General features: G+C 39.8%; 1 protein-coding gene across 2 annotated transcripts; it reads left to right on the top strand.

Moving 5' to 3' along the window:
* Positions 1 to 34,794: 34,794 nt before the first annotated feature.
* On the top strand, positions 34,795 to 120,835 carry CHRM2 (cholinergic receptor muscarinic 2). Of its 2 annotated transcripts, XM_066319720.1 has the most exons (3): positions 34,795 to 35,087; positions 115,356 to 116,788; positions 120,005 to 120,835. In XM_066319720.1, the coding sequence occupies exons 2-3, from the start codon at positions 115,395 to 115,397 to the stop codon at positions 120,024 to 120,026; spliced, it is 1,416 nt and encodes a 471-aa protein (XP_066175817.1). In that variant the 5' UTR covers positions 34,795 to 35,087; positions 115,356 to 115,394; the 3' UTR covers positions 120,027 to 120,835. The 2 variants fall into 2 exon arrangements, with proteins under 2 accessions (XP_066175817.1, XP_066175818.1); XM_066319721.1 differs by lacking the exon at positions 120,005 to 120,835 and having other exon boundaries at positions 115,356 to 117,984.
* The last annotated feature ends 23,344 nt before the right edge of the window (positions 120,836 to 144,179 follow it).

Here is a 144,179-nt window from a genome sequence, read left to right as displayed (position 1 = left end):
GACAGACTAGAATCTTTTTTGACACGGTAAAAATGCTGAAGCAGGTTTTGAAATTAGAAGTTCACATATGACTTAATGAAGTGGAAATGTCACTTTTTTTTTTCTCTTGGTACCAGCAATAATCTTGAAGACTGTCCAGTAAACAAAAAACGAATGTACCAGGAAAGAGCATTTACACCTGGATATGCAGAATAGTTTCCTTAGGCAACTAATCCTTTTCCCTTTGTCCACCTTTCCTGTGATTCCAATGCCTTCAGTAAAACTTCTTCAAACATGGTCAAGCACTTGGACTGTAGTACCTGCAAAGAGAACATCTCTTATTGCCCAATCTCAACCTTTTCATAGTTTTTGAAAACACCATCTCTGAAATATCCACCCCAGACCTCTTAGCTGACGTGAGAGTGCACATGGACAGTATAAGAAAGAATCCCCTTGAAATAAGAAAAATTCAAATGTAGCAATTGCACTGGAACTAAATGCTAGAAGTGTTGCTGGACAATTGACTATTTGACATTAGTACCAATCACGATGAGCTCTAAGAGATGCTCTCGGACAGTTTCTGAAAATCCCTAACATCCTTGTGCATTGCCTACTGTGGGCTCCACACGTGAGGCAGTGGCTGAAGTCTGAGCTGCCAGCTTGCAAAACTCAGGCTTCAGCAGGAGGACAGGGGAGAAGACAGGAACAGGAATCCTTGTTCTCTTCCCAGGAGGATCCCTACTCCTTTTCACTCCCATGAGTGTCTTCTGTAGCTTTATTTTGTGATATTTCAAAGGTCGGACTTGGCTAAATCTTGTAAAGCTATGGTCCATATCTTTGTAGTTGCATTTAGGTAATAGCTGCACCAGGATAATTTCTTTTTGGCTGAAACATCTCCTTTCTCCTCCTTTAAATGAGAGAAACCTAATTTAAATATTTTTTGTTTCTGTTGTGCCCCTAGGCTTTAGGTCTGTTCTACCCTGTGTACATAAATAAAAGAGAAATCCTATCATTACAGATTTAAAAATTATATATTTGCAGACTTTGAAATAGCTTCTGACTTATAAGCACAGCTGATAAACTGCAGAAAAAATAAACTGTCCTTCAATCTGAGGTCACCTAAGTGACCACTGATACTGTCCAAAACTAAATAGGAAATGAATTTTTGCCAATACATATTTTAAAGTTCCTCCTTCCTAGGAAAAACTAAGAATATGAAGTTTGGCTAGTTTGGTCTTAGTTTTTTCTTTCTTGAAAGGGAAAGAAAGCAATTAAGCAGACTGAGAGAAAGATACCCTAAAAGAGCCCTACTCTGCAACAGAGAGACGACTGGAGCTCACATCTCTGCAACCTTTTGTTGAGCATACTGAGCATCCTTCCCTCCAGGATCATTGCTCTCAAGGTCTCTCCCACAGTGCAATACTCAGCCAAAGCATCCTCCTGAGATAAGGAAGCCTGGGAAATACTGTGCTCCATAGCTTGCTGTGCCAGCACTTGGACCTGAACTGGGACTGATCTGCAATATGCCCTAGATCTGCAAAAGCTTTGTGAGAAAAGTTATAAGTTCTACCAGAACAAGTAGTTCCCTCCTCTCAAAAAATTTCTGTTTCAGTACACAAGGCATTTTTTCCAGTAAAAAAAAAAAAAAGATTCATTAAAAGTACTGTATAAATATTACCAATTATTTCTGTTGCAGAACTGCACTAGCTAATGTGTTTGTTGTGTTTTCTGCATAGTAAAGTATCTTACCTATGAAGCCAGACCTCTTCATCTTCTGACCAAGAGGTAATCTGTTCAACTGAGCTGAAAAAAATAGAAGCCTGAGTTGTCTTAGGCAGAGAGTGACTGGTTGAAATGAATGCAAGCATATAAATTCCATATCAAGTAAAGTAAAATGCACAAGTACAGTAGGGAACAATGATGTTAATTTGCAAACATTGGGACTTGAAAGAGAATTCCTAGGCTTGAAAGTTACCTCTCAGTCTGCGGGATGTGGAAACTCCCTGCTTTGAACAACTCCTGTATCTACCTTGGGCGATACTGCAGGGACAGGGCAGCTGCAAGATCCTGTTGTGTGCTACTAAAGGGAATGCCTAATGAGGCTCCTGAAGCTGTCCTCCTAGTTCCAACGGGGGATGTTAAAAAAAGAAGGAAATCTATTCTGTAAATTAAAAAAAAAATCAAACACAGGACTAACTTAACAACCTCCTACAATGAATTGTCAAAGTACTGTTTCCTCAAGGGGTCTGCTTCATCTGATACCTAGTTCAGCTTTCTAAGTACTGGTTCTATTGTAAGAATCAATCCATGTGGTTGGTGGAAGGAAAAAAAGACCAAACACACTGTTATTACCAATTCTTGATAAGCAATTGCTGGAATTTTCCTTCTTGGATTAAGCTGTATTTAGTCTTATTCAAAAAGAAGCTAAGATTTAGATGCCATAGAGCATCACTTAAGAGCACCGTGTGCTGGTCTTGTGTTATTATTCCACAGACACAGGTGTAATTTTCTGACTGCTCTTTGGAAAAGCTTCCCTCATCCCCCACCTCCATATACATTACAGCAATGTCTGTCTACCTGCAGAGATCCTAAAATATAGTTTCAAAGGGAATTGCTGGATCCTGTCACCTCAAAGGCTGTTCAGCCCTGAGGCTATTCCTCATCTCATCACCAGCAGGGAGCTCAATGTGGAGCAGGACTGAGAAAGGACAAGCAGCTCCCCAGTTGGAGTTTCTGGGGTTTCCCTTCCTGCCAGTGTGCTTCCCTAAGAAGAAAAAGAACAGAAAGTTCTCTAGCTACCACTTAGAGAATCACAGAATCATTTAGGTTGAAATAACCTTTAAGATCCTGAAGTCCACCTGTAGTGCTGCAGGGGTTGTTGTGGTCACAGTGCTAGACCCAGAACCTTATCTGTCCTAGTATTTGATCCTAACATGGCCAGATTCCACCCATTTCCAACACAGTAGAACTGCATAATCTTATGATGAGACACCACAGTTTCCAGACTAAACAGCCTTCTGAGAATACAACTGCTGTAAAAGGATGGAAGAAGCCAAAGGGAAGGCAAAATAACAGCCTGCAGGTGTGTTCATCATCCTGCTTGCCTCTCTCAAGATCCCCTTCTGAACACAGGTGCTCATGCACTCAGACTAATTTTGCATTGGTCATAGACCTAGAGCTTTAATAAAAGATAATATTCATTATGTGAGTGTTATTCACTTGGAGGATGCCTCGTTTTATGCTCTCCTTCACTGGCAATCAGCCTGTCTCAGGTGGCTCGGTGCCAGGCCCAGCAGGTTGCTGGATTTATTGCCCACAATCACCACTTTTGTCCAGATTTATCACACCTCACTGTGACCATTAGCACCCTTGATTACCTCTTCATCTTCACTGTTTTGAATCACGACTTTGATGTATAATATCTCCTCAAGCAAGGACATTTCCCCTTCAACAGCAATTCTGAATGGTACACAAACAACTGGAAATATCCCATCAGCATTTTCAGGTACAGAGAGCTCGTGGCAAGGCTTTTATTTTTAAGAATATCAAGGATCTTTTTCTGATGATTATTCCATTTCATCCAGTAGTCATCACAGTATGCCTGTGTAATCCAGATCCAGGATAATCATCTTAACTGATAACACTGAAGGGAGCAGAAACTCATCTAGAAACTACAGGACCTCCAAATTGATTCTTCGGACAAGAATCTCTTTCCTTATGATCGCCTGCGCTTCCTCTGACCAATCTGGAAATATCTGCAAACTTCCCTACAATTGTCTATTAGCTTTCAATGGACAAACAGGAAGAAACAGACTGGCTCTGGCATATTGGTCAGCTTTTCCCACTGACACAAGGCTGTTGCAGTTTTCCCTTCTTCTTCTTTGTCTTCCTAAATTCACCTTTTGTCTCTTGCTGAAGGCTACGGAACTGCTTGGATCACAGACTAGATAGGTTTGCCCTGTATTTAGAAAACTTCTGCTAACAATTCAAGCTAGACCCCAGTTATGAATTTAATGACAGTAGTACGATGAAAATTTCTTTAAAGTGTACCTCAGAAAAGAAAAAAGGAATTCTTTTAATGAGCTTGTTTTCTCCTCCAAGTGAAGTTTATTGATATAGTAGGTAGCAAACTCCATAAGAAAGAGTCTGAGGGATGGAGTGCTCCTGCTTCTGTCTGGCATTGGGAGAGGTAAAGTGTTTCATAAGATTCCTGCAAGACTTGTGTTTGAATATTTCTCACCGTGAGACATGTGATTTATAGCAACATTATCCAGGAAAATGCAGGTAACCCAGAGCACAGGGGCAAGAGGTGAGCTCAAACACATTTCCTCAGAGCTCATCCTCCTGCCTGGCACACCACACAGCCCCAGACCTGGAATGAGCACAGCTGCATGCAGGCACAGTGCCCACAGCAGTGAGGCTCTGCACATATCACATTTCCCACCACAGGATGCAGTGCTCACACAGTGGGTACCAGCCCCGCAAATTCACCTCTGGCAAGAGGAAAAACCATAAGAAATATCACAGTATGGCATCTAATGAACTTTACTTCGTTCCCTTTGCCAACTTTAACTGCCTTTTCTTCTCTTTGAGCTGTAGAATTTCCTGCCTCTCTGCTGCATCAATGAGGCCCACAGGTTAAAAAATTCCACACTTTATCTCTGGCATCTCAAATAATTTTATTGTCATTCTGAACACCTCTTCTGCTTTCATTCTATTCCTTCTTTCCTAGTCTGGCGAATTCTTATGTGCCTTCTCTGTAACTATAAACAGTCCCACAGAGGAAGTATATAATAGCAAGTGCCCTGTCAGATGGAATAAGGATTAAAACTAATCAATAAGGAAGAGGTTCAAACAAAAGTGTAGTAATGAGTCCACACAGTAGCCAGCATTTTCATAGTTTGTTTGCTTCTTGGGCCCAAACAGCCACCAGACCACCTGTTTTCTGTCACTGCAGCTCAGCTGTTGTTCACAGATTTCAAATATTTGTGCCATTAATTAAATTGTGCCAGCTAACAACTATTAAATTTAGTTATTGCTGAAAGGAGCTAAAATAATTTATCAGATCTGAGAGGATCATCAATGTTTTTGAATTTAATGAAAATGAGAATTGGGTCAGCAGGAGGAAAAGGAGACATCAATTAAAAAATATATCTATACTGGAGTCTCAAAAGCCATTAACATTGATTTCAATCCAGAACACAGGGCCTGGCTGGCAAAAAGCATTGAAGAATAATTAAAGAGCCTTTTTTTTTTTTTTCTCTGTGGCTAGAATACAATAACAGGGCTTCAAGAAGTGGAAGTAAATAGTATATAATCACTACAGAGAGCTATAAAGGGCTATGAGAAGCTGTTAATGCTACTGCATTTGTTTGGTCTCCTTTCATCTCTTTATTTGCATTTTTAAAGTTGAATATTTGCTTTTAATGGACAGGAATGCAGGACTGGAGCTGGACTTCATTCTGCCCCTTCAAGCTGTTCTTCTCACAGGCTCATCACTGCACTGAAGCATCATGAGAGCTTCTGTTGCTGAAGATGATGCAGTCAGACAGGTTCCTCACAGCCAAATCCTGTTCAGCTAGGGTGTGGTAACACAGACTGGCTTGATTTAACTGTATTTTGATGTTTGTAGTATCCCCACTATAAATAATGTAACATTCCATTCTTGAGTCAAAAATGTGTCACTTCTAAGTCAGCCAAATCATGTGGAGACTGTAGATGACATAGATGAACTTATTTCATCTTCCTGCTCTTTATTTTCAGGTCAATATAGTCTGCTCTGAATAACCCAAAAAGGATTGGCTTCTTATTAAAAAAAAAAAAAAATCAGAGCTGGTATATAGCCATAAGAACTTTGTTGGAGTCTGGATGCAGGAAGACCTTTGGGTCTGCTAGGAACACCTCTTATGCTTTTTACCTTGAAGGATTTTCAAAACTGCAGCTACATTGCTACCAAAGTCAGTATTTTTTCCAGTGTGGTTTGTGAATAAGAGAATTTATATGATAAAAAACTAAATTAAAATTCAACCTCCATAAAAATGGAAAACTATTATATCTTCCTCCCTCACATATTCGTGAATAAATGGCTATAATTCTGCTTTTGCATCTTTGGTAGATCTTTTCTCATCTAATTCAACCCATTAATCCTTCAGAAAACTCTCCAGGCTCAAGGGTTTCTCTGTCTCATAAATTTGCAAAGATTTTTCTTTATTCTTCATCTAACGAGTTGACCATTCCCACAGTGGTCCAATAAGTGCCAAGCTTCCTTAAAGTGAGGAATGGGGGAGAGAGGCAGAACAATCCAGGGTCTGGAGTAATCCCTAAGAAGTAACACATACACTACTTGGTTTGTTTGTATCCTACTTTAAGAGCTATTCATTGTCATTCACAAAGAAGGAAGTTGGGTTTCTATTCTTCTTAAACTGAAGGCACTCAGGCTAGAAGAATAAGAACAAAACAATTCTATATGGGCTTGGTTGGCATATTATTACCCTAATTCCACTTATTAGTTGGAAACAGCTGTTCAAGGGCTGAGTACTGGGTTCTCTGCTCCAGACAATACTTGAAACCTTCTAGTGTTATACCAGGCACTCAGGTTTATGTGCCATACCAAGTTACCTATCAGAGCAATAATAGCTTTATTTTCTGAAAAAGACTATTTACTTCATTCGAACACAAATGTATTTTAATTAATGACTATTTATGTTGGAAATAGTTATCAGAAAATTGACAACATCTTGATCAGAAATCTTGTTGACGTAAGACTTAAGAGCTGGTAATCAAACATCTTCTGGGGATCACTTGATTTTCTTCCTTTTTTTTTTTCCATTGGCTGTGACAAACCAAATCAAATAGTATTTAAGGAACCCTGCAAAACTCATAGCTCCTGTTACTGTTTGTAGGTGTGAAAATTTAAGCTTTTGTTATGTGGAGTCACTGTCCCTGGAGGTAAGTCAAGACTGCATGTGGCACTCAGTGCCATGGTCTGGTTGACCAAGGCGGTGTGAGGTCATAGGTTGGGCTCCATCACCTCAAAGGTATTTTACAACCTAGTTAATTCTGTGATTCTGTGATTTATATGTCTAATTATTTCATATGAGCAGTGTAGCTAAAAAAAAATGCATATCCTGAAATGCACATTCAGGTCATTAAAAAATTAAAGAGCAATTGAAACACAGTTGAAGTTTTGCAATGCAAACATTCCCTGACATCTTCCTAGTGGTACATTTGCACCTTCATAATAACTAAAACATTTCCCTGTACCTGCAGGAATTCTGCATCAGGTGGCTACTCTATCATGTTGGCTTAAAACAAATTGGAAAAGAAAATCACCTAAGCTATTAGGTACTTTTTCTGATACTTGCCTTTCTTAGATAAAATCCACTGGAATCACTCCTGTCTTCATTAAATTGCAGGTCAGTCAGTGACACACTGCATGGAACTTTTAGATATTACTGAGAAACAAAATTAATTGTCCCAAGTATGGATAATTGTAGCATGAACCTAGGAAGGTGGAAAATAAGGCCACAAATCTTGAAGAAAATACCACATTTTGGCCATAAATCCAAAAATTAATTTTACTGGAGTATGACTACAATTATTATCAAAATTACTTGGCAAATAGATGGTCAAGAAATTGCTGGTTTAAAATTTTAGCTGAAATCACATGAAAATTAACTTCTATTACAAAACAAAGAAATATCTTCATACAGATTGTATCAATCTAATATCATGGGGGCTTCTGCAGATCAGTTGGAATTCACTCTTGTTTACTTGCATCTTCTTTCAGCACATTTCAGCACAATTCCTTTTTTTGCATTTACATTAGTCTGAGAAGGACACATGAGTGATCTCTGTCCTCTGGAGCAAAACAAATATGTTCATTAGTTAGTCTTGGTTTGTTTTGCTGACTGAAATTTTGAGAAGATCAAGGGAGTATTTTATTAAAACTTTCCTTAATTTGTAATAGATTTTTTCTCTTTTGAGCAAAATCTGAGGCTGAATTTAAAGGCAGTTGGTTTAATACTAATGACTTTTATAGAGCATCAAACTGGCCCACAAACCAGCTCTTGGAGAAGTCATTCCATTTCTGAAAATATTTGGTTAGACAAATAAATTCACTTTTAAAGTATTCTCAAGCTGTTATTTTGCACAGAAATGTTTTCTTGTGGAATTTGGGACTAAGTCTGGAATGAAGGAAGTGACATAGGAATATTTTCCTTTCACTACTTCTGGAAAAAAGAAATCTCATAAGGCCTCAGGCTCAAAGGTACACTCTTGGATCTTAGGACTAAAATATCCTTCCATTTTCAAATATAACCCCAACATGACCTTTTATAACCAAGGTGAAAGCAAATTTTCATCAGTGCTAGAAGACAAAAAGCAGTTTTAGGGATTATGAGTAATCAGAGGGGGAAAATGAAACTGCAAAAGTTCTAATATTCCCTGATTTTACACAGGCAGAACTTGGCATTGAACAAATCAGTTTAAGGATCCCAGTCATATTTGTGAGCACAAGTCTCAAGTGCACAGCTAAATTTGTATGTTCAACATGCTTGCACTTTAAAGTGCAGATGATCGAATTGAGCCATTTCTAAAACATTTCCAGAATATCAATTTACTTGGCTAGAGAGGATGTTCTCACAGAGGAACCACTGGCAGGGGTTGGTCAGAGGCACAGCCAATGTAGCAAGGGAATTTGAAAAACCAAATGAGATAGGTGGGCTTCGAGATCTGAGGTGAATTTATTATCACTATCCCTATGTAAACTGCACCTGCACTTAATAAATTAATTATATCTGAAGATAGATCATTTTCATTTATTCTCCCTCCACTAAAATCCCAAGTCTCTTTGCCTTGATGACACAGGCTGTCCTAGGCTTTTCTGCATCTTGGCAGCAAGCAAAATACTGTCCACTCTCCTGTACTTGTCATGCCAAAACCATCACTTCATAACCCCTGCATTTCCAGGGAAATCCCTGAGCACCCCATTCATCTCAGGCACTGGCTGCAAAATGCCTGTCCTGTTAGTGCACTTCCAGGCCTTGCATTTGCCAATCTTCCTCCCTTCCCCACTGGTTTAACTCCAGCTTCCTCTGACCTGCTGCACAGTCTCTTGCCATCTGCAACAGCCTTCTGTATCTCTCTGCCTCATCAACTCTCCATTCTTTATCAGATCTCATCTGCAAACCTCTCCTCATTCCCCTGCCTGCACCTCCTAATTTCTTCCACTCTCTTCTCTCTGTTATTGGCCTTTGTCTCTCTTTAATATGTTCTACAGGCAGCATCTTTCTGCCCCTGTTGGTCTGTCATTTACACAGTATAATATCACAGTCTTGTATTAATTATTTTATAAAGCATTTTAGGAGGAGTTCACATGAAAGGAGTAAAGAAAAATAAACTTGCATTGAATTATTGGTAGTCTGTTAAGATGTGCATGTACTGTTTTCTCTTTTCTTGCTTTTTCTTTTCTGTCTTTTCATTTCCCTTCACAAAATGTCCCAGAAATTTTTTCTAAGACTGAAGTATGCACCTCCTGCTAACTGAAGAGTGATAAATTCACAGAGTTAAACGTGAGTGATTGGTAAGGTCTGAAAGCAATGCTGTGCAGAACACCTCGAAGAAAGAATGGAACTTTGAAACAGCTCACCAAAAGAAAATGGAAAAAATCCTTTAATGTAATTCTCAGGGGCTTATGGCTTTGGATGATCAAAGTGCACAGTCACACTCCTGGGGCCAGAGAAAGAAGAAAGCAGCAGGAGGCTCTGCAGTGAGATCTGTTAACTTGCAGATACACCAGCATCACAGACCTAATAAGCACTGAGGAAATATGAGGAGTGCAAACCTCTCCCTTCTTCCTATAGCCGTGTTTGAGGAGCATGGTGGAGGTGCCAATATCTCCAGAGTACAAAAGCCACCTACCTGGCAGATTTTATGTCCAGGCAATTAGCTGAAAACTGTGGACTGTCACCTTATTGGCCACAGGAGTGTCAGGCCTTTAATACGTTGGCAAAGCTTTTACAGAAAAGAAGGAGGAGCCAAGTGAGAATGAAACTTGGGAATGAATCTTGTGATGGTTGTTCACTTCTGGTCAATTGAACAGCCCAGTTGGATAATTACAAAGCAACAGCAAAGGTAGTCAGGCAGAAGAGCTTTTATATATCTCTTAAATTTATTATTTTAATTTCCTTTTCAGGTATTTTTTCATGGATTTCATAGATATGAATATCAGTCATCAGTTAAAGTAGATCTTGAAAGTCTTTCATTAAATTATTTCTCTAAGTCTCCATTTTCATTTTGTGCTTCTGTTTCTCTCTCTCTCATGCTTTCCTTTTTTTTTTTTTTTTAATTTTTTTTTAATTTTTTTTATTTTGCTTGCAATTACCTGCATGAAACTTATTTATATGTTTAATTTACTTTATGATTACAGGTACATTCTCACACTCTGGTAATTATCTCTGGAGCAGGATTTGATTGGCATAGGTAATGATAGCTAGCTTCAACAGAAGAGTCTGCAGTTCTTTCCTTTCCCTGATTAATGGCATCATTTTACTCAAAGATTCACAATAAAAGGAGGAAGGTCATTTTAGTCTATAGCCCAATTGTTGCTGTAGGTTGTAAGTCAGGTCCTTAGCTGAGGCAAGTCATTCCAGCTTTGGGTTACTGGGAGTGAATTTTAATGTCTAAAGCTCTGCTCCCTATTTCTTATGTACTGCCTTTCCTGCACTGTTAATGTTCCAGAATATTTTATAGCCACTTCTGGTTCTGCAGGTAAATGAGATGTTATGAGATACTTGGGGAAACTAAAAAAAGTGAAAAAAATTAATACAATTCTCTCATCAAGGTAACAATTCTAGAAAGGAGAGTGTAGGAGTAAAATGTGCAAAGACTAAATTGCAGCCGAAGAGAATATCTGAGTAAAACATGCTCTGAGATTTATTGTGTCAATGTAAATGTGGTTAAGGGTTATCCCACTATGAAATTTGTGTCTGCAGCCAAGGAGTGGAGAAAACAGCCCCATTAGCTGTATCAGGTACTGCTAGGGAGGCAGCAGGTAGGGAAACAGAAGGGAATGGAAGATTGAAGTTAAGGAACTTGGGACTGTTAAGCCAAATACTCAGCCAAAATAAGTGAGAGACATACCAATGTCTTGACCAGTCCTGGATTCTAATGTGCATGAGCTGCCCCATTTATTACAGATGACAGGTCCCCTCACTCTGCTCAGTGCTGGACTGCTGCTAAGGAGAGTTTAAACTCAATTTCAGTTTAGGAGAACTACTTCCAGTAAAATCAGGTGAGATTTCTTTCCCCAGTGGGTTAATACATGTAATTAATAAAAGAGCAGTAAGGGCACTGCTCTGATATTTGCATTAAGTGTTGCATAGAATAAATCAAGACATTTCCTTGCCTTTATCTCCAGACAGAGCACAACCTAATCAGCACTACATCTTCTGAATTTGCATTTGAGGACAAAGATGAAAGATTTTTTTAACAGCCATGTAGCAGAAGTTGTGATGCAACAGATTAGAAATAGGGCTACACAATGGCTTGTTACAGATGAACTGCTGTGAGGACAAATCATTAGATGACATTTAACCTATGCTGGCATTTTTGTTTGCCCTTAGAACACCACCTAATTAAATGTGGATTTATTCTGACAAGCCAGATGGTCCTCTGGTTACTGCAAGGAGTCATGACATGCCAGATCTATTCCTGGCTCTGCCACTTATCTGTCCTGCGACCTTTGTAAATCACTTAACCTCTTCACACCTTCAAATTCCATTTATGATACCAGAAGAATAACGTGATTTTTTACTGTGAAAAGGCTTTGCACAGTCCAGTGCATTAAGGTCACTAGCTGCTCCATTGTTAATGAGAGGACAACAGATTTAAGTTTGTGGAGCTGCATGATCAGCTGCCATTAACTGTTCCATCTCCCCTGACTTAAATGGACTCCGACTAATTCATGCTCTCTGAAGATTTTCCTCATTTTGTGTTCTCATTTAATTTGCAATCTGAATATTTCATTTGCTGTGTTTTACCATTAATGTTGCATTCTCTTATATTGTTTTTAATAAGCTATTAACAAATTTATTCAAGGGTAATAAATTCTTATGAAGTCATACAAATCAATGACTTGCTCTTGCTGCAAGATACCTCTCATTTCAGCCATGTGTGCTTCCAAGATGTTTTATTAAATGTAGTTATTGCTATGTAAATTTAAGTTTTGAATCGGAAGTAATTTTAACCTCTTCTCAGAATACAGATTTTTTAAGAAATACTTCTGTACCTTTGAAACTTAGGAGGTTCTTTTCCCTTCAAATTGGGACATTTATCAAAACCAAGAAAACAACAAGACCTACTCTTACACTTTTCTCAGGCTTTCCAAGTAATACTGAAGTTATACATGAAAAAAAAAAGACTGCTTTTTCAAGAGGAAACCTGGGCTCAGGGATGCTCCTTCTTATTAGACTAAATATACAAACATGTCAGAAAGAGCCAATACAGTTGTGTCTTTCTTCACTCTTCTCATCTTCACCTCTTATGTTTCTAAGATTTTTACATACTTTAACATTTTGAAGTATATTTACAGAAGATTTGTATGATCCACAGTATCACTCAGCAATAAATAGCTCTTTCAAAGTATTTTATGTTACTCTCTTTGCAGACCTTCCAGTAAAGGTGCATAGACTGCCAAAAAGGGCAACTACTTTTTATCCCAAGTTTTGCTGATGTCGGAACTTCAATTTTTCAATTCTAAACTTAACAATTTGCATACTTAATTATTTGCTTCTATAAATTCAACTTTCAATGCCATCATGCCTACATTTGGAACCTGGGGTCTCTGAGGCATGTGGTTAATTGCTAAGAGTTTTCTCTCAAGTACTTTTTTCTGTTGACTTATTTACCTAATAGAAGATAAGGGTGATATGGATGTGTGTTTTGTATCCTAAATAGCAATAGGAAAGTTGACTGTTTCTGCACATGCTTTCTGCCTTGCTGATGCCATGGATCCTTGCTTCAATCTCTTCAATAACAGAGGCAATTTTTAAAAATAAATGTAAAGTGTGAGAAAAATGCCTTACGGCAACACTGACGTATCTGAGATACCTGCAAGAATGTGGTTCAGTTTATAGCACATTGGATTGTAATTGGTTACTGGAACTTAAACTAGATAGAAATTGGCAGGATCAGTACCAGATGAGATGTTTCTATCAGAAATCTCAGTGATTCATCAAGTAGACATATGGCTACATTTCTTCAGGAGCCCAAGACGTATAATGGAGTTTTAATAATATCCCCAGGAATCCAGTTTTAACAGCTTGATTTAAAGCTTTTGGTAGGGAGTATTTCCATCGGCACTACTGGGCTTTCATTCAATATGCTCGTACCTCCAGAAAGCCTTCATTTACCCTGGACATGCTACTAATGAGTCATCACTAAATCTCTGGCAATGAGCTCAGGCAGCAGCATTTGGCTCTAGAACCAAATTTGCCTCAGGATGATGGATGCGTAGATCTAGGGTTTTGACTCTGACTCCTACTTGAAATATTATTCCTTCTTAGCCCTCAACTGAGATTTAAAATTAATATAAGATGGAAATCCCATGGCCTTCGTTAACTGACACCATGACCCTGCACATGACTCCAACAACCTGAGATACTCCTTTGCATATGACTTCTCTAACCTGACATTCACGAGGACTCTCCCATCAATTCAGCAGTATTGGTGTTATTTTATTTCAAGCTTTTCCACAGCACTTTCCTGGCCTCTCAAAAACATTTCTCAAATCCTTGCCTGCTACTTCATTGAAATGACCATGTGTTTCTGTTGCTGCCAAAAGTGGCAACAAACTTTTCCCACGGAAAGCTCTGACTCTTCTGAAAAAGATATGCTTTAAGTGACCTCAGTTTCAACAAGTGTGAGATGGGGAGGCTCTTTCCAGGGCTCTCATCTCAGTTTTGCTGTTCTGTGCAGCTCTGTGTTGAAACTGGCTGTGGGCCGTCTAAACAACATCCAAATTATTCAAACCATTTGTTAGAAATAGAGAGTTCAGTCATGTTTGCTTGTCTTGGTGCATTTCATGTCGATGCTTGAGGTGCAGCCATGTATCACTTAAATACCCATCCAAACAGGAGGACTGGGATCTTTCTGTGCAAACAAAAGCATTCAATGCCCCGTTTCTGATATACTTCACATTATTTGCTGGTTATAAAATGTTCACTAATTCAACTGGGAAGCAGAAACCTTGTCATGTGATGTAACTATTCATCTCCTGTGAGCAACAGACAGTACATAAATATAGGCAACTGTGTGTGGAGCTGCCATATGCTGAAGTTTACTGCTAGAAACTATGTGATGAGAGCTATGACTAGCAGACATTTGCTGCTTGTCTCCCGGATAGATCCAGAGGTTAGTTACATCTATACAATGAGTATTTGTGACCAGCTTTTCTCAGAATATGCATGAGTGTAAAACAACAATTTCTATGGAAAGTGTCTCTAGAAACCTCAAGTATGACTTAAAGTAAAAAGCTCAATGTCTTAGCATTATGCTATCTTTTTTTTTTTCCTAAGGAGGGTATTCAACTGGTTTTCTGGGTAGGTTTATTGTTCTGAAAATGTGAGTCAAATTCCATGAAAAGTTTGCAATGTTCCTTTGCAAAGAAGAAAAAGCACAAAAAAGACTAAACACAGTGAAACTTGCTGAAAAGGTTGCATAAATTTTAAGTCCTCCTGTATGAGTAACACTGTGGGATTAAAAATAAAAAGGCTGGATTTATAAAGTTCCAATCTATATCTATGTGAAACAAAAGAATAAGCAGGTAAGTGAGCTCACAATGTGTTTGGAACAAAACCTGAAAGTGATCCTTTGCTGCAAAATTTTCAATAACTCCAGTGTCTTTTCCATGAGTCTCATTGAGAGCATGACCCTATATAAATCAATTATACTTTTGCAAGTCATATTGACAGACCCAGGATTTGGCCCTCTGACCACAGAGTCATGAAAGGTTATTACAAGTTTGTCATATTATTGCTGTATGGGAAACTTTCCACTTATCCACAAAACAGACACGTGCAAAGAAAGAAAGAGAAACAGAAGGGAAAAATCAAAATTTTTAAATTACTTTTTACCAAAGCATGTTCTCTTTTTTGCCTTTTCCTCTAAATAGAATACACAATTTATTCGTTTTCATTTATGGGTATGTTTTGAGGTGGGCAGGAATCACTTCTTTTGCAAATTACTTTCTTCACTGTGGAACCTGTTCTCCTCTCCATACACAAAGTAAGGATAAGGAGTTTGTCCTCTGTTCCTTGGCACCATGAAGATATCTCTACCTCATAACATTTGAAGGTAATACCAGAATGATATCTTCAGCAGTATATACATTTTCTTTTTTTAATATATTTTTAAACATATGTTCTTTTTCAGAGTCTTAATCACTTTGATCACTCAATCTGTATGATAGTTATTATTTTCACAAGCCTTCATAAAGGTGTTTGGATTTGCAAAAACCTTCTTGCAAATTGAGGTAATCAGGTGAAGCTAAGAAGAAGCTAAAATAGAACCAAATGTATCTCAGGAATAGATTTGAACCTACACGAAATATGGTCTATGGCAAGTATTCAGAGTTTATTACAATCTTCTCTCCTTAGACCACAGGCCATAGTTCTCCTTTCACTTACATCAGCGCTACATGAGAATAATTACCTAGAAATACATGTAGCTGCCCTACTGCAAAACCAGTCTAATTGGCAGAGAAATATAGCTCCATAGATTTGTATTCATTCATTCTCTCATAATAAAATTTCTTGATCTTATTTTAATTGTGATTTTGTTTGCAAAGGTAGAAGAAAATGAATCAACACAAAGACACACAGCTCCAAGCTTCTTAAACTGATCTTCACTTCAGCACAAGCTGCAGAAGCTTCACACTCATTCAACAGAGAATTCCCAATGAGGCCCTGGGAACATTCAGTATCTGCCTCAAACAAATGAATCCCTCAGGAGATAAGTATCCAACATCTTAGAAGGAAAAAAAATCTTTTCTAAGTGAATGCTTTTATTGTCTATTACAGTCCTCATATGAGTTTACTCAACACAGAGTTGCCAAGAGACCACTGACACTTTGCATTTTGTGCAGGCCCTTATGTATTTTCTGAAATACACAGGAAACTGCTGTGAATTTATAGAACAATTTGTTTTAGTGCATCCTAGTCACAGCTGTGTGTGTTCATGTCATGAGTAATTAAGCAGGCAGAAGAGGTGTGTATAACATCTTTACTCATTTTAACCAACAGCCTCTTTTCAAATTCCCTCCTGTTGTTTCCTCGAGAGGAGGCATGGAAATCTCTACTAGCATATCTAATTAAGTAAAGCAGAGATTAGTCAAGACCCCTCTAGCTCCACGAAATTAAAATACATTCCTCCTAGGGAAGAGACCATCATAAGTTTTTCTATCCCTGGTCATGATTGCAATCCCCAAGTCCTATAAAGCTCTTGAAAGCCTCTGGTCTGTGTATGCAAAGGCAGAGAGTGCTGGACTGGTGTGAGATGTGTGGTGGGGGGTCAAACACTCAAATCGTGGCTCAAGGTACAATTTTCTCAAGTACTGCCAAAGAAAAGTTTAACAGCATGGGTTTCAGGTGTATCTTAGCTGGAGCCCTCAGTCCAAACTGAGTCTGTGGTACCTGCTCCATGACCTAGAGCTGCTCAGGGGATGTGGGTTGTAGCACTCTTCTCCCTTGGCAGATTTGAACCCACTCACCCTTGCCAGTGGCAGTTCATCCACCTGGATATGCAGATGGGAGCTGCTTGTAGCTGATTAAAGGACAGGGTCTCCAGACCTCAGAAATCACTGTTCGTAATTGAGCATTTTTAAAGCATCTGCTAAAGCAGAGGAAGAAGGCAGTAGATCAAGCTGCTCTGTTTAATGGCACACTTTCAGCTTTAGCAGGGGAAGAGAAATGAAAGCAAAGAGGACACCTGAGATATGAAAACCACTTTCTTCTTCAGCAGCCCAATGTTTGATGCAGATTTTTGGCTCGGAGACCAAAACCTTTGGTTTTTAGCTAGAAGCAAGAAAAGGCTTAGTGCTTACTACGTACAAGTAAGCACTCTTTTAGTCTCCACCCTCCAGAATGAGTGTTCCGTAGAATATTATTTTTTGCTTTTTTTTTTCTTCCCTTCTCTTACTTCTGTGCAGTCAATGAGAGATAGATAAGCAATAGGCAATCTAAAGCAATCCAAAATCCATAACCATTCCAATGAGTGAGGTCTTTCTAGCAGATATAGATGGGCTTCCCCTGGGTTTTCTGAGGTACTAACATCAGTAGGGAGGACCCCTCTGGCAGATGAAGAACAGTGTTTTTAGGAATAGACTTTAATCTCTCTCTTTCACTCACCCAAGTTGTTACAGTAACTGAAGTGTAAAGCAGTAGGTTTTTAGCATATTTGAATATAACACTAAGAAAATTAATCTGGAAGCATCTAGCACACCTGGAGCGACAGTTACAGAGAGGGAAAGCAACTGGTTTATGTGAGTCAGAAAAAAAAGATAGAAAACCTTAGGTAGTAAAATTAATTTATTATTACAACTCAAAATAACATATCATTTCTCACACAGTCAACAAAATATGAATATGTAAGTTCATATATAAGTATCTCAAAATTATTTCATCCAAGGATCCCTTGACACATACATTTTCCTCTCTAATGACATTATTAAAAAAGCCTAAAATTTTATTTGTCTAAATTTTATTACAGATATTAAAAAAATTGAGTCTGTCTAAAAATCTAATTTTTAATTTCTACTAAGTTGTAGACATATTAAATTCTAAAGTATGAACTCTCTCTGAAAAAAAAAAAGTGATTTTTTTTTTTTTTTTTTTTTTTTTTTTTATATTCAGACGTGGTGAAATAGGAATGGTAAGCACTGTCTTTTCCATAAATCTATTCCACCATGGCAAAAAAGCCATTTTCTCAGGGTGGCATGATCATTGAATTATTTCTCAGCTACTATTGTCACTGACATTCTATTGAGTAATGTGAATTTGAAATATATAAATGAAAATATTATTCTATGCTATATTGATCAACCAGTGCTTATCTTAAAACCGTTTAAAACATTGTACACTTATTTGTGCAGCTTCCACTGCATTTTCTCAACAAATAATAATGAAGGACAATATAATTTTCCTAAAAGAGCTGACCCCCAAAGCTACCTTGTGCTCTACAAATAAAGAAGATATTGTTATATCTTCTGTGTATTGTTATATCTTCTGTATATTGTTATTGTATATAAGAGACACCAAGATGTACTTCTGTCAGATGTAAAAAAAGACCTGTTGTAGTCCTTAGTCTAAAAATACTGTTTCTCTCTCTTCTTGTTGCATGTCAGACTGCATCAGCTCTCCCTCACAAGATAAGTCTTGCTACCATATCCCCACATCCATGCTGCAGAGGAGCTTTTTCAAACCCTAAAACTCTGCAGACAGCACCTGAAATCTCACCTCAAGGCACAGCAAACTCACCTTTTATGTGTCTGTTTTCCAGTGGTTTGTCTACAACCCCCTGGAGGTACTTTGGCTATTTCTAGGGAAGGCAGGAAATACAGCTAACAAAAATAAATCTGTACACTAGTTGCAGCTCAATTAGGATTTGTTTTCAGGGTATATAAAACACAAAAGTTTGAAAACTTTTGCTCTAGTGTCTTACAGTTTAGACATTAGGCATCTGGCAGTATATGGAAAACAAGGAAACTGGGGAAAAAAGGATGCAAGAGAAATTTACTGAAAGTGCAGATGCTGATGGTGTAGAATTATTATTAATAATATTGTTATTGTTGTTGTTTTTGTTATTATTGCTCTTGTTGTTATTAATAACCCCAAAAAGAGACCATAACACTTGAGCAGAAAAGCATCAGTGCAGGGAAAATGTTCCATATGCCTGTGTATAAATAGATCTGGTAGAGAACATAACAATAGCTCTGCTGCTGCTCTCTCAGAGCTGGGTTGAACCTGATAAAAACAACGGGAGATTGTTTCTTGCTGCTTTCACTGTAGATGAGAGGGAGCCATTGTAATGGGACTGCCTATTAACGAGGATGTAGCTCAGTGAGGCAAACAGTAATTATACCACAGGAAGAACAGACTGGGCAGGTTTGACATGTCCTCAGATTGGTTGTCTCTGTTGGAAAGCAGTGGCAAGTTCTGCCTCTGCCCCCTAAATACCTACAGGAAAAAACAGACTGCTTAATCACTGCAAGAGCTTGTTGCTCTTTACTGTGGGTTAATCCCAGAATAATCAGTTTCCGTGAGTCATGTCTATAGGAATCATATGGAACCACAGAATCACAGAAAGTCTTTGTTGGAAGGGATTTGTAAGATCATCTGAATCCAATTCCTCTGTCATGGGCAGGGATACCTTCCAAAAGGCCAAGGTGCCCCATCCAACCTGGCCTGGCACATTTACAGAGATGAAGCACTTGCAGCTTCTCTGGTAAACGTACACCAGAGTCTCAAAATGCTCACAGCAAAAGATTTCCTTCTGATATCTAATCTAAACCTACTTCTGTCAGTTTGAAGGCATCACTCCCTGTCCTATCACTATGTGATCTTGTAAAATGTCCGTCTCCAGCTTTCCTGTAGGGCCCCTTTAGGTGCTGCAACGTGCTCCAAGGTCTCCCTGGAGCCCTCCCTTCTCCAGGTTGAACAATCCCAACTCTCTCAGCCTGTCAGCACAGGAGAAGTGCACCAGCTTTCTGACCATCTTCATGGCTCTTCTCTGGACTCCAGCAGGTCCACATCCTTCTGATCTTGGGGTCATCCCACATCCTTGCTCACCACACAGTGTGAGAGGGGCTGAACCTGATCTGTGATGTCAGAAACAAAGTAACCCAAAAGATGCCAGGTAGCTGATCACTGTAAAATAGAGATGGCAACTGCACTTCACATTTACTTTGGGTGGTGGGTATTTTCTCTAGGAAACAAATTATATCAGAGTAGAAACTCTTCTTTAGCTTTTTTGTTGGTTTTTTTCCTTCTCCTTTGTGTGTGTGTCTGTGGTTTGGACATTCATTTCCTATGTCCTAGGAGTCATTAACAAAGATATATGTTTTCATTTTGTGGTACTGAGTCTGATTACACCATTCAAGGGAACACCATGCAATGGGCAGTATTTGTATGATTCAGTGAAGACAAATATTTATCTTCTACAGGGGTGTTATGGCTAAGTAGATCATACTTCATGACAAAATTCACATCTGGGAACACCATCTTAACTTATTGTCTATGGCAGAACTGGAGTGCCAGCTCTAAGCTATACTTTCTTATATGTCAGGTTCTGAAGTACTAATACATCTAATTCTTTTTTTATATATCTGTCTGAGGATAGTTAATTATAGGAATTATTGAAGGTCTTCAGTTCTTGAACCCTTATTTTCAATCTTATTCTTAATTGCCAGAGTCTATCTAGATCTAATGGAAATGTTGTCTATTTAGATCTAATGGAAATTTTGTAGGAAAAATATTTTTTCTATTTTATTGAAGCATTTTATTGAATTTTATTTGTTGGTGTTTTTAAGGCAGATTGTTTTGGTAACAGAAGTCTCCCTGGTGTCAATCAGTTATGGAGAAAAAACTTTTCCCTGCCCTCTTCCTCTGACGCTGACTTCATAGAATCCCAAGCTGATGTTCTGACACTTCTCTCAGAATAAAAAGCTTTTTCCAGTGTTCTTCTCTTCACAGGGAAGAACAACAACAAATTGTGAAACATTTATGGGTGCCACAAAATTAAATTTGCCTTCTCCAGCCGGTTGTAATTTCCAGAGTAAGAGCACACACAATTTCCCTAGTCTTGTGTGGATTCATCTGCCTGAGACTCCCTTTGTAGCCATTATTCCATGAGCTGCACACAGTTAGGGCAACCTCAAGTGGCATCTGTTGTATTTACATTCAAACATTTTCTCAAAGGAAATGATAACCTGCAGCCCACATTATTTTTTAATCAGAAATCCTTGACAAGCACCATGTCTTATAATAAACTTATTTTTGCCAGATTTTAAACATTAGAAAAAAAGCTCTGTTTAAAAAAAAAAAAAAAGGGTAAAAAAGTAAACTATTGGGAATTTGTGAATGCAGCAAATTTTCTCTTCATTGTTCCTTCTACTGAAAAAGAAAATAAATCAATTCAGATGTCCTACCCAAAGTCTGGCTGACCTGAGCCCAGTGCTCTAAAATGCATTAGCAGACATCTGGAGCTTGGGATTTCCACATCATATTGTGAAAAATGTGCCTGGCCAGGAGTTGTGGTGTTATCCTGGTAGTCAGTCTAGCACCACAGAGCCACTATCTCACTCTTCCCACCAATCAACACCAACCAAGAAAAAAAAAAAAAAAAAAGAAAAAAAAAAAAAAAAAAAAAACCTAATAATATAAGCAAGTGGTGCAAAAAACTAAAAACTCCAATTGCTCCAATTGCTCACCACAAGCCAACAGATTCTCAGTCTGCCCCCAGAAACTGTCAGTCCTGGAAAACTTCCTCAGCCACTGTATTTATTACTGAGCACAACACCACATCATACAGAACATTCCTTTGATTGCTCAGAACAAAAAGTTCAGGAAAAGGCCTGGATGCTGTGTCAGCACTGCTCGGCAATAACTAAAACATCCATGTGTTAGTAATACTGCTGCCATCACAAATCCAGAACACGGCACTATACAAGATACTATAAGGAAAACCAACTTTATCACAGACAAAGCCAATACAACTGGCTACCAATATTATCATTATGTGGGCAGAAACTGGTCAGCCACAGGTCCCCAGTCTCCTTGCCCAGAGACATACACACGCAGAGGATCAAACTTAATCTTGTGATATATAAAGAGCCAGAAAGATTGAGCACCAAGCGTCATCCTTTGCCTGGACTCTTAGTCAGTTGCTGGACTTGCCTCCTGACTGAACTATCTTTTATGAATCCAAAGTCTTAAAGCTCTGCAGGAAGACTCAAGGGCCTAGGTCCCAGCTCTGGAGCCTGCAAGTTAATGTTGTACAAACTAGTTCATTTTGCAGGGCTAGATCTAGTTCTTCATCCTTCCAAGACCCAGAGGATGGCTTGGGATGATGAAAGAGAGTTTTTGTTCTGTTTCCCTCTATATTATTATTGCCTGGAATTGAGAAGATTTTGGTCCTTGTTCTCCAGTGTGCTTTGTTTGGGCTCAGCTCAAGTAACAACTAGTACTAAAAACCTTAGGTTGATATAAAGTTCTTTCTGGTATTGCCGTTTTCTTTCTATAAAATCAATATCAGTGTAGATCAGAGGTGGAAATCTCTGACAGAAAGGACTATTAGATAACAACAGGAATTCTATAAAATGTGCTTAAAAATAAGGAATAAACAAAATCTCAAACTACCATAGCTAACAGATTTAAAAAATTACATTTTCTGATGTATTTTTCTTTCATTTTAAAGAACTATATAAACAACATGATCTGTTTCTTCTTACTGGTACAGTGAATGGATCCTAAATCAAGGAAACAGCTGTACATTGCTCTAATATTAATTGTGAACTAATGTGATTTTATGAGTGTTTGGGCATATAATTTTTAACTTTGTTGAACCAGAGACATGAGTAGGAGGAATGAATAATCCACTCATTACTACATGAAGTAGATATGTGCCTCTCTGCTCCTCTCTTAATAATTTGTGCTATAGCATCTTTGCCACGTGTACCTTTCCACATGTGAAAGACTTCAGTTATTAATGCCTCACAACATTGTTTTTAGGGGAATAATCACTCTAGTGAATTCTCAGATGAGAAAAGGAAGCCAAGACAGATTGTAGCCTAAATTTTTTTACTAAATTCTTCAGGTTCTAAACAACTAACTTGACAAAGCAAAGCCCTGATTCTTTGTAACAGCTTTTCTGCTCAACAGCCACACACACAGTAGATATTCAGCAGTTCTGTCTGAACAGCCCTGTGTTTGGAGCACAAGTGCTGTATAACCTGCCCTTGAAGGAACTGTTTTGAAAACTGACACTCAAGTGAGTATTAAAGTAATAACTCTGACTCCTGTGTTTATTCTTTACTCTCCAGGGTCCAGCTGAGAACATAACATGCACATTCAGGTCCTTTAAACCAACACTTCTGTGCTCAACATTGAGCACTCACTTAGGCATTCTCATGAACTATCTTCATGAACTATCAGAATAATAATTCTGATGACACCATTTTACAAAAGTTATCTATCAATATCTCGGTTTGTCTTGCATATGGAAATAGGCATGATAAGGTCTCCCTAATTGTTTACAGAAGTAGCCTTTTTACTTGGGCTAGTTTCTGTGGACAAATTCAGCTGTAATGTTAAGTATAATCTTTAAAAATACACTACATTTGGTTTGGCAGTTCAGGTGCTCAGGAATATCTTTCCTTGAAGAGACAAATCAGCAGCTAATTAAGCTTGCACCAGAGAGTGACTTCTTCTAAAGATTCTAAAAATCATTGACACAATAATATTCCAAGTGGCTCATAATTGAATGCAACTAATTTTACTCAACATGTTTGTCATTAATGTCAAAAAAAGTCTATCTATTTACTCTGGGAAAAAAAACACATATTTTCTTCTTCTTAGAAGGCGTACACAGAGTTTCACTGAATCATCTGCTGTCTCTGAAAGTGATGCAAGAGGGAACTTGTCTTAATTAATGCCATTCAGTTGTTGAAATGTGTGGTACAGTGAAGAAGAGCAAAAATTAAAATAATATGGTATTTCTAGTAGAAAAGATGGTTTGATGAAAGTACTGTTTGATTAAATAGTGCTTGACCTAGCAGAAGTCCACACTGATAACTTGGAATGTGAAAAAACATAGGAAAGGAAGGGGATTTTTAGCTATTTCTCATTGTAAGGATTCACAAGGGAATCAGACAGCCATGGATACAAATCTCTGTTCCTGTGTAAGGTTGCCACATGCTGTGATCTACAGTCTTGCTGGATCACCAAACAGTATTAAAAGTGTGACTGCAAGACACATTCTAAAAGTGCTCCAAAACTAATTTAGTTTGGTGGCTGAGCTTGACCCCACATGATTCATTGCTCTTAATAATCACTGCAGCAATGTAGAACTTCATCTGAGAGCTTTCTCCTTCTAATTTAAAAGCTTATTAGAAAGGCTGCTTATACCTGATTTAATACTAGCTTGGGCTACAAAACTATTGTCATGTCTTTCGTCATGAGAGTCTCTTCCTTCCAATGTAAATGAATTCAACCAAAAACTTAAAGCAAAGGAATGTAAAACCAGGTAATTTTAAGCAGTACAATATGAAAATACTGACAGAAGGTCTATAAATATTATTTTTGTTGAGTCAAACTGAATTGGGAAATTTTGTTACAGTTTTTATTAGCATTGTCAAAATTAAATATATCCTATTGACAAGAAATAACCTGAAAGGATAGAAAGAGGCAAAGAATAGCTTCTTGTTGTCATGTTTCATAGGCACATTTTGCCCATTCTAGGTGGGAGTAGTTTTCAACAAAATACGCAAGTAAATTCTCCAGGATGCTTAGGAATATAGCAAAGTTCTTTCTGTATTGATAATGAAGGTGAGGAGATAAAAAAACATGGGAGAATTTTAACCTTCATGGAAAGATAATACTGGCTACAGTTCAAAGCTGCACAAGAAAAAAAAAATAGATTTAGGAGTAGAAAATTGAGTTATGGGATTTGTGATGGTAACTGTTACTAATCTTATCTTGATTTGCAAGCTGAAGGTTGAGGAGCTGTAGGTACACAGATGACCTGAGTCAGTACCACTCAGTGCAACTGCTAAAAGTAGAAATATCTAAGTCTAAGCAACTCCATTTAGTGGAGTTTTACTCTCTTTCAAAGAATAAGCAGATAAGATAGGAATGATGTAATAAAGGAAGTAAGATTTGGAATTTACTACTCTAACATTAGTAATAAATGAGTCTGCAAACTGGTTCTGACAAAGGGACTCCAGAAACAGTTCAGAAGAGTGCAGTGAATTGAGAATGAGTTTTGTGCTGGGCTGGAAGCAATAGAAAAAGTGAAGAGAGTTGAATGCATTTAAAAATTTTGGTGTCTAAACAACAACACAGTTAACAAAGATCAGTGTTGAAAAATACAAAGCAGTAGATGCTGAAGAAGAAAAAAAAATATATGCTGTTGAATTTTACTGAATTTTTTCAGTTAAATATACCAGTGACACAAGTATAAATCAAAACAGATTAGCAAAGATGTGTTCAGAGCTTTCCTAAGTAAATAAGACAGAAGGATGTTAAGCAACAAGGTTTATGCTGATTTATGAAATAATATTGGGCAATCATATTAGAAAATCATACAGACGTTATACAGACCATCTATCTAAGTGGTGTGGTTTTATCCAGAATAATATCTCCAATAAAATTAACTGGTCTCAAGAAAGATGCTGTAAAAAGGGAGCAGAAAGGGGGAAAAATAATTGCCATGAAGCAAGAAAAAACAGAGGCATTTTGCTGAACAGAGGGTGAAGAAAAAACCCCAGAATTCTTACCTTTAGAGAGTAGGGACATAATAAAAAAATATAGAAACAGTAAAGATACTATGAATAATCCCAATCTGGGAATTTGCTTTTACAAGATGGGAAATCACTGGTTTTGCCACTTCAGACAAAACAAAAAAATATCGTGGGGCCATCAGTTGAGGTACTAAGTATCAACATCAAAACTCATATAAGAAAATACCTTTTCTTTTCACAGATGTTTGAAGTGTAGAACATGTATTTGTACTGTATAAAGCCAAAGGATGGCTTTAAGCCATCTCAAAGCCAAGGATGACCTTGGGTCTGAAAATTTCTCAAGGTTCAAAGAACGAGGTGTTTCCAGACACATCAGCAATGTCCTAAGTTACAGAATTTAATGCTAAGATAAACAGGAGAACAGACAACAAAAAACATGCAGGAGAATTTATGCAACCATAATTCCCCATGCTTCGGAGGAGCCTTCTAGGAGGAGGCAGATTTTGTCATGTCTAAAGGTTCAACTTCTTGGCTCTTTCTACAGAAATACCTGAATCTGGTCATTGCTGGAGAAAGGCTGCTAAATTTGACAGCCCGCAGATTGGAAATTCTTTCCTCTCCTCATGCTGTGAGCCTGAGACAAAGATAAAAATCTTCAAGAGAAATTCAAGCTGTGAAGGAGAAGAAGTGAAAAATATAGAAAGAAAAAAAAAAAAAAAAAAAAAAAAAAGAACACAAAACTCAGGTTAAGGAGTAAGGCAAACAAATGAAAGATATGTTTTTAAGGCCATATCTACCGAGGACACTAGAGTGTAATAGTTCAGTGCTGAAAACAGAGCAGGCACAACAACGTGGAGCTTTACCTGATCCATAGAAGAGATGCTTATAAAATATTGTACCTTGCAGGGGTTCAGTCAGCTGCTATCTGGCCAGCTCTTTCACTGAACTCACATTTAAGGGTACAGCTGGTACATTCCCAATCCTGTGGGTCTTGGCCTCAGGCAGAAGTGTAGAGATGGCGAGGGAGAAAGGAGGACTCCACGTGGGTTTTAGCTTGTCTTATTTCACCCAGACGAAGCAAGTTGTTTTCCTTTCTGTCTCAGTTTAAGTTCAGGGGGTGTGGAAAGGGGTCTGGGGCAATCTAGAACCCATCCCAGGAAGGGGTGAAGTGCGACCCAGAACAAAGGGGTGATCCATAGAACAGTTCTGTGCATGAAAAGGGAGGGGAACCCAGACCCTGCAGAATCACTTCACGGTCTCACCAGAACTTTCCAGGCTTCTGGGCAGGATTGCAGAGTGAAGGACAGGACTCATAACTTGGGAAAGACCAAAAAGGAGCTTAACAAAGGGTACAGAGGACAAACCATTTCAAAGTCGGGAAAAAGGCATGCAGAACTTGGCAAAACCCAAAATGCACCACAACAGTACCTCATTGCAGAATCATCTCTAACATCTCAGGACTCCTAGACCTGTGTGGTGCAAATCCTTCAGTTAGTGTGCCACGTCTGTCACTACCAGTGGGAGAAAGGAAAAAGTTAAAATAATGCCATTTTATTCCTGAGCATAATGGGTGATGTCTGCTCCACAACACAGGACAAATAGAGCGACTGTCACTCTGATTCAAATCAGTGATTCACTGGACACTAAGGAGAAGTGCTATGCAGCACTGTTCATGGAATGTTGTTGCTAATGCTCGGTTTTACATGAAATTGATGTCAGTTTTGCTATTATTGCTTGAATTCTCAATTCAGCTGAGTGTATGTGTGACCAGTGTGATGTTAAGCCATTTAATCAGACAATGTCTTTCTTCTGCAAGCATTAGTGCTCCAGTAAGTGGCAAAAAGCACAAAACACAGCATTTTCATGAGGAGAAAGCAAGCATCTCACAGGAAAATGCTCACAGGAAACCAAGACGGTATAGTTTCCAATACCCTCTCCCCAAAAGAAACTGAATTTGTTTTCCTCTTAGTATTATTTTTTTAGGATGGATCTAAGCTGCTTGCTGAAATAGCTAATTTAAAAACTTTTCAGGATCTCCTCTTTTAAGAATTCTGTTTCTGGAGTTATGTGCTTCGTATGGGCTTCAGATAACCATTAATTCCTTGTGTGTGCTTGGGTGAGCAGTATCAGCATCGGATTTTGCATAAGCCCAGTGGCAGAATCCAAAGTTCAAAAGGGAAGTAGCTACAGAGTTGAACTGCAGGAGAGCTTCGTATGTGGGCTTGAGTGCTTAAAGAGCAGACAGAACCCTTGACTTCTTGCCCAGAGAAGATGAACTATTGAGTTTGTTTGCAAAGTAATATTTGGGGGAAAAAAATTCCCCCTGAACTGTGACCCTCTTTAAACTCTTCATCAAACAGTCCTTGGTGCCTCTTTGGAGTCACTGGAGTGCAGACAAAGCTGCCAACAGTCTGGCTGCTCTGAGAAAAAAAAAAAAAAAAAAAAAAAAAAAAAAAAGTTTCAATTACCTCTTGATCTTTCTCCCAGCTAACTAAAATTAAAAGAAGTCCATGGCCTGCCTGACACCTGCTTTCCCATGTCCACACATCACCCTTTGTACAATATGAGTAAAGTGGGCAGGTTTCTGGTAAACTGAGGCTCTCTGCAGAAAAAAATTCTTCTTTTGCAAAAACACAACTATTTACTTAAGCTCATACTGAAAGTTTTCCTAGTGCTGAGCTTCAGGTTACTGTGTGTTTGAAGTTCTCTTGAAATATTCAGAAATCGTCTGAATGCGGTCCAGACTAATGTGCTCAAGGAGACATTGGGAGGCTGGGCTAGGTGTCCTCTGGTGGTTCCTTCCAACCCTCCCCATTCTGAAATTCTGGGATTCTGGGATTCTTTGACACTCTCAAAGGCACAATGAAGTCTCCCTCATTTCTAGCCACTGACTCCAGCTCATGGATACATGGAAGGCACAGAAATGCCCTTCTCCAGCTTCCTGCAGGGAGTCATCTTCCAAGAAATGTGGGATTCGTAACTAGACCTCAAGAGACGTGCAGCTGATTATTGGCTTGTGTTTGCCAATAGCTGCAAGCGCAAACACGAGCAAGGGACGTTTGTGCAAGGGGGCTGTGTCTATGTGTGTGTGCACGGACACACGGGTACAGGGACACACAGACACAGGGACACACAGACACAGGGACACAGGGAATCAGGGGCATGCCGGCCGCGGGCCGGCCGCTCTCCAGGGTGCTGCAGGCGGAGGCTCTGACCTCCTCCGGCGGCTCCGTCCATTTCAGGGTTTTCCCATTTTCTCCCCATTAGAGTCAGTTCAGCATATCCCGTGAGATTCAGGTCAAGGAGGGTCTGCTTTTTCTATGGTTAACGTCAAGTAAAACTGAATCGCCCTGGAATTTAAAAAATAATTACAAATTAGCCTGAAAGTAAAAACTTTAGTCTTACTGAAAAAAAAAAAAATAAAAAAACCCAAAAAAAAACCAAAAAACAAAAAACAACCAAAACAAACAAAAAACCAAAAAAAAAAAAAAAAAAAAAAAAAAAAAAAAAAAAAAAAACCACAAAAACCACAACACTAAAACAAATGACACTTGCTAAAAAAGCTCCACCATACAACCAACGTTGACGTTTATGAGGCAGATAACCCACTCCACACACTTGTACACAATTTGGAGAGAACTTTACTTAACTCTGCCTTTTCAGAGCTTTGTGTCACAGCTATGAAACTTACCATGTTAAAAAGAAAACCATATCCCTGCTTGTCCCCTCGTTAACGTTTTTTAACTCCTATATCACATAAATTGAGGCGACATACTTCTTTCTTGTTTTCTTATTCCTGAAACAAACTCTTCTGGCTGTACTCTGAAGTATGTCTGACAACTTTGAACATATGCTGTACGATTGTCTTCCCAAATCTGGACAAAGTTGACACTGACTCTCAGCAGATATATTTTGCAGATTGTTCTGCAACTCTTTTCAAATCTGCCCACCTGGGACACTGCAGCATTTGCAAGGAATCATTATTCCTACACAAAACAAACAAACAAACCCAAACAAAACCCCAAAACAAACCAACAGAAACTTTGGTGAAGATCTGCAGCTGATAGGGGTTTATTGCTAGGATGATAACTATGTGCATGCTTATATTAAAAAGTGCTCCATCAGTTTTGCTGTGCCTAGCAGAATGCTCTCCAGATACTGTGCTTATCCTTAATAAAACAGTAGATTTGATTTTCCAGTTCGCCACCTAGCTGCTCCACTAGAGAAAGGATCAGTCTGGCTCTTAAAATTAGACCTTGAGCCCCATCTAATCCTGCTGGGAATTTCCACTGCATCCATTTTCATCTGATTTGAATAATTCCCAGTATGTCGGGCTTTGAGACTCAAAGGGACACAAAAAGAGCATCATCATTCAGGGGAAACAGAAAAGAAACGCTTGATGTTTTTGTATTAACAAGGCGGTTTAATGTAGCTGGTGCTAATGTGCCTCCTTGCCAGCTGCTCTGGAGGACTTTAGAGCTTGAACTGAGAAGAAAAACCGAGGTGTTCTTTGTCCCCTGGCACTAGTGAGATCCAAGCTACCAGGTGTCAACGTTTCACTTCCTATCCTGGCAGATCTAGCTGTGGTTTATAACACTCCTAGAAATGCACTGCCATGGACATATCTGGGGGATTACACATAATTTTCTGTTAAAGGTTTGGCCATCAGTTTATTTAGCTCATTTAATTGTCTCATATTTGTGTCTATTAGGAATTTATTTGCACAGAGTCTGGGTCGCCTTTGTCTCAGTCTGGGATTGTTCCTTTCTTCCTTCTTGCTCTCTGTGTCCCACACTGTCAGGATGGTTTGCAGTTCCATTGTCCCACTCTCTCCAGCATTTTCCCATCATCTCTCAGGCACCTGCCTCACCCATGCATTAAACTCAGTTGTCCATTGCAAGGCTGGGGGTAAATAAATGCAGGAGTCCAAGGGCCTTTCGCTATTTGCACTAAGAACCTTTTTGCCTTGTTTTTCCTCCGCAGACAAATTAGGGCTTTATCCTACTCTTCTGAGTCTTGTTTGCCTCAAACTGCTGGGAAAGCCTCACAGGGAAGAGGTGCTCCCAATAAACATGGCTCTCAGATACACTTCTTTCCCCTGGGAGGTGACATGTCCACCACCAGCAGGCACTGGGACAGCACCACACCTCTGAAGGAAAATCAAGCATTTTGGTTAGCAGAGCTGGCTGTTCCCTGGGCTTGCTCTCTCAGTCCCCCCGAGAAAGCTGTCTGCTGGCACGGAAGCCTAAGCCAATATGTTCTCCACCTAAGACATGGAGAACGTGTTGGGAGGGAGCTGAGCAATCAGATCCCCATTCACTGGGAATTTGCACATCTAAGTGTGCACACGCCCTCTTCCCTCTTCCTAGGAGACTTGGCAAGCAGGAAACAGCAAGCGACAGGAGCTGAGCTACTCTCCTGATCCATCCTTATCCATCTGGGGATAGAAAGAGGCTACGAGGAGGGGAGCTCTCATCTGCCCTGAATCTAGTGGACATGAGAGTCTCTTGCAATGAGAGGGAAGTCACAGCTTGCCCGTTTCCCATTCCGCTTCTAACACTAATCCTGTGCAAATGGGATGAAACAGGCATGGAGATACCATGAGAAAGGGGAAATAGGAGCCGTGGGAGTATGGGGACCACCCGCCCAGCCCCTTGGCAGCCTCCCTCTCCCTTAGGGGAACCTTGAGGTTCTGCAGATATCTCTGTGCAGATGCAGATGAGAGCTGAATGGGAGAGGGAGCTCATCTGTACGAATACAACAGTAAAGCTCCCCTTGGAAGTAGCTCCCGGGGACCCCGCTCCTCTCTCCTCGCCCAAGCTATGTATCCATGGGACTCATCCTGCCGGGGCAAACCCCAAGGAGGCAGCTCCACGCTGGAGAAGGAGCCATTTGGGAAACGTGGAGCCAAAAACAAGGAGAGCCCCCAGCAAATTCTCTCTGGAGATCACTCGGCATCTCTGGATAAGGATGCTATTTCCTTTGGAAATAGCCTCGCTGAAAGTTGCTGTCTGCCTGCGCTCCCCGGGAGCGACTCCCGGTCCCTCTGCGGGAGGGGAAGTTCAGGATGAGCAAACACGCACTTTCCTCACGAGCCTTCTGGGTTTTGGGGTTTTTTTGTGGGGTGGTTATTTGGGTTTTTTGAGGGGTTTTGGGGGGGTTTGTTGTTGTTGTTGTTGTTTTGGCTTTTGGGGTTTTTTTTGGTGGTGGTGGTTTGTGGTTTTGTTTGGGTTTTTTTCCCTCCCAGCGAAGGTCTGAGTATTTTGTTCTAAGTGGTTCTAAGAAGAATTTAACTCTGTAAATGACTCGGCTCCCTCGCCCTGCCTCTTCTCGCATGAGCCAGGGACGAGGGGAGTTTGGAGCTGCTGGGGAGTGCGGGGGTCGGGGAAGGGGGATGTGTTTTAAACCTTTTAAGCTCAGAAGCGGCATTTTTTTTTTTTTTTCCCCTCAGGAGGCGTGTCTAGCACGTAGATCTATAAAGAGGAGAGCCGGTAATGACGGATGTTCTGTCAAACTTAAAAGGTGCCAATTACCACGGAGTCACCGGGTGCCATCAAGATGTATCTGCCCAGGTTGATTAAGAGGCAGGCTCGGCGAGCTCAGGGAGGCAGCGCTGCTCACACGCTCGGTGGGGGGATCTCCGCTCCCCCCGGGCGGGCGGCAGTCAAGGCACGGAGGAGGTGAGGGTCACACGCCAGGGCTTCTCAGGACCGGGCTGTTCTTTGCATGGGAGGTGGCAGCGCGGGGGAGCGCTTCCGAGGAAGCGAGATGCTCCCGGCTCGGGGGAGGCCGGCGCGGCGGGGGATGTCCCTCCGGCGGCCCGTGACGGCCACACGGCGCTGAGCAGCGTGGCACTGGGGAGCCCCCTGCAGCTGGGTAGAGCCGAGCTACCTGCTGCCTTCACTCCAGCCCTGCTGCTGGAAGCGATGCACGCATCTCCGTCCTTTCCTGCCGCGGAGGCTGGGGAGTCCCCAAGGATGCCGCGGGCTGCCGGGGTCATCCCAGGGCAGCGACGCCACCCGCTCCCTGCCCGCCACCGTGGGAAGGGCTGAGCCGTGCTCGCAGTGTCTGAACTCTAATTAAATCTCCAGAAATCAACGTGCGCAATCAAACGCTCGCTGGGAGGGAAAAAATAACAATAATGATAATAATAAGGGGAAGAAGAGGCAGGCGTTGTGACTTCTGAGGCTGCTGATCATCCTCATTAGTGAATGTTAAAGTGTTTGAAGTGCCAAGGTCTGAGAGACAACCCGTGGGAGGTGCAGGGGCGGCCGAGGCTGAGGCTCTGTCTGGCAAAGGAAGGGGCACCCAGACTGTGCAAGTGGCTGTCCCCTGCCCTGGCACTTGAGGCGGAGGAATACCATGGGGCTGCAGCGTGTTTATGGCATGCTTCCAACCTCCGGATGCCAAATATTGTCTGAGTTGCCTGGATTGCTGTCTTCCAACTCTGCTGTGAAGTCCAGGCTAATTTTTCTGTGAAAGCTGAGAAACCAAGGGTCAGAAGTCAGGTCCCAGATTCCTTGATGCTCCTGAAGAGCTGCAAGTAATCCATCCCTTAAAGCATGTGAAAGTGCTTTCAGGTAGAGAAACCTTGTATAAGACTGAAGGACAAATAGCTCCAAAATTCAGAGCTCCCCATCTCCAAATTAGCTGGTAGTAAGAAACATAAAAGATCATTTAGTTCCAACCCCACTGCCACGGGACATCTTCCACTACATCAGGTTGCTCAAAGCCCCATCCAGCCTGGCCCTGAACCCTTCCAGGCAGTAGCCCTACCCTGAAGACACATCACCCTCTTCGGGGTAAATCCACCCCTAAGACCCTTCCAGGAGCAACAGCTACATGTATGTGAGTCGTGTAGACAGCCCTCTTCCTGCAGCAGTCTCAGGCCAAGAAATACTTGGGGGAGTAGTGGTTGGAGTGGAGAGGGGAGGAGTGGCTGAGCTGTGGCTCCTTCAGCCTTTCAAGGCAAGAGGTGGGGCAGGGATAGCAGCAGCCAAAAGCTTGGATTGCCTTCATAAAGTCCACTTCTCTTTTCTGCACTTAGCACTTCCTCTCTACTATCCTTTGGACAATAGATGAGATGGGTTCCGCTCTCCTGCTTCCCACTCCGGCAGCCTCTACCCCAAGAGAAAAAGCAAACTTCAGACCACAAATCAGTTCTGGTCCAGGAGAGAGGCAAATAAAAACAAAGAAAACCTAAAGACTTTTATATCTAGATCCATAGAACTGGCAAATTTCCTGAAGCAAAGTGAATACTTCTTAGCCTAGTGGCTATTAGTTAAAGAGGAATTCTTTACACCTTCTGAGAATTTACTCCTGTTCCCAGAATGTGTGTTTTCCCGAATTTATTTGTCATTGTGCAAAAGAAGCCTCTCCCCATTAAAATTTCAGAACAATAATCAGTTTAAGAAACTGAACTGGATTTAGTGTAACAACATTTTCCCACAATGTGTGGAGCCTCCGACGACTGCAATAATCTAAAAGCAAGATATCTTTCTCTCTTCCTCCTCCCATACATTGCTATAGACTTACAGCCATCAAGGAGTTGCAGAAAAAAAAAAAAAAAAAAAAAAAAAAAAAAAAAAAAAAAAAAGACAGTATTGCAGGGAAGATGGGGAGGAGGTAATTGAAAAACAAAAAAAGTGGTTCTGATGTGCAAATTGTAGATAAAGACTTGTGATGAGAAAGAGGGGAGTGCCTGATGAGGAAGACGAGAGAGTGTGTTGGGAGATAACAAGAACCAGTAATTTCTATTCAGCAAAGCCACCAAATCAGAGAGCAGTGCGATCTTATTGGAGGAGAGCCTTCAACAGCAACTAATCCTGTCATATTGAAAGAAAATTGTAAATGTTCTCTGCAGAAATTGCCTTCCCATTGCAGCTAATCGAGCCCGCTTCGCGCTCACACACATCACACACCCCCGCACGCCCCTCCGGGCGGTCAGGAGCGGACCCACAGCCGCAGCAGCGGCAAGGACATTCACCCGAGATGCTCACCTAGGCACCCCGCTTCCCCGCTCGCCACCAGCCCAACCAGGGCGGCAGCTTACCCTCACTTCACCAGCCCTGGGGGAAGTGTGAATTATTACCGGCTCACTCACGAGTCCCGGCTTCACCTGTTTTTAATGACTCCTGTTTTGTCTTAAACCTTTAAGCCAGGTTTGATAGCACTATTGCTCTATTTTTTTTTTTTTTATTTTTTATTCTTTTAAAGCTCAGCTTGGCTGAACTGCAGCAGAGACTCCTGAGGGTTACAGCCACCGAGGGGGTGTGTGTGTGTGTATATGTGTGTGCCTGTGGGAGTGGGAGGGCGAGAGGGAGCGAGAGACAGAAACTCCATCAGCCCGGACAATGCCACCTCTTGTTTAAAGCTTCCAACCTGTTATCCTTTCCCCGCACTATCACGGTACCAAGCGATCTGTATTTCCCCCAGCCCAACCCCCCTCGCTCCTCGTGGAAGATATGGAAGAGGAAGATAAAGCTGCTGGCTGCGGGCGCTGACGGCGCGCAGCCCGCATGCCTCCGCCGCCACCGCCGCTCCAGCGAGCCGCTTGCCGCGGGATGAGATGCAACTTCTGCTAATTGGATCACAGGTAGGAAAGCTCTGGTTTTTACTGACTTTTTCTCTCTCTCTCTCTTTTTCTCTTTTTTTCTTTCTTTCTTTTTTTTTATTTTTTTTTCTCTTGGCTTTTTTTTTCCCCCACGTCCTCTACCCTCCGCCCCTTCTTCGCCGCACCTAGGATTTCATGCGCTGCTGTCATAGGAAAGCTCCCGCCAAGGAAATAATGTCTAAGAAACGAGCTTTTGCTTCCTGGCAGAAGAAGCAGAACAGACCATAGGGAAACTTTTGCTGGATGGGCCACAGCTGAGCGGGCCGCCGGTGAAAAGCAGAGCGAGGAGATTAGGAGAGAGACTATCCCCAGCACAGAGCCCTTCTCTGTCGAGTTTCAGTTGCGATATTAATCCCAGAACCGGGTCTAGCACGGTAACAGAGGGAGAGACACAGTAGCCTGATTCAGAGAAACCTTCACATTTTCAAGCGCTTTACACAGGGGGTTTTATTACAAATGCTGCATTCCGACACAGGCTCGTCTGCCGGGGTACCGTTCCCAAATCCCGCTGTGGCATGTTTGTCGACGACTCCTGCAAAATGTCACCGGGAGCGGGGAGCGGAGGCGTCCCCGGGGAGCGGAGCCTGCCCGCGGTGTGCGCTCGCTGTCGGGCGGGCAGGAAGGGCCGGGCCGGGCGGGATCTCTGCCCTGCGGGACCAGGAGGGATGCGGGGGACCGGGGAGGGGGCTGCCGCTGTGCCGGCCCTGGCCCTGGGCCCTGGAATCCCTGCTCTGCCGGGAGCAGCTCCCGCTGCCTCGTCTCTTACGTCCTGCCCCGGGGAGCCGCGGCGTGGGAAGGGTTCTTCCGAGTGGGAAGGCTCTGGGCTTTCCCCGGCTCATCTCCGGCTCCGCTTCCCGCATCCTTGACCGCGGGGTTCGCTCCCCGGAGCAGGAAGCAGGGTGCTGCGGGAGAGGATGCTCCAGGTCGGGCTCGCCCCTCTGCCCTGGTCCGGCTAAGAGCCCGGCAGGGCTGTGTCGGTCCCGGCCGTGCCGCCGGGATCCTTTTCCTTTGGCCCGTGCAGCCACCACGGGGTGCTTGGGGCCAGGAGGAGCGAGTTGATACTTTGAGAGCGGGCTCAGATCAAGCTGTGGAAGAAAAATTGCTTCCCAGAAACAGCCCCGGGGCATCGCGGTCCTGGTGCAGCCCCACAGTAAGGCCGTATCGGGGGCTCTGAGGGGACGAAATGCTTTCTGCTTCTCGGGCAAAAGCCGATTCTGGCCGTCCCTCCAGCTAGGGCACTTCTCCCGGCTTTGCGCCTTCGCACCCGCCTGCCCCGTGCCGCGCTTGGCGGCTGTCCCAGCGCACAGGGGGATAGGGAAAGGCAGGTGATAGGGAAAGGCAGGCTGGGAGCTCCTCTGCTCGTCCTCCTGCATGGCAGCCGAGCCGGAGGGCCCTGATGCCAGGTGCTCCTGGAGGCAGGAGCTGCGAGCTCCGAGGGGAGGCTGTCAGGGCTTGTAACTCATCCCCACTAGCCCATGGGTGAGTCCTTACCCCTTCTCTGGGTGAAGGACTTTTCTTCCCACCCCTGTAAGATTGTTTATTCCTACTGTTTTCATTCTCTGAAGTTCCTTTTAGGGCAAGGAGAGGGCTTTATTTCCAGCTGGAAATTCTTGCTGCAAATCTAGCCAGAATGACATCTATCAACCAGTGTGTTGGCACACACTGGCTTGTCCTTCTCCCTTAAGGAGGATATTCTCTTAGCAGAAGAAAAAAGGCAAGGACAAAAAAGGAAGGTCTAACCTCTGCTTTTGCAGCCTGTTTTTGCAGCTATTTGGGGGATATACCAAGTCCACAAACTATAAAAAACAATAAGGAAGGTGAATACAGGAGAGCAGAACTATGCATGCTGCCTGTCTTTATAGTATTGCATCACTTGCAATCACAGCCCCTGTCTGAATACACACCAGCTTTGATTGTGTGGTTTATGACACCAGCCGCTCTCAGTGACTCATCGATAAACCTCTCTAAGCTACACAGAATACGCTTCCTCTTTCCTTTAGGATCTCTTGGAGTGTAAGTTTGGTTGAACTTCTCTGCAGGACCCCTGGACTGTTTGCTTTTGCACCAGGAGAGTGAGAAGTGCACTAATCTCACCAGTCTGTTGATTGTGTGCCCCACTGAGCTGCCCTCTCTGTTCCTTCCCTCAGCACTCTGTGATTTGTGCATTGCACTCCACTCGGGAACAAGGCACAGTACACGGGGAGAGGGGTCTAAGATGGCCCCAACTTGCGTTGGATGGAGGGCAAAATTATAAAAAGGAGAGGTCATGCTTTTCTCCCATCCAAACCCAGGATTTTGATTAGTATCCTCTACCCCAGTGTTTGTAACTCTGCATTTGGGCAGAGCTCAGGGAGACCTGGACCATGCGTGATCAAGAATGTCCTGAGGAGATGGAAGGGACAGCAGTCTGGCTGTGCTCTGTTGTCATTCAGGATGGAGACCTAGACACTGAAAGCAGGAAACTGAGGCCATCAGTTAAAAACAGAATCTATAAACAAAACTTTATTTTTTCCTCCAAGTTATTCAGTCCAGTGCCCACTGTCACGTTGCTTGTCACCTCTGGGCTGAACCCCTGTCTGTGCATGTCATGGTTCTCAGCTACTCAAAATGCTTGACTGTTTCAGCCCGTTTGTTGTCTCATTCAAAAGTCTTTTGAGGACACCCACTATGAAATCCCTCTCTGTTGTTAATATAATCCCAGGAGGTTACTCTGTCCCACTTCACTCCTGTCACCCATTCACCCAGCTTTTCCTTCTCCACTAATATCATGACCTACATGCAAAAGACGTGCTTTCTGGTCCTGTTTCCATAGCAATGCGGCATGGGGAACTCAGGCAAGCCAGTAATAATAAAACCAATTCCCCTTCTGTGAAATCAAGACCTCTTTGAAAGTTGGGTTCAGTTTAAGGCGAAGCAGGAAGCGGCGGCGGGTGGATTTCCAGCCCGAAGCCCGGATCCCCGCGCCCTCTAGTGCCGGAGGCAGGCGGGGATGAGCATCCCCGGGCACCAGGAATTAGACTTCATAACCATACTGCAGAGGGAGAGGAGAGAGTGGTATGAGAAAAGAACATTCTCCCCAGTGTCTGTTGCCAGCCAGATCTTCCCTCTTCTAAAGCCCAAGCTGAAACAAAAAAAAGGCAGATGATGTTCAGTTAATTCAAATTATCATAGTCTGGTCACTGGGAGATTATGGCTTGGATGGGTTAAACTGTGGAGCAAAAAGTGGGAAGAATTTTTATTTGGGAAACCCAGACTATGTCTGACCATTTTTTCAGATACTTTGGATCTCTCTTGCTTTGAGCTCTGCAGCTTGAAGCAACTTTCAGCTAATTCTGAGAGATTTGAGGGCACAGAAGAGGATTACTCACTTGTGAAACTGCTGCCCTGACCTTCTACTGGCTGTTTAGGTGGGTGGGTGGAATAGGCAACAGTAATCAAGCTAAGGAAAGCTGAAGGGGCTTAAATCCAGCTCATATGAATGACAGGGATAACTTTTTCACAAATGCTTGTAGCCTTAAATCTTAAAAAGCTTAAATTGTATGATGGCATTTAACGTATGGTAGCATTAAATTGTGTGGTAGCATTTCAAGCCCTGTTAAACCCATCGTAGAGATTCCCATCTCCATGAACCAGGCTGCAGAAAGAACCGAGCACAGAGAAATTCCGTAGCTAAATGAGACTCCATGCACACCACCATTACACACCATTACATCTTTTCCTATATTTTGGCAGAGGTAGCTTTCAGTTTTGCCAGGGTCTTTTGCCAGCTTTTGCCGTGTCAGAGCTGCCCAAAAAATACAGTTCCCTGCTTGCTTGTCCACATCTCACCAGCTGACTGCCAAACACCTGTGCCTAGCAGATTGCATTCCCTAGCTCTCCATATTAAATCAGGAAGGGATCCCTTGCTGACTTATCCCACTGCCTTCCTACACTTCTCTGATTGAAGTGGGCAGAATTAAAAGTTGAGACCACTCCTGAAGTTGCATTAAAGCGTTGCCTCCTTTTCCCATACACCCTGAGCTCGCTGCTGTGTAGAAGTGCTTTGGGCTGTGGAACTGGCTGTTGTTTTGGAATGCCTGTCTTACCTTAGGAGCTATACTGTTACCTATGTAACTCCATCTGTTCCCCACAGAGAGGGTTATATACCAGCAGGTCTTCCAAAGAATATCTTTCACATAACACAATCTGAAGTCCCAAGAGGGTAGGGTGAAGGGAGTTTCTTTTCATTTCCCTTAAGCACCTTCTAAAGAACGCTTGCCAATGCCACTGAGATGTGCAATGGGATTTCAGTAGCCTGAATTTCACGTGTTTCATGTATTTATTTTTAAGGATATGATATAGATTAAATGAAACAGACCACACTTAGGGCCAGCTGCTTTGCTCAGAGTCTTCTGCATGTTTTCTGTTTGACAAGATGATTCTCTGATTCCTGTCACTCCAGTATTTCTTGAGACTCCATGGGCTAGATTCTCATCTTAATTACATTCTTTCAAATCAGGGGTGCCTCCAGTGATTTTAATTGCGTCTGGTTTATTCTGGTGCAGTTGAGCTCAGAATTTGACTTTCACGGAAACATAGTAAGTGTTGTAATTAGGATATGCCAGTGTTTTGACAACTGTTCATGGAACAGCTCTGTTTCATCAGATCTGCTGAAAGGGAAATGCAATGTGATAATGGGCATTGGGAATAGCACGGGGCACCTCTCACAGTGATGGCAATAAAGATCTCTGTGAGCAGCCACAACATAAATAGGCGAGAAATTCTGTAAATCAGCATTTCCTAGGGCTTCCCTCAAGCTCTCAGAAAAGCTCTGAGTAAACTGTGGGCATGTGTGGGTTTTATTAGTTTTTTGGCTGCTTGTGGTTTTGGTTTGGTGTTTGGTTTTGTTTGGGTCTTTTGGCTTTTTTTGAGAGTGGTATAATGAGACAAAAACATCTCCATAGGTCTTTCTTCTGAGTCATTGTCAAAATTAGTGTTGGAAACCAAGGTGATAAAACAAACCCAGTAATTTAAAATAATTTTCTTGCTTAGTGATATCTCTAGCTCAGGATTTTTAGGTAGCCTGCATATGTAAAGATCTCTTTATTTCTGTGCATAGGATGATCTTCAAACATGAAGACTAGATCCTTCTCTTCTGTCATCCATTCCACCATGTGAGAAACAAAAATTAGCAAAAACTGTACATGGGGAAAATTTGGGTTTCTGATATATCCCATAGCATTTTCATAGATTCCTGAGAATTTTTCTCTCTGTTTGCAATGAATTACTGATGTCTATTTTGAACTCATCTATCTCACGTTCCGTCAATTAGAAAGCAGAGCAGTCAGATATTGAAAATTATTCATAACTTCGTTCATGAGTAATGGCAACAAGCTTATTCTGCTATTATTTCTGAAATTCTTTAAAGCAAGCCAGTGACCAATGATTTATTCATGAAAATATTCACACATTTCAAAAGTTTCATGAATGTTAGCATGAATAATTAACAGAATTTGTGTTATTCGTTCTCATTGCTCATTATTTTCCTATTCAAAAAGGCATCAGTCATCCACTTACAGAGCATTAGAACATAATGATTATAGCATTGGATCAGACAGGTGTTTTGTCTCAACTTGTACAGTGTTTCTATCAATGTTGGTTACCAAAAAGACAGGTATAGTGAATGCTGCCCTAGATATCTGCGCTACCCTCAGGTAAAAGGTTTTTATACCATCAGCTGGGGTTTACTCACTAGCTGGAGATCTTTTCCAAATGACAAAAAGATCTCTGCATTTCCCTCCCCAAAAGGAGATCTCTATTGATTTTAGACAAGCTGCAGAGGTACTCACTGGCTACATACGCAACTAATCTAGTTTTGCCTCCCAGTAAGTTCAGTACCTCAGTGAGAGCACGTAGCAGGGAATCCATTAATTAAATATTTTCTGTTGAAATTAAGGTTAATTAATTCTTTTCTGTGGAAAAACATACTCCAGACAACCTTTGATCTATTTAAATTAGTTGTCTTCCAGGGTTACTGATACCTCTCTGTTATGTGACACGAAAAGACCAACTGGAACAGCCAGTTCATTGTATAACTGCCATTCATTTACTCCACTATGAGAGAAGAAAAGAACAATAAAATAATTTCCATCTTAACACCTCTTACTCCTCCCTTGCTAATGAAAATTTTGGGTTGTCTGTTTGGTTTGGGCTTTTTTATTTCTGATTGCTGCTGTAATAGTCCAGAATAGGGTTGTTCACTTTGATGCCATAATGAGTGGCCACAGCTGGCTTAGAACCCAGAAAGGCTTTCCAGTATTTCACTCCACCTGTGATTGTTCTGCCTCAGCCAATGTTAATTTCCATTAGCCATCCAAATGTCAGGTTCTCCCAACTTAATTAACGTGAAGTACTTGAAAAGAAAATCCTTATTCTCTTTTTCTAAGAGCAATAATTTCAGTAAAGTTCTAAGTTTTTGGACAAGGTGTTAATCTTTGACTGTGAAAAGATCATTCACGTGTCGCTTCTGTTTTCTGCTTCTTAACCAGCTTCCACCTCGTAATAATAATCTACCTATTCTATAACAACTTAAATTTGTCAAAGAATTTAATACAATATATAAATGCCTATATATGTAGACTTGTCAGATTGTTTTTCTTGGTCTTTTAGCTTGACACTTCAAAGAATATATATCAGAAAACAGGTTTTTTTTTAAAGGCTATGGTTCTTTTTTATCTGCTCCTCCATGTAAATCTAGTTTTTGTTAGTTTCAATCAATTAAGGAGGAAATGAAACAAGTTTTTTTGGTATATAATACCTAAGACTAATCCTGTGCTTGTCCTAAAGATAGGTATGCTTGTTGCTACCCTCCTGTCCTTCTGCAGTTTATCTGACTTCAGTGACAACTTGCGTATTTTTGCTATCAGCACAGCCACTTCAATTTCAAATGCTTTCCAAACCCTTGCATATATAACCATGAGGTCCTTTTGATATGCTGCTGCTTAGTTTATCAGTTTGTTCCAATGTTTCCCCTTGCAGTGTTTCACATTCTGACAGCTCATGTGCTTTCTTGTCTTGGAAAAAAAAAAAAAAGGAGGTCTAACATGGATATCAGCACAGTATCTTTAGCAGAGAAGATTCAACCAAAACAATAATTCAGAACCTCTGCAAAGTCCTTTTCCTCGTTAATTATTCCAAATAATCCCTTGATGTGCAGCAGATCCCGTTGATTACCTCCTAAAATGGGTGAATTTAAGACCTTTGAGAAGTGTCCTGCAGTTCCCCCCTCTGCACACCCTCCCACATGGCTCTTGTCAGTTTGTGCATCCTTGGTCCTCCTCATTTACGACTGACATTTTGTTTGTGTCTTATTTTAACTCCCTCCCCTAGCCACGGGCTTCACCAGAGGTGAAGTGTCACTTCCTCAAACCTGATTGCTTGGCTCAAACAACTTCTTGGACCTTAACATTGCACAATAATTTTTTTCCTATCTTGCTTTCCAGTTTGTGTTCCACATGACTTCACTGAGTCAGAAACTGTGTGTTGAAATATCTGTTGTTTTGAATCCTTGGATTTTACTTTCTTTCTCTTTCATTCTTCAGGGTTCTTTTTTATTTATTATTTTTAATTTATTTTATTTCTGCCTTCAGTACCTTTTAAGCATTTCACTAATTATAGTCAGTTTTTCTCACGCTCTTAGTGTAGTAATAAGTTTATTATTTTTCAGTGTTTTGACTGTATCACATCTTCAGTTATTTAGTTAGAGCCCCTACTCTTATGTTCTCTACTTATTCTAGAAATCACTTAGGAATTAATGGGTTTTTTTAATCATTTTGTACCAGCTGACTTATCAACACACAGGTGGGTGAACTCACTGTTGGTTACAATTTTATTAGACTTTCAAACCTCTTTGATCTCTCTCCATAATAACCCATTGAATAGCCCAGACATTTCCTGGGCTAAGGGTGACAGTGCTTTGTGCAAGCATCAGGGTTGAATTAGAGGATATTTTGTCACTTAGCATACTGGACTGAGACCAAGCTGATCACAGATAAGCTCCTGACTGTACCACCAACCTGCTGCCTGTTTTTTGACATACTGCTATGGCCTGACACAAAGTTTGCTGAGGTCAGAAACCAACTCTTGCTACCTTGGGTAGGCTTTGGCTTGGCATCCTGAGGAAGGGACAGTAATTCTTCCTGGTCCCATGACAGTGTTGTAGGGATTTGCTTCCCGCAGATTGTCAGATAATGAGGTTCATCTGTGGTGCTGCCAAATGAAAAAAAAAAAGGAACAGACAGACTCCATCCAGAGGGTTTTTCTTTGCACTGGAGTGTTGGGAAATTGAGCCTTTAAGAGATGCTTCCTGGGAAAGTTTCCATTCAGGAAAGTAGGATAAGATAAAATGTTCAGTATCCCTCAAACAAAAAGTGCTGAAGCTGCAACTGCTCCAGGTCTTGGTGAGAAGTAAAAGAGATGTTTTCTCTGCTGTTGCTTTTCCATGCTTAGGCTAAGCTTAAACGGATCCCAGATCCATTACTGGCATCTTTCACCCACACTAATTTCACTTTTCTAGCAGTGTACTTTCAGCTGATGAAAGCTGTCAGAGCACGAGTGACATGAAAGGAGAGGCCAGCACCAAAGAAAGTGCTATATTTAACCTGGCAATGTCATGCCTTCTCAGTATGACCTTGAGCCCTAGCAGTGAGAATTTAAACAGAGAATCTTGGTTGTGAAGTTTCTTCCTTTAGCCAAACATAAGCCAGGCTCTTAAATATGAGGGAAAGCAGGGAAGACTTATTTACCTAAAATAAGTTACCCTTCTGCTTTTAACATTTGTGATAGCCAGCACACTTAACTGGCACTAGAAGGAAAGAATACATGAAGGGCTCACTGTTAAATTCTCATTTAAAATGTCTGTTTGATATCTGCTAGTCATTTTCACAATCTGTGCCACTGGGAGTAAATGTAGGGATTTTTACTGAAAGGTTTTGACATCAGAAGCAGTTTCCTGCAAGGAATATCCTACTGTTATTAATTATTTTGCTGTGTGCTTCAGTAAAGGGGAGAAAACCCAGAAGTATACAACTAGAAAGAAAGTAAGGGAAGAAAAAAGAAAGAAGATGAACAAAAGCAATTGTTATGTTTTGTCTGAAGAAAGCCTGTAACTGTCTCTCTCCCTTTCTTTAGCAGAGTGAGACTATTTTTCTCCAACTTTGAAGCACAGGGGAATGCAAAATATCAGGTTTTAAAAAAGCCCAGATAAATCAAACACTGCCATCCTTTCTGAATGACAGATTTGACAATTAATATTCCACATAATTGTCTTTAACTCCTCAAAAATCAAAGTGGGGTGTGGAAATGACACACAGCTAAAAAAATTAGGATTAATTTTCTTTTTAGTAATTTCAGGAAGTAGTGACAAAGGCTAAACTCCTGGTTTCACCACAGATTGCTGACATGGCCTTGGACAAAGTCAGTAACCTCCTGTACCTCGGCTTTTAACATGCAAATAGTTTAAAATAATATTTTCAATCTCACAAGTTTTGTCTGCTCTTCCTGTTTAGATTTTAAAGCATTTGGCAGCATTTCTGGAACAGTCAGCACTAAGCTTACCCTTAAACTTCCCTAATTTTGGGCATCCATAGAAAGAAATGAACGATATATTATCTTTCAAATATTTGGTTGCTTTTTATTCCATGTACAAATTACCTAATAACGAGGGCCTTTGGAGTGTAAGAGCCTTTCCACTGCCCCTGGGTGTTGCTGACAGAGGCAGCTATACATGGGATGGTATCCCAATTTATGCTGGAGTGGTACCACTGTGTGCCTGTTCCCTTTGCCTGCTCACTGCTGCCACACACTTCTGAGAGAGAAAAGTGGGAACTCTGGCTTAGGGAGAGTTGCTTTTTCACTCAGAGTCATCAAGTGAGTCCTCTTCTTTGGAGGATTCTCAGCCTGCTTTACTTTTTCTGCTCACCAGAAATTTTTTGTCCTTCTTGTCTAGGTTTTTGCTAAAACTAAAACTACTACAAGACACTTTGGAAAGTTGTCCTGAGGGAAAGGCAGGTGCAAAGTTGCAGAGAGAAAGCCCTGAAAGCACTTTAGCCCCACAAACCAGTGACAACAGTATTTATCCAGTTTGGGAAGATGTGACAAGGTGATACATTGGCAGCCTAGAAATCAAATGTGCTGCTCTTCAGGGAAAGTCATTGGGTCTGTCTGCTGTGGTCAAAAGGTGCAGTTTCCAAAGACTCAGTCCCACTGAAGATTGAATCACCTTCTCCTGGCTCACAGGCACGCTGGTCATTCTCTCTCTAAGGGAATCTTCTGCCAATCAGCATATCCTATGATGCTATGACTTGAATGAGCATGAGCCCCTTTCCCTCCCTACACCTTTTTTTGTCCACTTTTTAAGAGTTGAAACATCGAGTTACCTCAGTGCAGCTCAGGAGACAGGACCAGCTGAAAGTGCCTTGATTTTGTGCTAAGGATGACAGCATAACAAATGCCTACAGCACAAGAGCAAAGGAAAATGCATCATCTGCATTTTCTGATATTCTTCGGATGCTATGTTCAGGTTCAGTCAGCTGGGAGGCTCAGAGACTTCTGATTGCACATCTTAGTGGGTGAAAAGCTCTCAATTTAATTTTTATTCCAGTTTGAGTTGATGGAGCAAACAAAAAGGTCTTCAGCCCTTTCCTTCAAGGCACAAGGAAGCTGTGGTTAAACCTATTTCCTAAACTTCTGGCAGTGGTGTTATTGCAATAGAACAAAAAGAACAAGGAAAGAGGCCCCGGAGAGCTCTCACTTTCTTTTTCTTTTAAAAAATTTTTATTTCACAAGAATAGCTCCAGATCAACGTTTTATTCACTGCATTTTATTATTGCTTCTTAAACAAAGGAACAAAATTAAAAGCACAACAACCGGAAAGGAAGAAATTTTTTATTTTGCAGCTGAACTCATAGAAAGAGATGATAACTAAATTAAGAGGAATCATTTGCTTTTTTTGAAGGTCTACTAAGACCTCATTGTTAGGGATCACACTAACATATTTTTGCTGTTCTGACAAGCACCTTCATCTCCTCAACCTCCTGTGCTGTGCCATGAAGCCAGTTCCTGCACTGCAGCATTAAGGAGTAATTATCACTCTTCCCTGTGTAATGATTAGTTATTGTACAGGCCACCTAGAAGCCTTCTGTGGTTGTCATGCCAACTCTCTCCCCCACTCTTCTTTAACCCACTCTTCTTTGCTGCAATGGTCAGCCACAGGTGGGGTTTGGGTCACTGTGCACAGCCCATCCTGATTTCACAGCATCCTGGACACTAAAAGGGCACACAGGATCACCGAGAGAGTACAGACACTGGGATTTTAAAGGCTGTTGTCTCTTGCTCAGCCTGTCTCTTGCTCCTGCCATGATGTGAGAGGATTAGAATGTGTGCTGAGTGCCAGGCCTCTTGCTGCTCTGCAGTGAACCACTCTGGGTGCATAAAGTGCAGCCTCAGAGGGAGCCTAATCCAGGCCTTGGCAGCTGGCAGCACGTTTTCTCTGACACCAGGACTTGACAAGCTGGGGCTTGATGGGTGTTCATGAGGCAGGCATGAAAGCAGGGGGAGAGGTGCTAAAAGAAGACAGCACCTGAGAAGTCAGATGCACTTCTTTGCTCTGGGAGGAGCCAAGGTGTGTTTCCAGTTACCTCTCAGTGCTGCTGCTGCTAAGATATCAATCCTTCAGTGGTGGAATCTATTAGCTAGGAATTAAGAACATCACTGTCTTTGCTTTAAAGTGGTGGACGTGTCTCACCAGGGGAAAGGGAGAAGGACTGCATGTTGTCTGATCTTCCACCATTCCTTAAACTCTGAATTGAATTGCACAGTGAAGAAAATGAGAGCTGATCTTTGCTAAGATAAGCATTCTCGAGCAAATTAACGAAACAGTGACATAGCTATTTGTGTTTCTGTAGGGAATTATGTACGTGCCATTCCAGCTAGGGTGCAGTCCTGAACGCTGGATGGTGCGGGAGCAGAACCAGCTCTCTCAGCTCAGGAATACCTGGGATTTGGTACAATACCTATTTTTTTTTTCTCTTGCTGCTTGCTGAAATTACTACCTACAGTCCCTCAAGGGCAAAAGAAAAAAAGTTCTGAAAAAACCCTCCATGTTCTCCACAACAGAGTACATTCAGTTGCTCTTATCACTATTTATACACAGGTGATTTTTCTATCTTCCGTACAGTGAGGAATAAAAGGATTAATTGGGGAAATAATCTGAAAATCAAATACATCTTTCCTTGATGTTTTTTAAAAAAATAGATTTTGCCAAAGCTGTCCCACGTTTATTTATTTTTTAAATAATCTATTATTACTTTAATTAAACATCTAACTGAAAGAGTGCAACAAAAACAAGTTAAAGATTTATCGTTATATGGAAAGCAATGCTCTGTTTTGAATTGGGAGAAGAGAGAGGAGACTTGCTCTCTTTGTTCTACATCAAGCAAATTGAAAACAGAGAACTCTTCTGTTCAGTTTGCTTTTTACTCCTCCACTATCCATACTCCTCTTCCTTGCACCATGCACTTCTCATCACTCTTTTCAATGACACAGCCTTGTCATTCACCAAATGACTTCATCTGCTGTTTGAGTCTTTGAGTCAATGAGTTATGATCACCAATCCAGCCCCATTCACACACAGAGATACTGATTTTCTGGTTTTGCACATTCCCTGCAGCAGCACGTTGCTGTTTTGAGCAGTTTGCAGCCTGTCTGTTCTGTGGGGTTGTCTGGCTGTTATCTCTGCCCTCTCAGCCTAAGGAAGAGAGAGCAGGACACAAAAAGTTGTTTGGCCTGTGGGAAAAACTTTGTCTTCCCAGTAGCCTCAGTGAGGGTTGTGTGGGCTTTTCTTAGAACAGACATTCCCTAAGTCCTGAGTCTCATCAGTCACTGGTCTCATCAGACAGCTGATGCTTTCTTTTGCTTTCAGATCACTGAAAATAAAATGACCTATGCTGAACAATTTGTTAATTGTCATTAATTTGTCCACTGGATATTTCCCCCCTATATTTTAAATTGTACATCTGCGAGTGTGCTGGCTAAGCTTCACAGTCTGATTAATAGTTTCAATTATTATGTCAAGGCCAAGAAATTCTTTTAAGCTTTTCACATTCAGTATTGAGAATTTTTTGTGTGTGACTGCTCACTTAACACATGTGAACCAGCTTCCCACCTCTAAATTAATGACCTGATACCTATAGGCAGAAGCTGAAGGTGCTCTAGACAAGGGGGGACAACAACTTTTGCTCCCTTCTCCCTTTTGCTCTAAGAAGGGCTCAAGAGCAGCACAGCTGAAGGGAGAGATTAGAAACCAGAAATATCTTGGAGAAAGGACAAAACCAAAGGCATGGGCTGTTCAGCAGGGGCTGTATTTACTGTTCCTTTCTCCCCAGCAGATAAAACACTGGTGGCTGACTCCATACCTCAGCCTGTTCTTGATCTCATGTTGAAGGAGGATCTTTTGGTTCAATACCTGTGAACATAACCCTGATATGTTATGGTTTAACATTATTTTGCATCATCTACTTGTCTTTTTAAAGACAAGTGCCTTTAAGGAGATATTAAACTACAGGTCTACACTGTAGTAGTAGAACTCCCTTTGGGCAAGTTTTCCTTGAATACACCAGGACTGCTTCCCCTCAACACAGAGACTCCTCCATCCTGGAAGTGGCAAGAGTTCAGACCACTCCAAAAGTGCAAACCTGATTGGCTGTGTGTGTCCCGAGGGAAAATGTGTGATCTTAAGATAGACTTGGCTTCCTTGGGAATTAATTTCTGTCTTATGGTCTCCTCCACTTCAGCATTGGCTGCTCCATCATCCCCTTTCTTGAAAATTTGCAAGAACTTGCAAAGCAAGCAAAGGGATTCCTGTCTTATGACATTTCTGCTGCTTTAGCACTGCCTTTTTTTTATACTACCTGCTGTCTCTTCAGCTCACTTTAGGATTGAGGCAACTGCTCTTTTATTCACTTTGGTATTTCACCACTGAACAAACACCCCAGAAATGTTTGTCACATCAACTGTTCCATACTGTTAGTGATAATCCCTGGCACAAAATACTAAAGGAATTAAATAATATCTAGTCTGAGAAAAGATTGCAAAATCTTTCGTTAGCTTTTCACCCACATTTGTTAGCATCTCCTCTTTTACACAGGATAAAACCTGTTCACACATGCTGAAAATACAGGGCAGCACATTTGAAAGTGTTTGCAAGGTATATTTTACTCAGTGACTTCCTTACTGCTAGGCAGCAGAATATTGACAGTTGCTGAACTAAGGAAGGTAATGCATTTCTAAGAAGTATTGGTCAATCATGTGGAAATAGACTCTCAAGTATGATTAAAATTACTAGTGGTATCAGACCTTATGTGCCTGATTTACATTGATTAATGAGTTCAGAGAGGTATCCTTCCACTTAATAAAAGGCTGGTGATTATTGAGCAAAGTGCATGATTTTCAAAGAATTAAATATAAATAATTATTCTATTATTTTATTATGGAATTATTTTACTACCTATTTCATTATAGTTATTTTAATATTATATATATAATATATATATATATAATATGCCAAATTGTCATTGCTGTACTCTTGAATAGGAGCATCAGTGATGTCTGCCTAGTTGGAGATTCTTATGTTTCAAAAATGTCTCAGAGCCATAAAAGAATGACCAAAAAGAGCATGGGTGGCTCACGGGGCCCCGGGGACCTGTAAATAGACAGACAAGTGTGATAACTGGCAGGGTTAGGTAAATTCTGTTTGAGACGTCACTTCTAAAGAGTCTGTTCTTCATTTGTTGCACTTTGTTAGCAAAGCAGAGCTTCTAGAAATCTATTTCAATGCATCAGAGTAAACAAAGGCAGCAGGAAGAATAAATGTGTTCTGTCTAGTCTCATGCTGATGCCAAGGGGCCAGAACCCAGATGTCCTGACCCTGAGTTCAGCACCATGCTCTTATTATTGGACTATAATTTTACATGGAGCTTTCTTTCTTTCTTTTTCTTTTATTTTTTTCCCCAGTGTGTTGGGGGGTGGTGGTACATTTTATTTGTTCACATCAGCCAAGACTGAAGAAAAAATATTATGTATAATTACAGAGCAAGGCAGGCTCCTACGTCACCCATCAGCATTGTCTAATCGCTGGCATTATTCTCTGTTCTTACTCACCCTCATGTCACTGCTGCCTCTCTTTCCACCTCGAAGGCTTAACTCCTCCTTCCTCTGACAGGATGTACAATAGCCAGAGCAGTATAAATCAAAGCCTAGAATCAGGAGAATTAGAACAGATTGGAAGTGCCAGTTCCTCAAGAAGGAAAAGAACGAAACAAGACGGCAGGAGATCAGAAGAGTGATTGCAGCTTCATTACAAGGGCCGTTCTACCATCACTACAGGTTATTGCCTGTCACAAGCTGTTTTTCTTTTCCAGCTCCTGACTGGTGGAGATCTCCATCTGAAATAAATGCCAGCTATCCACTTACTTTATAAATCTCCTTGCCATGCTCACTTTAATATTTACTTGCCATCATGTTTTTCAAGCAAAATCTGATTTTATACTTTTGATATCTTTATTGTAAAGCAGCAGCAAAGAGGTTGAGAATTACAAAGGAGCTCTTACAGGTCCATACTGCAGTGGGACTGAGAGGGAATGGTCAGGCAGATCAAAAAACAGGATAAACTGTCGTGAGGCTTCCATGCAGTGCACTCAACATAAACTGCTTCCTTAATCAGGTCTGGACATTAATCATACAAGTGGTCAAAATACCGCAACATTGAATTTCTAAAGCTTTCTTTCATTAATTTACTCACCAGTGAAAAAAAACCCAACAATGAACCATCCAAAAAACCCCAACTTATTCTCAGCAATTCTGTAACACCAGGTTGAAACCTAAGGGTTTCAACAGCACGTCATTGGGAGATTCAGATTTCAAGAGAGCAGTGAAAAAATGCCTGGAGCAGAAGGAGGAAAAGATGGTTTCTGCCTGAGTGTTGGATCTTTCTTTGCTAAGTGTGTTTGTTGAGAGCAGATCTCCATACTGACTCTTCTGGGGTGAGGATAGGAATAATCACTTTAGGATAAAGAAATTTCTTTTATTCTAAGATTTATATGTAAAACAATAAGTGATCTTTTTGTTAGCAACAGCTATAATTGTTAGACCTTCTATTTACAGCCAGCACAGCATGCCCAGCTTTGTAAGCAACACTGCAAACGTTGCTCAAGTTACCTCCAAACACAACCTCTGTAAAACAAACTTGTGGGCTGCCTTATTCTTCCCATGCTCTGCAAACAGCAAACTGTTTGTACAAACTGGTTATACTTTTTGAGTAGCTGTCATCTCTAAAGCAGCCTCTGTGTCCTTAGCCTGAGGTTGTGTGGGTGTTCTGCTGACACTTTGACACTGTCACTCTCCCAAGTGCTCCCTCAGAAGAAGTTAGTAAATTTGGAGGAGTAACAGGCATTTCTTTGAGCCAGAACTGCAGGATTTGAATCCTGACCTGGGAATGAGCAGTTCTCACTGTTTGTCTCCAAACAGTGAGGGAGAGATCCAGCTCAGATTTCCCACCTGTGTGTTGCAAACCTACAGAGGAAGGCTGCTATGGACATGGGACAGGAATTGTTATTTCTGAAACATGCAGGATTAAAGTGTACCTGTACATGCATGACAAAATCTGCTGGTATTCAGGACTGGCTCACTGTAAGAGCTAGCAATGAGCAGTCTGGTTGGGTTTGTAGTTATGCAGTGGCACTGCACTTTACTGATGAAATTTTGTGCCCTGGTCCCATTAGTTGGGTTTTTTAACACACAGCCAGACTTCAAAGACAAAATGGTCGCTCCATATTTTACAATAAGTTGTTTGAGACCAAAATGATCTGATTTTGGTACTTCCATGAAGTGTCCCAGTGCTGCTTTAGGTTAACATGTCATTGACTGGATAATTGTCCTGAATAGACCAGGCTAAGCTAAAATCTCATTGCAATAATGGTAACCAAAAAAAATCATCAGGTTTCCTTCATGAACCCGTTTCTCACCTGAGATGTATTTTCAGTGTCTATGTGGAATTGAAGAGTATGATTTCAGCTATGTTTATCTCTATTGAATGTCCAGATTTAGAATGAAGTATTACCATTTTAGTGATTTTTTTCACCCTTTCTCTTTAAATTCCTTAATTAATTTTTTAAGACTCTGAGCTGACACCATATTTGCAAGGAGCTTTCCATTTCTAACAGAGTATTCTTTTAAAACAGTCTTACTCTTTTATTTTTGGTCATTATAGTATTACTTTATGTATTAAACTTCCTTATTAGTAAGTATATTATAGAATTACTGCTGTCTCTAATGAAAAACAGTATTTTAGAGGAGAGTGAGAGTATTTCTTCTCAGATTCAGGAATTTCCTATGTTTAAGAACAAGAAAAGACCAATTAGCAGAGGAAAATAAAAAAGAGAACAGCTCCAACTGTCAGTAGCTGCCATTTATTTGTATTAAAAACCAATAACTGCCAAAAATTACAGAAGCTCAAGAAAGTTATAGCTTTAATAAATTTATTAAAGAAGTTTCCTCAGTAAAATATTTGATTTTTTTATTCACTAAAAATTCTAGTGGAAAACATCTGCCTAGATTAAAAAGAAACAAAACAACAAGAACTACTATTTGCTTCATTAGAAATGCAAAACAAATGCTAATGCGTTTTCTCAGGTTTCAACAGCTTGTTGAAACTCTTTGCCTTTAATTTCTTTCTTTGCAAAGCAAACTTTTAAAAACCTTGCTGAACTTCTTTGCTTAATATTGTTTTGAGAAAACAAAGTACCAGCTCAGCAATGTGCAAGGTGTATGTGAAGAAACCAAATACAATGACAAATCTAAATAGCGGAGAAAAGGAGAATGAGGAGATGCAAGCTTTAGGAGATAATGGTAATTTTATAAAAATATGCTTTTTACTACACTGATATAGACCACTACATGATAAGTTTGTGACCTAAAAATTTGTTGTTTTTCTGCTGGAGAGTAAAATATGTATTTGATTGGATTGGATCCATTTAAATTTGGAAATTTTTTGTTGTTTGGTTCATTGGTTTTGGTTTCTATTTTGTGACTATGCCACTTGGAGAATTTCTTAGAACAGACTTCATTTGCTACTTTGAACAGAAATACTTTTTTTTGTCCCTGCTGTGGGTTCTTCATGTGTTTGGACAAAGTAGGCAGGTATGAGTTTGAAAGTAACCCTTGTTCCACACTTTTCTGGTAAAAGTCCTGCAGGATGATTGCTTTTCTACCAATATCACCATAAGACATCAGTGCTTGTTTAGGGTAAAATACAATCACAGTTATTTGTGACTGCCTGACTGTGGCAGGGCTTTGATTACCAGGCAATTTCTTCAAATTGTCACCTGGTTCAGTTTCTTTTACCACATGGAGACTGGGAGGAGCATGGGCGATTCATGGATGGGACAGACCACAGAGCTGGAGAGAATAATGCTGAGGAAAGACCTTTTTTGGCTGGATATATAAAAAATTCTACCTCAGTAAAATTATCTAGCTTACACAATTTTTTAAACATGACTCCAATTATGCCTCTCTGTTCCGAGTTAAAGTGAGTACTGATGTGTGTCTTATCTTTATTGTATGGAAAATAAATAAAAACATCACAATAGTTCCCAGTATCTGCCCTATGGAGAATGTAATTTAAAGATGAAGGAATGGATTTAGAAGACAATTTGAGATAACCACTGTACCCTTGCAGCAAAACACAGACAGATCAGTTGACTGAGAAACAAATGATATTAGCAAACCAAGATAGTTGTTTTAGATAGATAGATTAGGGGTGGATACATCCCACTGCTTTAAGCCAAACTCCTGTCTGTCTCTTAAACCCTGTTTAGCTGTCAGTCATTTCTTCTCCAGCTGTCATCCTCCTTACCCTGTTTTTCTTTAAACTAGACTACATTTTTGGCTGCAGTTCAGAAGGAGTTTGATTAAGTTACCTCATTCGTCAGTTTTGTGTTTTTTCTTTCTTTTTATTTTCTGGAGGGTTTTGGGTTTTTTGTTTTTCTGTTAAATTTCTGGCATATGATCCTTTTGCATTCTTCCTTTTCATGTTTCAGGAGCTTGTTTTATACTCCTACATAGGGAATTTCCCTCCTTTTTCTCCTGCTTCTGCTTTATCTTTTCCACCTCCCTCATGTTCATCTCCAGAGACTTTTGAGGAGTAAATGAGATGGCACAATCCTGTCCTCCGATCCTTTGCAGGCTCTGAGTGTCACAGAGGGAATTCTAAAACCAAGTAACGTAGCTAGAATTTGGTTCACAAATGTGGAGCTTGATTTTTATTTTACTTCTAATGCATTCTCTTAAAAGTACAGTACAAACTTAATTTTCGTTTTCTGTCTCTCCTTTTTTTCTACCAGCATGGAGGGGTTTGGTATTTCAGCTCCTGTCACACAGGGTGATTGAAAGAGATCTATCCCAGGATAATTTATACCTTGCCTGCCAGCAAAGCTACACCAGCCTGGTGCATTTTGCTGTGGCCTCCCATCATATCCACAGGTAGATGCTGGCAAAGAGAGTCCAGCCTCAAGCCCACTGGTATTTCTCCTCTCCTCAGTGCTTGGAGCAGGCTCACCCCAGTCATGCTGTTGTGGCAGCACTGTCAGAGCCCTTGCATTTGTACTTCTTTTAAAAATATCTGATGTAGAGGGTAAAAGCAGCGTCTCCTTCATGCTATCAGCTACCAGTAAGAGCAATTCTTAGAGGCATCAGACAAGCAGCAGACGAACATTTGTCTGGCTGCTCCCAGCACCCTCACACCTGCACTGTTACCTACCAGCAGCGTCCATAAATGCAATAAGTAACACTAAATTACAAGAGGCTGGCAATTGCAGGCCAGAGAGACTTCAAAGGCCTCCAACATTAAGCACTTAATGATGAGCCCTGAAGGGCAGCCTTGGTCCCATTAGTCCCATTAGTTTCTTCCTGGAGCAGAAACGAGAGCACACGTGTGTCTGCTTCGTTCGTGCCATGTTACCTCAGCAGAGCTTTGGGGTCCAGGGTGTTTCCAGACTGCCTGGATATAAAACACACACCTGATGCTGCCTCTCTGAGGATCTCTGTGTTAGCCTGTTTAGGTCAATGACCTGACTGCTCAGAATGTGTCCCAGCAGAGCTGGCAGAGGGTGGGTTTTGTCACAGTCCCCCGAGATGAAAAGAAGTATCTTTCAGCTATAAAGATGGAAGAAAAATTATTCTCAAAGCCCAGGCTGCTCTGGAAATAATAATAAGAAAAGAAGACAGGTCTGTTCTTTATAATTTTAGTAATCATAATGTTCTCTTTTTTTCTACACTGGAAGATAATTTACAGGCAGATTTATAAACAAAACAAACAAAAAAAATACACAAAGAAATCATCTTATTCTTTTTTTCCTTCTCCTTATTACTATACTTATTATTCTCTTCTTAATTTCATTTTACCTATCTGTGTGGATTTCCTTGAAGTGCTACTGAAAAAGCTCCTGAAAGGCTTAAAAGTAAAAAACTTAATTGGAAAATCCTGCTTGCTGTTCCAATTCAGTAGCATTCTTCAGAAGGATACTTTTCCTTGTTAGTGCTAATGTTTGAATAGAAATCTTTTTGTCATCTGTGGCTGCTTGCAGCTGGCGTCCTTTAATCCAGGAACAGTGGGAGCAAGTCTTACACTTTTCCCTGAAACTGTTTAGGAAATAGTTCATACTTTTGATTGGAGAAGGAAAATAATTCACCAGATAACTGGAGTTTGTGGGCGATATGAAAACCCACATAGAATTACAGGAAGTCTTCTGCTGAGACAAACAGCTTTGAGTTATGTTGGGAAATTACCTGGTGATCATTAGCTGGTAAATATCACTTCTGTATGACACATTGTTCTGCTTTTATTAAAGCAAGAAATCTGGAAAATTACTTAAAGCCTGGGATAGCAAAAAGCCCCACAAAGGCAAGGATAACCAAAATACCTTTAAAGAGTCTCTTTTTCGAGAGTATTACCATGAGGAAGTTTATTGTGGATTATTAGCTGCTTTCTGACAAAATGGGAAGTGTTTCTTGGTATTACTTAACTAATTTTGTGCAGTGCAGTTCTTTGAAAAATTAACATGAAATAGCAGAACCAAGTAATATCTGATCAAGTTTTTATGTTGGTGCATACTGACCTGAGTTGAATTCAAAATTTTTTCCTGATTTTGTGTACTTTACTGGGCTGTTCTACCAGTCAGCTACCTCTGATATGCATAGCAGCGTGTTCCAAAAATACCATATTTCTTGTGAACTTCAGTAGTAAGAGGGAAAAATCAGATTTCATTCCATTTACCTGGGAAAAATCAGTTCTTCTAAAACCATGTTTCAATTGGTCAAAAGAGCAATCATTGTCTTCTGAGAGCAATAAACCCCTCATCTTCCAGGTCTTTGTTCTGCTGGTGGTTTTTTTTTCTGTTTGTCCTGCAACACATCACAGCCTTTTAATGCAATTTTGTTTTCTTAATTTTAATCAGTTTATCCTTTAAGTACAAGATTTCTCTACTTGTCTTTTCCCTTTAGCTTTTAGACAAAAGTATTACAAAATAGGAAAACCAAAAGAAAAACAGACCAAACCAAAGAGTTGGATTTCCAATTAAGTCTCTAAAGAAGATAATCTCAAAATGAGAACATCGTGCTGGAGATATTTCTGTTTTGAAAGAGCAATTTTCCTTTAAGATAAATGTCTAGTTTTTTGTTTAGTTTGGTCAGTGTCATTGACAAGAGAAGAGATCATCATACTCTATCCATTTTTCATGTAATGCATTGTGCAATAAGCAGCATTTGAGTTTTATTGGATAGTACTGCTGCTCCTTAAATAATTCTTTCCTTTGGTGAGTGTTCTTTCTCTTTGAGACCTGTCATGAGTGATGTGTAGCAGACTTATAGAATTTAGGAGCTTTCAGATGCTGGCAAAGCAGAGCGTCTCCCTGAAAATTAACCTAATTTCCTGAGCTTGGCATTGCAGCAGAAACACAAGGCTGGGACACAAGAGACTGAGAAGTGGTCTCTTACCTTTCCCTCTCATCAATTTCTTTCTGGCATCATGAGTATTGCACAAACACACAAACTCGCACAAACCCATTACACAAACAAGCAAGCAAACAAACAAACACCAAAAGTAACATTAGAAATAAAACATCAAAGCCTTGTTAAGGCCACTTATTCTTTAGGCAAGGTGTAGCTTTCTATTAAAACTTGTGCTCAGTTCTTAATAGATCAGACCCCTTGTGAACATACTCAGTTTTCTGACATCAGAATTACACTCCTGTGAAAAGTTATCCTCTACTTGTGAGGATTGATGCCCTACCTAAAGCCCAGTTATAAAACAGCACTATGAAAAGGGAATATTTTTGCCAGGATAATATTTTTAATAGTGGAGGACATGGAGTGCAGTTTGTTTAAATACCACATGATTGCCTTCGATTGAAGTTCAGCCTTTTAGTGTGATGTGCATGAGATTTTTCAGTACTTAGATGGTGTATTCTTTGGCATTAAGCAAATGACTAGCACACTGAGGATTGAACTGGCAAGGAGTTAAAAATCTGAATGTGAAAGATAATCTCTTTTGAAAATGACAGGGACATCAAGGTGTTGCTTGTCCCATTTGATCAAGATTAAACACCCCCTGTTCCTCACAGCATAAGCTGAGCTCATCAAAGAGGCAAGGTTTTGCAACACTCAGCAGGCTATTTGTTTTCAATATATAACGGTACGGCTAGTAGGAGTCCTTTTCAAAGAGTTGTCTGATTAAATCCCTGATGGGAATGACCACCCATGAACTGGGGTAAGATTGTCTCTTAGGTGAAAAAAATGGTGGTCTCTTAATTTCCAAGCAAGTTTCTCTAATGACTGAAGCTTCTGATATTCTTGTGGATAATTTTGGTAATATTTTTAGCCTACCATCCTATGAATCCTGTTGAGAGAGTGTCCAACACTCTTCAGGACCCAAATTCTCTTCTCCATTTTAATGGATACATCTCACGAGTAAGTGTTTTGAAATTATGATCTCTTTATTGCATACCTTGGAGTAGATTAAATTTTTTCAGACATATGTGTTTTCTCTTGGCTTCTGCCACAGCGTTATCATAGAATCATAGAATATGCTGAGTTGTAAGGGACCCACAAGGATCATCAAACTCCAGCTCCTGGCCCTGCACAGGGCACCCCAAAAATCACTCCGTGCGACAGGCAGCATTCTACAAACACCTTTTGAACTCTTGCTGTGGCCACTTCCCTGGGGAGCCAGTTCCAGTACCCAATTACCCTCTGTGTGAAGAATCATTTTATAATATCCAACTTAAACCTCCACTGACACAACTTCAAGCCAACCCATCGAGGGAATCCTGTCACTGGGCACCCCAGAGCAGAGATCAGTGCTTGCCCCTCCTCTTCCTCTCACATGGAAATTGTTACTGCAGTGAGCTGTCCCCCCAGTCTCCTCCAGGCTGAGCACACCAAGAGACCTCAATTTCTCCTCATATGGCTTCCCCTCAATGCCCCTCATCATCTTCCTTGCTCTCCTTTGGATGCTCTCTAACAGCTTTATACTTTTCTTATATCGTGGCATGCAAAACTGTGCACAGGACTCGAGGTGAAGCTGCACGGCTTGGAGTAAAGCAGGACAATCGTCTCCTGTACTTATCAGAGAGCTGCTCAGTTTTATAAGACAATTAAAACAATTATAGTCAACCATTCATCATTTCAGTATTGATTATAACTCTTGGATGGAGGAGGGCGTGTGGCAGTATTTGGGGGCAGGCAGTTTGCACGGTCAGTTGCTAAGATATTGGATAATGTCAAAATCACGTCTGAAATGATGGATTGTGCTGTCTCTTAAAAAGATTTTAGCTGCTTGTTGGTCTTTATTTGTCTTCAGAAAAGTGCTGGCCCTTAGAAGAATCATTTCATTTTTGACATGCTGCAAAAACTATATGACTCAGCAGAGTGAAATGCCCTGCAGATACCATATCCATCAGTGACTATTCATTAGTTCAAAAGTACACAACACACAGTTCACATCAAATTAATTCTTCCCATTAGGTATAAATCTAGAAATATCAGCAATTCAAAAACAGTTGGATTGGGAGAAATCTTGTTTCCACAGTGGTCAAAGTAGATCTTCTTTCTCTCCTAGTTGTCACAAAATTTCATCTTACACCTTTGTGGCCAGGTAATGTTTAACAACATCTTACTCCAAATTAAAATGAAGCATCATAGACACACTTCCCCAGAGATCCTAAGAGATATGAACTTTTTTTAATCTTGAGAAGAAGAGAAACCTGCAAATTTACAAAACAAGTATCTGTCTTGATCAAGTCCTCTACAGAAATTAGTGGAAATTTTTGACTGAAATTCACTTTGAAAATATTCTACCCTGATATAAGTTTTATACAAATACTAATCAATTTCTTTGACACTTCCCTTGGACTAGTAACTTTACATCGGCAGGAAAAGCTTTGACTTGGCAGGACTTTCATCTTATAGCTTCTACCAGGAACTTTCACTTCTATGATGATTATAAAAATTACCATCCAGAGCTTTCATCTTGTCTCTGCTGCATTCCTTCATGTTACTAGCAGTAATTACAGGAAAGCATTTTGGGGAAGCCCATGAGGCTGATTTACTGAGATTTTGGGAATCTCTTTGCTACCATAGCCTTCAGCTGGAGGTGTTAGAGCTCAGCACTACCAAAAAATCCTGCTAGATTCTCCATAATCAAATGCTACTGGAGATGGTTTGCATTTTCATGTTATCTATCACCTTGAGGGAATAATAAAATATATTACCAACTGACTCAACTCCAGTTCTCAACTCTAGTAAAAACTCTCTGCTGTATCATATTCAGCACACTTCTGGGCTGAAACACGCCAGCTGCTTCAGAGTATTTAGCAGAATTACACCTTATCAGAGGGTAGGAAATAGAGTATGGTATCCCATTGCAACGCCAGATAGAATTTTACATATTGGAATTTAATGACCCAAGTTGTATTAGGATAGCTGTTCTCTATCTGCTTTAATCCAGCTCATTATCACTTCAGAGAATAGCACAATTGCTGGTAATTTACTGCTGGTGATACCAATGGTCTCTAGAGCCAGTTTTATCCAGCCCTTGTAATGTTAAAAGAGAAAGACCCCAAATCAGAACTGTTTAAAGGAAAAAGTGAGGAATAAAAGAAAATCTACTTTGAAGAATGCCTTTCACATGCCTTTAAATCAATCACTGAAAGACTTTGCAACAATATATATTTTAATAACATAATATTTGATGTATTTTGCATTAAAACATTTTAATATTATTTTGTAGTATTATAATAATGAATTTGAACTCCAAACAGAAAACCTGCAACAGTATTCTTGGTTTTTGGAAGGAATTGACTCTCTTAAAACTACTCTTTGCATTCTGAGCACAGAGGAAATCACAGAGATGAGGTCATCTTTTGAGACCTGCAAAAGAGATTTGTCCGTTTCTCCATTGCATCAAATTCTCCTCAGTATGGGATTTGGACAGGGATCAGTCAGTCAGCAGGTACTATGTGTGATTGGGCATGTTAAAGAAACCTCGGAGCAGACCCTTAGCCAGGAACTCTGACAGAAATAGAAACAAAATCTAAGTATTTTCTGTGCCAAGAGAGAACATTTCAAACTTTTTTGTTTGTTTGTTTGTTTGTTTGGGGGTTTTTTGGGTTTGGTTTTTTTGGCACACATATCAGGCTGCTCTGTTGCTGACAGTCAGGAAGCTCTCGAGAAACCATCTCTGGTGGTGCATTGAAATTTGCTGTTACAGTGATAGTATCATAAAGGAGACTGACAGAATGCAACATGAATTATCTTCCCACAGTACATTGGCATCATTGCTGTCAGTCCTCACTGCAGCATATTTGAAGCATAGGCTTACAGTCCTACCCTAGCAGGGAAGGAGGCAGGAGAGGTAAGTGAAAATGAAAAGAGTACTGGAAGGTCAGACTATACATTTCACTTGTCTTTCACCTTCCTTAGTACCTTTTGGCAGCTCCCTATTTCTATTCTTTAAAGATTCTCTCATGACAATTGCTTTAGTAAAACTCTGTTCAGATTCATGTTTGATGGAAACAAGAAACAACAAATCTACAGTGCCATTACACAGTGAAGTGATCAAAGGGCTGCTGATAAGTTCTAGAAAACTTGCTGAAACAGTCTTGTAATTTAGTTATGCATCAGATTCTGTCTTTTATTTACCTTTTCCTTACAGTTAGATCTTGAAACATTATTTCATTCTGAGAAGAGCTAATTTTTTTTATCAGTCATGCACATTTCTGTGGGTTTATTCAGCAGCAGTTCACATATTCCATCTGGGCTATTTGAAGAATAATCTTACTAAGCAGGAGCCCCATGTATTTCCCCACAGCAACTCAGGGAGTAACGTACTATCCACCATAAACTAAATGTATGTCATCAACATAATATGAATTACTGTGCATATATTTACTTGAAGCAACTGTTGGCAAGTGCATGAAAGCAGACTAAGATTTCATTTGTCCTTTCTGCTTAGACTCATTATTTGCCCCTGCCATGACATCAGCAGCATCTCTGCTGCCACTAACGCTAACAGCACAAACAGCATTGTAATTTCAAATAAAGATAAAGCAGAAAGAACAGATGCACATCCCTAAACCCCCTCAGCTCTAGCACATGTATTTTGACTCTGAGCAAAAAATCATGCCAGCAAATTGCAGAAGAAAATAAACACCAAACACACCCATTGTAGAAACCAAAAATTTCTTTAACCGAAATACTTTCACGGCAGCTACGTGAGACATCTTTATAGGGACGAACTGCAAGATGCAGCAACAATTTCTTTGCCTAAAGTATCACTTCCTTGATGTAGTGGAGTTTTCAAAACTGAATTGTCATTGGTATCTCTTTATATGTTTTTTAGGAATGTATCATATATATCAATATTAAATGTTAGATCTACTCTCTTGTTCCTTTTCTACAGTTCAAGAAAAAGAGAAGATTAGAGAGTAACTTTTACTGTGCAGTTGAACAGGAGCCTAAATGTGTGCAAGGTTCCTTCTTAAGCTTTTCCTGGGTTATCCAGGCTTTTAAAATGAGGTATCTCTGTGGGCTTCTTCCTGTGACAGAGTGGTGGGCCATGCATGAGTCTTGTTTCTTGTCTTCTCCAGCCAGGAAACGCTGTCATGTACTGTCATTGTATATCAGTGGTGAATAATTACAGCTCCTTCCCTCTGAGAAAATAACCAAATTTGAGTGGCAGAAAAATGAATGGCAATCCCTCCTGTGGACTTACAAGTATTGGGGTTTTCTAGTTCCTGCTTTTCCATGTATAGTTCAGTTTTCCGTGTACAGCTGCACAGTATATCCTAAGGCCACCTCTCAAGGTCTGCTTCTCCATTCATGTGTCCATAACCTGAGAGATATCTATGGTGTATGAAGGCTCCAGAAATTATCCTATCCCTTGGAGTGACTTTTTTTTTTTTTTTTTATAATCATTCAGTCAAAAAAAATAAGTGAGAAAAAATGTACAAGCACAGCTTAAACAGATTATCTTGCACAGGCACTGGAAAATTAGAAAAGCTAGGTTACAAATCAGTAGGGGAGATGAATTCCAAAATAGATGCTTGTTTGTTTAAAATGTCCTGCTATCACTCCCCAGTAAAGCAAGCTAAAGACTCTTGTCAAGAATATATCACCACCCAATTTAATCACCACTCTGGTCAGCTGTTTGCATAAAATAATAATGTGGCATTTAGTTTTTCTCTGAACCCCAGCATACCTATCTGTAAAATGTATAGCATGTTGTAAAATTCATATAGTACCTTGGAGGAGTTATACAAGGCTAGGCTAATTAATGTCAAGCAGTCAGCTGAAATTTGCTCTTTAAGCAAAATTAATTTATTGAAACCTTCACTGAAAGAAGATTTCTTAATACTTTTCCCTAAAGGTCCTATAGCCATCACGCTGACCATTTATTATTTATACATCAAACCCAAAGTGTAGGGGAATAATGGGCAGGCCAGAAAGCTTGAAAATAATAGGTTGCAAGCGAGACCTCATTAGAGGCACCAAAGTGAAATACAGAGTCACTGGAACTAAAAAACAGTTTATGACACTGTGCTTGCACATTTGTGCTGTGCTTGGAAATGTTAGAAAAATTTCTAAGATGATCATGATCACCACAGCATATACTCTTCCTTGGATATCAGCATGTGATTTGAGGCTGGGAAGACAGTCCAGATTCTGCTCATCTTTGAGAAATACTGAAGAATCTCCTTCTATAAATCTTTCTTGGCCAACGAGAGTACATTTCTCATATTATTACTCGCTTCCTTCAGCATTGTTGCAAAACAAAGCAGACACCAAAAAACTTATTCAGAGATCGTTAGGACATGAAAGGAATCCCAGATTTTGTAATTCCTGATGGAGGTCTCCACTTCGATGCTCTAATTGATACAGAAAGTGTCAAGAGTATGGAAGGTGTGGAGTGACTGCCATTTACCAAATGCTGAAAGGAAAGGTGTGTGTGACCTCTTATCCATGTGTATTAAACTGTACAATGGTGGGAAAGAGGCACTAACAAGGAGTTTGCCTGTCATAGAAGACATGGTAGAGGATTCAGCAATTCCCTGTTCGACGCCCTGAGGATGAAGAGGAACACTGGAAGCTGTGCTGTCTTCATGAGTTCATGGTTCGACACCATGGATCTCCAGGTGGGTCAAGGTTATAGAGATACACCAACCTGGAGGACTCCATGCTGTTGAGCTGTTCATAAGCAGCGGAAGCCAATAAACTCCTCTCAGCTACCAGGTTATTTTCCCTGCCTGCCTCTGGAGCTCTTCTGACTGCATTGTTTGCGCTCACTTTGGAGGAAATTACCCGTGGAGAAAACCCAAAAAAAACTTTCCACAGCTGACGAGACAGAGCAAACCATCTCTGTTGGGGACTAAAGCACAATCAATACTGGTACACATCTAAGGAGATTTCCAGGTTGTTGCCAAGGGAGTGCATGTGTGTGCATATGTCTGAAGTGGATTTTCTTCCACCTTGCTGTGAGTGCTGCGAACTTCTATTCTTTGTCACAGGGAGAGGTGGATGGGCAGATGATATTCTCTGTGAAACCATTAAAATAGTAATATCTAAAGGAAAGAAATCAGGCATGTTCTGAAGGGGTATGCCTACACTGTCAAAAATTTCTGGGTGTGAGGTCATTCTCCAACACATGTGGATGAACGCCTTCCCTCCTCAATGAATACCTGCGGTGGTGGTAGCTGTTCTGAATGCAGGTTATTTATGATTCTGCTCAGAGGGACACCCTGAGCCCATTCCCAACCTCTGCATGAATCCAAATCTTGTTTAAGTGTTCCAGGCAGGGCAGGCTGTGGCTAGGCACAGCACGTTACTCTCCAACTGCATCAGCACCTATGTGAAGGAAAGTTTTTTTTTTCCTTTTTCCTGGAAAGCTGAGCTATAAATACCAGTGTGGATGGAAAGCTTTGAGGTGAAGGGGAATGGCACCTTTACATCTATTTTCGAGCCCACTTTACACCTGGAAGTGTAGACATACCTATAGAGGATCATGTCTTTTGCATATTTGTATGTGTTTATGTACATTGATGTAATTCAATATCGAATCCTCTGTGGTTCACTTGAGTAAAGGCAAGCCTTGTCATTCTTTAGCAGAGGAATTACCTTGGAGCAGAAGACAGCTGCTCAGGTCACTCACTTTTTGCCTCTGAGAGCACCAAGGCTCTTTAAGGATATTGACAATGAATTGTTGCAAACCAGGAATTTTTGCTCTCAGGAATTGTCAGGGGTAAAGCTTAGGCCTTGCATTGGCGTCACTATTGCATACTGGATTTACATTTTGTGTTTACTATATAGGATTTCTAATTGAGGGTAGACTAGGAGGTTGGAAGAAAATAGACATGAGCAAGAGCTCTGTAAAGCAGGATGCATCCTTATGCATGCTTCACTGAACTGTAATTTAAATATATCTGCCACTGACAAGCAATGTAAAAGTGATGGGATTTTCAGAGAGCTCTTTTGCTTTCCGTAAGGCATTTCTCTTATCCTTGGGGAAAAAAAGAAAGGAAAAGAGATTAAGAGAGTGAAAGAGTTCTTTGGGAAATAAAATGACTTTTGGAGGCAAACAATGCACCTGTATTATACAGTATTGATTGTGATGTGGCCATGAGTTACATGGAACTGCAAGCTCCCTTGCTCTCTGTTTCACCAGGGCTGTTTCATGTGTATAAATTGACACAGGACCCACAGCTGAGGGGCTATTTGTTTCACCCTTTTACCTGAGCCCATAGAGCTGTTGGTAATGACTGAGAAAAGGGGGGATCTGATGACCAGGGACAGTGGAGGCAGTGTATTACTCACTTTCCAGGGCCCTGTTATCACACTTCTGAGCTGACTCGGGGTAACAGCCCTCTCCAAAGCAATCTGCAATAGTGCCATTTGCCTCCAGCAGACAGAGAGCAAGAAAGCACATGGGGTGTGACTTTTGTGCTGGTTACCTAATGTCATGACAGAAACATTTTGGACTCCAAACTGGCCAGGAGTCACTAGACATTGCTACTAATTAATCAGGAAAAAATGAATGTTCCCACTTACTCAAAAAGATTCTGTATGTAGCATGTTAAATTTTGGCTGTGTGAGCGGATTATACTCAAGCAGATCACTGATGTTTTTGAAAATAGTGGTCACCCAGTAATGCATCTTTCATTGTCCTCAAACGACTCCTGGAGTAAAGTGGGATGTTGCTGAGGCTGAGGGGCTCTGAACCATCTGTCTGGACCTGCCCTTACAGAGCAGGGTGTAGTCCTTGTCCCTGTTTTTCCCCTGTATTCTTAAAAAAAAACCCAAAAAGTTCCTATTCCCTCAGGTTCCCTTACGAAACTCTGCACCATTTTTTATGGGTTTAGGGCTTTTATCCCCATGTTTATGGCTCTTATTTTTAGGCTGTGATTGGTGCTGAATTACAATACACCATGACAGCTGCTTATTCACATGTTTGTAGCTGTAGCTTTGACTTCAGTTGCTCTCTGTCTCATTGCAACATCCCTTAAAAATGCAAACATGCTTATAAAGTAGATTATATTTTGGACCAAAGGGAAAAAAAAAAGACCAATTTTCTTTGTTTATGAAATTTCATGGCATATGGATGTTTGCTAGCAGGATAACTAGTCCCAGCTGGTGTGTTCAGTTTGCAAAGTATAAAGTGTACTGCAAACTGGCTAATCAACTTGTCCTTTTCAACCTGCTGGTTTCATAAGAGTTATAAATGCATCCTTCCCATTCTGGTGTGGCTGAATAAACAATAAAGCAGCTATTTGAATCGGGGTACCACAAGCTACAAAAACAATCCATCAGACTAATCCAGTTTAATATTGCATCGGGTGAGGTTTCCAAATCTCTTCAGCGTGGTACACCTCAATATGAGTTAGAATTTTCTTTATCCTTTCCCTGCTTTGGTGATTCACACATGGAAAGAAAAAGGTGTAGAGACAAGTGAAGGAATTCATCTTCTAGCATGTAAGCTAAGAGAGTGTAGGTTTTAAGTTGTGTCACCCTCAGCACAGCTGTGGTTTCTGTCTTTCCTCACTAGCAACACAAGCCACTTCATGTATAGGACACTAGACAGCAACAACCTTAATTTTAGTGCAAAGGTTTCATTCAGCTCTTTTGTGATTCCTTCTACAGATATGGAATCATCTTGAGCTCCACCCCACAAATCTTTCCAGATCAGTCTCATGGAAGATCATTCCTCAATAAGCATCTTTTTAAACAAAACGTTTGGGTTGTTCTCAATTCCTTCCAGATGCTGAAATGTTTTGAGGACTGCAAACTTACTTTCTTTCAAAATATTAGATGCTATCATAACCTGATTCACAAAACTAGGAATTTAAGGGAGAAAAACAAAATTAAAAAAACCACCAAACACATGAGGTATTGAAATTACAGGATCTGACAGTACTAGATATAAGCATCTGATTTATAGAGGTTTTTAAGTTTGGTTGTTTTTTGGGGTTTTTTGGGAGGGGGGTGGTCTTCCTAGTATATTATTATTGTCATTATTAGAAAAACGAAACAAAATAGACTCAAAAAATCCCAAAAAAAGAACAAACCCATAAAGCAAAATGCAACAACCTAAACCATAGATCAAAATTTCATCTTGTTAATCAATATTATTTTATTGGACAAGGAAATTAACAGTCTCTTGAAAGATCTCAGTAAGATGAAAGCCAGTTCCAAATATGAATAGAATCTGTTCAGAAGTTGGATTAGCGCTCTCCTTTTTTCTTTTATAGTTGCTTGAAGGATGTAGCCATCTCATTGCTTTGTTTCCTGGTCAGAGAATAGGAACTGTGACCATCATGCTTGTACCTTCCTACCCCAATTACAACACTTGTGACACAGATTCCCTCTTTGAGGGCTAGGCAACAGGAGAGATCCGCTTTAAATTCCCAGCTAATACCAGGCCACTTGTGTCAATGCTGCTTGCCACCCTCTTGAAGGCAACAGGACGAATTCTCTTGTTTCCTGCATCAAAGGTCTTCATTATGAGGCACTCCTCAGTGGGTGATTTTGATGGGCTGTGGAGGAACAATGCCATTAATGATGTTGTGAAGGAACATCAGAGCACAAATCTACACAATTAATGTTGCCTCAGTCTAAAGTGTGAAAAAGACACTTCTTGATCCACATTATGTATGTGTCCTTGAAGATTTCTGCTTAGTTTACTGACCAAGATTTTCTATTGTTAGCAATGCACAGCCATTACAATCTGGGAGAATGAGCTGTGCTCTGATCTGGTGTGTGCACTGTCAGCAGAATTGTCAGCTCTGCCTTAGTCACTGCACTTTTATTATTGGAGGGTTTAGGCACAAGGCTGGGTTTGCAGGCCTTGTGGACACTGAGACTGACTTTTTATTTGTGCACTGAGCTAATATGGCAGAGATATCTACATAAGGCAGCAAACACGAACTAGAACCCTACTTGGTATTTTCACAGAGTGGTTTTTGTGGTTACTACCAATCTTTGCAATGAGGGTAAAAATCCCATTATTTCTCTCTTTTGTTTTCAGAACTCCCTTCCAGCTCATTTCCACCAACTGTGAGTTCTGTCTCACTCACGTAATGGAAAGAAGGAAATAATACCTTTAGCTTGAAAGCTTTCTAATCACAGGCTAGGGGACTGACATTTTACCTAACAATAGCCAAAGAAATCTGTGTGCTTCGAGAGCCCTTTCTAATGCCAAGGAAAATGAATAATAGCTTTACTACTTAGTAAGCACTGAGAATTCCATTACACAGTTGTGATGATTTGTCTTTTCTTGTAGTGGGAAGCTTTCCCCAAGTGAAATTTACTCGCTCCAGTTCAGTACTGGAGGTGGGATCCCTCCCAGTTAGGTTTCAAAATCCATTTACAAGCTGGTCTTCGAGTCCACACCAGGTCTGACTTGTGCTCCTGTGTAGTAAAGTATCCACTGGTGGCACTTGATTCCATCCTACCCTGAGAATAAGCAAGAGGGGGCAGGTTCCCTTCTGGATTCCCTTCCCTGTGATGTTCTTTGCTGTAAAAGGACCCTAGATAGCTTTGTTAAGGTACCTAACTTTCAGAACCCTAAAATCAGGCAAACAGTTTCCCGTGGAAGGAGAAGGAAAATCACTTCGGAAGTCTGTATCGCTTGTTGTTTCCTCTTTCCAGCCTCAAAAGCCAATGAACATTTGTTTCAACCAGAAAGCGGTACCTTCCTACAGCCCTTAATATAAAGCTTCCGATTAAATATGAAAAACAAGGAACTAAGAGTGAAATACCCCAATGACAGAGACCTGCGGCTTCTTTCTCTTGGTACTTGAAAGAAGTTTTGCTTGTTCTTCTCCCTTTGTTGAGACTTCACCTACTTTGTTGAGACTTCAATTTTTTTCTGTGGAAGTTCTTGAGAGCAGATCCATTGATTTCAGCAGGATTTTTATCAGCAGGTGTGTCTGTGAAGAACTTGTTATGCATTTATTTGCACAGTGTCAATCATTTCAGTAGCTTCTGCTTTTGAAAATGTCTATAATCTGGGACTCTGACCCTGGAACATACCCCAACACCCAGCCTAATATTTGTAATGCTCTGCCTTAGTTGTGAGGTACAGGGCAAGCTATTTCTGTAGATTAGGGATTTTTCTAACAAATAAAGGTATACCCAAAGTTGCCATACCTAATTCCTATTTAATTAATGGTGCCAGTGAGGGAGGATTCAAAGTTCCCACAAAAATTACCCTTGTACTAGATGCTGAATAAACAATGAGTTCTGACTTAGCTCCAGACAGCTCGATTCTTGAAGTTTCATAAATAAATTATTTTCAGAAAAAATGTAGATAACCAATGCTCCACAAATTTACTGCTATCAATAATCTCAGTCCTCCTTTCCAACTTTATATTTTTTGTATCTCTGCAGTTTTTAATGTGAAAACTCAGCTTCTGGAGTGGGAAAAAATGTTGTGAGGTTTTTGTTGTTTTGTGGCGGGTTTTGTTTGTTTGGGTTTTTTTTTTTCTTTTTCTAACTCATATTACATTCTAAAACTATAACTGCACTGTTTCTCAATTACTATTATATTTACCTATGTGTAAAAGTCGCTGATGTGTCAAATGATTTCTTTTCCCAGCAGAGAAATTTATTTCCAAATTACTGAATTCCATATGAATATTTTACTTTGGTCACACATTAATTTTTAAAAACCCATCCAGGCAAGATTTCAGGCAATGAAATTTGGATTTCTACCTGTTTTTTTTTTTTTTTTCTGATGCCAGGCAATGCAAACTTTTGCAGTGTAAAGTTTTCAAAATACCATTCTGTAGTTTCCTTTCCATCTATCCATTTTCTTGAATCAGCCATAACTTGCATCAGTGTTAAGATTTCAGATTGCTCTTTCTCTATGTGGTTTTAGGTTATCTCAAAACTAAATTGCTGTAATATAAAATACTGCAGAATCGCTAAAGCCTACAAAATTAGTTCTTCTGCATACCCCAGAACATGTGAGTTGCATGTTACAAAGCCAGACAGATTTTAAACTATAGTGTTGTTAAGTCCCATGCACATTTTTAATGTACATACACTGAGAATTACTGGGGCTAACAGCTTCTATCCTGCTGTGAAGGATTGCTTTGAACTCTTAATTCTCCTGATAGCCTTTCCAAAATGGACATATACTTGAAAGTAATGCCCAACTGAATACGTTTTCAGATGTTCTATCAGCAAGGAACTGAATCCTAAAAAACGAAAGTACTGAGTGGGTTTTTTTTAATTCTCAGGCCACTCACCTTTGTTGCCCTGCCCTGTAGTATTTTATAAGTATTGGAAGCTGAAATCTGATTTCAGATTCCAAAGATCTGTGCAGAAAGTTTTACACCACTTTATTTTATTTTATTTTATTTTATTTTATTTTATTTTATTTTATTTTTTATTATTTTTTAAATTTTTTTTCTTTGACCCATTTAATTCTTTATTTGATCTTGGCAGCATTATTAAGGGAGCCCACTAGAAGTATGAAGGGACTTGATTTAGAAAAAATACATAGATAAATGCTTGTATTTTTAGATTGTATGTAAAGACAAATGACTGTAAATAGAAATCACATTAAGTCAAAAGGCATTTTATCTTTAGTAAGCTCCAATGTCAGCGTCTCAGCAACTGTTACGTGACACAGCTTCATTACAGTCAATAGAAGGACAATTTGGAGCAGCCATAATATTTCCTGCAGCTCAGAAACTATAGGGAGCCCTGTTCAGAGAATTCTTCTTTCTTCTTTGAATGAATCATTTAACTTGCCTTTTAGAAGCTGCATGCAAGTAACTTCTTAATATTGTGTCAATATGGATAAAAGATTCAATTGTACCCACACAAGAATTTTTTCCCCTCTCTCCTTGCTTTTACAGCGCATCTTTTTACCACTGATTGCTCCAGTTTATTCTTTCTGAGCTTATTCCAGAATTTTTAAGGAAGAGAGGTGCATGTAGATTTTTGTCACATAGCTACACTGAAATTATGAAAGAGATCTCTTTGCTTCTTCCCATAGGTTCAGGTGTTTTATGGGAGAACCTCTTCTTCATATGGAAGAATTACTATTTTTTTATGTAATTTAACCCACTGTGATACAGAATGGTACTGCTGTTCTGTGCAGTCATAGACATTCCCTTCACATGTGACTTTGCTAATCATCCTTCAGAATGCTCAACAAGCTCAATAAGGTAAAGGTGAAAATAGCAGAGTAAAAATGGAAAAGAGCTATCAAACCATCTACTGGTTTATGCCCCCTCTTCAGGATTTTCCTGCAAGCCTTGTAATGGTGTCATGATTAGTCATCTTAAAAGTTATACCAGAAAGTGCTAGTAGGGGACCTGTGATGCTTTGCCCTTACTCCATGGAAGCAGTGCTGAGGATATCTCGATTATCCTTGATAGGTATCTGTATACCCTGAAATTAAAGATCTCCATGGATGGAGATGCTACAAAACTCTGTTGGTGCATTGATCCAGCATTTAACTCTCTTTTTAGCTTGAACCTTTATCTAATTAGGAATCAAAATATCTTTTTCTGCAGGTCAAAGTAATTATTCCTTGTGCTATTGCTTATGAGGGTAGAGAACAGTTTCTCATCCTTTGAAAAAGCCTTCTGAAATTCAAACTTCTCTAGAATGAAAATAATCCAGTTCTCCCAATTTCCAGTCTACTGCAGGATTTCTTGACCTCTGTTCAGCTTAATTTTACTGCCCTGGAAGTCTGATAATACATTTGGGAATTTCTGAAAGCAATATATTAAATAGAATGTAGTATTCCAGCTGAATACTATTTATTGTAAAGTGCTGAAATAATTATATTCCTCTACTTGCAGATTTGCACATTCCATAATCATATTTATCTTTTCATAGCAACACTACATATTGGTTCATACTGATATGAAGTTCTTTTCCACCAGAACAATTGTCTCCATTTTGAGTTTGTCTATCTAATTTCCACTTCCTTCATGTAGGACTTTGTTCTTGCCATTATCAAATTTTAATTTCTGATTTAATTCTTTGTTCAGCGTACTGGATCACTTGCAATTCTCATTCTTGTGCTAGCTGCTTATCATTCATACCCTCATATTAACATTGGCAAAGTTTGTGGGTGATCAGGACATTTTTGGGGAAAGATTATCAGCTTTGTGGGACCCCCTGCAGTTTTTCTCCACCTGGCCCATCGAGGGAAATGTGCTCATCCTTGTTGTGATATCAGCACAGTGGTGTGGGAGGTCAGCTGCTGCTTTTTGGTTGGTAAATCAGCTTTCCAAAGAAAGTTTTAATTAATACTGTTCCTTGATATCCAACTTGCAGTGTATTACACTACCTAATCATTTTTCCCTATTGCTCAAACCTCTCTAAATGTATTAATTTTTCTCATTTTCACTGTAAATTAATACTCTGACAATTTTTCTTCAAATGTCGCAATTGATAGAGCTTTACTTCTGCTCAAGTTCCAAATCTCCTGAGCACTCAATTCACAAAAATATCTCCTTGAACAAAAAGTTTAAAAATACGCTTAAGTCTAATCAAGAGTTTCAGTTCAAAATTTCACAGCTAAGGGGAAAAATCTCTTCCCATCCTCTCATTCCTGCATTCATGAGGATGTGTGATAAAAAAGATGTGTCACTGTGCAATGTCCTCCATCAACATTCTGGTCACCAGTAATACAGATATATTCCTAAAATTTGATATTTCATTCTAAGAATTTTCCTGAGTAAGTGCTTTCCCAAATCAGATCTCAAACTAATTTGTATTATTTTCCATCTGTTCCATTATTTCCTATAATATATTCATTTTATTTCATTTCTAAGCTGTTTATGTTCTTGGATTGATGAATATGTTAAATAAAATTAAATCAAACAGCTCTCCCCGTAGCCACATTAGAGGATATCACTCCCCAGATCAGACATATCACAGAACTGTTGTCTTTATTTGCAGTCTCTTGTTTTTTCTTAGTTCAAAGACATTAGTGCTCCTATTTAAGTCAGATGGGGTTTCTGGGGATAGCAATATTTCATAGAAATCTACGTTACATGCTTTAATATAATATTACATCATTTTAGAAAACTATTTGATATTCCGTCTCCTAGAGCATTATCTGCACAATTAATATGCAGATAGAGCATATGGTATGGGTGCAAATTAAAAAAATCTATCTGTTACGCATTTATTTTTTTAGTACCTATGGTTACTGAACTGAGGGCTCTGGTACTCATTAAACACACAGTGATCTTCCAGTGAAACTACAGGATGTTGAAGCACATAACTCAGAGCTCGGTTAAAGCTTCTCAGTGGTGACCAAACTGTGCTCCTCTAGCACAGGGGGCAGGAGAAGGTGGAGCAAACAGGAATATATAGGAGAGGGAGGCAGAGGGTGAGAGGCTGGGAAAAGCAGTCCGAAGCTGCTGGTTTTGTCAGGAGCCCTCACTGCAGCACTGCCTGCTCTGAAGTGACTGGTGACAGCACAGGGGGCATTGCCAGAGCTGTGGTGCTGGCAGAAGACCTGAGCTGTGTCACTGCTCTTCTCCTCTGACACTGCCCGCACTGGGGGCTCTGCCCATCACAAGACTTGTCCCTAAGGCTACAATGACCAAACGCTTGTTAGATCTTTACTGAGCTGGTTAAAACAATACCACTCTTTCACGTAGGCAGGCCACCCCCCAGATTCCAGCAGAGGAAACATCCAACTTTGCCTACAGGTGGCAAAACACAGGCCCGTGTTGGCACTGCTGTGATGAGCTCTGGCATGGGGACATGCAGTCAATCCAGTTTCACTGCCAGCACCAGACACCACCCCTCAGCTCAGGCTGTGGAGGTGATAAGGCAGTGTACCTGGTCTATTTATAACTGCAACCTTTAGAGAGTTTATTTTCAGGACCAAGTTCAACAACATGATAACACTGCGGGGCTGCATCTCCTTGTGGTGGTGGTGGTGCAGCACAGTGGCCTGGAATAATGCAGTGTTCCTGTGCCATGTACTGGCTCAAATCACCTACAGACAGACAGACAGAAGCACAGCACTGCTACGTGCTCTGGGGGCAGCGTGCAGTCTCTTATGAGCTACTATCTGATATTCATACAGTTTCACTTAAAAGCATTAGGATAAGCAGAAGCATCCTGAAGCACAGTGAGAAAGCAGGTTTTTAATGGTATTTCATGCTTCCTTCAATATCCTCTAGCTGACTGTATACCTTTCCTAAGGTAGAATTTATTGTGATCTGATGAAAGTAGATAGATGACAGAGCTCTGGTATTTAATGATGTGCCAGCAACATTATTTTTTTTCTTTAATTACTGTCAGTTTGAAAAAAAATTAAAAAAAAACCCAATCATCCGCCTTTATTGACAGGCTCAAACTTTTCTTATTACAAATGAAAAGAACAAGGATATTCATTAGTCTGAGACTGCTTCCAACCATTATATGTGCAGAAACCAACTGAAGCTTCTGAAGCTTCAAACACGGAGTAATTCTGCCATTCTACACCAACTAGAGCCCTGTACACATCCTGCAGGGAAAACCTGTGCCATTTCTGCAAAAGCTTGAGAAATCTCATTTGCCTTTTCTCATGCCTTTCATTCTCCCCATTTTTCTCCCTTTCCATTGGCCTTCCTTCCGCTCTCCCTCTGTTTACTCCTTTATCTTCAGGCACTGCCCATTGCCTTCACTCTTTTCTGCCAGTGTTTCAACCCTGTGCAATGGATGGAGCAGATGCTCTCCCAGAAGGTTCTACACACAGATTAGGAACACCCAGCCTGCTGGAAGGGAGAATCTGCCAGGACTGGGGAGCTACTCATGGCAATTCAGTTCTGAGACCCCAGAGACTCTCAGAGACTTCAGTCTCTATCCCTAATGGGCACCCTGCAAGGCATGAGCCAGGGACTCCAGGATGCTGATGTGGGGTTTTGGTAATCAATAAACACAGACACCTCCAGAGATGTAAATAAAGAGTAAAGTTTTACTTGCTGCAGGAGAGCAAACCTGTGTTCGAACCCGCCAGGCACTGCAGAGGCTTTCAACAGGAATGTTTTTACTTTGCAAGGAGATTTGTATTCATTAAGTAGCCTCTAACACCAGTTGTCCACTCTAATAAGTGTGCTGATAAAAGAGGTCATGTCCCTAAAGGATGTCTGACTGGGACATGTCATTTCTCCTGTAAAGATGATTACAATAGTCAGACACTGATTGTCTTTTAATATCCTTAAGGTGACAATCTTTTTTTAAAAAAGCTAAAGAAATTACACTTCTCCTTCAAGGTTGTTCAGGACTGATGAAAGTTATTGGACTGATGACTCTGAGAAACAAAGTACTCTGCTGCACAGCATAGGCATTGTCAGTACAAGAAAATTTCACCTATTTAGCAGCCCTACATGACCAGCAAGGTTCAAACCTGCATGCAGGGACAATCCTCAAAGTCAAGGATAGTATGGCTTCCAATTCTCCTATTCCAGCTGGGTTAGGAACCAACACCAACACTTCATGTGCTTCAGTCTGTAACCTGCACACAGCCCTTTGGGCAGGGCATGACCATTGGAGCAGATAACCCAGCCAGCAATTTAATCCTAAGAGATTTCAGAAACGGGCATGGAGTGAGCTGAGAGGTGGCTGAATTATTTCTGGGATCCTCCCCCTCTCTGCACTGTGTCCCCATGTCACCAGAGTAGAAGGGACCCTCTTGCCTCCTGCCTGGATGTTGTGGATGTCACTCACTGGAGATACAGGACCAGACACAAAGCTGGTGCATGAGGAGGAACCCAAACTGTGGGTCTCAGTAGGGAAGGCCAGGGCAGCCCTCAGAAGCTTTTGCTAGAGGCTTTGGCACCTCCACACTGCCTTCACAAGATGAAAGGGTTTTAACCTGTGCTCTCAGAAATAATGAGGCCAAATGGGGAATCTGGGTGTTATTAAGGAGCAGAGAGTTGGGAAAAAATGTCTAGAAAGCAGAGGAGAAAAATTCTTTACTCATTCTTCCACAGAAGACTGAGCTCAGTAGAACACAGCCCAACAGAAAATACCAAGTGTAAATAATCATCCAACTCAACTGCTTATTTGAGCCATGCACTATAAAGTCAAAATTTAATTACCTTAAGTCCAAAAAAACAAGAAATCGTTTACTATGCAGTCTTTCTTTGGTTTTGATGGAGGGTTTTGGCTTGTTTTGTCTTTTTTTTTTTTTTTTTTTTTTTTTAAATTTCCACTGTCTAGGAATGTTTTCATTGTTCAGTTTTCAGGAGCATGATAGGATGAACTAATTCATCTCATGGTGAGGTTGTGAAGTGTTCAGGTAACAGTGACATGGAACTTGTACAAAACAGACACCCATCTTTCTTCTACTTCTTCCTTCTCATTTGCGGCTTTCTCCCATTCCCAACTAATGACCTTTGCAGTTTCAGAAACCTAAATTCTGATTTACCCTCACTGCTCAGTCTCTGGGTTTTTGTCTTAGTTTGGTTGGGTTTGTACTCCTTTCCAAATCTAGGTGCTTTTTCTACTGCACCATTCTACCAGTGCAAATAACAGGAACAATTTAGACTCTGATGGCCATTTTTCCTTTCATTCTTCTTCAGTGATGTTTTTATTTCTTTCCTAATACTGTATCATTTTGAAACATATCTGGACATTAACCTGTAACTAAAATCTATACTTCAACATGTGTGGCCTTCTGAAAGGATTTCTTTCTCAGACCTGCCACTTTTCTATTCTTAAGAGGGGTAATTCACAGTTCACTTAATAATAGTTACCATTTTCTTCCCTCTCCCTCTCAAAAGATTTCCTTGTCTTGTGCAGTTTTATGAAACCAGAAGAATTTTCTGTTTTGATTTTGCTCCTGAATTTAAAATATCTACTTATCTATCTACTCTAACTAGGTTTGACTGGACAAAAGATATTAAACTCCATCTAAAATAAATACGCTGTTTCTAGTGGTGCACTTTGATAACCATCCTCATCTCGAGCACACCTCAGCTATTGCAATTATATCTATTTATGACTGGGCATTACCAAGATTTCTGCTCATAAAAATGATGGATTTCCCCAGTTGCATACTGGAATTTTGCCAGCAGACTTGGCATAGAGTAAGGTTGCCACAACTGCTAGGGAAATCATAATGGAATTTAACAGAATTTCATTGTATTTATTGTAGGACAAGGGAGGAGAAGAAAAATGGCCAACTACAATATCACTCACAATCTCTCAAACAGAAATATAACCTTTTTTTAAGAGATTCAGTTTCTCAGAATAGCATTATTTAAATTCTGCAATCAACTGCTCCTCAGTGACCTTTTTTCTTGAATTTTATGCAGCCTTGAAACATTGGCACTGCTGGTGCAGAGAGTTTGCACGCTTGTCACTGCCAAGATATTTTGTCTCCTGTGCTCCCACAGTAGGGGCTCAGCCTCACTCCCTTAATTCTTCAGCCAGGATCAGCAGTCAGGTTGTCACTCCCATCACATTTACCTGCCTCTGGCAAGAAGACAGGAGCGATGTTTTCTTTGAGAAATTTCTTCTGCAGTGTTGCCAGATCTTAATTAGCTGGGACAGGCTTCTTTCATTTGCTTAAACAAATGAGACTTCTAATGTCAGGTCAGGGCATACAGACTGAGGATAGGGAAAACACTGTAATTAGGTCTTTAATCACACGGGTTTCCAGAAGAAGGGGTCTGTGACCAGAAACACTAAGTTCAGTTATGATTGGGCACCACCATCCTCTTAGGGCATGGCTAAGAGCTGTGTCTTCCAGGCATCATTGCCTGTTGAAAAGGAAATTCTTTGCCTTCTTTAGAGCTGGTGTTGGTTGCAGCCACATTTTCTTCGATGACTTTTGGGGACACATAAAGTGACAATGGAATCAACAGTTTGCTTTTAACAAAGCCTATCTCTATAAGGTCGTTTCCTCAGCTATCTATAAAGTGTGATCCTGATGTTCAAATACTGTTGTCTCACCTGGGCTCTACAGGCCAGGGCTTTGGGCAGAGGTGGCTGTCAGGCTCATGTGTGAAGGCAACAAGGTTCCACATTCTGTAAGAACCCTCTCTCTATAATTCATATGGAAGGAAAAAGCCAAAATTATGCAAGCAGAAACCTGCTTGAAGTATACCAACCCTGCTACCCACCATGATTTAAGGAAAAAACTAGCAACTGAGAGGATTGCACAAAGGTAAAGTGTGTGAAATGTATTAAACAGAGTTCAGATGTGTCTCAATCTGTGTATTACATAGTCAAGGACCCCTAATCATTCAATGTCCCCAGATTCATCTGTTCTTTATCATCCTCTGTACTAAGAGGCTGAAAGAACAAATCATTCCCAAGTGTTTCCTTGTTTTTAATGTGAACTTCTCCCTGCTTGACCAGTCCATGTGTGTTTAAGGTATGACAGCTGTGAGTCACTTTTTTTGGGAAAACAGGCTCCACAGGGAACACGATTTTCTACAGGGAAGGTATTTCTTCCTCACAGCTCTCTTTCACCCTTCTGTTGTTTGGAAGAGAATTTCAAATACACAGGCCTAACATGATAACTCCGTAATTTGCATTATCAAAATCCTAAATTCTGCATCTTGGTGAAGATTTCAAAAGCAACAAAAAAGAGGTATTTTCAATTCAATTCAGTGGGCTATTTTCCTCCAAAGCTTTGCTTTGTATGGTCATGTTGTTTATTTTAAAACAAAAAAAAATGTACTTTTTTGCCCTTATAAACAAGAAATTGGCATTATTTTTTTTTAATTCTTATATATATCTAGAACATTAAAGTAAACCCTCCAATAACTCTAAATTACTTCAAAATACTTTCTGAATGTATACAATAATTCTGTCATAGCAATATCCAAGTTCTTTGTTACTTCTTGCATTCTTCTGTTCTCAATGACCAATGAATATTTCAAAAGCAGCCATTTATAGTAAGATAAAATTTCTTATAGTATGAATATCAATTATGCAGAAATGTGATGAATACAATTATTTTTTTCTAGAGACAAAATAACGTGCAAAATACACCTTAACTGTTGTGGACACTCAATAAATGCTTAAGCCTTCATAAACCAGAACTGAATTTAACAATTGCTGTAAAGAGTGGAATCAACATGTGTGCCTCAGTGAAATTGGAAGCATGATTCTTCTATTTCCCTAACATTTTCAAGAATCCAGCTAATATGTTTTCCCTTCTTGATCAGATGGAGTCTCTGGCAGTGTACTGAATTTTATTATTCAAGAAACTTTTGCAAGTATTGATTGTATTTTCCCCGAAAAATATGAAACCAACCATAAAGAGTGGTGCCAAATTGCCTTAAGAAATCAAACAGTCTGGAAGAGCAGCTCAATCTTTTGCATCTTTAATAAGAAGTGTAATCATGCAGAAACACTTTTGACTTATAAAACACCTTTGACTTATAAAACACCTCTTAGTTAGGTTCTACAAATTTTCTTATGTATAAAGACATGCCCCAGCGTGCTTTAAAATGCAAATTCCATGTAAGAGATGGTGTGCTCTGTTAACTTTGTGGTTTCATTAGTAGCATGTGGCAATGTAAAATAATATATTTTTGTACTGAATATATGATACAGAGGGTTTGACCTTTCATTCTTCCTCTCTGATTACACTCTGTGGTTTCTCTCTTGTAAAGAGCAGATAGATGTCTATGCAGGGAGTGTTTGCTAGGGACAAGCCATGCAGATGATTAACCTTGGCACTGTCCCATGTCTCTCAGTGTAAAATTTTCACTGAGCAGATACGAAGTAAATCATCCATCCCACTTCACTTAATAATGCCTCTTTAACATGCTCTGCAATTATATCATTTGTGCTGTTGAGCTTGGCCACTTTCCTTCTCAGCTATTCATTTCCCCCCAAGGAATGGCAGTTTAGCAGACATTTCCAGTGAAATCAGTGGTTAAATTAGGCAATGAGTTATCTTACTGACCACAGAATTTCTCTGTCACAGCAACCACTGCAGTCACGTGTCATATTTATTTCAGGAAGAATTCTTCTTCCATCAAAGACCACCTGGGAGGACTGCTAAAGCTGGTGCCTTCCCTAAAAATACAAAACAGAAGGCTGGACTAAGTGTCCCATGTGTTATGTCCCACTCTGTGGTCCCTCTGGTGTATCTGCCCAGCCTCCAGAGAGCCCAGCAGCAGCAGTGCCCAACAGCTGGCAGAAGGCACCAGAGGGATACCTCAGCTTATCCAGGAGTATCAGCCATCTATGGCTGCCCCACTGGGCTTTGGCTTTACAGTTTCCTTATCCCTGACAACAGATTGCAGAGAATGCCACAAATCCAAACCTCAATTTTTACAAGATTCCTACAAATTTTGATGAACAGATTCTCCCTTCCTGCACTGGGAACTGTTAGCATGAGGTGGAACACAAAACTATTCATGCTCCAGACACTTTTAAGTCACTGGCAGGGTCATGATATTTTATTCTTGTGCTAGCTAGTATTGCTTCTCTGTGGGAAAGAGGCTTCCATTTCCATCCTCCTCTTCTCATTCTCTCCATCACTGTTTTAGATGGTATGGTCATTTAAAAAGTAGATTTCTTATACAGCAGGGATGTTAAAGTGTCTGTGACACTCTCAAACCACTAACACCTGACTTTGGGTTACTTAATTGCTTATTCATTTTTGCAATAAACAGATCCAAAATATTTTGAAATTTACTGTTAGGTAAAGACTACCTGTAATTCAGAGCAAGACAAATTACCTTCTTGGGCAAGGACTATTGACAAGGATGTTGTTACCAACATTTTCCATACAAACTGCAGTGGGGGGGTTCTGGTAGGAAGGTTCTCATACAGATCACATCTGAAAATTATTAACACCTTGTGATTCACCATGCTTCTTTTCTGGGACTCCACAGAGTCACATAATAGATCCATAATGTCAGCAGCTAGAATCATGGAGAGAAAATAGTTAATGTACTTAACAGGGTTCCTGAACCAAAGGCATCCTGGCCTGTTAACAGCTTTTTTGGCACAGTTTCACTTCTGTAGAAACACTTGGAGGGTCCTAGTTCAGTTTCAGCACAGAATAAAAAGCAGTAAAAAGACTATCAAAGGTGCCCTCAAACAGAATGGTTTCCTTCTGAGAAGTGGGATTATATCATACCAGATAGAGATCCTATGTTTACAAGAAATGGATACAAGTGAACTGAAATTCAGGAAGTTTTATCTCCTTTAGGATGTGTTTCTGTCCTTTGAGCACGTGATTAAGTGAAAGATTAAGTACAAGAACTGGGACAGTCAAACCATAGCTTGGTTCTAGGGAGGCATTTCAGATAGCTGTAAAGAATCCCTTTATCAGTGCATAAAGTAACCTTGATGACAGAGTCAATGACTGGAAGAAGAAGATAAAAAAGAAGTCAAGAGGAAATTTATTAGAGTTCAAGTATAAGCAGATATAAACAAAACAAAAGATCAATAGGAAGAGTATGGAATGGAGATAAAAATTTCTTTTCCTTTCCTGTGGTCTAAATCAAAGTGAAGCTGCATTGGGAACTATTAGGGTACAAATACAGTAGTGGCTAAGAAATCTCTAAATGTGTCACAGGATTATTCTTATAGCATATCGTTGCCTAAAGAGGTTGATAGTGTATTCCCTTAACCAGAAATAAAGACAGAAGAAATGAAATATGTAGGGAAGGAAATTTTATGAACAGGAAAGCTACAAACATGCTCAAACCTGAGTTCCAAACTTCCTAGAGTACAGTTTGTCTTCCTAGGCTTTTCTTTGGAAAAAGTTATGAGCAAAATTTTATTTTTTTTTTATTTTAGTTCACCCCACTTGTGAAAAAGATCGGTGTCCTCACTCTTTGCATTGAGAAACTCCAAAGGGGTTTCTCAATGCAAATTAAACATAATGGAAGTCTGCATTTGTCACCTTTCTTCTCTTCAAGGAGGAAGCACAGGCAACAAATCTCTTTTATACCAGCCTTCTAGCCATGGAAAGTCCTCTGAACGGACACCAAGCACAAGAGCTATTCTAAGACACTACTTGTCTCTGGCTGACCATGTAAATTAAAATGCTGCAGGCATCAGTGAGGTTCTGATGTCTTCCCTTACTCTGCTGCAGAGATTTCTTGGTGAGAAAGAAAATGTAGCACTCTATGATTTTATCCCTTAATTACTTGCCTATAATAAGTTAAGTTTTAATTCAGACAGTAATATTTCCTTTCTTCCAGCCTATCTATCTAATTGATAAAGTCATTGAGAGGGAAGAGCTTCCTTCTTCAACTATTCAAGGGCAAGATGCTCAGGGAGTGACATAATTGAATTAAACCCACAATGTAGTTATACTGCATTATCAGAGCTGGTGACTTTGCCCTGAAAAATTTAAAGGAACACGCTCCAGGACTGCTGGGTCCCTGATCCCAAAGCAAGGAAGATATCTGTTCTGTCCTGAAACAGATTCAAAAAGTGCTGCCATCAGTTCAGATAAGTAGAGTATTGAAAACTCTATATTCTTCTGGTCTTTCATGTGTTTTATATCATCTTCTACAGGCACCCTGTACTCCTCACCTTATTGCTTCCCACCGGGTTCTGAAGTGTTAATAACTGTCAGGACAATCATGCAGTTATCAGGCAGGGTGGGTTTCTGTGCCTTTCCCCTCCCCTGTGTCATGTTTGGAGCAGGTGTGCAGACTACATGCACTGGAGACTCAGATTAATCTCTCTATTGCAGTCACTGTTTGACCATGAACTCTGGTACCTGAAAGTAATCGAAACTTGAAGAAAGTTGTGGTTGTGGATACAGGAGAACACTGATGAACTGCAACACCTTCTCAATCCATAAGATCAATTGCAATTATGAGAAGATTGGGTTCATGTGGTATTATTTCCTTTTGTTACTTACCAATACTTGAAAATACCCAAGAGAGCAACTTAAATGTTATTCTAATCAAATTAGTTCAAAACAGAAGAAATAGGACCTCTTAGAAATATCAGATTAAAGAGGTGATCAATGGTTTAAGGAATGAGACCAGCTACTTTTGAAATTCTGGTAAACATAGTGAAGATCTATCCAGTAAATTATTATTTTTTTCTTTTTTTCTTTTTTTTTCTTTTCCAAAGAAATTTAATTTATCTTCTGTGAGAGTTTTGAGCTCTTGGATGCTTATCTAAATTCAATTAAGCACTTGAAGGGTAACTTACTGCAAACACAACAAGAAAACTTCACAGCAAAAATTGATTAAAGGTGCATAAATGTCGCCTGTTCTATGTTACACCTCTTGAGTGGGAGAGTAGACAAGATGACCTCAACCATTCTGTGATTCTATGATTTTTTTTTTAATTTTGTTATCCTAATCTCAGTTTGGTCTTTAAAAAAAGGTGCAATATTTACTGCTTTGGGGTTGTTTTTTGTTTGGTTGGTTGGTTTTTTGGTTTTTTGGTGTTTTGTTTTGTTTTGTTTTGTTCAAGTATCAGCAATGAAAACCAAAGAGACTGAAATTCAATTGTGTGGCACCTTCACTGGTGATGCATTACTGTGCATCATGATTTTGAAGAGTAAACTGGTATGTGCTTACTCTGTGTTCATAGAGTTTGAGGGCAGCTTTATTCACCAGTAGAGCTGGAAAAATGTCCAAGGCATGGCAACAGTGAATGGCTGAAGAACAGAATTCATGTTATCCCTTGGTCCAGCTCCAAATTCGTCGTGTCTGATATAACTCCATTTTCTGCCACAGATCCCAAAAGCCAAAGCTCAGCAGATAAGATGGGTCTCAGATGGGTCTAAGCAGGTGTGAAACAAGGTGCAGTGGATGTTATTGAGAAGTGCAATATAAAGCCCTTCTCTGTGGTGATGTAGCAAATAGAGCACAGAACTGGGATATGAGGTGATCTTCTTCAATAGCAATTAGAATGGTGTGTCCTACTCCACTCTCATCCCTGCTCCTAGTGAGAGGATGCAGAAGTGTCTGAATTCCCTTGTATGGCTGCATCGTTGCAATGATGCAACTTTACACTCCTAGACACCTGATAACATCAGCTAATTAAAACAAAGACAAAAAACCTGAGTTCAGCAGTCAAAATATTAGCAGCAAGTGTATAAGAAGCCATCCTTGCAATGCACTTTCCTAGGAAATGCACTGACTTTCATAAGATAATTTAGATGACACCTACCTGAACTCTGCTGTTAAACATTGTCTGGAGTTTTGTCTGTGGATTTTATGGTAACTGACAGTCTTTAGTGCTCCCACTATGCTCTTGTTTTAAGAGTTTCTTGAAACTGTCATATATGAACCAAATGCCTCTCATCCTAAGCCAGAAGGAAAGCGGGGGGAAAGGCTTACAGACCTAGCTCGAACAAGTGGATGCACAGGAGAATCACAAATATTTTTGTTTATTAATGATGAGACTGTCCTAGATTTAACTGGTGGAATATTCAGACTGGAAGAGTGTTTGAACATCTGTGTTGTGAGTCAAGTGCACAGGCACACAGATGACTGGCACCAGGAGTGCCATGAGAGCACTCCTGGCACTGGCAGGTTCCCAGAGACCAGAGCGGAGCAGCAGTCGGTGTTGGGGTGTTGGAATCACTGTAGTCACAGCCTGTAGGAAATTATAGCAGCAGACATTTATTTCCAATATAGTCTCTAAAAAAAGACAATTCAAGTGTTGAAGTGTGCTGCTTTGAAGATAAGGATCTGAATTGGTCTCTGTTATCAGCATGTTGAGGAAGGAAGCGCTTCTTCAGGGACGCCAGTTTCCCCTTCTCTCAACAGCCCCTACCATTTGCACAACTGAAAACTCCAGAGCTTAATCTGAATAACCACGGAAGAGAAACTGCAGTAATAGACAACAGAATTGCTGCCAGGAAAATGAAAACATTTTAAAAGAGAAGCCCTAGGAGCAGGAAAACAGCTTTGTAGGAACTATGTTACAAAGGCCAGCCCTCCCTTGCCTGGTTTTAGCAGTTCAATTAGAAACCTTTACAGGTTTAATAGCTGATTGTTAAACCCACACCTTCATCCTACAGCGCCTGCTGTTGACACACAATATTTGGTTCTGTATATTCAGGACTTCTCTGTGGCTCAGAGGGCAAGTTAGCCCACAGCTCTCACATCTGCTGAAGAGCACTCTTAGGTTTTAAAAGTAAAGCAGTGACAAACCATGAAGAGCCACATTGGATGTCCATATCTAGCCCCAGTACAGGAGAAGACAAGGAAAACAAGCCTGCATGGGAATTAGAACCAAAGGAACTTGGCCTCAAAGGAGAATCTGTCTCTTCAGAGCATATTATTGAGTTTCTGGGGTTAGGCTTCAGATCTCTTTTTTTACCCTTTGAAATGTGCTGCACTGAACAGCAGTGGGCACAATGCAGTCTGGGAACAATGTGGTTGTCTAATCCAACAGATGGCAAATTTACAGTGTTTTCTTCAAGTAAATTTCCACAGAGGAGAATTTAGTTTGAGTTTGAACCATAATAAAAAGATATTTGTGAATTCAACTCAGATTTTGAGGGAAGGTCTCCTAAGTATCTCCAGATTTTAATTAATTCTGATAAAACTTATATTCCTCAAGTGACAAAGCATCCAGAGATATGTTTGATTTTTACATAGAGACAGCAAGAAATGAGATACCAGAACTTGAAAGTGTGAGTTTTTCACCTGTAACCTATAGCAGACCTCTTCATTTCTATTTCTCATTGCTTTCATTTAAAATGTAACAGTTAAATATCTCAGAAAATCAAACTGCAAGCTTATATTTCACCCAGTTTTCATTGAAAAGCCTAGTTTGCTTGAAAAATGCTCCATATTTCCTAAAACAAAATATGAGAGACAATGAGTAGGAATCAAGTAATTGAATATGTTTTGAAATATGAAGTCATGCTGCTTGGATGGAGCTTAGCAGAGAACTATTGTTGAAATTCCTCTACCCCATTGTGGGTTACTGTAGACTTCACCAGCTCCCTTAGCTTGACTGCAAAATATCTGTTTAAACACATCTACCCCATGCAGTTTCAGAAGAGTTTTCAAAATTGATATTTATGAAAGGCCATTGTATACGAATGATTTTCCAAACTGCAATATATTGCAATGTTCCACAGTGTTGTCAGTGTGAGCAACTAAAACCAAACCACAGAAGTGCAGTTGTACTGACTTTTTCCAATTACACAGCCAATGAAGGGGTATAGAAGCAAGGCAGATGAACACTTCTAATATGAAGTAGGGTAACCCAAGAGGATTGAAAGGTGAATGGAAGGTCAATGTTAATTTAAAATATAAAATGTCTTCTTGATGTTTATTCTCTGTGTAGTTTGCTAACTTCTGGAAGTGCAGTAGGTCCAGCTCCAGCTACTGCACTTTCAGAAGTTACCAAGCTACACAGAGAATAGACACCAAGAAATTCATTATTTTATCTGGAGTAAATTCAAAACAATTACATTGATCCATTAATTTATCTGGAGTAAATTAGAAACAAAATACTAGCTTACTCTGTGGCCACATTTTTCAGTCACTTCTGATCTAGTTTTCCTGATCTGACATCCTCATATTTAATCACTAAAAATGCAAAATCCAGTTCCACTGTCTCAGATGGCTCTGTTGGAGGGCAGCACTGTGGTACCCATATTCCTGTAATTCACCTTGTGCCAGTACCACTGTTATCAGCCCAAACTTGCCACTTCTAGTAGGAAGTTACCTGACAGCATGAAGCAATTGAGGAGTTCCTGCAGGCCGAATTCAGGGAGAAAAAAACCCTGATGTGTAGATAAAAAAAGTTTAATTAAAATATTAACTTTTTGTCGTATGCAAAAGGTCAGTACGATTCAATGAGAATCTGTAAATGGATAGACACGTAGCCTCTGCTGACATCAGACCTCAAGTTATAGGGGACAAACCTATTGTTTGTTGGCAGATAAAACACATATGACAGTGTCCTCCAAAACACAAGTTCCCATTTCGTGTCGTCACAAAATCCAAAAGAAGCATTTATGTGTGACACAGCTGGCTGTTCCTCCTACTGACTCCTGAGAGCCAAGGCTGCAGTGAGGGTGAGAACACCATGGGCTCCCTGCCTGTGAGATGAGATGGAGCCCTCAAGAAATCTGAAAGGTGGCATACATTCTGCCACAGAGCTCTCTCATCCAAAGCCAAGCTAATTCAGATAGAACAAGGTGGCTTGAACATTCAGTTTCGTCAAATTTCTCTTCTGGTGGCAGTTGCAAAAAAAAAAAGATATTCTAGTTCCACAGATGTTTACTTGAAATCAAAACCAGGATTTGTCTTCTATTAGTTTTAGGCTCCATTTACACACTGAAACAAGTTTTCTCCTCTATTTCCTCCCATATTGTATTAACAACTACAGCAAATAAAAAGAGCAAATAATTAATCAAAAATATTTTAATGAAAATGAAAACTAGAAACCATTAAGAAAATTTGTTAACAAGCATGTCAGAAATAATCTATGGCCCAAAATAATCAACTGAAAACGAATTTCTGAGTTCCTGCAGAAACGTGGTTTTTAAAATGGACATCTCTTCAAAATGCCCATTCTATGGCACATTTTAGGAAGGGCACTTGCATGGATGTGCTTTCATGAATGTTCTCTATGTCTTCAGCCAACCAAGTGAGGGTCTTCTCAAAGATTTTTTTTTTTTTTCCTGGAAAATAGACAGTAGGAGAGCAGCTATCTAAAACTTTTTGAATTAATCTTTTCCTTAAAACTCTAGAACAATAATCAAAAAAAGACCCACAAAACGGGATGTTTTTCCTGTAATATTAGTTACAGAACATTTCAAATAAAACATTTTTAAAAAATTTTAATTAAAAAAAACGAACACTAATATATCCAGTTGTCAGAAGTATTGTACAAATTTTTGAATGCCAAATACATCAGCCTTTTAAGATTAATACTCTTCTCTTTGGCCAAGAAAGAAAACATTTTGCAGTCCAATATTTCCACACTGAGATTGTTTTCCACTTTCTTTTATGTGCAAATAGCTGAGATGTCAAAATTTCATCAGTGTGGGCTGAAAACAAATTAGTAATATTTCCTTCAGAGAGACAATTCAATTTTCCCCATTTCTCTGACTGAGAAGCTGCCCACATCAATGTGTGTTTTTATAGTATGCAGGCTTTGAAGTACCTGAATACCCTCAAGTCCTGTTAAGGCTTGGTTTATGTTCTTTAAGGCTCTTCACCTCCATCCTTCAGGTCTCCTCAGAGCCCGCACTCTCAAGGAAAAAGCTTTTCCAAAGAGATAGTAAGGCAACAGAAATAATAACTGTCCAACCTCAGTGTAAGATCCAGCAGATAAATGGACTACTGTCTGCAATAGCTGCTCTTAATTAGCTGCAATGATTACCACCCTAATGAAGTCAATAGGCTAAAGGGAAATATAGAGTTGGCAAAATTAGCTGATGGAAGTGGCTAGGTTAGCCAAGATAGAATATAAGTAAGGTTCTAATGTACTCCTAAATAATTACATTACGTACAAAGTGGATAAATGTAATGGACAGTCTCAGGTGCATCCATGTACAAACATCAGCCTTGAAATCACAGTAACCTTTTTAGGGGAAGAAAAAAAATAAACAATTAAGAACCTGTTGGTAATGAGAAACATAAAACTGAAGAGGGAGAAAGTGAATAAAATTAAGAGTTAAATATCTCATCCACAGTGGTTTCATCCCTCTTGTCTTTTGTTTCAATTATCTTGTCTTCAAGAAAGAAAAAAGCAGAAATTTGAAGGCCTAAAGACACTTAGGGAACATCTTCCCTCCTCCCACTGAGGGAGATGTCTTACATGATACAGTGTAAGAAGGAATTGAAGATGCTAGGAAATTTTTTTGGCAAAGAAAATAGTTATATCAGTCATGACAGAGTTATAAAAATTAAATTAATTGCATTGAGAAAGCTAAATAGAGCTAAATAGAGATGCCTGTCTACCTTCAGTTGAATAGCACAGGATGCATTAATAGTCAGCAAATAGTCAGCAGGGGAAAAGAAATAGTTTCATGCAACATTTAATTGAATTGTTGTTTCTCACTGCAGGGAAATTTTACTAATTTTACTGACACTTAAAGCTTGGCAAGATTAAAAAAAAAGGTTTGTGTTTTTATGAATAACATGTTGGAAAAATGCCTGTGTTTTGGAGTTACTGTCAAACGAGGTAAATGGCTGGAGACCTGGAGCTTGATCCCATTACCTTGATAGTATGTGTAGAGCTTTTAGCATGGGAAGAATATCAATTCCCTGTCCTGTTACCGCCTCATCACTATGACTGTCAAGAGTACTTTATTATTGACTTTAAATAGTAGCAGAATAGGGCAAATTCCAGATATCTTACTTCTTGGGAATCCTTTCTTTAGTTCTTGCTCTGAGACATTCAAGTGGCAACCAAGGTGACAGAAAAAATTCTCACCATCTTCCACACTCACCAGGTAAATACTTCATGTCGTATCTTTAGACCTTCAGTACAATCTATCTCAGCACTACAGGGACTCTGTAGTCTATGATGCTATGATAGCACTGAGAAGAAACAAAATAGAATTGTTTATATGGTTTTTATATGTATTGTTTATCATTTTGTTATCTTTGTTTGGCTCACATATTTCCTACCATGTCATATTGGTAGAAGATGAGCCATCAGTAACATAACAGCAGTCACACATAAAAGCAATACTACATTTGCACGGGAGACAAAATAATTTTGGCAACCTTTATCAAATGCCGTTTCATACAACATAAAAACAATAATGCCTGCATAAGCAGGAGCTGAGCAGTATGATGATCAATAACTCTGGTTTGTTTTGCAGTTTCACAGGGGCTCAATCTCAAAAGTATTGAAACAGAGTGGAAAAAACTCCCTCTGGCTTAGTAAGCTTGGATCCAGCTACAGAAAAAAAATATATATTTATGACATAACTTTTTAATTTGATCAGAAAGCCCATTTTCTATCTTCCTTATCAACCCCAGATGACATTTATTTACACTTCTAGATACTTATATTTTATAGATAAAGCCTGGAAAGCTAGGGAGAAATGCCTAGAGAGCATATGCTGTGCTGGAGAACATCTACCAAAGGGAAGATTTTCTGCAGTGAGTCAGCCCTGGTTTGTGTCCAGTGGTACTCTGCAGTATTGTCCATTATTAAACTTGCATAAACCAAGTTTATCCTCTTTTCTATACTGCTTGATGTTTTCTAGGAAGCTTTTTTATTTTCCAAGCTTGGCCTCAAGCAAGCAAGTTCTCTCCTAAGTTCTGTAGTGTTCTGCTACTTTCTGTTCTTATCTTGCTTCACTTTCTTCTTCCCTTCTGGAAATACCGCATCTGAACCCAGGTGCAATTAATAGCAAACAACTTTAGACTTGGGAAAATTCTCCAAACAAAACTGGGAAAACTGGTGAAAGAGGAGCATTCTTATCTCCTGTGATATACTTCTGACAAAGTATAATTAAAATATTTTCATGCTGGCTTGCCTGCTCTGTCTGCCTTTCATGAATGATGAAGTCTATTAAGCTATTATTTGTCTACACATTGTGTGAGGAAGGATTAAACCACTGAAGTGTTCAATATCAGTAAATGATCTGGAACCCCACAAAACCATCAATTATTATGCAGTTAAAGATATCTGAGGTCTCTCAGGAAGCTGGTGTTTTGTCTTTATTCCTCTGGTGATGGACTCTGAGTATGACTGTCTCCAGAGACAGAGCATGTACAACTAAAGTACAAACTACAGGACTGCTCAGAAAGGAGGGAATTTTCTCAGTTATTTATTATGGTATATAATGGCAAAAAAATGGAGCCTAAGTCAGTGCAGAAAAAGATGCCTTACTTATATCTCAGAAAAGATGGGCTCCTCTACCTAAGCCTCTCCATTTTGGGCTGACACAATATAACGGTACTGTGTCCTGAAGTCACAAAATCTGTGAGGATTTTTGGTGAAGCAGTCAAAAAGACTGTAATTAATTAGAATGTATTGGTGTCTGGCTGAGTGGTAGGCAGCCTGGGAACCTACTGACTAGGAAATAGATCCCTGCTCAAAGCCATGTTGTCAATTTTCTATTTGTTGGTATTTTTTAGTGGCAGGGTTAGGCCAACTTCAATGTAGCTGTGCCAATTTAGACCCAAAAAAAGATCTGAAATATCAAGCAAGCACCATTCCCAAAGTCTTCTCCCTAAGGAAGAAAAAAAATAAAAATTTGAACTAAAGCAAATAATATATTTGCAGTGTAGAGATTCATATACGCCTCAATGAAATTGTGATATACAAAAAATACTGCCGGTGACCTTAAATTACACAACAAAACAACAGAGGACATCTAAAAATTAATTCTAACTCATTAAATGCATTGCTCACTTAATGAATGATTCATGATTCGTATTGCTCAAGTTGCCAAACATTATCTGAAATTATAGATTGGGCTCATCCTGTCACCAGTATTAATAATTGCAGTTATGGCAGTGTAAGTACCTTCAGATACAAAAGCCAATACATTATCTTCTCCAAGCCTTCCTGCCTCACCCTCAGAGCAGGACTAAGCTAAGGTCCCTGGAGCACATAATAACACAGAGAGGGAACATGTTTTTTTCCAAAAAAAAAATCACCATTTTTGGGATATCTAAAGGTCTAACAAAGGCTGAACGATGTGCAGGGTGAGGGTTGATCTCAGCACACCTTGTGATAGCCAAATCATGCTGGACCATGAGAACACAGGACTTACCCAGTGAGTCTGTAATCCTCCCTCTGCTTGTGTCTATTAGTGCTTCAAATCTTTTCAGGTATTTAGGAAGCTCCTAAGCAAATAGCAGGATGAATAGGTGTAAATAGGGAACAAAAAAAAAAAAAAAAAAAGAAAAAAAAAAAAAAAAGTAAGTTGTCCTGCTTAGAAATTGTCCTACAAATCCAGCCACAGGTAAGAACCAGAATGCCATCTCCCTGTGCATGTAGTCTTGCAGACTTGAATTATGAACATTTTCTATGTACTTTCTGTGAGTTCACACCCTCGGTCCTGTTTAAATCATAGTGAGACCACAAACCACTCTTGTGGCAGTGAGCCCTAAAGCCATATGTACAGCATGTGAAAATCAGTTCTTTGTTCCAGATTCGCATCTGTGGACTTTCAAATTTCTCTAAAGTCCCCTAGCTGAGAGGAATGGGGCAAAATAAGCATTGAGTACAACCTTTGTCTGAAACAGAGTGCATTTCATGTGATCACTGCATCCTTTCCTTTCTCTCTTCAGGCTAGACAGTGGCAGTCTCTGATGTCTCAGTAGGTCAGCTAAATTAACCTTAGTAGAGACAGAAGAAGTAAAAGACCTTTCTATTTGAAATGTTCAGAGAAGAATCTTAACCTAGGGTGGTCATTATACAGCTTGAAACCAGCTGCTTAGAGTACTCTGTGGTAAATACTGCAATGAAGCTTTTCTTTCCTTTGCAGTTAAATTGTTTATTAATTTAATCACCTACTTCTTGGACAACAAGGAGCATTTAAGGTAATTTTTGAGGTAATAAAAACCATAATTGAACCAGGATATGAAAAGAAGGATGTAAATTGGTTTTGGATCTTTTATAGCAGGGATTTTTTTATGACTCAACAGAAAATCAAGAAGCAGGAAATCTTTTTCTATAGTGAAGCACAGAAAGTGTCTGCCTGCTGTAGTGACAGGATTAGAAGATGTAAATTGTCAAAGCATCTGCTTTAGGATTTCAGATTAACTAGATGGTTTGACTGGAATTTCTAAAATGTGTTAACCAGAAATGTTTATTGAACTTTCTAGAGCTGGACATGATTTACTTTCTTTTAGTGCAAGAAAAATCAAGGCAGTCTTTCTTCATGTTGAAAGATTGCAGAGGGCAGAGTCACTTTGCTGCTTATTGAAGCAGATACTGAACTGCCATCACTGAATTCGCTGACCTTTTGTCTCAGTTTGACTCAGGCTGAGAAATTGAGCAGTCGCTTTCATATAAATTACCACTATAATCTTCTACGGCAACGTGCTCAAATTTTTCTTTTTTCTTTGTTCCTCCCTCACCTTATGAAACAGCTTGTTCCTTTCCCAGTGACTGTTACTACACGAGAGGAGTACCAGCAGATTTACACTGCTTGGTTTACCCATAGGTAAACTCCATTTCCCTGTATCTTCCCTCCATTATAGCGCCACTACACACTGCTTAGATTGTACCATATCTCTTATTCTGCACCCCAAATCCCTCTGATATTGCCCTGGCATTTCAAATAAATGATTCCTAGCTGTCTGACACACGCCAAGGAGGGCATTTGTGGACTGTCCAGTTGCAATCGTCTATTCCATACCAACGATACAAAAAGTCAGGTGAAAAAAATCATGGGGGAACCCTTGTATTTTTATGAGACAGTTTATTTGCCATGAGCAGGCCACAGCTGCATCTCTCCAGCCCCAAGAGAATGTGAGTGTAGGCAGGTTTGACTTGTAACCCAGCACAAGATGAATGGGCAGCATTAGGGGAATGACAGAACAGCAGAACACAATAAAAAGCAACTCATGAGGGAGGCTGGCTGGTCACATTCGTTGGGATGCTGTTTACTCCACCCATTGCAAGGTATTTGTAAGATATTTGTTTGATTGACTGCCATTTTCTCCACATTGTTGCGCAATGATTTGTGGAGGAGAGATAAGGTAAAGATGAGATTTTGAAAGACTCCCTAAGAATAAAGTGGGTAACAGAGAATAAATGGCACAATTCCATCTTTGGCATGATGAGGGCTCATGCTCCACTCAGCTGCAGCTGAGATACTTGGGTTAGGACCCTGAGAGAAAGCAGAGAGAAAGATTCTGGGTGCCTGATTCAGAGGTCTGAAAAGCCAAATGACTCTGAAAGAGCCTCCCCATCCTCATTCGCTGAGAAGCCTGAAGGTGAGTCTGCTGACACTATTAAACATCGGCTGCTATAGGTATGAAAACTCTCTCCTTCACTCTCTATTTGTTCTGTAGTAATTAATCAGTAAATCTGTAACCACCTGTCCTGGCTTAGGGAAAATTTGGAAAGAAATTTCCCAATGGGGGTCCTTCTAGAAAGCAAGTACAAGGGGCCTTTCCTCCCAACAGGTTCAGGAAAAAATATTTCCTTGGAGAAAAGTGGGAGAAACCTGTTTATTTAACAAGTAAAGTATTCACAAGCATAAAAAATGAATAATATTAAAAAAAAAAAAAAAAAAAAAAAAAAAAAAAAAAAAAAAAAAACTCTAGCTATTCTGAAGACATGGGAAATTCAGAAAGTCCTTGCTGTGGGGTGTGGCTCTGCTCACTCAGTCTCTTACCAGTCCTTCCAGTGCTGGAATGCTGCATCCTGGCCCTGGTGGGCCACAGGTGTGAACTCCCAATGTTTTTCTGGGTTTTCAGTCTAGAGCAGGCTGTACAGTTCCAAGAAAAAGAAAAACCACAGTCCAGGAAACTTCTCTGCCTCAGCTAGCTAAATCACTAACTAAAAGAAGCAAAAGAAAGCTTTGTCCTGCTGTCTGTGCTGCAGACAGCACAGTCCAGCAGCAGAATGTGTAGGAGTGAGTGCAGTTTCTGCAAATAAACTCTGCACATTTTCTTTCTCCACTTCACTCTCAGAAGCACTCATAAAAGTGCAGAACTCAATATTTAGCATGAACAGAACAGACAATTGGGGATACAAGCATCACAAAGTCACCCCAGGACACCACCTGGTGACTAGAAGCCAGGTATTGAACTACAAGCTGACACATGACCAGGCTCTTGATACCTGCATGGCTTTTACTCCTATCCAGTGGTGTCAATAGTAACTGAAATATTCTTTGCAGAAAGCTATCCAGGTTTCTATTGAAAATTATAAGATATGCCAGGAAATCAAAAAATCAAAATAAAAAATTTATACCCCTCTGGGCACCCATACTTAGACTTCTTTCACAGGAGTCAAAATTATCATAATGTACAATTTCTTAAAAGGCATGTGATAACTGTGACTTTCTTTATAGCTGTGAGCTTCTCCACTTAAAGTATACTTTAAAGGGATATTTCATCTATGATGTTGTGAAGGAATGAAATAATCTAAATGTCATAAAGAAGAATTTTTCTGGATTCAGCCAGCCTTTGGAAAGTTTGCATTAGTATTTTCAGAAGGAGCAGCCAAATGTAGGGGACGTGCTTTAAATCTGAAGAGGGGTAACCCTCTGATGAGACCTTTCTTCAGCACCTTCTAAGCACTGCAGCCCTTCAGGTGTCAGAGCTGGCACTTTTATTTCCTGAATGTCTACAACACTGGAAATAAAGATTAGCAGGAAAAGAAAATACCAGGCAGAATGTTTCTCAGAAGTTTGCTCCAGAAGAAAAGACACTTTCTCCGAGTAGAAAGAAATTAGCATGGAAAAAAAAAAAAAAAAAAAAAAAAAAAGCCATTTTGAAAGCAGCCCTGCAGAGTCGTCAAAACTTAAATAACTTATCTTTGTTAATCTCCAGGGAGCACAGCAAACGACAGAACAGAGAGAGAGAGAGAGACAGTGCACAGCTTAGTGGATACAAATGATGGAAAACACTGTGGTATGCATCAAACAATCTTTAGGGAAGAAAATGTGTTCGGAATATTTTCAGCACTTTCATTTCAAATGGCATCAGAGAACCAGTTAGGGAAAAGGATGAATTAATGAGTCAGAATGTATAGATGTTCCAGGGATTTTTTTTTCTTTTTCTGGATTCACTGACAGAACTTTTAAAGTAAAAGAGAGGTGGTTATGATTACACAATCTATCTGGTTTCCATCAGGGAAAAATATATGACAATTGGCAATATTATGTCTTTCCAGAGTAGTTTAGTATATAAAGAACTTGATGACAGCAGGAGGTGGTGGGCTCCTTGTTTTGTTCTTGCTATTTTTGGTGAAACTACTGAAAACCTTTCAGGCCCTGGACAAGCTTTTTCATTACATCTGTAATAATACTAATAACTTGCTTATTTATGATTTCATTGAATGTAGGAATGAAATAAGGATTCACTTACCTTCAGCACACAAAGATGAAAGAGAGAAGGAATTATAAGCATGAGTCACTTATTATTTAGTAGTCTCATTTGGGCCAATTCTACCAAGCTTCCACCAACTTCATGGTATCATTTCAAGGCTTTGATCCAGGTTTTAGCTCAGTTCCACTGCATTTAAATGAATCCTCTTATCTTCCCTTTTTCCTTTTTTATACCCTGCTTTCTCCCTTCTCTTTGAGCATTGTTGTAGCTCCCCATTACCAAAAGCTCTGTGGAAATGCCTGCCATCAGTGACATGCCTCAAAATCCCACCATGTCCCAGCAAGCACAGACTCTGTGTAAAAATGTGCTAAAAAAACCCTTGGTGCTTGCCTGTTTCATTGCCTGTAAACAACCAAGAAAATGAAAAGGTGAACAAACCTCCAGGTCTCCTTGAACTGTGGCAAGCCATGAAGTTACAGACCAGTTCTAGTGTCTTGGCCTGCATATTTTGCCCAGCATGGCTCTGAGGTGAGCGAGACATCCCCTGTGCTCTGTAGATCTTTGAGCTCTGAGTTGCAAAATAAACTTGGAGAAGGAAAAAGAGAAAAAACCCAGACAGACAGGAGACTGAAATGGATAAATAGACTGCCATAAGCATTAGCACTCCTGGGTGCCAGGCATGCCTCTGAGGTCAGGGATGATGTGCCCATTTTAAAGGGATGGACACTGATTCCAGAAAAGTTTAATCTCAGTAATTGTTTTTATGCCCAAACCCCGTTCTTTCAAAAGCTCTGTGTTATCATGTTATCATCACTTCAACAGCAGTTGATGACACAACCCATCCTTTTACATTTTTTTCCATACTCAAGTATTTTGCAAAGTATATTTCTGATACTATAATGACAGTCAGAAAACAGAGAATGCTAATCTGTCTGGGTTGTAATTAAAGCTGAACTAGTTTCAGGGGTATCTCTTAACAGCACATCAGTAAACTGACTACTCTTTAAATGGACTGAATCTCTATAGCCTCATCCTCTTCAACAATGGGTGAACAACAGAATCTCCAAGTTAACAGCAGAAATGATAACCCAAAGAGTCTGGCTACCTTCCTACAAGCCTTTGTGTTTGAACTGTATGGGGCTGGCACTCTTGATGCTTCTGTGCTGAGCCTTTACACTGGAAAATGAATCTCAGCTGCATCATCATTGCAGACTCCATTCATGTCAGGGCTATTATGCGCAGAGAGGAAGCAGCTGCTCCTTCAAGACCTGCATGCTTGGGATCAGAGATGGACAGCTGTCACTGTCACTGGTAAAAGCAGTTTGGAGGGGATGGAAAAGATCCATATCATGTAATGGAGATGGAAAGGCTTTCTGTTGTGTCATCCTGTGCACTACTATCCTATGCCAGGCCTGCTAAAAGAAGCATTTCTCTTGCTTATGCACAAGTTAACACTTGTTTGGCAGACAGTGCAGAGCTTGGGATCTTCTCATGTGATTCATTACAACAGCTATGTGGACTCCTGGTAGGGCAAGTATAGAAAGAAGGGTTAAGGGCAAACATGGAGCATGCATTTTGCTTTGGAATGAGCTGAGGTATGCACCTGAGGAGTTACTTTTGTGGTGAAATTTTGCCAGCATACAGCTTTGCTCACATTAAACCTTTCTCCAGGAAAATGCGTAATCAGGGCCGAGCTATAAGTGTCTGCTCTTTACTCCTTCAGCAGTTCTCTATCGACCGTTCCATCTATCCTTGGGGTCTCTTTCATACTGGCTGCAAAGGCTACCTAGTGGTCAACAAGAGGTCAGAGCAATGGGAATGGGGGCAAGGGGGCTCTCTTCCAGAATCCCTGGGTCATCTCAGCTTCAGCTTCTGGGAAGCAGCAGGCAGCTCATCTTGCAATCTGCAGTCAGGTGGCTCCTCTTGGACAAACTTTCGGGCAGTTAATTCTGGTGCAGACCAGATGCTGACTCACGCTGAGTAAGAAGCCAAGGACCTGCATGATGCTGGTTCCTTTTTCTCTCCAGTGTGCTTTTCTCATAGACTCCTTTCTTCACAATCACACAGGTGCTTTCTTCATGTCTGCTCCATATTAAACAAAGATATTTGTGTTGCTTCTTTCCTGATCCGGAGTACCTGAAAACTTCATGGCATAGCCTAGAATCACAGAAACGTAGAATAACTCATGTGGATACAGTCTCAGGAAGTCTCCACTCCAATTTCATACTCAAATAGGGTAAGTCAGTGTTGAGCTCAGACAAGATTGCTCAGGGTTTTATCTGTTCTGGCTTAAAAAACCTCAAGGATGGAGCCTGTACACAACTCTGTGTCCACTGCTTTGCTGGCCTCATAGTGAATTTTTTTTCCTGCAATGTCATCAAGGAAATTTTTGTCTTCTTTCTTTCTTTCATCCTCCCACTACACATCACTATAAAAAGACTGGTTCCATCTTCTTACTAGATTCCCTGTAGATATTGGCAGGCTGCTAACAGAGCCATCTCTTCTTCAGGCTAAACACTCTCACTGCCCTCAGCCTACCCTCACAGGTGCTGTGCCTCACTCTATCCTTTGTCATTGATCTTGGACATACGGTCTGCTCTCAAACTTTCCAAGATGCATGAGTCACTGGACAAAAGTGGGGGTTTTTTTGTTTTTTGTTTTTTGGGTTTTGTTTGTTTGTTTGTTTGTTTGTTTGTTTTAATTAGAGATCTCTATATAAGAGATACTTCTGATCTGCTGGACACAGTGCCTGGACATATCCTTCTTCATGGCTGATGGGAAATAAGGAGATATCCAAAGCAATTGTCAGGTGGATGAGAGCCACTGCCACTGAAGTGGTAAAACTTCAGAGAATCAGGGCAGAAAGCAATGTGAGCAGGAGGAAACACCATGTTTATCCCTGTGGTGATTCTTATCCCCAGCCTTGCAGGCAGAGCCCAGCTGCCCTAGGGAATACTGCATCACTTCAGCAACCCTGTGTGGGTTTGGTGACTGAACTGCAAGAACCAATCTTCCGTCCAACGCTTCTCTAAGAAATTTCCTGTAGTCTCCATTGATTTTCTTTTGAGAGGGAGACATATATATATAGCTTTTCTTTTTGCTTTCCTTTTGCACAGAGAGAGCTTTAATTAGTGGCCTTTGTGTTAAATTGTTAGATGTGGCCACCTGGGGTATCTTGAGGTTATTCACATTTCTAAGTGTTTTTAAATGCTGGGTCTAAGCCACCCAGAGATTTTACAGCAGGGAGAAAATATTCAGTTGCCTGGAAGGTTTTCCATTACCTTACACCACAGGAGTGGCATACAGGGGCTACAGAAAAGGCTGAGTCTTGTACTAATGTCTCTACTACAGAAAACTTTTTTTTTAGGACATGGGAGGGCAAATTAGGGGGAGTTCAACATGTTTTGCTGTTATTTATTTGTTCCTTTGTCTTACTCACTTAAGGGATAAGACTGGAGTAAAAATGGTGATGACTTACATCTCTTTTATTTTGTTCAGACAAACACTTGCCCATGGCAGCCATGTAATTTCCTTCCTCTCCTCCTCTTTGTACTATGATGACTTTGTTTTTGTCAGGGCTTCCTCCAACCCATCCCATTCCATGACATCCCAGCAGATTTTCTTCCTGCAGCTTTTCACAGAGTTTTAATTTCCAATTTATAAAGGAAACTTGTTAGCCACATCTCCTCCACAGAATAGGTGAATGAAAAATATGGTATTTTATTCCTCAGTTGTTCTGCTGACTATTACAATTATCATAGGACAGTTACTATGCTCTTTTTTTATGATGATCCTGTAGTTTCTGCCATTTACAAAGTCCTTTTATTTGTTAAGGTTCCATGTTATTTTATGAACTTATAAAAGTCATATGCATGGAGATCCATTAGGGCATAAACAGGATGGCTGAACTGCCCCAGGTGCTTAAAAGTAGGAGAGCACTGTCCAGTAAATACACCTGGAAAACCAGCCTGCAGAGCAGAGTGTATCTACAGATCCAGAATATCAGAAGCTCATTAGGTTCCAAACCTGAACCCGACGTTATGCTTTACAGACTTTTTTTTTTTTTTTTTTTCCCCAAGAGCTATATGCCAATAACCTGGCAACAGTCACAGCCCCAGATAGTTTTGCATGAAAATGTGCTAAGGAGAGAAAAGAAAAATATTGTCCTTCAGAAGGAGGAAATGCTTGTTTGGGCACTCTAAATGTTACAAGCAGGTGCTGAAGACAGTTTTCTCCTAAGTGATGAATAGCAAGGGTGATCCCAGGACAGTTTACAGCAGGGAAGAGCAGAATATGGTTCTGGATGTAATAAAACAATGAACTAGGACTAGTCCCCAGACACCAATCCAGTTTTTTGCCTATTTCATAGAAAAATCGTGAGCCTACCAAAAGCAACAGAAATTTTGCCATTGGCATACACAGGGCTTTTGACCTATTGATCTTTTTTCAGAGCAATTTACTGTGAGATTTCAGGCTCTGAAATTGGAGTGTGGATGAGTAATGTGGCTTGTACAGCGGAGCCCTGCTCTCAGCACTCTCTGAAGTCAGGCTTCCAGGGCCAATGCTGATGTGTGGAATTTCACAATTCAATCCATCAACACTGCCTAATATCCTCCCAGTGATTGCAGCCTGATATTTAATTAATTCTAAACCTGCACAAAAGTAGCGTGTTTGCAGAGCAGATGAAGAGAATCTAACACAAGCAAATATTATCTGTGTATTTTTGCCATGAATAGATAGCTCTGTTAGCTACAGAGGGAGCTCAGATTAATTCTGTGAATCTCAAACCCAAACAATATAGAGGAGAGACATAAACACATTGTAAATTCAATGGGTGTGCACTTTCTGACAGAAACACTGGTCATTGTTGATTAGCATATATAATTTTGATCATATTGGATTTAGTCTTTTATCTAATATTCACAGTTCTGTATAAACCCCTTGTGTACACGATGACAAGAAAAACAAAGATGAAAAAATGCAATGCAGATCAAGCATGTTGAGAATTATACTAGTAAAGAATGAAAAAGATAGGAAATAACAAAACTAGAATAGAGTAAATATGTAATATGTAAATAAATATGTATTCTATACATACAGACATGGAGAAAGACAGATTATGCTTTGAAGACATTTTGAAGACCTTTTGATTTTCTATCTGTTGCAGAAGAGATCCATTTTAAGGAAGAAGGAAAAATGATTACTTGAATTGAGGTTAGCTCTAACAAACTTCTGTGTTTCCTGCAGTAGTTGCTGTCATTCTTGGTGAATAAAAATAGGAGGACAAAGGAGAAAAATTACCAAATGTGGAGCACTAAACTACTTGACATTCCCCATCATTAATAGTATTACCTTTGTCGTTTTGCTTATAAGTCTCAAAACAACTCCATGAACTTTCTTTTCAGAGAGAGAAAAATCTCAAATGTCTCTTGTCAGTTTTTGCATAGTGCTTTCCAAACCCGAAACTTCTGGCTCACTTCTGGCTCACTTATTCAAATTCTCTACATAAGCTTTATTTTTTTCCTGACCCTAACAAACACAGGTAGAATGAACCACTTCCTGACTACAGAAGTACAATGTTCATCACAAGATTTAGAAAGAGAAGCTAGGAAATGTATGATATTTTTTTGCTATTTTACTACATTATTTTTGTTCTCAGCCAGATACCAGAACAAGCTGCATCACCATTTACTTGCTCTCAAACATTACTCTGTGGTTTCCAGTTTTGAAAGTACAGGAAGTGTCACAAGTCATGCTCTGCATGGTCATGACAAATTAGCTAGAATGCCTGAAACACAAATTTCTGTTTGTGTTTGAAGTCCATGTGTATTTACATGAGAGTTGAAGTTACATTTGACTCTGCTTAGCACAGGACAAATTGCACCAGATTCTCATTACCTGAAGTAGAGCAACAACCTCCCTTCACCTGTGAAGATCACAGGGCAACAAGAAGAGATTCTTCCAGAGAAAGTGTAAGAATTCGGCTCTCTTAATCTCTCTGCCATACCTGTATTTGAAAATAGCTATGAACTGTGTTCTTATGTTCAATTATCATCAGATTGTGCAGAGGTATGGGGTATGAATTTAGTAAATCACAAGATCCAGCAGGAGTAGATAGAAAAGATATTTTTCTTCTTACCAAATATAATTACATCATTTGTGAATGCCATCTTTTGGATGCTTGATCCTCTTCACAGGGGTAATGCAATGCAAATGTGCTATCATTGAAATTATTTTGGTGGGGCTAAGGAGAAAGCACACTAGCCCTTAAATTACAAGGTCTGAGATCTACAAACCTTACAAATTAGGAAGAGAATAAATGCCTATGTCAGTGGCATGGTAGGTTAGATAACATTTGTTTCAGATGACCAGAATCATTATGAATGGACACAAAACTATGAAAAGGTCTCTGTAAAGAAAAATTACAGTTTTAAATGCCCATTTGCAACGTAGTGCAGATGCCCATTTGCAAAGTGTACAGAAGCAGATAATGAAATTTAAAGGGCATTTTCCAACCATTACATTAAAAAGATTAAGAGGTTAAACATTAACCTGACTGCAAATTCCTCCACTATGTCTTTCAACAAATTAGTCTCTGCATTTTAATTATTTGGTGTTGTTCAGTGCCTCAAGTGTTGAATGGGATTGCATTGCATATCACAACAGATCAAAAGCACAGCAACAAACATATCCAAACTAATTAAAAACGTTTAAAAAATCTAATCCTACTTTAATATAGCTTTATACATACTAAAAAAAAAAAACCCGGAAAACAAAACCCAAACCAAAAAAACACTTTAGAAATTTCATTAAAGACATTTAGGACTTTATATATGTGGAGGACACTGATTTTATAGATAACATATTTGAAGCCTTAAAAAGCACTGAATGTAGAACTGAACCTCATTTACACTAAGAAACAAGAAAATGTCATGTTAGTGATTTGCCTACAGCCTGAAAGGGCACCACCAGCCCTCAGAGATTTTTCTGTTTACTCTGACTGGGTCTGCAGCAGGGAGCAGTAGTGCTTTAGCATGTGCTACTTCTGAAGGGCCTAAAATGAAAAACTGAGGGTCACTATCTTGGACATGAGTCCAACTTGACCCGAGGAGCTTGCTTAGAGAATGGAAAGTCATTTGCCTGCGCTTTGACAAGCCCACTCTAAGATGAAAGCATCTGGACTGGGATCACACAGCTGTTTTCTTCCTCACTGCCAGGTTTTTGGTTTTTTTTTTTTTTTTTTTTTTTTTGTGGTTTTCGTAAAGTAAGAAGGGAAAAATAACTCACTGAGAAGCAGTTATACCAAAACATGTTAAGCCTGTTATATCATGAACAGAAAAGAAGGGGCAAGCAGACAATCTTTTTCTCTATTTTTTCTTTTTCCTTTTTTTCCCTGCGAACATTTCCTTTCAGCTGTCCCTTTGAAGTCACAGGCTTACAGCGTGAGTGACTGGGAGTGAGGAGCTGTGAAATGCGCCTTTGAGCCGCAGATTTCTCAAAAAGCATCACAAGGCGTGTATGGCTGGGGAACACGACATCTGCAAATCAGCCTGGTGCCACTGAGCCTCTGTCACCCTCAGACTCAGAGAGCTACAGAGAGCCACAGATTTCAGCAGGGGAAAATCACCTCCCATCTTCATTGCACCTTCCCACCCGGGTTATCTCACTTCCACTCTGGGCAGTGGCTGTGTTGGTGTGGCCAGCTTAGGAGGAAATAATTCAGCATACTCATATATTCTGTGTATAATATAATTGTTTATTATATATACATAAATTAGGTAATGTTACCATCTTCTGTTCCTCATATTTCTGCTGTTGCTCTGTTACTATTGGATACTTTCTCATTGTTAAAATACTGTTGTAAGGTCATCCCTTCAAACTACCCTCACCATAGGGTGCTCTTGATGCTTCCTAAAAACTATCCCTGCTCAGAGGGGTCTGATTCACTTCATGGTCTAACACACAGATTGGCAGAATACTCCAGTATTCATGATTAGTTATGTCTTCTGATTCTCCAGTCACAAATCTCCTGCATTTCTCATCCAAAACAATTCACATTACTTCTCTTACATAAAGGATGTGGCAAAAAGATACTCTGGCCCACTGATAATTCTTAAAGAGGGAGCAAAATTGTGTCTCATGATTTTGGAACAGTCAACAATGATTTACCAGCTTCTTACAAACTTTAGAGCAAAGCTGTTGAAGTACTGTTTCTGCAGGTTTTCTGCTAGAGACAGTGATCAATCTCACCCAATATTTGTTTTCAGTGGGAGAATAGAACCATAGTGTGCCATCATGGCATCACTTCCTACTACACTCCTTAGGAGGTTTGTTTGGGACTGCAAGAATCTCTTTGGTCTTTCTGCAGTTTAAAATGATCAGTGAAATAGGAGCTGAGAGCTTCCAGCAAAACCAATATCTGTTAGACCAGAAGATGAGAAAAGCAACACACTGGTAGCCTAAGGAAAAATGATAGCCAGAAGATGGATGTGAACAGCAGAGAGCTGATGAACATGAGAAGGACCACAGAGGCTGAAGGGGAGCAGGTGTCGCATTAGGCAGTGAGGAGAAATGAAAAGGGAAGCAGATGAATAAGAAGAGTGTTATAGGTCTGTCCCAGACCTATAGGCTGCATATCAGGTCCTAATGCAAAGCTGCTGTAAATATCTGAGAGGCAAGTGTCACTGTTAAGGAGAGGAGATGCTGAAGCAGCACTTAATAATACAACCAAGAGCAGGGGGAAAAGAGACACCAAGATGCAACCAGTTGCCAAGGTGTGACCTCACTGTGAGGTCAGGGAGAGCTCTGGCTATTCCACAGCGCTGAGCTGTGCCTCTGCCTGTTCAGCTGGCACAGAAGGAATGTCATGTGCTGGACACCCAAGTCCAGTCAGTTTCCCTTTTCTGTTCACTTTACGTAATTTCTTGACATTGTGTTTTTGGACATTTTACTCATCCTCAGAGATGATGGGCAGAAATACAGAAACCCTTTGGTAACTCTCAGCTTTACCTGGAGATAAAAATCAGAAACTCACTTGTTCTTCAGAATCCCATACATTTTAGAGGCAGAACCTTTGTGGAAATGATTCGTAATAATCCCAGACTCAAGGTCATGGCTTTCTGCAGAACTGAACAAGAAAATAATGATAGGAAAAGGAGGAAATAAGTTCCTGTTCCCAACTTAGATAATAGCCCACAAAATAACAAAGACAACATATTGGGGAAAAAACTAATCTCTATACAAATACTAAATACACTGGTATTTCTGATTATGAAAGAAGATTATAACTTTTCAAAAAATAATTTCTATCCTCTTCTTTGTAGAGGTTATGGAGGTCAAATCTCAGTGAAGGGCAGTGGACTTAAGGACTTAAATGTCTGAATGACAATTGAGGTGAGATGTCAGAACTCAAGTCCCTTCAGTGTTTCCACAATACTGTTCAAAGCGTAGGGCTTGATGAACTGTTACCCTATCTCTCTGTGGGCTGTCACAGGACAATACTGACAGGTACTGAAAATAGGGCCAGTGAGCAATTGAGACTGAAAACAGGCATTAAGGGGTGACAATTTGAAGAGTCCATGTGAATGCTCTTGCAGAAGTCTTTCACTCGCAGTTACCATTTCTTGCTTTTTTCTAATCAACTTCTTTTCTTTTTTATTCATTCCTCAGTCTTGTTCCTATTTCTCTCTCACATTCACCCCATTTGTCATTTTCTTTTGCCACACACATCCTTGTAGATCTTCCTCTAGGTATGTTCTTGTGCTCTTCAAATAGGTTTGTGCTGTGTGGAGGCACGTTGCAATGCAGCAATCATTGCTGAGTGGTTCTGCTGCTGTTGCATGGCACAGTGGGAGGGATTTAATCTCCAACATGACACTTCAGAGACACAGCAGATTTATGGAGGAGATTGTTCCCTAGGTACGCTGCTAGATACTATTCCTATCTAGATTTAATTTTACTTCCCGTAACTTTGCTTTACTATGAAGTCCCAATTTAAAGAGCTGTTATGTAAAGATGGACTTAGGTTCAGAGAAATGGACCACTGCAGAGGACCAGAGTAAAGTGAAACCTCAGGAAAAAAACCTATTAGTCAATAGTCTTTTTGTCCTTAGATATGTTTGCTGTGGAAAGATCATCTGAGATGTAGAAGCAGAAATAGGAAACTTGCAGACAGTAACAGATAAGTCTGCCAAAGAAAGGCAGAGGGTAATGCCCAGTATAATTGTGGAATTTCAGGACTTTAATAAGAAGAGTTGGAGATCCTCAACACCACAGATGGGAGAGGAACTGACTTCATGAGCAAGTCAAGTCGATATAACCAACAGTTATGCTGAAGTTGACATGGTGCTTCTGCCACAATGTAAGAGAGGTTCCCATGTGGCAAAATACAATGGCAAGGTCTCTGAATTTCAACATCAACCTCTTTCTCTCTTTTTATTAGAAGCTCATCTTTGACATAGAATGTAATGTGTAAGAGGCATGAAATCACCATGGTTCTGTGGAAATTTTGTATTACACAGACTTCATTGGTAAAGTAACAAGATGAGTTGGTTTGCAGATCTATGCACACAGTAATGGCCTGCTATTCTTCATCCAGTGCTAGTTAATGCCCCTCAGGCTTTAATATTTTGGGCTTTAAATAATCCAATTTATCCCTTCTTTAACCTTACATTTCAAATGTTCCCATTATTTTTTTTTTGTCAATATTCAAGAGTAGTCAAAATCTGATGCAAACAGGCTTAAAAATGTCTCTTTAAATAACAATATGTGCAAAGAGGTTGAGAGTATTTGCTTATGGATTTTAGTCTACCCGGCCCAGTGATGATGAATGTAACTTTTACAGAAGGTACATGGTCAGAGACAAGTTCCTCAGTTTCCTCTTATTAAGTTAAGCTTGCTAAATGTTAAATTCTTTATTAACAGAGGATTCTCTGAAAGGCATGGTGAATTAATGCAAAGCTAAGGCATTTTTCCTTGCTAAGAGTAGCTGCAGCATGTTAGGACCAATATCTGGACCAATGTATCAGAGCCAGATTTAGACACAGATTTATTAAACCTGTAACAGACTCAAAACACAATTAGTCTGTAGCTATACTCTATGTAATTAAAGTTGGTGGCAGTCATATAGTGAAACATAGCACAGTCAGAGACTTAGGGAACCTATCCTAATGCAGTACCTATGAAAAACTGCTAAATAAATCTCTTCTTTCTTTGGCAAGGTCTAAGTAATCTTTGAGGTTCTTTATGCACCAAAGGGGAGATGATCGTGCAGACCACTGTAAACAATCATAGTTGTGATCAATGTATTTATAATTAGCTGTAACAAACAATTAATTTGAGATTTTTAGATGTTATTATAAGTATTTTGTTAGGCATTGGCTCTCTTTCCATCTTTCACAAACTTTTCTCAAACTGCAGAATGAGCTTGGAAATATAGATTCTGGTTTGGAGATTTAGACATCATTGCTTTCTGGTAAGGGAAGAACCTAATTAAGTTCCTTCAGTATTTCATTATCACTGCTTCAAATGCAGTCTACAGCAATACATGCATAAAAAAGATTTAGCTGCCCTCTCAGAAACAAGTTTGAACTTCAATATATGCTTAAATACTTGCAAAGAATTTGAGCCATTTCCTGTTATATCTGAGTCAGCATTCTTCTCTGTGCTTCTAATCTACATCTCAGGTAAACTGTTTGGTAAGATGGAAGATGTGTAAAAATCCCCAGTATTTATGGACACAGAAGAACAGACTCGATTTTCAAGCTCTTGAGAATTTCATGTAAGACTGACCATGATGGTGTTTAAAAGAATTTTAAAAGCATTTGCTGAGTAAAGAAATAAGGTACTTTCCAAAGCAGATTTCAGGATTATCTGATAGATCTTAATGAGTGAATAAGAAAATCCCATGCGAAAGCCAGGTACTTACACCATTTACAACCTAGGGAAAAAGAAAGATTTTCTTTAGCTTCAGTAAGACTCTCTTTGGGCTCTCATATGTTAATATTCCCATCAGAAGCCCTACTGTGACTCTCTCTGAAGCACAGAGTCTCTGTGGGTTTATTCATGATCCCAGAAAGACTTCTAGACTTGGAGGGATTTGCAGGCATTCACTGAAATATCACAGGATCTTTTCTGAACTCACTGACAGGTTGAAAGGGTTAATCCATGGTTCCTTAAGAGACCCTCCCTGCACTGTATTGCACCTCTCTGGGTTTTTTCATGACTAATACTCCTACAGCCTATTGCCAAAAAAAAAAAAAAAAAAAAAAAAAAAAAAAAAAAAAAAAAAAAAAAAAAAAGTTTAATAGAAAGACTGAGGTTTGGGTTTCGATTTTTATTATTTTGTTTTGTCTAGGGAGATTGGTTGATTGGTGTTTTGGTTTTATTTGGTTTGGTTTAGGGGGATTTTGTTTAGGTCTGCTTCTATGTTTTTTAAAAGAGACACATTCCTCTTATGCATTAATTTAGTGTAACAATAAATTCTAAGTTTGTTTCAGTTAGCCTTCTGATCCCTCCTCTCTTTCACCAGATTCACCACTTGTCACTCAGGGACTTTGAGTAGCTCTCATAAGGTTTTTGTATTTAACAGCATGGGTGTGATAGGTGATCTGAGGATAATGAAGTACTGTGCCTCCAGTTTATGTTGGGCTGCAGAAAGACTACTTAACTCTCACCACACTCTTCCTTCAGAAAAGGTAACCTTTAACCTAATGAACCTTGAACCATTCAATTTGAACAGAAATTTAAATAACTCTTCTGCTGAGGCAAACTTTCTCATGGCTGAGGGTAGGTATAATTTTAGTCTGAGTTCTAGCATGACAAGAAGATAGTTATAGTCAGACAAAACTTGTTTGGTTGATGGGTGTGAGGAGCTTCAGTCAACTTCCAACAACAGTGGTGCAGCTCAAGGTGGAAAGGAAAAGTGCCTTACTGAAATCTGTCACTTTGATGTCCCTTTTCTATCTCCCTTTAACCTCTGCCCGTAGAAATAAGTATAGGTGCACTGATGAAATGTGCATGTGATATGAACCAGTCTCTAGATTTTATGTTTTAATGACATCATCCACTCTTCCAACCCATTTGCAGCCTTCTGTGAAACAACCCCTTGAGCTGGGTCATGCCCAAGTTGATGACTAAATGATGGTGTTTGCAGTGAATAAACTCAGGCCTAAGCATGTGTTTCTGTGCACTGGCTGCCCAGTTTAGCTAGATCACAGGATATTCTGATTTGGAAGGACCCACAAGGATCACCAAGTCCAGTTCTTTAGTGAAAGGCTCATCCAGGGGCTGAAACCACAACCGTGGTGTTATTAGAACCATGCTCTGACTGATTGAGCTTATCACAGGTCTACCTCTTCATCCAGACTGCTTGCTCCAGGAATATTTAATAGCAATGCTTTCAGCTTTTCATCAAATTACATCTCTGCTTATTTATTATAACAAAATTTAAATGACAATAAAATGTGGTTCTCCTCTGCCTGAGAGTAAGTAACTTTTAGAAATGTTTTTAAGCCATTCTACTGCTGGAAATGACTTTTATGTGGCAGCTGCTTATCTGTGCCTCTAGATGGAGATCCTATCCATTTAACTCAGCCCTCTAGAGAAAGCTGTGGGATGATTTTGCCTTTCACACTCCAAAGACTAAATTTTTCTTTTTCCTCTGATTTCTGGATTACAAATTAATTTTGATCGTAGCAAATAGACATATTTCCCAGCTTACCTGAAAAAAAAAAAAAAAAGAGAAAAACTTAAAAATGCTCTTTCTCTTCTATCTTTCAACAGCAAGAGCATCCCTATTTACTTTGTCTGAAATGTAATGCTGAAGCCCTCTGATTTACAGTTGCCATTGTGAAAATTCCCTCTACTGTGTAAGCACCTCTGACAAGCTGAGGTGCATAGGATTGCAAGTAGGACTCAGAAGAATGAAATGGACCATTGTATTCAGTCACTTTTGTCATATGGGTAAATCTCATGGTTCCACAAGAACAGAGAGAAAAACCTTCCCCAACTTCACCGAGAGAATTGGTTATTTTCTCACTAGTTTTGAACCAAGCCTTTTTAATATAATCCTAGCAAGAATAAGGAGACATGTGAGTGAAAGTATCTTCTCTAGTCCAGGAGGTAAAAATCCCTTTTTGTGGATCAAAACCAGTTAGATTGAACCATGCCTATTAAGCATATTTTTCAGGTTTGCCCAATGCAATAACATGCAGAGTTTAGCTTGTAGTGATATCAGCTGCCCAAAGACAGAATGCAAATTCTCTCTTGATTACGCAGGTCCCTAAAAGCAAAAACATATCTGCAGCCAAATCTATACTGACAGAAGGGTAATATTTCATGTGCCTTAGCACCAATGGGTGACTATCATAACAACAGTAATAAGACTACCAATATATTACAAATACTTTGTTATCCAGATCTTTGAGGAAAAACTACATTTTTTGGTTTATTTCCTGAAACAAGAGAGATTATTGTTTGTTTAGGGTTCTTTTTTACTGTGCTGTCTATACTTGTGTGATATTTAATACCAACAAGTTGGGCTCATGACACTATATTTAATTCTATGTAGTTTTCCTATATTTCCCTCTATACAGTTTTAGTCTGCAAGAGCAGCAGTGTGCAAGATGCACCTAACAGCTTCACAAATCCTCAGACCCCAACGTGCCCTGAGGCAGCAGTTTTGATGCCAGCATTGACACCTCCTCATGTACAGTCTCCTGCTGCTTTGGGGGGAATATTTTCATTTCTGCCTTGTTGCAATTGTTGTTTGTGGCACACTGTTGGTTAGCACTGACTGTAGCACTTAGCAAAGATGTTTCTAGTTTCGAAAGAACTGCAGAAGATAATCTATGTGGTGAAGATTTTAGTCTTCAGGTTGTTTGAGCATTTTCTGAAATGTATTGTTACCAAAAGTCCAGACTATATCTATATTCTCTCTGAAAGTCTGCAATACATTCTGGCTATCAGACCTAGGATATTTATCACAGATTGAGGGATTTTTTTTCTCTCTTTGTGTTTCACACTGAAAATGGTACCAGCAAGAAATTTAGAATCAAAATCACTTCAGCTCAGGATAAAAATCAGTTCAGAGAAAAAAGTTCCATTATTACTACAGCAAACATCAAATCAATTTTACATAGATTCGGGCTGAGGAGGAACCAGATAAAAAAAAGAAAAGTAAAGAAGTATATTTCCTTCTGCTTGAGACTTAGATGCTTAGATGTGCACTCAGAATGGCAATGCACCTACATTCTTGGGTAATCCTGTTTAAATCACAGATATAAATTTCAGGTGCTGATCATTTGTTGCCTCTTTCATGTCTTGATCTTTATATGGTTTCAGAGAATTCACACAGACATTAAATCCTTACTGAATTTAACTTGTCAATATGCACAATACAGAAGAAGAGTTTGTCTAACAAACTTTGAAAGGCTTGATGCATCAGCCATTTTTTTTTCAATATGCCAAACATTTCTATAGTCTGCTTTGTGATGGATGATGGAGATAGATATATTATAAATTTAAAATTACAGTGTTTGCTATAAAGTTTGCCTGCACCAAGTGGATGTGTTCCTGTCAGGGTGAGTGGAAAGCACAACTCAGCAGGCTGCAATGCTTAAGTATGCCCCAGTTCTGCCTTAAACTGTTGCCCAGTCAATAGAACGGAATGATTTTCAGTACTAGGAGTTCTTTAGCGGGAGGAACTACTGCACTGGGAATTTTTCCCAAATACATATCAAATATCAAACAATGAATTTTTTTGATATATGGATTTCCTGGCTTCAGATATTTTTTGTGTCGTGATTATGGTGTTTCCACTCCAAAAAGTCATATATATTTTGAAATACATTACAGAAAATTATCTTGATTGCTTTTAAGGTCACCAGAGACATTCCTTGCCTTTTCTGGGTATTCTCTCTTTAGCAAGAATGCACTTAGTATAGAGGAATAAATTATGGTAGCCCATGGGAGTCAGTGCCATATTGTGCAACTCACACAAATACCCATGGGCTTGCAGAGAAGAGTTCTGTTTGTTCAAGAATAAGGTCTGGTGTTTCTCACACAGGAGGTCATATTACCTTAAAATGCCTCTGCCCCATAGGTCTGACTGATGAATAACATCTGCTCCCATAACAACTGCCTCTCCTGCAGAAGAGATGGGCTCTGTGGCAAGCCAAAAACAAAAGTAGTCCACAGGCAGTCCTGTACCAAGGCAGCAAGCAGCCACAATGAGAAACAGAACCCTCTCCGTGCACCTGATTCCTTCCCTACTGCAGCCAACAGGAAGGAGCCCAGAAGATTGCAGGGGCTCTTGGGTTAGGAAGTATGCTCACCCCTGCCCCTGTGTGTGTAATTTCAGTACTTTGAGCAGTGATAGGATATGTCAGTGGAAATCAGATGTGTCTCTCTAGCCCTAAACCCTCTCATCAACATACACAGCAAAATATGCTTCACTTTACAAGCACACTGATGCAGGCAAAGGGAAGTTTTTACTGGAGCTGGTGACAGCAGATGTTTCCCCATAGCTCAGAAATCTGTAACTGCCCATATAATTTGCAGTCTAGAGCTACCAGCATTCTTAAGGGCTGGAAAGTGTTGTGCAAAAAGAGACTTTGCTTTGCTTCTATTCATATTAACACAATGACATCATATTCCTAGCAGGCAAGATTAGCTTTTAGCTTTCATCCATCTCCTGGCATCCCATAGATTCCCATAAAATCAGGGGAATTATCACTGAATTACCAGTATTTCCAGTGAAAGTCAGTAAAAAATTCACCTGAAAAGATTCAGAAATAAAGTTAGCATGGACTTGGTTTCACAAGTTTTAAGTTTTTAAAATTAATTTTGTTCTTCAGTGGAAGGAAAATAGAGCTTCTGAACAGTTTTTCAAGAATATATTGTAGAGAAACACTTGTTTCCTTATAACAAAGCAGGATATTTTTCATCTCTGATCCTCTGAAATCTCACTCATTTCCATTTTGGTCCCCCACTCACTTTCTGTCACCCGAGGTAGCTGCAGAGCCCTGGGTCACAAACCCTCTTCAGCTGATTTTTTTTAATCAATACATCTCTATGCATGATTTTGTCTCTTCATTAAAAATGCATTCTGTTAAGAATGTTCATAAACAGCTCTGCTTGGGAAAAATTCTTAGCTTGTCCAAAAAATTGATGTCTTATACATTTAACTGGATAACCAGCTGCTCAGCTGTGAAGCTTTGGGAGAAAAATAGACTGAGGATTGCTGAAATGACAGTCCCATATATTAAAGGTGTCCCGTTGATGTTTTTGCAAAGAGTAGAAATTCTGCTACATTCCATTCAGCCTGTTCTTACTGCACAAAGCTAACATTTAACTAAAGCATTCCTCTTATTTTGTTATCTTGATCCCAAGGATTTTAGTGATGTACCTCTAAATAGATAGTAAGAAAAAAAAATGTCTGTCAAGCCTTATGTTCCTCTATTTATTCATGTATTCACTTCAGCATGGAATTGGCAAACAAATTTTAGCTGTTTTTGACAGCAAAGGCAAATTCATGAGCCTCACTTTCTGCCAGTTGTATATCTTTAAGTATAAATTGCAAGATTACAAAGTCGCCTCAGACAGAAAACCTTTTACCCTGGTTTAGCATTTTGGCTTTTCCATGGAGACAGACTTGCTTATTTTTCTGAGGGGTCAAGACAGGGTTTTGCTGCTGTGCTGACATTTTGCATCATCTTCTTTCTTTTGCATCTGGAAAAAAAAAAGGAAAAAAAGAAAAAGCACCATTCTGAAATGACAATAAAAATGCATTGCTCCTTTGAAGCGACATGGGCTGCATCTGTGTGTGCATCAGCAGGTTAGTCAGAGGGACCAGAGGAGAATTCTCTAATCCCTGGTGTATAGATGAGACACACACAGACAATTTTTTGTCTTCCTTTGATTGCACCACCAGGTTTTAGAGACTCTTTTTTAAAGAAGTGATGCCTTATGTGTGTGGGGAAAAAAGCAGAATATTGTAATTAGAAAAAAACCCCAACTTCCCTGTCACATCTGGCCTTCATGCTTCAATAATCCCTTGAGCACAGCTCATAAATAATGAGCACTCAGAGATGGGCTGTACAATTCCAGTGCATTTTATTGACTTCCAGGGGATGCACAAAAGAATAGAAAATATCCTGAAGGCAAAAGCACACACTGTTTTTGTAGTCTTCTATCAAATGTGTATCACTAGCGATTTAATTACTATTTATTGAGCACTGCCAGTAGGGTATCCAGGGCACAAAAATAATTGCTATGTGTAAATAGAACTGATTTTTATCTGGTTTCTTATTTAGCATTACCCTCCTATCCATTTCAGACCTTTTGTTGTAGCTTAATGTGATACAGATTAAAAATATTGTGATTTGAAAAATAATGTGAAAAGTGAAATCAAGTAAGCATCAAAAGATAATATCATGTTAAAAAAAGCCTGAACAAACAATAATGCTTTATCCAGATACCAATACATAAAATTAAGTAAAAAATAACTTTAATCTTACTGAAATTGAAAAAAAATAGCAATAAAATATGTATGCATCTAACTAGATAGCCAAATGCTCAACTGAGGAGAGTTTACTCTGTTAACTTCAACAGACACACCCTTTTTTGTTTATTGACAGACTAATTTAATGCAGCTTCAAAATCTTTGCACATGTTGCCTAAAAAATGAACTGCAGGTTAAGAACATTGTGGGGAAACTTATAAAACCCCATTCCATAAACCTCACAGATGCATGCCCAGGTGGAAAATAAAAGAAAGAGAGAAACAGAGATCTCCTTCCCATGATTTGACTCTCAGTAGATTACAGCTTCACTTTGGTTAATAAGAATGTTATACCCTCCAGTCAGGACTTTTTATTTGGAATAGGGTTTGAAATGAACTATTTTGCTAACAAGAAAGAAAACAATATGCAAGTTCTGTTCCAAAATATTGAAGTCAATATTAGTTTTAAAAATAACAAAGAGAAAAATGTATCTGGGAACTTAAAAATGTAGTTTTGGGTCCAAATAGACGCCTTTCCCAAATATTTAGAGCTAGCCTATTATTTTTTATTCCTAAGCTGTACACTGCAAGGTGTTTCCTTTAGCCAAAGCTGACTTGTTTTTCCTGAATACATCTTCTAGCTTTAAACTTTTGCCAAGTCAATCTTTTGGGATCCATTCCTTAAAGGCAAAGGGACCAACTTTCTGATGGTATCTGTTTTCCTCTTTTTCCTCTGCAGGCTTAAGTTGTAACTGGGTGTCTTGTTATCAGAAGCGAAATGAATAATTCAACGTACATAAACTCTTCCACTGAGAATGTGATGGCCTTGGAGAGCCGCTATAAAACTGTCGAGGTGGTGTTCATCGTCCTGGTGGCAGGCTCTCTCAGCCTAGTCACCATAATCGGGAACATCCTGGTCATGGTGTCAATCAAAGTCAACAGGCACCTCCAGACTGTCAACAATTATTTCCTGTTCAGCTTGGCCTGTGCTGACTTGATCATTGGCATCTTTTCCATGAACCTGTACACCCTCTACACTGTGATAGGCTACTGGCCCTTGGGGCCTGTGGTGTGTGACCTCTGGCTGGCTCTTGACTACGTGGTCAGCAACGCCTCTGTAATGAACCTGCTCATTATCAGCTTTGACAGGTACTTTTGTGTCACCAAGCCTCTGACGTACCCTGTGAAGCGGACCACAAAGATGGCCGGCATGATGATCGCAGCCGCCTGGGTGCTGTCCTTCATCCTCTGGGCCCCTGCAATTCTCTTCTGGCAATTCATTGTGGGAGGAAGGACTGTCCCAGATGGGGATTGCTACATCCAGTTTTTTTCCAACCCTGCTGTCACTTTTGGCACTGCCATTGCAGCCTTCTATTTGCCTGTTATCATCATGACTGTCCTTTACTGGCAAATCTCTAGAGCCAGTAAGAGTCGGATAAAGAAAGGGAAAAAGGAAGCCGCCCAAAACCAAGAAACAGTTTCCCCCAGCCTTGTCCAAGGTAAAATAGTGAAACCAAACAACAACAATATCCCAACCAGCGGAGATGGGTTGGAGCACAGCAAAATTCAGAATGGAAAAGCCAGTGAAGAGACTGTGACCAATAACTGTGTTCAAGGGGAGAAGGAGAGCTCCAACGACTCCACCTCCATCAGTGTGGTCGCTTCCAACTTGAAAGAGGATGAAGCTACCAAAGATGCCAGACAGACTTCTGCCTCCCAAGACCATGTCAAAGCAGAGAACTCCAAGCTGACCTGCATCAGAATAGTCACCAAGTCCCAAAAGGGCGACTGTTGTGCCCCTACCAACACTACCGTGGAGATTGTAGGCACGAATGGGGAGGAGAAGCAGAACAGCGTAGCCCGGAAAATAGTCAAGATGACAAAGCAGCCAGCCAAAAAGAAACCACCCCCTTCTAGAGAGAAAAAAGTGACAAGGACGATTTTGGCCATCCTCCTGGCCTTCATCATCACCTGGACCCCATATAATGTGATGGTGCTCATCAACAGCTTCTGCACATCCTGCATCCCTACCACTGTATGGACCTTAGGTTACTGGCTCTGTTACATCAACAGCACCATCAACCCTGCCTGCTATGCACTCTGCAATGCCACTTTCAAGAAGACCTTTAAGCACCTTCTTGTGTGTCATTACAAGAATATAGGAGCTACAAGGTAAAAAAAAAAAAAAAAAAAAAAAAAAAAATTTCTGGAAAGGGTGAAGAAATTCCAAATTAAATTTAAAAAACCCTCAATGCTGTAGCACTTTACGCTATTCTATGGAATGTGCAATCCAGGATGTTAGTGGAAATAAGGGGCATCAACTGTACCCTTGAGGACTACACTTTAAAACCTTTTTTTAATAAATTAAAATGAATCTTTAGGACCCAGGGGTGTTTGAGAAATTATTCAATTATGTGGACTGGAGGCACAGGTCCTTACTTTCTGAGCGTATTCTGCAGAAGGGCTTTAAAGTCTATGATTTTTGGTCATTCTGTGTAAAATACTTGTCTTTTCATTCTCTTTTTCTTGTATTTTCCTCTGTGTGTTTATTACATCTTCATCTGGGTTAAAAAAAAAAATCCACATTACCAAATTTTAATAATAACTGTGTGGAAGAGTCATAGGAGTTTGGAAGAGCATTGTATAATCCAAATGAATCATGGCAGAAATTTTCCAAAGCTCAAAGTTGTCTAAAGCTGTGTTGCCACTTTCATGTAAGAAGCTTAATGTTAGGTAAATCATTATGAAAGGTTTTTTTATGTTGTTTATGACACCACCATTTCCAAAACCACATCAGTTCTGAAAGTGTACTTATGCACATGTAATCACTGTATATTGTTCCAAGTCTGCTGCTTGCCCCCTCCCAGGGGCTTTTGTTCTGTGGCTACTTCATCATGACAAGATCAAGGTGAAAAGACGTGGTCTCGTCCAGATTGCTACATGCCAAGATTCTTCAGCATCCATGTAAACCAAAGCTTTTGAGACATTTTGTTCACTTTGTTCATCACATAACATCGACCTGTGGATTTGTCTTTTACCTCCATCAGCTTTTTCTTCCTTTCTGTACCTTACTTGTCCAGGGCATGACTGAATATCAAAAGAAGCTGTAAATTTAAAGATCTCATCCAGTCAGCCACCATGGTGGCCAAACAGAGGGTCTCAGCTGAAGAATAGAAACAAATTATTACTAGGAAAATGAAAGGCTACATCCATTTAAAGTTGGATGTGCAGATGAAGAGGTATGTCGAGGCTTCACAGAATGAATAGTTAATATTAGATGATCATGCTCTTGACCTTTCAAATGATGATTCTATGATTAATTTATTGAGGAAAAGAATAAGATAGACTGACATACCCACCCGAATCAAGATGTGCTAAGCCCTTAGTATGAAACAGAGGTCATTTCTGGGTTAATCATGGACAAGATATTTGCTTTCTGGTGGTCACATTGCCTTGTACTACCTGAGAACCATATTTTTACTGTAAGCCAAGGGGTCAAGGGGTTACACTAATAAAAAGGCAGAGAGGAAGCTGTGATTATAGAAAACCAGATACTGAAATAATCTGGATGGGAGACTGGCAAGGGTTAAGCTCAAATATTTTTTGCTACTCTACACTAGGTGAAATTTAGATAATTTCTGCCTGACAAAGAATTTAGTATTCCAATATTTGATATTTATTGTAGCAAAACTAAACGTTTTGTGGACAGGTCAAAGGGTATCAGATTACTGAAAACAGAGATTGTCTGTGAGTTATGCATATTTTATTGACCTCCTTCTTAGTACCTCTAACTTCCAGGCCCTAACAAAGGCATATTTATATATTTTGTTACCTAAAAAAAATATAGACAGTGTCCTGAGGGTCTCTTTTCTGGAGTGAAAGCCACCCACCAAAAAGAACACAAATTCATTCTGCTATTTCATGCTACAACTTTAGAGTATTCCAAAACCCACCTCAAAATAGCAGCCTCTGAGATTATAGAGAAATTAATCTTGCAGAATTAAGTTTTACATTTGACAAGCTTATTGGAACACAGTGTCAAAGCACTTTGGTATCATGACAGTTTTCATGTTTTGTAGTACAAGTTCTCAGCAGAAAGTGAAAATGAGGAGGATTAAACTGCAGTAAATTAAGGCCACGTTAAACTCCAGATTAATGCATCTTAATATGAAGTCATTGGATTTATATCCCTAGTGATTTCATCCTAATATAACTGTCTCTGCACAGCCAAAGATCTAATTTTGCAACCCTCACTTGCCTTGAGTCATATCTACTATCATTGTTATCATCTTCCTGCTTGCAAAGAAGAATAACTCAATTACTAAACTTGCCAAACAGCACTGTTTGCCTTCATTCACTAGGTTTATCTTGACAGGTCAAAGGAAGGACTTACACATTCCTAGGTTGTTCATTCTCTTACAGTGCCAAAAAAAATCCAGATAAAATCCCAAGATAAAATAAAATATGTTCGGTTTCTAAATCTGGCTTCTTTAGAAAAGTTTCATAAAGGAAACACACCGGCCTCTTTCTTTCGGAAAGTGCTGCTGATATCAGTAGTACAGGTACTCAAATTGGGAAATAATAGTTTGTACAGCCATGCTTAATCTTTTAACTGGTTTTCTAGCGGGTGTGCAAATCCTTTAGTCTCACATTTGAAGCTATCTCTTGTTCATAATGAATTAATCTAACAGCTAAGGACGTTCCTACAGGTTAAGAAGTGTAACAGATAGATTGCAATTATATTCCTACATCATGTGATATTATGACACTCAAAATACTACAGGAAGAAAAGTATTTCTGGGCCAGCATTCATGAAAAACACAAGCAAAGGAAAAATATCAGTTTGAAGTTTTCTAGCACTTTTCCCTAGCATCACCTTCACCTTTGATCTTAAAAGACAAGGTGCCTTGATTTGTGTTATAGTACATGCAAAAGGCTTGCAGGACACACAGTCCTCTGTGTTTCCACCCTGTAACTGTTCCATGGTATAACAGTTCCATTTGCAGAAAATTAAACAGTGTAAAAATACATGACATAGTACACCTACGTATGGATCCATAGGCATGCAAACACACAATCCTACATGGTTTATACACATGAAAAATAACCAACTAATATTCAAGATATTGCATGGAATCCTGTCTACCTTGTGTGCCTTGCCAGCTGCTGGGATGTGCAGAGCCAATACTTAATGCACTGTCTAGCCCCTCCTGAAGGCAGAGAAGAAGCAGAATGTGCCCTTAGATATTGAGAATCTCTTGGGTCTTCAGCTGGTTGTGGCTCAGTAAGACAAAAATTAATAATGGTTTAGAACCGCAAAATAATTTGTTCTTGAATTACCTTTGAGCTTTCATGTCTTTCCTTTGTGTCCCAAACTACGTTCACCAGGTTTCGCTTCCCTTCTGAGTGATAGTGCTGCAGCATCTAGATGTCAGTCTTGAAGAGCAGCTCTCCCTGGGTAACTTCAGTTTCCCTGGCTGTCACCTGCACCCTGTGGTCCCCAAGGCCCCAGGTGGCCCTGCTGCTGGAGCTGCCTCATCTTCATCTTGGGCTTGGCCAGAGGATCCCAGCTGCACATCCACGCCATGTGCTGCACTGGCCACTTCTGTTTCACATAAAAATCAACACATTGTGCAGGTGACTCATGAGAACAAAAAGAAAAAGTAAAAAAAGCACAGAAACAATAACCAAGAATTAAAAAATGCAGCTAGAACTTCTTGCCTCTTCCTTTTCTTCCTCTTTCATTATTTCCAGAAAGAGGTAGCCCATGGGGAGTTGTGTTTTCATGCGACAGCCCTACCTTCATGCTCCATGAAGAGAACAGCAAATTGGAGATGCACCAATCCAGTCGACAACTTTTCTGAGTATTAAAGATGTCTGTGGTCAAAGAGAAAGGAATACAAGACAAAAGAAAAGGATAAAGGAAAAGGAAAAGGAAAAGGAAAAGGAAAAGGAAAAGGAAAAGGAAAAGGAAAAGGATAAAAGGAAAAGGGGAAGAAAGGAAGAAAGCTGAAGCAATATTTAAAACCTGTTTTCCAGTGAGAACAAAATCCAAGAAAAACTTGTCAGCCTTCTTTCTGTTTGAGATTTTCATTTGATTTATCAGGAATCATAGGATTTATTCATAGATAGCAAAGTATTTGAATATTGACTGATGAAAGACAGTCCAAAGACAACAAACACATCTTTATAGGTCAGATTGGGGTGGTGTTGTTTTTTTTTTTGTTTGTGTGGTTTTGTTGTTTTTTGTTTTTTTTTTTTTTTTTCTGTACAAAAGCTCACAGGGATGGGAGTTCTGAAATGGAGCATAGAGATCTGTTGTTTGGTATTCACAAAGCATGAAGAAAACAAAAGCAAGTGTTAAATCTATCAGTCCTCTGTTTTATACTCTTCTAATGGAGGAAAATGTATTGACAAGAAAAGGTGCCTTCAAGAAGTGTGGCTGTGGTGAGGACAGCCCACACACCACTGAAGAAACCCCTGAAGGGGCCCAGCAGCTCCTGGCCTCCCATCCAGATATAGGAGCAGAAGGACAGAGACTTTTTTTTATATTATCTCCTTATGGATTTGAATGTGTCCATCTGTCTGTGGGACTTGCTGGCAAATTCACTGTCCCCTTCCCCAGTTTTGACTGATTTTGATCTCTGTTCTTCATTCCTATGAGTGAGACATTTCTATGGAGGAGCGAGTGTTGCCTCAGCTCCCAGTTTCTCCTGTGGCAGTGGGGTTGCACATTTTGAATTTTTCACGTCTCCTGACACCTCTGCTCTCCTTGCCACTTCTGTGTCCCAAAATCAGGACTGAATAGGTAAAGCATCCTGACAGCCAACCTGCTGCAAACCTGACATGAGTGCAGCTTGGGGGCAGGGGAGGGAGTGGAGAAGAGCTGTGCTGATGGCTTTTCTCCTTCCTCTTAAAACACCTCATAAAAATCTTTGGTTTTTTGACAAATTGTTGTGGTTTTAGGGGTGAGAATCCAAAGTTTTACAAAAGAAAGGGCAGGAAAACAAACCCTGACCCTGGGGATGGGGTGTATTTGCTGACAGTGAGTTTGGAGTTTAATAGTCCCAGATGACAATAATGCAAGTGGTAGAAATTGGGAAGCTCAAAAGAAGTTGGCTTTTCTTTCCCTATAGACACTTAGAAGGGTATGATTTCTATACAATTGCTTTCTCATTTATTTTATGTCATGAAATACTCTAGATTTTTAAGGAATTTTGATTCTTTAAAATGTGCAGAAAATCTTGCCTTGAAGGAACCTCAGAGATGGTCTTTAATTTGCTGTGGCCTCTCTTTTCTGCCTGTTTTTCCACAGTTTTACCAAAAAGCTTTCCTCCTTCCTCACTTAAACAAGCGTCACCTGTGTTAACAGCTACAGGCTTGCAGTTTCACATTCCTTTCAGGCACTGTGAATGCTGGTATTCACCCTCTTTAACCCCGCCCAAAACTGCCCTCCCTAGCATGCAACATCCTCCTCCACTGAAGCCCAAGCTATTGTGTGCAGCGGCAAGTTCCATAAATCCCTTCTGCATGGGTTTTAAATTGGAAGTAAAACAAACTCTCACATGAAACAAAGCCAAATCAGTTCTTTTGTTCCCCAGTTTTGTTATCTCTGTGTTAGGCACAACGGTGGATAATGTCTAAGAGTGGATGTGCTTGTAGTGGAATATCATGCTGCCACATGCACAGATTAATTTTCTGCTCTGTGCAGCCCTGCCTTCCCTTGAATCCCCTTTCATTCATGAGCTTACTAGCACAGTATTCACTGAGAGTCCAAACCTAAGAACGTAATTATAGCAAGGCTGAGTTGAACATGAATCATTCACCACAACCAATGCAATTATTTCTCCTGTATTTTTATTCCCTTCTTTTCAATGGCCTCTTTTGCTATATTGTGAAGATTGTGAGTTACATGAGCATATCAGTCCTCCCAGGCCACATATTTCAGGGTACTGGGTAGATTTGTTAAACACACTTCATTCCAGTAATAACAAAATAAATGAAAATAAATTCTGGTGTCTTTTTGCCTCCCGAAGTTCTGCATTACCTGAAAAGTGCCATTCAGTAACTACTTTTTTCATCTTTCCACTGTGAGGTGGTGGTTTTTTGTTTGTTTAAGGCTTATTTGGGGTTTGTTTAGGGGTATTTTTGGGTTTTGGGTTTGGTGTTTTTGGGTGGGTTTTTTGGTTGGTTGGTTTTTTTTTTTGAGTGTTTGGGGGGGGGGGGTGTTGTTTGGGTTTTTTGTTGGGTTTTTTTTAATCATACTTGCCAAGAAGCACACAGAAACCATTTTCTGAGGCATGTCCCAAAGTGGTCTGACTCTGGCAGAAGCAGCTCTGTGTGGTACATGAGGCAGTGTGATCACAGCCCGTGTTACAGTGCCTATGGAAGGAAGAATTTCACTGAGTGCTTGATATCTGGACTGACTCACCTGACAGCACTGGAGAAAGCACAGAGGGCCGAGGTTGATATGTTTGTACTTGTGAAGGGACAAGCAAGTCACAGCTGGATTGCTTTTCTGCTTCCCCCAGCTCATGTAGGCTTCAGGGAAGAGGAAGGAATTTCTGCCCTCACTGGAGATTCTGTCTCTCCACCTCTACTCCAAAGACAGCCCTTCCCTGAAGCACATCATGGTAGTAGTGGCAGTGATAAGAATAAAAACACTGGTGGGAGCACCATGACTGCCAATCAACAGGATTCTTCTATCCTATCCCTTATTTCTGGTGCCACTTAGCTGAGGTGGTTGGTAAGTTAGAGACTAGCGATTTGTAAATACCTTTAGATAGTGTGTTTTAACATGATCAACACCATATCTTGACTGTGTAAAAATAATGTGTAATACTATCCAGATAAGCTTATAATGTAAATATATCTACAATGAATGTCAAATTACACTTCAAGCTCTATGTACGAGATGAAAAACCTCATCTCTTCTTGAGATCTTTTTTAACTTAACAATATGAAAACCTGTTATTCATTTATATATATATAAATTTAAAAGAACCTGTATTCTTTTCTTCAAAAGAAAATACTACTGCAAGAAAAAAGGGAATGCATCACCTGTATGTGATATCCAAAGTTATGTGGTAAAACCAGGAACTGAGAATCTTACAAGTAGGGGACTGGTCAAATTCTTGATGCCGTACATTTGATCTCATATAAATAAGATAAGCACAAGTTTATGGTTAGCTGTGTAAAGCTGACCCACTTGATTATATATACATTATAGATATATATTTATATATGCTGTATAGATATACATATATTATACACAATGTTCATACAGTGAAAGCAAAGTTTGATAAAGTTATGTTAACTGGGAATTTTGATGTAATGTTGTGTTCCACTTGGAGGAAAAACATCTGTGTTATTCAGCAGCATTCTAAATTTTTATACAAGATAGAGAAAGAAGGTATTTCATCAAAACAAGCCATGAAGGAATAATATGATGAAGGTTTGAAACATTTTGAAGAGACAATTTAAATTACATGCAATATATGTGTATGTACTTCTGCTGAGTTGTATTCCTAGTTAAAGCATTGCATTAAACAGAGAATTATAATAGCAAAAGTGTGTTTGTATGTGGTATCTCTATTTATTTAATCTTTCTACTGACTGAACTACTTTGTGAAATGTAATGATGAGAGATGGAAAAAAATGGTTTTCCTACAGTAGCCACAGGCTGTGAGAATGTCTGTAGTGACAAAAAGAAAAAATTCTATCCTCCTTTTCCCTGAATTCCTTGACAAGTATGAAATTCAAGAGTGGTCTGAAGCACAATATCACCTGTTCTTGTTTTGTCAACACCTTTGTTCCTCCGTCAGAAAACATCACCTTTAACCTCAATGTCCCTTGAGTATTCTGACAAGGACCCCCAATAAAACAGATATTTCTGTCATCCAGGAATTGAAAGGGAATAGGTAAGATTCTTTTGTAGCTGTCCTCTTATATCCAAGCAAAATAATTTTTTAATTTTGAGAGGAGATGGCATCACTAACAACCAAATACATCTTGAGCTCCCTTTGCCATACAAATGCAAACCTATCTGCATGGCATGCTCAGAAAGCATCCAGGAGTAGAGATAAAGAAATAAGGTGCATATTCAACTTCTCAGGGTCTCAGGACACAGTTTTACCCCCACTTCAGAAGCAGACAGGGCTCAGAAGCAGCAAAGGGAGCCAATGGTGGTGACTGGGGACCACACCTGCCCAGCTAAATCTAGCTTTTGGAGAGCAGTCAGCCTATCAGTTTGACAAGTGATGGAAGGTGGGGTCTCTTGGGCATGGTGGATGCATCAGCTCTGTCAAGGTCAGGATACTTTTATCCAGCAGCCCCAGAATGAAAAGAAGCTTTTTTAATAAAGTGGTCTATGTTGGCTTTTCCTAATTTTTCCTTTTTAAACTTGAGGGTCTTCACTGTTTCCACCTTTACAAGACTTTACACCTGTCTCAGCCTCTCTGCCAAAGACTTGCTGCCTCTGACATTTGTTCTACTGTTTCTTCAGCCATTTCACCACCCCTCTTCACCTGCGCCTTTCCACAATAAAGTGAGAAAAGTCAGTTTTTCACCTGTCTTTGTCTCAGGGAAATCAGATAAACTGATGTGTTTGAATAGATTTATTTACTTGTCCCTGCAGAGCAGGGACTCCGCTGATAGGCTGTAAGGTGGGAAAATATTAATGGATAGACCCTGATGGTCAAAAGACATTTATAGGAGTCACAGTACAGACACAAACAGATACCTGACATCTGTTTTCCCAAGGCACAACTATTTTCAGCATGCACATTTCTTATTTATACATGTATTTAAGATCCATATTACAGAAACATGCAGTTAAGGCTACCTGTAACTTCAGAGCACTGTTGTTAAACTTTTGTTTGTCTTCCCACACATATTTTGAAAACATTTTTGCCAATACTGATTCTACATAATAGGAAAGATACATGGATATGTCAAATTACCTGCCTAAGCCATTCACTCAGTCTCACAGTTACACCACAAGGCTGTGAGCAATGTTACCTTTTTCTTTAAGAGTAGAATCACACTTAGCACAACAAAAATTACCACCTCAATCTTCAAGTACAGCCAGCAATATTTGCAGTTAATGTAATACCTTATAATATATATCATCTCCCTTCTGGAGAGACATCTTGAGACCACAGCCACCAGGCCAGAAGTGTCTTCATTATGTGCTTCTCTTTGAGGCCATTTATTAGCAGAAAAAATTAGGTAAAGGGTAGCTACCTACTTCACCCTGAGTTCTGGGAGCACCTTAAGAAAATCAATACAGAGAAATGCTGCTATTTAGTAAATCTATTAACACTGTTTCTGGCCTTTTGCCAAGCAATGCATGCACTGTCTAGACGTGGGAGCCTACTTGGCAGCACTAGGAGACTGACACCTTCTTCTCCATGGAGCTTGCCAGCCTCACTTCTGCCAACACAGAATAAGGGGAAAGAATAAAATCAGCAAGAATGATATTGAAGAACTGGAGAGACTAAAACACCCCTTTCCTTCTGTTCTCAGTCTTTGTTCTGTATAGTCACCCTCTCCTTCCTTATTTTGCTCCTTCCCCCCTCTTCCTGTCCCTTTTTTCCTTGCCTGTCTCTGACAAGTCTCATCTGCCTCTCCAGGTTTCTCTCTCTCATTAACAGCTTGCTAAAGGTGCTAAATAAATCACCATGAAATCAAAGTCCTTGGCTTAAAAATGCAAAGCAATGTAAGAGGGAAAGAGATAAGAAGGAATGCCTCAAAAAACTGAAGTTAATTCATTTAGTTTAAGGACCAGAGGCTTTCCATGACTCCCCCCATAATCACTACTATCATTTTGCCTGCAGTTGAAAAACACTTATAAACATGGCTGAGCAGAGATTATTAAATCCATATGGCACAGAAGCAATATTCCTAAATGGAAAGCTTTGCCAATGGCAGCTGCACCAAATCATTTTCTGGACCTATAGGCACAAAGGATCTGTGGTTTTGCGAAGTTCATCCTACTAAAATGCAACCTAATAAAAGAATAGGGAACAGGGTTGAAGCAGTTAAATCTCTTCAGCACAAGTCTACTTTAGTTCCCATTACAGATGGGAAGACTAAGTAGTGCCAGGAGCCCAAAGGAGCAACTCTCTAAAAGTCACATTCTGGGACAAATTAAGATACTTTTGGCTTGTCTGGCCAGGTTGTCATTTTGGGTAGGAAGAGTTAATCTACTGCCAATGTTGCATGTCTTTCAACAGGAAGGTTAGGCTTCAGCATTCCTGCCAGTAGCCAAAAGATAAGAATGAGAGCAGAATTCAGTGCATGCAGGCTTAGTTATTAAAATAGTGGATGTTCAGGATGTTCCACAGAAAATATAAACAAGACATATCAAATATGAACATGAAATCCCAAATTTTTGTTATGCTGTCTTTCTAAAATGAAAAATAAATAAACCATAGTTTCCAAGTGTTTTAATTGGTATATATTCCATTACATGGAATGTAATTTCATTGTATGGGAAAAAGTCACCATCATTTTATAAAAAGGTGGGTTGAAGTCCTCTGTTCATGCTGAGAAGACATGAACTTGACAATTAGAAAATAATGGCGTTGGTTGGGAACTTTCTAGTGAAACTTTTTTCTTGCTATAAAATGATGACTTGTTGCCTTTTTTTTTTTTTTTTTTTTTTTGAGGGGTGGTGTTGGTGTGGGTAAAGCAAGAAGAGACTGAAGGATGACCTCATTGCAGTTACAGCTTCCTCTTAAGGGGAAGAGGAGGGGCAGGCACAGATCTCTGCTGTGTGGTGACCATTGATGAGACCCAAGGGAGTGGCATGAACTTGTGTCAGAGGAGGTTTAGGTTGCATATCAGGAAAATATCCATCCAGAGTGTGATTGGGCACTGCAGCAGGCTCCCCAGGGCAGTGGTCACAGCACCAGCCTCACAGAGTTTAAGAAGCATTTGAACAATATTCTTGGGCATGTGGTGTGACTCTAGGGAATGGTGATGTGCAAGGTCAGGAGTTGGACCTGAGATCCTTGAGGGTCCCTTCCAACTCAGCTTATTCTGTGATTCTGTGGTTTCAAAGGAATTCCTGGTTTTGAAATGCTCTAGGAAAAAAGAGAGATAAGTTTTATACTTTTATTTCACGGCCTGGAGCTGTGGCTGACCAGAGACATGCACCAGGCTGGAACAAGCATAAGCAGGTTTCCATAGCATTTCACAGAGAACAAGAATGACCATGATTTTTGTTCTGGGCATGCTTGGGTCATAATCCAAAGCATAAAATCAGCACAATTATGCTTTTATGAACACTTACAGAGGTGCTTCTCTAATGCTGGGGACCCTACAAAGAGGAATAAAATGGAGGGATATATACTTTAAAAGATGCATGCTAAAATGCATGTTAATCCCTTGGCAGACACAGTTCAGAGTGGAAAGGGCTGAAAAGTGAAAGTCAATGCTGTTTGCAAAGATCTATGAAGCCACAGCAAGAAATGGAGATGAGGCACATCATGCTTCATCTGTCAAAAGTAGGACACCTCCTAGGGGCAATGTAGAAACACAATTTTCCCTTATTTAAGGAATCCTTCTTAAATGGCTTGAAGGCCTCTTTGGATACAGTTTTTCCTGCCTGATGATGGGGAAAGTCAAGGCAACAGGCTTAGACGACCCTCTTTTGAACACCTACAGTTAGACAGAAGATGTTTCTCAGTCCACGTGTGCACAGCCCCAGGGTTTCATAGGTTTTGTAGATGCAGCTGCAACAATAATTATAATAACTCGTGTTATGCTGGGAAAAAATGAGACAAGAAGTAGAGAGGGGAGGAAAGAAGAGAAATCCATTATGCAAAGCTGCAAACTTTGTGGGGTGAAAATAAAACTGATTGGTTCTTATGCCTTTGCTCTGTATTCAGGAGTGTCTTTTGTTCTGGGAGAGCATTTGGTCCTTACAGCAGTAACTGTTATGTCCAGTTTTGCATGTCCTTGAAGTAGAGCCACCTTTGAGATAAGTTTCCTGAGGGCACAGGAGAACAGCCTTCTTTCCTTACCCTGGGTCCAATGCTCGTGGCTGGCACTGACCTGCCCCTCTCATCCCTCTCAAAGGCTCTTCATGAGAAGTGAGCAAAGTAAAAAGGCAGAGAGCTCTGGCTTGGTTCAGTGCAGGCTGGAAAGGGCAGATCAGGACTGCTCTGTTACCAGGGTCTGCCATCCCTATCACGTTTTCTCCTCTCCATCACTCCCTATTAGCATGCACCCCACAGAGGTGCCAGCAAAGCCACTTCACAATAACATCACCCCACATGAATACTAACCTGAAATGAAAGGAGCCTTACAATAGGAACTGAGAACCTGACTGCAAAGGCACAATGTGACAATCACCCAAAGGGCAAGGAAGGGACAGACAGTAGTTTACATGCACTTTTTCCATTTTCGTCCACCCCTCCCTCTCTAAGTTTGTAATTTGTACAGAAGAGAAAAATAAAATAACAGATTTGGATTCAATTCCATACAAGTCCCTGGTCTTCCTGTTATGCTGGACACTGGTTGTGACTGTAATGGATAAGCAATAAATATACTGAATTAAAAAATACACCCTTAGCTGTCAATTTGCCAGGAGAAGCCTTGAGACTCTGGTTTAAAGTAATTTCTGTTGCACACCCTATCTCCTGTTCTATTGCCTTTTGCCTATTGTTCCAGGAAACCTCCTCCAAGGGACTTTCTTTCTATTAGGTTATGGAGCTAATCATGAAACAGCAATTCCTCAGGGGCCCAGACAGTGCTGATTACCTTCTAATGAGATAAAGTACACCTCATCTCTAGGTCACTGCCTTGAAATCACCTCTTGTTTCTCCATGGCAAAGAGTGATCCCAATTTGTTGATAACAAAATATGTTAATGGTGGTGGGTACTGCTGCCCCAAAGCAAAGCACTTAAAGGAAGAACCTAGATTAAATATTTGATTTAGGGAAGGACTGTTATGAGGTTTTCTTTAATTTCTGCTGGTTTTCATCAGGTCAGTAGCTTATCTGACAATAAATTCAAAATTAACCTTCAACTCAGAGCAAATACAAGATCAGTGAGCATTTGTGAATACATCTCACTCCTAAACTTGTGAATAAATTATTCTAGAATGAAAGTGGCAAGGGCAGGGAGGGTTGTAATTTTATACCTGTAATGACATAAGCATCAGAAAAGCAATTCAAAACTAAAAATGAAAAATTCAGCATAATGAAAATTTTATATAACAGAATTCCATCATTTATTCTTTGATTATTGTATGCATTGCTTAATGATGCCGAAATAAATCAATTAAATTCATGCACCCTATAACATAAAACATTGAAAGTTGTTTTCAGGATTTCTCATTTCATGGAAAGCTGTAGAAACTTTGTTCCAAGCTTAAACAAACAAAATAATAATTTCCTAGTTGTCCATGAGTTGGAAAGCTGTATTTCAATGTCCCTACTCTTTGTGTGTCTACCTCATGAGCATCTACACAGATGGACAACTGGAAAACCTGAAGGCCAGGATATTGACATACTAGATGTCACAAATGCAGGCACAGAAGCTGAAGTATAAATAATTACTGTCTCCTCTGTACAAATACATTCTTCAATATTTAGGATTTAAAACTTTCAATATTTAAATATTCTTGTTAGTAGCTGTTACAGTGCTGTGTTTTGGGTTTAGCATGAGAATAAGGTTGTTAACACATTGATGTTTAAGTTATTGCTAAGTAGTGTTTACCCAAACTCAAGGACTTTTTAGAAATTAAAATTTAAAAATTAAAACTTTAGATTTCAATATTTAAAATCTTTCAATACTTAAAATTCAACGTAATTGTGCAGTGAGTGTGGTTTGAGCAGAGCAAAAGAAAAATCTGCTATTTTAATATTTTAATATTTTTCAAAATATTAAAAATAAAAGGAATATTTTTCAAAATCTGGGGGGAGGATGAGGGAGGTGTTTGCTGTCCTGTTCAGTTCCTCAGCAGGGAGGAGGTGGTGCAGCATCAGCACACAGCCTTTCATGCCTGGTACAAACACGTCTCTCCAGACACCTGGATTGATGGACCCTTGTAAGAGTTTAGGCTGGCTGAGCAAGGGCCAGAAGTACCTTTGTAGGCAAGAGGAGAACTCTTCTCTCCCTGCACAGCTGAGTGCCAAATTCCCCTTACCCCTGTCTCAGGAGCAGAGCTCTGTGCATTGATCAGCACAGCGCATCTGTCCACCCACGTGGTTATTAATGGCTAATTAACAGCTCAAGCACCAACAAGCTGCATTTTTCTTAACACCAGCCTGCAATCAATTAAATAACCAGAAGGGCTGCAAGAGGTGCCATCAATTGCAGAAGTTATTACACCCTCAGGATGTTTCACTGAAAACTCCCACACAAAGCAATGAGGTGTAAGACGCTGCTGTGTCTTAATCAGGAGTTTTCAGCGGGGTTGGGGCCCCTCGTGGGCACTGCCTGGTGCAGTGTGGCAGTGCTGCACAGAGCCCTCAATTCTCAGGTCCTTCTGTGTCCAGCTACATGGATTGACTACTCTGTGGTTCTCAGGAGTGAGAGAGGAAATTAGAACAGCTTGAAAGGAGCTTGGAGAGCAAAACACAGAAAAAAAAAATATCTACGGCTGGCTCCCATTAAGGAGCAAATCCTGTTTGCTGGTCAAAAAGCTCCAAAATATTGGGTGCTTTCCAAGGGAAATATGAGGAAACTCGAGGGAAATATCCCATTTTCACTGCTTAATTTAACAGTTTGCTGGTGGTGTATGTGAATAAGGCATTGTAACAAACAAAGCAAATAAACCTGATTCAAGGCCAGGGAAAAAAAAAAAAAAAAGAGTTAGACAGATATAACATTTATGTTCAGAAAAAAGCAAGACAAGATTTCTTTCCCTGCTTTTCCTAATAATATACAAGTTATTTTACATTATCTTATTTTCTGCAGTGTAAAGCAACTTCCATCCTGGCTTTTAGACATTTCTCATACAGAGATTGTAGTGAACAAAGCAGAAGGGAAAGGGGATTGACTTCAAGTCACCAGATCACAGCAAGGGGAAAAAGCGAGCCAACATCTTCAGCAGAAGTCACCAATACCTAACAGGCTGACATAAGAGACAAATAGTCCAAAAGTTACAGCAAAAGTTAGAATACAGGAAGAAAACAAAACATTCCTCACATACCCAAGATCTTAGCCATAAGGACACAGAAACAGCCATACAAAATGTCAGAGAAAAACACTTAAATGAGTTAAGGACATCTTACATAGTGGCTGAGCAAGGAACTCTGAGTTTGCAAGACCCCCTGTGCAGCAACAGGAGCAGGGGTAGAGGAAAAAGTAGGGAACTGGTAAAACATTCCCAGTGCCTGAAACATCCCCAGTGCCTAAAAACTGGCAGCTGCATCACTAGATCTGCTCTGCCTGAGGAGTGCTGACCATGGAGGGTCTCCATTCACCCACAAGACCTGCTGGGATTCAAAAACTCCTAAACAAATATTTTTCTCCCTATCTATCCTGCTTTCAACCAGGACAGAGTTAATATTCTACTTAGTAACTGTTACAGCGCTGTGTTTTGGATTTAGTGTGAGAATAAGGTTGTTAACACACTGATGTTTAAGCTGTTGCTAAGTGTGTTTACCCAAACTCAAGGACTTTTCAGAAAGCAGGTGCACAAGGAGCTGGGGGAGTGAGCATATCCAGGATAGCTGACCCAAAACAACCACAGGGAGATTCCGTACCGTAGAACATCATGCTCAGGATATGAACTGGGGAAAACTGGCCAGGGGTGGCCAGTCACTTCTCAGAGCCAGGCATCAGGCGGTGAACACTTGTACTGTGCCTTTCTTGGGTTTTATTTCCCTCTTTCTCCTTTTCACTACAATTATTAGCATTATTATCATTGGTATTATGTGTATCATATTTTGCTTTGTTTCAATTATTAATCTGTTTTATCCATGAGTTTTCATTTTTTTTCCCAGTTCTTGTTCCAGTCCTGCTGTCAGCAGGGGCTGTCAGCAATGTCTCCTGATATCTCCTGGCTGAACTTTTCCTACTTTTCAAGAACTACAATTGTGAAACAAAAGAATGACTCTGGGTACCTGCTGTTAGCATACTCAGGTGTAGCAGAGGATGCCTGTGGGGGCCTCAGATATTATCTGGGACAACTGCCAGCATTGACTTTCCCCCTTTTTATTTTTTCCAATGCTCTAAACAGAAGGTTAGGTGGTCACTCTGTTGAGCATTTAAAAAAAAAAAATAAAAAAATAATTAGCTGAATCTGTTGCTCTTATGCATTTAAATGGAAATGGATGCCTCAGCCTTCTTGGACATGACAGACAGAGATATGAACCAAGGCTGTTTAGTGGTAGACAAGCATTCCTAGGCCGCTAAACTATTGCTTCAAGACTGAGAAACTGGCAACAAGCTGGGAAAAAAATTTACATAGAAATACAAACTAGAAGAAAGTGCTCAGTCTTCTCCAGCTGTCTTTTATTCCTCAGTGCCTCCAGTTAACCAAAAAAACCAGCTCCTTCCCAGCAAGCAGCTCTCAAGTTTTCCTCTCCAAGCTCCTTACAGAAGGAGTTTTCAGTTTCCTGTCATTAAAGGGAAGAGTACCAAAAGGTCTGACATTGACTCCTCAGCTCCTTATGTGACTCTGAGTTTATTCATGAGACAAATGGATGTTTGAAAGATTCCTCATCTGGAGACATCCTGTAAGATCCATTCCTGTTCATGACATATTCAAACCCAACAGAATAATTACACCAATAGGCCAGAAAAGAAAACTGCCCTTTCCTTCAGTGTTTGAGAAGGCAGCACATTCCCCATAGCACATTCTTCCTTACAAATGCATTTGCTGAAGATGATGATTGCCTGCTGCTTAATCAGAGGGAAATGCATTGGAGTGATAAATCATTCCCATGGAGGAGCTTCACAGGCAGCTCTTCCAGCTGGGGACCCCAGGCTGTCACCCACGATGCTCTGCCACTTGTCCGATGCTCCAGGCTCTTCAAATCAGGATCCAAACAGGTTTTTTCTCTCCAGCTCTGGAACTGCTCAATGCAATTCACCACTTGCTGACTGATGAAAGATCCCCCTTCCCCAGCCCGGATCAGCCTTCTAACTCCCCTAGTTTATATATTGGGCATGACATTCTGTGGTATGGAATATCCCTCTGGTCACTTTGGGTCACCTGTCCTAGCTGTGCTCCCTCCCAGTCTCTTTTGTGCAGCTCCTCATAGAGCATGAGATGAGGAAAAAAATTTCCTTGATTGAGGATAAACACAACTTAGCAAAACCCCCAAAACATCAGTGTGTTATCAAACTATTGTCATTCAGAATCCAAAACACAGCACTGTAACTAAGAAGAAATTAACTCTGCCCTGGCTGGAACCAGGACACATACGCAGTTCTGTAACCTGATCCAACAGCTGACCGCAAACACAAAGTAGACTAATTAGATTAGAAGTACACGGAAATAGGCCTGGGAGCTGAGGTGATGAATCAGCTCAGGTTTCACCACTCAGCCGTGTTTCTTGAATAAAAATCAAACTCTTGATCACACCCAACCATCCCCAGCCCTGGCCTTCCTCTTTCCTCTTCTTCTGCCTCTGATCTTTCACCTTCAGGAATGACCTAGTGGCAACCCTTTGCCTTGTGCTCGGGGCCACAGGTTTCTGAAATACTGGAGATCCCTGTGGTGATGCTCTCACTATGCAAGAGGCTGCATTTGAACATGAACAGCTCCTTTCCTTGTAGGCAGGAATTTTCCTTGAAACTAAGCTTCAGGGCTTATTGGAACCCTGTTCATTTTTAGGACTATCTGAAAAGCGATTCCAACACAAATGAAGGTGGATTCTGAACCCTTTTTCTCTTCTGAGGCCACAACGTGCAAATTTTTAAAAGTAATGAGATGAGGTGATTATTACAGTCATCCAGCTGAGATGTTTTTTAGATGTCCCTATTGACATACATTCAGACAACCAAAAGCACATACTGAACCTTCTTTGAAACTCAATCCATTTGCAAGCTTCTCATTTTGCACTAAATGAAGGAGTGTTCAAAGATCTGTATCTTTAGCAGTGTATTGGATTCGCCACACAGTAAGAAAGCACAAGGGATGCCACTCTAGAATGCCATGTCTGTGTTTTCATGTGCACAACTTCTACATATCCCTGGGAGCTTTCCTCATCTATGCCATGCTCAGTAGGAAACAAAGAGGAGGATATTTTGAAAACAAATCATCAAATATTTATAATTAAAATCTCATAACCTTTGCCTTTCATCTCGCTGGAAACAATCATGGATTGTGTCCCATGATTCCCATGATGTATTGGAATACAGGGAACTGTCCCTTAAAATAAAATTCTAGAATTCTCACAGAAAAAGAATGGAACTGGGCAGGATAATCTATTTCCTGTGCCAAAATCATCACTAATACTGCTGAAATTCAGCATTTGTGTTCTCTTTTAGCCAGCTATAACTGTGTTTAGCAATGAGGTAGTCTGATACTAATTAGCCTTCATTAGCTACTTATCTGCCTTCATCATGGCAATTTGCTATTCTTTATTAAGCATAACTACTGAACATCCACATAAGCAAGAATCTACAAATTTTTTTCTGACATCTAGAACTAAGACTGCTACTTAACAAATCCTCAAGGGAAAAAAGTGACATGTCAGCCCAGGGCTTGCATGCCCTTCAGTATGGGGAAATGTACCAGAGTGTGAGTTCAGATCCTTTTCTCAAAATCCTAGCATTTCAGCTCAGATGATAAGGCATAGATTCTTTTAGTGGTGGGATAAATAAAACACATATTTGAGTCCAGCAGAGCTATTTGTCAAACATTTCTCAAAAATTACACGAGGGGAAAAAAGAAAGTTAAAAAAATTTAAATGAATAATTGAAATATTTTCAGGAAAAGGCAAAAGAGAAAGGAATATCTTTGAAAAATTGCCTACATTAATAGTTTAGTAAGTGAAAAAATCAAGGAAAGGATAGAAAAACAAGCCTTGTTTAATTTTAGTAGATATTAACAGAATGTCTAGTGAAAAAACATTTATTTTACCTAGTATTTTTTATTATCATTAAATTTAGATTAACTTATGAGGCAGAAAACAATTGTAAAACCTTAACTTCAATAGTCATCTACCCTGACCTTCTGCAGAGATACCATGAAGTACTGTCAAGAGATTCCCATTGCAACTTCAGAAATTCCACTTGAATTAGAACTTGTTTCATAGAAAAAAAAAATCTGTGAATCTTGAGATATTTTAAAAATAACCCTGGTTTAGTAACAGCGTTTGCTGGCAGGCATAATCTATTTCTCTTAAAGATGCTTCAGTGACTGATTATTCTTATCTTAAATATTTGCCATTGATTTCTGTTCTGAATTTGAGTAGCTTCAGCTCCCAGCCAGGAGAGCCATTTGCTGGTTTTTATACTTTCAGAAGGTTAAAATGTTGTCTTCTAGCAAACCTGTTCCTTTTATAGGCAGTTATCCCCTGTGAACAGGCACAGTTTCCTTTAAAGATAAATGAAAAAGACATTTTACAGTAAAAAAGATTTTCCAGGACTCCAGTATTCCTTGTAGCTCTTTTCTAGACTTCTCAGTTTGTCAATATGCTTTTAAAAATATGAAACAGAGCTGATTGAGAATACTGTTTTATTTGGAACACCTTTCTCAGTGTAAAACAAAGCTTTCCATGGAAACACGTGGATTTACAGGAGATTGCCCAATTGTCTCAGAATTAGACCAACAATGCATGGAAATATTTTCTAGGAATGTGGCTGATACATGTACAAGCCGCCCAAATTCAAAGTAAGGATCTCAAATCTTTAATTCTGCTAATCCAAGGGATTGACCTAATCACTAAACCAGGAGTGCTCTACATTGATTATCGCCAGCTGGAGTTATTGAACTTTTTGTAGCTCACTGAAGCTCAGTGGATCTAAACTGAGAACACTGTAGTCTGTCATGTTCTTGGCATGAAAGTCTTGGGCTCAAATTCCTGATCCAAACCCAGCAAAGCAGACACCTTCAAACCTTGCCCTGTGGCCTGGTGGGAAAACCATTTTTGGTGTCCCGAGGGACTGTCCAAAGGGACAAAGTGCTGCAGCATTCCCACAGGATGCGACCTCTGCTGTGGCTGGGAAAAGAGGTGGCTGTGGCTGGGGAGGCTCAAATGCTCCAGGTGCCAAGATGTACCCAGGGCCCAAGGCACCCCTGGAGTTTGGAACACTCAATCCAGCCACTGAATTTAAGTCCACAACATCCCAGGGGAGTGAAACCACTACTTGCCACAGGCTGCTTTGAATGCCTTTGGGTTCTCCAGCTTTCACACAACAAACATCAGACAACTTTGGTTTGCAGGGCTAAAAACAATGACTATTTGTCATTGCCTTGAAACAACCTGCAAAATGCAATTCCTGCTTTTCAGACCTGCTTTACTTATAAAAGCTGTATACTAAAAGTCTTGCTATGTATGGTGGTAACAGTGGCTCTGCTTATGGTTGATCTTTATTTACACAATCAAGGACTGCTTATGCTCTTGTCTTGCTAATACACCACCTTTAGAGCTCATGTTGAAAAGATTATTCACCCTGTTCCTTCAGTCCTTTATGTCAATTGTGATTTCTAAACATAGCCTTCATCTTACATAAGTATACTTATATATACTTATATACTTATATATAAGTAAGGCCTAAAATGTTCATTCCTAGATGAACAGCCTTGCATTTAGCTGTATTAAAGAAAAAAAAAAAAAAAAAAAAAAAAAAAAAAAAAAAGGGTGGCAGCTGTTCAGCTGAGCCCCCTATGCCATCAGCAATGTGCAGCTTTGGAAAGTTCCCACACACCTCCATTCTTCCAGCTGGAGACAAGGTTTCCACAGCTGATGTGACTGAGGGCACTGTGCAAAGGGACAGGGATCAGGACAAAGAGCATGTCAACAGGAAACCCAGGGAGATTTGCCCTTACTTGCATATCAAAAGGCAACTCCAAAAAGTGCCATGAAAAGATTTCTAGTTCGTAATCACCTACCAGATATCTTTTCCATTCAGGAAGACCAGGCCTCTGAGAAATGTGGAACATCCCATATCTTCTAAGTCCTCTCTTGCTCTGGAACTTGGCATTAACACCATTCATCCCTCTTACAGCTTCAGTTCCTCACACAGGCAGTCAGTTTTGAAAGCAGTCACAGCCTTCTCCCTCCCTCTGTGACAAGAGAAGTGCACAACTTTTGTGCACAACTGCACAAAAGCAGTCCAGACAGATTTTGTATGTCTGGAAGGAAGGTCTGCCTATGTTTTCCTAAAGTACAGATATAATTACTGTGCCTCAGGCAAAGAGAAAGAGGGAGAGAGAAAGAATATGTGCCTATAGGCACATAGCACAGCTTAACTAGGTCCTGTACAATTCCTCAAGGTAAAGGCATTTTTCAGCTGTTGCATGCCCCAAATCACATGAAAGCCAGGTTCTTATTTGTCGCAAGCACAGAGTAGCATTTAAGGTTTGGTGTGGATTTTTTTAATGACTTTCCAACTTGTGCTGTTTATTTCAGTACTTGTTCCAGCCTCCTAATATAGAGCAACTTTCTCAAAAAATGTTAGTAAGCAGTGAAGTGACTCTATCCTAGGTAAATGGATATACCAAGGAATCTCTTCTGTTTGGTGTGTACTTTTTAAACGCTATCCACAATTTCCTTTGTATAGAGTGCAGCTTTTCAAGGACGTGCACAAGTAGTCTTGTAGGATTACGCCTTATGCATCAAGTTTGTCTGTGAAGTTTTGCTTTTCAGTATAGAATCATACTGGCCCAGTTGGTCAAGGCATGGTGCTAACAACTCCAAGGTTGTGGGTTTGATCCCTCGATGGGCCATTCCCTGCAGAGCTGGACTTGAGGAACCTTGTGGGTCCCTTTACACGCAGAATATACTGTGATTCTGTGATACGGTAGAACATCTGTAATTCGTCAGCTTGGAGGACTCCTCTAAGCAATGTCTCCTTTTCCTATTTATCCCTGGGTGTACAGAAGAATTATTACACCACTTCTTCATGGAGAAGAAAACTCCATCACTCAAGAGAGAAATACCTGAACCATTTACAGTGCTGTTAACTCCTGAATTATCCCTCTATTTCAGAAGACAATAACTTTCAGTGTTGGGGTGGTTTTTTGCTTGTAGACACCCAAATTTTTTTCTTGGAGATGCAGCCTTCTGTGAAGTTCATTTTTGCCAGCTAGAAACAAGTTGTGTATTCTCCTCTGCTTTTTGTTCATCTCCCCTAAGCCAATAGACTTTCAGGCCCAACAGAAGAAGCAGGATATATCCCTGCATGGAAAGGCATACTGTGAGTAAACAAGCCAGTGTTTTCAATATATAAGGTGTTGTGATTACAGGTTAATCCAGGCAATCCCAATCTCTACTGGTAAAACTGTTACACTTTTCACTTAAATATATTCCTGGTTAGTTTTAGAGATCAAATTTTAAAGTGATGATGTTCGGGAGTTGTTTTTTTTTTATAAACCAAATAATTAAAATATTTCTATTCAAGCCTCCTCAACATTCTTACCTTTTAAGTGTAGTGAAAGCTCTATCTCTTGCTTTTACAAGTTTCTTAATATATGCAAATAAAATTCCCAGGAAAAGCATACAGCTTTTATGAAAGCAATATTTAAGGGAGAGAGCTGACATACCCATAAATTTATATTTCAACAGGAAAATTCCCACTAAATGTAGTAGTTTCTTTTAAAAGGGGTAATATGTTCTTGGTCTCACAACCCACCGTACATGCAAAAAGAAAACACAGACAGCTGTACCTTCCCTGAGGTGGTGGTTCAAAGGGAAGGACTTTGATAAAATGCCTGTAAAAGACACCTAGACAGTTTGTATCAAACAGGAGTGGCTCTCTACCACCCATTTCACAACCCCAGCCCTGTACCCCCAGGCCCAGCAGCCAGGGGCCATGGGCTGAGGATGCTGCTACTCAGGCATAACATCATTTCACACTAGGAAAACAATCAGCGTCACAGCAGATTAGCATAAACCCCTTTTCTTTCCCAGAGTGCGGAATTTCTTGATTACCATAAGCTGCAACCTCATTAAAATATCACAAGGAAAATAATATTTCTGACATTCACAGTGCTTTTGGTTTTTTTGATTCACTCATCCTCACCAGGAGCAGTTATGGGGAGCGTGGGAGGACAACTCCTCTTAACCAGAAGCAGCCTTCAAGGGCAAACAGCTCTGATCCAGACTCCTGAGAAGGGGGAAGAGACAATCCCCCAAGGAAGAAAATCTTCAAAGGCTAGCATCAAAACTATTCAGGGAAAAAGCAAAGTGTATGTACCACTCAATTTTAACATCCCTTTTTCCCTCGATTTTCAGCTCCTAAAACAGATAAAAATGTAAAATGAGATTTTTTTTTTTTTTTTTTTTTTTTTTTTTTTAACTGAGGTACTCCTTTTGAACTCTTTTACAAACAAATGCCAAAACTAAAACTGGTATTGGCCATGCTGGAGAAAAAGAACAGTGTATGAGTCAGGCTGGATACAAAACATGGGTAAAATCCTGGCAATGCTGTGAAGGGTGAGGTGGCAGCAGAGCAGTGGAAACCCTCACATACAGCTCCCAGCTTAGAGTTTGCAGTGGTTATGATATCTGTGGAGAGCAGCACTTCAGCTGAGTTGAACCAATGAACCCCTGTTTACTTCAGACAGCTTGTTCCAAGCTTTCACAGAAAACAGGTGGTGGCTCAGAGAGAAATGTGATGGATTTAAAGTAGGGACACAAGTACAGGTTTCACTCCATTTAGAGTAATGCCTGGCTGCTCTTTCTAAGCACTACATAAATTATTGGGCAGACTGAGCTAAGGAGGGGTGGAATCCAGCCTTGAGGTAGCTCATTTCCTCCAGCAATGCTCTCCTGATCAGTAAAATATGTGGGACTAGATTAATATCATACATTTTAGAATTACATTTTTAGAAAATACCTTGTTTTCATTCTGCATTGAATTAAAGGCCAGAACTCTGTGAGATACTCGGTAAAATCAGACAGATTGAGCTCAAAGATGTTCAGGTCCCTGCTGCTCTGGAATTTGCTTCATCCCAGGCACAAGCACCCCACAGCAAGCTATAATGTCAGTCTCCATGGGGTTATCCATTTGGCAGTGCTGCACATTCCTTGCACACGCAGTAATTAAGTTTTGAGCAAAAAAAGAACATGAACCAGACAGGTTCTGTTTCTCCCACATGTTGACATTAGCTGAGAACCAAGAGAGTTCAAGTAACCCACCCCAAGCAACTGTAAGAGATAAAAAGGATTTTGGTTTGAAACTGCAATGCAATGACTAAATAAGTAAATAGTATCTCATACATATCCTGTCTCACAGAGATATAAAGGGTATGCAGCCAACAACTACACTGAAAAGTGTATGTCATATGAAAGATTATACAAAATAAATGTAAAGATTATTTCTAAAGAATTTAATTTACTAAGGCAGAAACCTTACCCAAGCAACTTAAACTCTTGAGCTAGAGTCACAGCAGTATTTTTAAGGTATTACAAGTTGAAAATCTGGTCCTCTGCTAATGAGCACAGGTTAAACAGAAGGACAGCATGGTGGTCTTTCTTTTATTTTTATAATTTGCATAAACCTATATCAGTACATACTTTAAGGTGGTAAAAGATCAGAGTGCTTTTTTATCTTAATTGAAGCAAGTTATAAGATTTTGATCTGCTGCTTTTTGAACAGACTAAACTCTTCTGAATTTTGTTCATAAAGTCTCAGTTATCTAACTTCCTAATGTAATAAGTTATTCTGGCGTAAGTGGCCCCTATTGTTTCCCATTTATGCAAAACTACTATTACCATTTTTATCTTCCATGCATAATGATTTCCATATAATATTTCCTACACGATCCTGTTGAAGGTCTTACACTTGGACCTAACAAAAGGCTTAGTATTGATTGATTGATGTCTTTACTAATGAACACCTTCTCTTTGACCAGAAGTACATTCAGTCTGATGTGCCATCTTGGCAAATCTTCAGTATCCTGCAAGGAAAAAAAACCAACCCACAAAGGAAAATTACTCTGTTCTGGAAGGTATAGCTCAAATAACACTTATCCCTATGTATTAACAAATCATTAAAATAACGTTTTCTATTCTGCTGTACTGACACTTTGAATTTTCAAGTAAAAGAAAAGCAGAGAAAGAAATAGCACAAGCTTTTTAAAACAACTTGCTAACTTAGTGAATACTTCTAATCAGCAGCTATGACGTTTCACTTGGGATTAGTTAGCACAAAGTATCCAGAAACACTGGGATGCCTTGGGGCTTTTATTGTCCTAAGTTTACACAATCAAACAAAACTGTGTGTCCCCAAGTTATCTAAAAACAATTTCAGGGACAACATGTGATTTTGCTGTTCATGCAGAGTGCATTGTTGCATTAATTTTGAATGGAAAATTAGTCATATTCAAATTCCAAATAGCCCACAGGCCTTGGCTGGCTTTTCTTTGGTCTCTTCCATTAAGCAACCATGAAACTTTTAGAAGCTCCGTTTTGCATAAGTTGGCTCTTTATCGATTAATGAACTGAAAGTGAGTCACCAAAGTACATATGTTACCTCCCTGAAAAAAATATGCATTTACATTTACATTGTAGTGGCTGAGATCCCCAGTTAATTCAGTGTAAGGACAGAGAATGCTTCAAGTCCCAGGTTCTCCCAGTACACTGAACAAGGACTTATATCCTGGAAAAATAGGAGCTGCTTACCTCTGTTTTAGACTGAACTTCCACCTAAGTCTGTATTAGGAAGATCTAATTCCTGCCATAGATTAAAAGGGACTTTCTGCATCATTTTTGAACTGCTGCAAACAAATTCTTCTTCAAGACAGAAATATTAAGGCCAATAAGACACATTTTACTTGCAGGGGTACATGGACTGTGGGTCATGCCCTACTGGGGCACCACAAAGGACTCCAGCCTGCTAACCCTTGTGGATAGCTCAGCTCCACACAGCTGCCTCCTCACACGTCAAGTGGGATAGGGAAAAAAATAAAGGAGTAAAAACGAGAAAGCTTGTTGGCTGAGATAAGGACAGCTCACTTGGTAAAGCAAAAGTTGCACACATAAGCAAAGCGAATTAAGGACTTTATCCACTACTCTCCATGTGCAGGCAGGTGTTTAGCCATGTCCAGGAAATCAGGGCTCCTTCACACCTGAGTAGTTAGGGAAGATGAACACCACCACCCCAAACACCCTGCTCCCATTTCTTCTCCTGCCTTTGATTTCTGAACGCAACATCATACGGCATGGAATATTCTCCTGTGGTCAGCTGTCCCCTCTGTGATCCTTCCCTCCTTCTTGTGCCTCCTCACTGGAGGACAGTGTGAGAAGCAGAAAAGGTCTTTGATTCTGTCCCTACATTCTCAACTCTGTTCTGATCACAAAACCCAAACAGCAATGTAGGAAGCTACTGTAAAGAGAATTTCTTTTTTCTATATTTTTTCAAGCTCATTAGCTGAAATGGAATGTAGAGGCATTCAAACTTGGATTCAATGGTTTAATTTTATGTTGTGGATCCCAGGCACGGTGCCTGATTCTGACTTGCCTTACGTTTTCTCTGAGGGAAACTGATAAATTTGGATTATAAACATGAACTATTTTCCATTGGGAACACAGGCATGTCATAGCATTGTGAGCAGATGACTTTCTGAAGCCAAACACCATGTAGATGTGAGCTGCTCAGGCTGCACTGCACAATTCCTCCATCTCAGACACCTCCATTTTCTGCCCTAGTACAAGACAGAGACTGACAGAAGGGCTCAACTGGGCTGCCTATGCTACAGCTTATCTACTGTGTCAACACTGAGGCTGATTTAGACAATAATTTCTCTCCAGGTTTTAATGAGAAAGATTGAAACCACCACCACCTTCTTCCCTGCTTTTCTTTTTTCCTTTACTGGTGATATGAGGCAGAAATCAAATACTATTCTTTGCATGCAGCCAGTCACTCATTAAATGAAGTCACCTCCCTCTATATATGTCCACAGTCTTTAATACATTTACGAAGTGTCACACAAAACAAATATTAGCCCTAGGCGACAGAGGAAAGGAAAATAAAGTTTAGCAAAATAAATGCACTTGTACTCATGGGTCTCAAAGACTTCTCCTAGCTTATTACAAGATCCAACAAAATCTAATGAAACTTCAAGAGGATTTTAGAAAACAATCATCATGCTGTTACTCTGTGGATAGTCTCAAAAGTATGAAGCTAACAGAGAAGGCACTTCAAAAGAAAATAAAACATCTCTTTTAAATTGAGTGTGCTAAATGTCACAAAGCAAATAGAAGTATCTTATTTCCACTAAATGCAGGAAGGATGGGAAACACATTTTTTCCTGACAAACAACCCTGGTGCTAAAGCAAGTGAGATAATTACAGGTACACTTGTCTTGGGGATGACACATAACACAGGGGAAATGAAAGACATTCAAACATCCCAGCTCATTCTTACCTTCCTTCTATATTCCTGGAGATCATAAGTTACAGGAACCTACTGGGAAAGGGCTCTT

The sequence above is a fragment of the Sylvia atricapilla genome, chromosome 5 (genome assembly GCF_009819655.1).
Source record: "Sylvia atricapilla isolate bSylAtr1 chromosome 5, bSylAtr1.pri, whole genome shotgun sequence".
Lineage (NCBI taxonomy): Eukaryota > Metazoa > Chordata > Aves > Passeriformes > Sylviidae > Sylvia > Sylvia atricapilla.
This window is presented reverse-complemented; position numbering and strand designations above follow the sequence as displayed.

Excerpts from the sequence above, each read along its gene's own strand:
- CHRM2 (XM_066319720.1), top strand. The coding sequence starts at position 115,395 with ATGAATAATTCAACGTACATAAACTCTTCCACTGAGAATGTGATGGCC. Across the intron at positions 116,789-120,004 it reads AAGAATATAGGAGCTACAAG|GTTTCGCTTCCCTTCTGAGT; the intron begins GTAAAAAAAAAA and ends TACGTTCACCAG.